Here is a 116885-nt window from a genome sequence, read left to right on the forward strand (position 1 = left end):
TGTAGGTGACCTGGGATTTACATATTTTCTACTCTTTTGTGAGAAGCAGGGTGTAATGTTGTATGAAGTTGTCTACTTGACATGTAATATTGTCTGATTTGGAGAAGGTGAGTGGAACCTGTGAGGACCTCAGGTAGTCATGTTCATTGTGGGGCCTCCTGCCAATGAGCAAACAATATTGCAGTTGTGTACTTTTCAGTCCAGCAGCAATATATAAGCTAGTGTTGTTCATATTAAGGTTTCAGCTGTCTTCTCCTCTTTTCATGTAAATCTTATGCTAAATTTATGTAAGATGAGTCAAGAGTGAAATATGCAGCCGTGCTGGAGTTCTCACCTGCCTGATGCTCTGTGTGGAGTTCTTGGAAGCAGAAGTGGCCACTTGTGAATAGCTGTGGCTGGTTCTAGTACATGCTGTTTCTGATGGCAGTTTTCTCCCTCAGCATGAGCCAAGACACTGGTAAGACTAAGAAAGCCAGGGCCACTGATAAAGCAACACCAGGATTGTTCATCTTAATGCCTCCTTATGCATAACGTGTATGCTATTTGAAAACCTTATTCTGCATGAAAAAAATGAGTGTATTGAATAACCAGCAGAGCTAAGAATAGTGTTTGTTTTGTCCAGCTTCAGTTAATTTTTTCTAGTTATGGTTCTGTTTAATAGGCAGACTCTTGTGTTTTGGGGTAGGTATTTGGTGAAAGTCAGGCTGACTAGATGTTAAGCTAGAAGTAATTAGAAGGTGGCTAACTTGAGTGGTGTCACTGAACTGTTGACCAGTCATTTTGTCCTTCAGCATTTTGAAACAGTGTCTTGAAATTTCTCATTGTGGCATCCATCAGGATGGAGGGTGGTGGGTGGGAAGCAAAAAACACTGTCAACAGCTAACTAAAGTTGGAGCTGCTTGATAGCTACAGCACTGCAAAGGTTGTTGTAACAGAAGGACACAGGTATACCCAATAATCTAACAAGTGCTCCAGGCAAGAAAAGATTAAACAGATGGGGGCGGGGATGGAATTACTTCAGTATAACACAGCTGTAAAACTTAGTGCTTTCAGGAGATGTCAACTGAGAGTCTGCTTGGTGAAGAATTCCATAGGCAAGGCTTGATATGTATGGGGAGGGAAAAAAACCCAGAAAGCCAGATCAGTGATGATGAACTTGCACAATGGATCAAGCAACAGTTACTGTTCAAGGCAATTTCCTTCTGCCTCAATTCATTCCCAAGAATGTTTTTTTCTTTTCTTTTTATAACTTGCATACAACTGTTCCTTAACATTGAAGAATTCAGTTCTGAAGCCTCTGTAAAGGCATGACGCATCTTGTCTGTCTCCAGTTGATAAGGAAGCTGTCACAAACAGCCTTGAGGAGGTAGACTGTGCAGTAGAAATGTCAGAACAGAACTGGAGAGATATGCCAATTTGATATATTGGGAGTTGTATCTTTATAAAAAAATCTTGAAGCTCTTCTGGTTTCGGCTGGGATGGAGTTGATTTTCTTCCTATTAACTGGTATAGTGCTGTGTTTTGGGTGTAGTATGAGAATAGTCTTGATAACACACTGATGTTTTAGCTGTTGCTAAGTAATGTTTACGCTAGTCAAGGACTCTTCATCTTCCCAGGCCCTGCCAGGCGCGTGGAGGGCTGGGAGGGAGTGTGGCCGGGACGGCTGGCCCAGCTGGCCAGTGGGCTATTCCATACCATATGATGTCATGCTCAGCATATAAGGCTGAAGAAGGAGGGGGGAGGCATTTGGAGTGATGGTGTTTGTCTTCCCAAGTAACTGTTATGCATGATGGAGCCCTGCTTTCCTGGGGATGGCTGAACACCTGCCTGCTGATGGGAAGGAGTGAATGAATTCCTTGTTTTGCTTTGCTTGCATGTGCGGCTTTTGCTATCCCTGTTAAACTGTCTTTATCTCAACCCACGAGTTTTCTCACTTTCACCCTTCTGATTCTCTCCCCCATCCCACCAGGGGGAGTGAGCAAGCGGCTGCATGGTGCTCAGTGGCCAGCTGGGGTTAAACCACGACAGAAGCGTAAAGCTTTATTTCTCGAACTTCCTTGTTAAGTCTGTTAATTCATTGAGTGCATTGGCTTACTTAGAAGGTAAGGGTAGTGTTGGCAGGACTCTTTTGAAAGAAACATTGTCTTGACACAGGTCTTGCTTTTACTTACCTATTTATGCTGGTAACAGTGGCAGGGCAATAAGCTTGGGGAAAAAATGGTGCTTATTAGACAAAATGGGCTATTCTCCTGAGCATAGGTGGAATGCTTTAGTGTACTCTTGAGAACGCTGTTGCCTTGGGCCACGTTCTAGACTGTATTTTGTCTGATAAACTCAAGAATGGAATTGCATGGTAAGTGGAGGACTGCGTAAAGAGTTGTGATCTAATGAGTGTGTAATAAGCAGTATTGAGCTAATGTTTTAGAAGTTGAATGCTACTTTGCCAAATAATTTTTCTGCTGTCTTGTCTGTGTGAATTCTTTCTCCATTTATTCTGGTTAATTGAGTAGCACAAGTATATCTTTTGTTTTACTGTTGGTACTTTCTGTAAGGGACACTTAAAGGTATCAGTCCATCCACAGGACGTATGGGTGATACACCATCTTATTTTTCCCCAATATTCATGTGGATTATAACACAGTAATAGTTTGAAACTTTACTAATAGCATGACCTTGGGCTGGGAATTTAGGTCTTGGATATTCCTTAAGTCTCTCTTCCCCGCTTTTTCATTGCCTTATCTTGCCTGTTAAGCATTGTTGCTGTTGACACAATTGTGGAAAGTAAAAGTTGATGTGTAGATTTATCATAATGTGTTCCTGTACCTGCAAGTGCATTTGGATGTTAATGAAATACAGTATAAATGAACTTCATTTGTCATTGCAGGTAGAATAATAGGATGACTCTATGATGGATCTGTAAGTTTCCGCCACTTACGGATGGTAGAAACTTCTCAGTAACTCTTTTCACAGTTGCAGGAAAACAGAAGGACACAGAGTTAGTGTACTCTGCTTGTGTTCAATGCTGTTTTAATGACTAGAGCTAGTGCTAGTGATTAACAGCCCTCTACTGCATACTTTAGCTTTTTTAATCCATTAAAAACTATCAAAGGCATATTAATGAGTTAATCAGTTATATTAATGACTGAAATGATTTAGAATGGGAGGCACCTCCGGAGGTTTTCTGGTTCAACCCTCAGTTTAAAGCGGGGTCAGCCTAGAGCAGGCTGCCCAGGACAATGTCCAGTTGGGTTTTGGATGTCTCCTGCTCTGCCCAGAGAGAGTCTGCATCCCCTATGGGCAAGCTGTTCAGTGCTTGTCCATGTTCACTGTGGGAATAAGTTTTTGTACGTTTAAACATAATATGTTGCCTGACACTGGATGCCCCTGAAAAGCGTCTGGCTCAGTCTTCTTTACTCCCCTCCATCTGGTGTTTGTACTGGTCTTACCAGTAAAGGTCAAGGTGAAGAAGGCATAGACTATCAGCCTCTTCCATGTCCATTGTCACCAGTTCCCTACCCTATTCAGCAGCAGGCCCACATTTTCTGTGGTCTTCCTTCTGCCTTTTTCCAAATGTCTTTCTTAAGTTGACCTAAGTCTCTGGCAATGCTAGTAGGTTGAATTACACATTGTGTAATCAGCCAACTTGCTAGCACTTTAAAAAAGGTGCTCAGAATGCTTTTTTGTCCCTCTATATCAAGATATATGTGCTTGATTTTGAAGAGCTTGTTTTCACTGTCTGTTTTTAGTTCTGCTTTTTACACTTCTTACCATCATCAACAAAAAGAGTTATGAAGTAAAGATCTGCAAACTAAATTTTTCTGACTTACTGAGAAGTTACCATGCTTTCCATCTTACTAAGAACAGTTAATATCCTCGTGTTTCAAGATGCAACTTGGGCAGTAGTTCAGAATCCTGTGTTACACCATGGGTATTTACTCTTTTTTGTTTCCTCTGCAGGCTGTTAGGCTATAGTTGGAGACTTGCTATGTATTGAGTGCATGATTGAGTGTTCTTTTTGAAATTACTGTGTTATTCGTAATCTTTCCATATTGTGAGTTGCCTGAGAAGGAAGCAATAGTTACTGGAGATCTGTTTTTGGGAAAGCTCTGGATGTGCAATACTAGCTAAGTTCTTGTTTTGAGGACTTGCCTAAAAGAACGTGTCCAGTAGGAGGCCTAGATGAAGGTCTTTTTGACCTTGTCAGAATGCCGATAACAATCAAGTATATCTAAAGTTTGCTTTTCATCTCTAACCTTTAGGGGAGGAACCTTGCACTATCTAAACAGTAACTTATGTTGATGTTACGTGGGGGAAAAAAAGAACTCTGGTGTTGCAGAAGAGGAGTAAAGTGCATTATTTATCATCATCATCATCATCTAATAAACTGGTGAAGACTGAAGACGATGGCTGAGTAAATGCGTACTAAGCTTGTTGTCTTTGAGTCTGTAGAAGCTATTGCAAAATCTCAAGAGAGACCTTTGCCACAGCTGTCTCTACCTCATTTCTGCAACCTTTGACTTAAAGTGTTTCGAAGGTAGAAAGTCTTTCATCTGCATAGTACTTTACAGATTTGTTAGAGGAACTCTTGTTTCCTCTGTTTGGGCTTTACTGCTAACAAGTAATCCTCAGAGTTCTAATCTGCATGCAAGACTGCTAGTGATTCTAGTGGTACCTAGATGCTAGATTCTAGTGGTACCTGAAATTATAGCAGCACTTCTTATTTAGAAAGTTGGCTGTTTCTTTTGGTAAGTTTGTGTTTTAGTTGAGAGCTAATGGAAGAAATCCTGATTTGTAATGTTCCTTGAAAATTTCATTTGCATTTACCTTTTCTGTTTGTGGTGTTTGCTTTTCTTTTTGCTTGTGTTTTACATGAAGGGTGCTACATGATGGCTTTCTGTCTGTGAACTGATGTACCAACAAAAATCAAAGATAATGTTAAAGGTAAAAATCATTTTCTTGTTACAGAAATAGCTCAATATCTTTCTTTTCTGAGCCAGTTCTCTAGCATCACTCTCCTATTTTTGACGAACTGAAGCATTTCCTCATCTTAATTTGAATGATTCCTAAATAAAGGACAAAAATACTAATGATGGAACTGGAAATAAACTGTCAAAAGTCTTCAAGCTCAGCAAAAAGGATTTGTAGTACTTCTCCATGTCACTTCTGTAAAAGCGCTCTATTTTGACAAGTTTAGCCATTGACAAGATCTGTGGGAGAAAATGTTATAGCATACCAAAGGCATGATGGTTATAAGTATCTCTTTCTATCTCTGGGAAGATTTTATAGAAAATACCATAGATTCTGGACTGTTTTTGTGTGAGAGAAAAATCCCAAGAGTTAAAAACCGCTTCAATTATCTTTTTCCTTAGTGGACCAAAGTTTGAACTGGAGCTACTGTTTGTCTGGTTTGGCAAGACTGAAGTACCTTGGACAGAAACTCTTGTGTTGGCTGACTCAATGGGTGTTGGCCAGCTGAGCTTTTGTGGCATAAATAGGAATTCCTGTGCTTCAACAGGTTTTGACTCAAATTGTTTCTTTGGAGTAGAAGAAACAGCAGATGTCTGGCATCTATTTATGTAGTAGAAGATGGTGATGAAAAGGTAGAAAACAAGTTGAACCTGTGTAGGGGTAGCCTTTGAGAGTAAGTCTACTAGAGACCTATAGCTTCAGAGCAGTAACTGCAGTTGGCAGGTTCATTAAGTTCCCTGGCTTATCGGAAGAACAGGCTTAGCACATCCAGGCTTGCATGGCGCTTTCTCTTAAGACTTAAACTCAAAGGATAACTGGCCATCTGTTTTAGGTTGTGTATAACTGTCAGTGTTTAAATAACTTCATTCTGTGCCAAAACTTTGTGTCCTGTTGAGCTGATGCAAAGAATAGAAAGTAGAATTAAAAGCACTTTGGCAATCTGTACAAAAATGAAGTGTGTTATGAGCTAAGAAAAAGTTACTGTTTTGTGCCTCATGCCCATTAACACTTCCAATAAGCTTGAATCATTCATTATGTGAGATTTCCTGGTTGTGAGACAGTGTTACCCCTGTATGACAGATTGCGCTGAGGAGGAAGGTAAGGGTTTAACTCACTGAGTTGATGGATTGAAAGAAATTCAGTATAAACAAATTTGAATGGCAGTGGAACACTTGATGCATTACAACTACTCTAAACCTGATTTAATAAAAGGGATTGGGTAGGGTGGTAGTTTGGGAAAAGTGAAGTTGATGTAGCATGTTGACACAGCCTAGTACAGTCTCTTTTTTTTTTGACGTCAAGTTTCTCTTCAGAAGCCAGGTGGTATGTTGCACAGTGTGCTGGGTAAGTGCCAAAACTTGATACTGAATGCACACAATTTCTGAAGAGAAGCAGGTAGTCTGAAAATACTTGTTTTAAAAGCTAGAGTAAAGATGGGGCTGAACTTCCTTATTTTTGAACTTCAGTTGTCTCCTGATGAAAACAACTGTTTTTAAAGTGAGATTTTTTGCACAGAGAATATACAGGGAAGCTTTTAGAAGTCTCTTACCTGACAGTTTATCTGCCAGAATTGGGTGAGGTTGTTGGTACTGGTATACGAAAGATTAAAGGAAACCTGCTTAAAGAAACAGCTTGTCTGTTGCAGCATTTCTTGTGCCACAGGTTTATTGGAGCAGTGCCAGGAAGTAAATGGTTTGCCTTAGGTTTGAGACATAAACTGATGGTGCTGGTAATTATCAGTAACTTTTGATGCCTGTATATGTATGCTGCTTATCACTGTCAAATTTGGGATTCCCCATTTTTGTGCAAACACTATACGGTTTGGACTTCTGAAACTTCAGGTGTAAAGAAAGTTGCCTTTTAAGTGTGTTTAGAATTACAGGCAGAACTTCAGGGATTATTGGTATGAAAAACCAGAAAAGAGAACTGCAAGGTTGGGTGTTTCATCTGATAGTGCCCTGGGTAATTAACCACAGGGTTATGTTTTTTTCTGTCTTCATGATTTGTATCTTTTTATGTATGTGTACTTCTTGTAAAGATGCAAGGGATCATTGCCAAGCTCTGAGACTTCACACAGTAGGTATAGGTGTATCTCTTGTGTGGCATCAGTGAAAGAAGTGCTTTCACAGCATCCCGGAAAGTGGGAGAAATGAGATTTTGGATGAATGTCTTAACAAATTCAAACATAAACTCCTAGGTCATGGTATCTAGGGTTTTCATCACTAACAACTGAAATCAGGTATCTCATCTTTCAAGGAAACCCTTTGCAAGTATATCATGAGGACTGCTGTTTTCTTGATTTGGGTTCCTTGTCAAGCTGCTGAAATGGGTAATACTCTAGCTGTCATGATAGGAGAAGGCTTCAAATGACTTTTGCTCACAGTGGAGAGTTAGAAAATTACTTGTCACTTAGACACAGGAACAGTCTTCTTAAGTTAACTCCTGAAAACTTGACCAAAATGCTCTGATCATGAAATGGTTGGGGAGTGATGGTGGAGGGTCGAGTCTATTGCACTGCATTTTTACAATGGTGTAGATTTTACTAAAATACTAAGTTAGCAGACAGTGGTATCTTGCATGGATAGGGTTTCACATTCATTGATATAGTTCCAGCTATTTTTGCTCTTGTTCAAGATCTTGAGGTAAGTTTCGGTGTTTAGTTATTAGGAATGAAACAAATTTAACTTTAATGAAGCCTCTGCCTGGCTCATGCCTAGAGGTGGACACTCTTCTTCTGGTCTCCCAAGTTCAGAAGAGACATGGACATACTAGCGAGTCCCGTGAAGGGTGATGAAGACAATGAAGGGACTGGAGCATCTCTCCTATGAGGAAAGGTTGAGAGAGCTGAGACTGTTTAGCCTAGGGAAGAGAAGGCTCAGGGGGATCTCATTAATGTATATAAATACCTGCAGGGAAGGTGCATAGAGGACGGAGCCAGGGTCTTTCTAGTGATGCCCAGTGACAGGACCAGAGGCAATGGGCACAAATTGAAACAGAGGAGGCTCTGTCTGAACATCAGGAAACACTGTTTATTGTGAGGTGACTGAGCATTGACACAGGTTGCCCAGAGAGGCAGTGGAGTGTCCCACCTTGGGGATGCTCAAAAGCTGTCTGGACATGGTCCTGGGCAACTGGCTCTAGGTAGCCCTGTTCGAGCAGGGGAGTTGGACCAGATGATCTCCAGAAGTCACTTCCAACTTCAAACATTCTGGGATTCTGTGATTTAATTAGTCAGGTATTCTAAGAATAGTGTGTATGGTGCTTTATTGAGCTGCATTTCAACTTTGGAAAACCTTTGGGAAACAGAAGCTGCTACTGCTGGAGCAGCTGTGAGAATTGGAACATGGCAGGGTCTGCAAAATCAGGCTTGCAGGTGAAAGGTCTCCTTTGTCTGTGTTCTGTGCATAGATTCTGAAATCTCTAATAATTCAAAATCAGTTAAGAACTTTGTGTTTGGCTTTTTTTGTTGTTGAATTCTGCTTTTTGCAGGTGACTTTACATTTGATAGACACTGGGATTAACCACTAATGTCCCTTACTAGGACTTTAGTCTTTTTTCACTTAGCACATCAACTTTGTCTTGTTACTAAGTTTAGAAAGTCCCTCAAAGCCCTGTAGTAGAGAAGTATGGTGTTGATAGTCTGGGTTTCCAGACAGGATGGAAGCATGCTTTTCTAGGAGCAGTGATTTGATTGACCACTCAGTACTACTGACAGTCTTGGAATGGCTAGCATATGTCTAAAAGCCATTTCCTAAAAGCTGTTGAGATGCATCGACTATAGCAGATTGTAAGGATTGATAATTGGTAGCTTTTTTAAAGGGATAAACGAAACATTCAAATATGCAAGGCTTCGAAATAAAGATTCTGTGTAATGGAGGGCTCCCAGCATCCTAGAGCTCACCTGATGAAGATTTTCTTCATTTCTCACTGTCATCACTTACCTTGTACTGCTATGGTTTAACATTTTATGTCAGTTTTGACTTGGGATATCCTCCTCTTCTTCTTGAAGCTTCTTGTAGCTTCTTCGTGTAAATACTGATAGTAAAATGCTAAGGTGTTGAGTCTTCAGGGTTTTTTTTTTTTTCAGCTTTCAGGAGCACCTGTTTTTAGCTAGAAAAACTTGACTAATACTCTCTTTCTGTTTTGCAGTCCTGTGCAGCACCAGTGTTCAGGGGACACAGCTTTGTGGACTGAAAGAGTTTGTTTCATGGAGGTGGTAGTAAGACTGTTTCCATAATGGCCTCCCAAGATCCCATGATTATGTGTTGTTGAATCACTGAATCACAAACACTTTTGCTGAAAATGAGAAGGAACAAGCAGTCCCAGGAGCAGATTGCTCCCTGAGGTGAACAGAATCTGCTAGGTCAGTTTACACTGGTGCAGTTTAGTCTGGGTTAGGTAATCCAATTGTGATAGGATTGCAAAACAATCGATAACACTTTTCTCCACTTGCTTGTCAAGTGGGCTCTCTCAGCCAGCTGAATCGCTTCTACCACTTACTCCTTTCTGAGGTCTGTTGAAAGATTCGTGCTGGTTCTTTTCTGCCACCTGTCTCCATAAATGCAAAAATCCACCCCCGGAGTCATACCTCTTCTTAGTGCTTCAGAGAAGAGTTTTGCTAATAATGTTAGTCTGTGTAGCTAATCCACTTACTGTAGAGGATTTTGTAGAGAAATATAACAATCTGTACTTTGCATAAGCAAATTAGAAGGTAACAGACTGGTGTGACAGTTGGGAGACTGCACCGCTTACTGTTTTTTAAAATATTGGAACTAGGGATTGGTTTTGGGTTTTGTTTTTTTCTCTACCATTTTATATTAGTTTCTGGTTTACTATTTAAAGATGTTTCCAATCCAGCACTGTTCCTGCTGGGTTTGGGAGCCTATGAGGGGTGGTAGGGGGAGAAATACTTGCTACCTGTGTTGTAGGTCAGCTATGAGGAAGCACTTCACTGAACAGATAGTGCTTACAGATTATTTTTTGAGGTTCTGGATGAATAGAACATAAAATGTTTTTGGTGCTGTGTGAAAGATCAAAAGGGAAGAGAAATACGAGAGCAATTCTGAGGGAAGCAAACCTCCTAATTTTAGGCTGTAGTGCTTGAGCATGCTAACATATTTCTGAAATGCCTGTTAGTGTCTCTTCAGCTGGAAGACTGTTTAAAGGCACTGCTGCTGTGTATTACAGCTTGGTATGTGTTGATCTCTCTTTCTTGAGGCTTACCTGACATCCTTCTGAAGGGTTTATTTAAGGATGCTGACTTAATTATGTATTTTCTTTGACTAACGAAGTAGAAAGCTCAAAGCTCTCTGTAGCACAAACAAAAAAAAGTAGTTTATTGTTAAACATCCTGGGAAAAAATGCTTTTTCTTGCTCCCTCATTCTGTGTCTCCCCAGTGGATATGTGAATATTTCCATGTGTTAAATGCTGCTGCGAAACAAGGAGTGCAGCTGTCAAGAGTAAATTGGTAACAGGAAAGTGACACTTACGCTGAATACAAGAAACTTCACCAGAGATGGAAGGGAGACCTTTAATCTTACTGATTTTTCCATATAGACAGTGCTTTTTGAAGCACCTGGTGTGGATCAGTCTTTGTCAAAACTGAAAACATTGAGTAGCTTCTGAAGCTTTTCCTGTACCACATCCTTCCCTTCCCTCTCCCCTTTCTGACCTAGAAGATGAAAGAAGATGAAGTAAATGCATTTAACTTAGTCTTGAGTACTTTAGATTACTTAGTAAGTTCTTAGATTTATGTATTTTATGTACTATTCTGTTTGGGACTGCATAACTTGCAGTCAAATGACTCAGGAGACGCTCTGGAGACCATAAGTGTTTCGTAAGACTGGAAAAATGCTTGTAAAATTTTGGAGGAGGATATGATGAACTTCCTGACACAACCCTGGTCTTAAAAAATGACCTTCATAAAAACATACTAGTATATCAAAGGCCAGTTGATGACTCCCAGTTGTTACCAATGAACTACTCAAGCTGAGGTTTAAGAAGCTCTTGGTAGAGAGAACTGACAATATTCCAAAGTCTTGAATTTAGTCTGAATTGAATCTGTCACTGAGACTTAGTGTGCGCTGTACGCTTCTGTTCATTTTAAATAAAACTTTTACATAGTTCTGTGTGGGAATCCCTAAATGATTTTTTTTTTGTGTAGAACTAATGCATGGATCTGTTCTTAACCAGTATTTGTCCAAGTTACATCAAGACCTGATATTTTTAGATCACCCATAGTCACCTGTTGGAAAGGTGAGCTTGAAAATCCTGGAGGCAGCTTAGGTTGTTCACCTGATTTCAGTGTGGCTGATAACAAGCTCCTATGTTGAAGTCTGTGTATGAGTTATCTTTACAAGAAGGACTTCTGGTTTTAATGTTTAAAACAGATGAGTACTCCAAGGATCGAGGAATGCAGATATTCTCTGCCAGCAACCATCTGAACATATCAGGTAGCATACCGTGTCTGATACCCCCTTAATAATATATACAAGAGATTACAAATGGAGGGGTGGGGGTGTCTGTTTTGGTTTTACACGCTTATTTACAGAACAGAGATCATTCGGTAGCTGATGCTGAGTATAGCCAACTGAAGGATGCTGGAAACTTGGAGAGTGTTCAGCCACTGAGCTGTGTTGCTTTTGTTGTAGTAATAAGCTTTTCTTTGTGGTTCATTAGATGCAGCTGCAGTGAATTAGAACCACCTCAAATATAACTTGGCTGATCTGCTTTGAGTGCTCTAGGTATTTTTGTCAAAAGTTACAGGCTTGCTTTCCTTTCAGGTCCTTTCTAGAAAGGATGTTTAGTTATGGCAGCTAAATGCACTTTGAAGGGGACATAGTTCTTGAGTTTGAGCTATGTTCGTTCTAAAAATTATCCCAACTTGCCTTTTTATGCAAAGGATAAAAATCAGCTGAGGAGCTGGTAGTTTGGAGACACCCATGTGATTTCTCTAACCTCTGATACTTAACAGTCTAAAAATAGTTGCCATATGGAATGTCTCTATTGTGAGGACAGCCTCTGCTACTTGAGAACCCTCCTGTGTTTAAGTACTTTCTGTGCCTAAACATTTTTAGCTATTTCTTCAACTAGATGAAGTCATCATATGGCTTTGAATGAGAGCTGCTCTCATTGTCCACGCATCTAGGAGGAAAGGGAGTTATTTTCTCTGAAGGGGTGGATATGGCAGTATTCTGTGTTTGATCTTTTTTTTCTACTGGGTCTGTTTTAGATCTCAGTTAAAAACAAAATGTAAAAAACTTTGATCTCACACCAGTGAAAAATGCAACAAATTTTAATCTTAACACCTGACTGTTTCAAGCCTGTCTGTTATAGTTGTTTAACCTTCTAGCAACCTACTGAGAATTTGTAGCTTCAGTGGAGGTTATTCGGAGATGTGCCTGACAGACCCTACTTCGTAGTTGTTCTTGCTGCTGTAGGGAGTTCACAAACTGCTGAGAGAAGTAAGAAAAAATTTGATACTTGGCCCATGCTGGTCCATTTTCCAGTAAGTTGATGTATACAAACAGAGTATCCTTACAGAGCAGTCCTTTCAAGATACACAGTAAAGAAAGCAAAATCTAAACTTGCATACACTTGTGTAGCTCAGGTTATAATTAGTGTATGTAGTCTATCTGGTATTTTTCTGCTGGCATTTTGTGGTAAGCTTGGGAGATAAGTTACCAATAGTCTACTTTTGGCAAATTGGAAGTAATTACTATGCTACAAACTCTTTTCATCATCAGTCAGATGATGCTTGATGGCAGGTCCTCCGTGTCAGGATGCTCTTCATGTTTTAGTTGTGTGGTATCCTGATCTTACTCTCCCTTTGTCTCTCCTGATGGCATGGACTTTAGAGAAAGTAACTTGTAGGTTTGACTTTAACTTTTCGGGCCTTCCCATGCCCTGGCTTTTTAAAAGCCTTTGCAACATCAGGCTCCGGAGCTTTGGTATGGTTGGATGAACTTCTGCAGTCATAAGTCTCAAACCAATGTTCTTTTAATAATTTTTTTTCTATAAATTAACAAGTTTACTGCAGATGTAGCTACTGCTAGCCTTAGGCAACTAGTCCTGATGTGTGCTCTCTGCCTAGAGTAAAAGAGCTGTAAAGCTTTTGCATTGCCTGTTACACATAGGCTGAGCACTTCCAGATCTTTCAGCTGAGGCACTGTCTTGCAGAACTGACTTGCAGGTAACTTGCAGTGACCATGAATTTGGTACAGTATTTATGCAGGATTTGCAGTAAGAAAGGTTTAAATTCTTTTTCCTTGCTGCTGTTGCTAGGAAGCATACTTGAGCCTATTTTTCTACTACTTTCCCCAAAAACTTTACAAAGCAATGAATAAACTTCTGAAGGTTAAAAGTTGAGCATTGACTGAAAGGTCTGTTTAATGTAGAATGGTATAACATGCCTGCAGAGTGAAATAAATAAATAAATGAACATCCTTTTTGACTTCCGCATTGGTTTAAAAATAACCTAACAACCCTATGTTCTTGGGTTTTTATATTGTACCTATATAATGGGACAATGAAGTTTTGATCTTTCAGGCAGAGATGTGTGCGTCATTGATATCAGGGCTTCAGGATTTAGAGGTGCTGGTCTGTGTATTAGGAAATACGTAGAAGACAGTTCCAATATATTTTGACTTCTTTTTGGTAGCAAGAGAGGAGGTGAAATGATGGCCCTATTTCCAGGAAAATGTAATATCTTTAAGTAGTTACCTACAGTGCAAAAAAGGAAAAATCCTTGCTTTCTGGCTGTGAGACAATATAGCACTTTGTATAACAGACTCTATTCAAATTTTGGCTATCCTGACTTTGAAGTGGATGATTGTTTGTCTTAATGTCTATGTCCTCATGTTCTTAGTTATGCTGTTCTTTTAAATGCCCACATTTAAAATGTGGGCAGCAGAGCTTAAATGAACAGCCTGTCCAAATGAATAGCGTGGAGTAAATAGCCTTCTTCCTGGTAGCCTTTCTTTTAGAGCTGGATCATGCTGACACCTAATGAAACAGACTTTTTCAAACTCAGAGCTGCTTCTATTATAATTTGTTGAAGAATCTGTTCCAATGTAATCTGGATGGCACTTTTTTGAAAATGGGATCTATGGAAATTCAACTCCTACAAACTACTTAAGTAATGTAACTTCTACCTTTTTAACTGTTTGGGACTTCTGTGTATGTTTAGTGGGAATTTATGATCATATAGGACAGTGAGAACCCGCATCTGATGCCAGCAAGGGCTTTAATACTGACAATAGCAGTCAGTTCAGACTTCTCCATAGCACTGATGCCTTTTGACCTGTTGACAGCATGTCTCCAGTGCTTACTTTTGATTTTTTTTTTCTGCTGTAGTAAAACACATTCTTTACTTGATGCTGGTAAAGGGTATGTTTAAGTACCCTGTGCTTTAGGAGATTCAGTATAAACCACTGTCATCTTTTTTGCAAGATGAAAGTGCCAGGAGGGAAGATGCATACTGTTTCTGAACAGCCTTTATTAATTTATTGATGCCTTTGCTTCACAAGACATCCCTTTCCCTCCCCAAGCAGAATGTTCACCCTGTGAAAGTAGACTTACTGCTGTTCTGGAAGTAATTCATTTTGAAACAAAAACTTCCAAACTCAGATTCCTCTCTGCATGTCAGAGGGATGTCACAGCATAAAATCCACCATCTGGCTTATTTTGAGGTATTCTTCAGCACTTGAGAGGTCAGCCTTTGGATACCATGGCAAATAATGTGATTTGTCAGGCCTGCTATAAAGGGTGCTAAAGATAAGCAAGGTCTTAAATTCCTGATCTCAAACTTGGGTGCTGGGTGAGGGCAGCTGCCCTTCTCCCATGCCTCAGAGTCAGTGCATTGCTGTAGTGAAATGGTAATAAAAATATGCAGGTTAGCCCATACAGAAGCAAGGGTATCTTAAGTCAGATAGCATCAGCATCATGTTTTCCACCTGTTCATGTTCTCAAAGTAAATTTTTGGTTGCTGCTGTATGTCTGATTTCTCTGTCCAGGTTCTTTTTTGTCCTGTAGTGTGTGTTGCAGGGAGATTTTTGGGGCATAGGGGATGTTCTAGTGCTTGATGTGCATTGATACAGGGCAGGAAAGTACAAGTTTATTCAGAGCTGTATGCTGTTGGACTGACTTGGTTCTTGCTATCATGCTATCTTGAGACTTCTCACCAACTTTTTTTGTAAACAATTCTCTTGATTTTCCTTTGATATTAAAGTTTGAAAATGTGCACAGGAGAATAAAATAAATTGGGAAAGATATGATTCTCAGTATTTGGGAGTTCTGTTGCAGTGGTGTACTCCTGTGACTACTGTTTCTCTCACTATTGAATTAGGCATATAATTAGTTTTACTATGAAATGGTATTTTTTGATGCAATGATAAATCTCCTAATACAGTGAAGGCAGCTTTTCAAAACGAATTTGAAAGAAAATTACCTAATGTAGAATTTGCTGTTACAGGGTCTAGATTTCAGTAATATGTATATACAATGTGTAGTGGGTTAGACATAGGTAATAGAAATGTCTACTGCATAAATACATCAAGTTGAAGTTTTAATAGGTTTGGGTATAACACCTAGCATAGGATAATACATGAAATAATATAGCATAAGAATCAAATAAAAACATGTAGGTTAGCCCATGTAAGGAACAAGGGTATTTTAAATCAATTTAGTGATACTTAGTTTAATGGAAATTGGAGAACACTAGAGGTGGAAGACTAATTAGATACAGCTTTCCATAAACAAAAGGTAAGGAGAAAGAGCTAGAGTGTATGGAAGCCAAATGGCCCCAGAAACTTTGTATTTTCTGGGCAGAATGATAGGAAAATATGATAAACAGTATTAACTGTGATGTATCAAATTCTTAGAGATTTAACAAAGGGTTCTGGCATGTTGGCTGCTGTGTTTCTCAGTTCTTGAATTTATGTTTGTGCAGGGATTCTCATCCACAGAGGTCAGAAACCTTAAGACTTGGGTAAGATTTCTGTGCTGACTGAAATCAAGAGCAAGATTATTTTAGAATAGGAGAACTTCCTAGGTATCAATCTCTCTGCATTTTTAATTGGATTATACAAATAAAGATTTCTGCACATAAGTCATCTCGGTACAGCATATGGATCTGTCATGTTATGTCTGTGTTGCATTATTCATTACTCATGGTGTAGCAAGATTAAGAAATGAAGTTCTCTTCATCTGCTCCTGGAAGTCTGTGCTGCATTCATGGAACCGCAGTGACTTCCTACTCCTGGTGGGGCAGGCAGGGAGGAGTCACAGCTGTCTTTAAGTTTGTTTTTTCTAAAAGATGTCATTATTAACATCAGACTGTTGAGAATGCTACTTGGAGACTGAATAGTCAGTCTTCATCTGTAATAGGTGTTCAGAGTAAACTGGCTTTTGGCCATATTTTTTCATATTAGTTCATTATGACTTGTCAGACAAGAATGGCTTTCTGATGTCTTTACTCTTCCTGGATGATCTTAAATCTTTTCTAAGAAGTGAAGTAATGGAAGCCTTATAAGGCTATAAGTGAAGTCTGAGCTGCTCTTGACTGAAGAGGTCAGAAAATGCTGACTGGAAGTATTTTGGCTTGAACAGTGTTCCTTTTGCTCCTCCAACCCCTCATGCCCAGCTGTGAAAAATTCGTGCAGCTCAAGTCAGTTGGTGCCACAAATCCTTATTTTGTCTCACATGCTACTTTGAGGCCTTTCACCTAAGGGGGAAGGCAGGTATTTAGTATTTGAATAGTATTTAACATCTGTAAGATGTGATCCTAGATCATTGAAGCAATTTTGGACAACGTCATGTCCTGGACTGTTCAGGTAGTTTGTTTGCTGTCGTATCTGTTGTAATGCTGAGTTCATGGCAAACTCCAGTGCCTCTTGCCATATCATGCTAGTTGAGCTCTTCTGTAACTGAACATCTCTTCTTCCCTGGAAGGTTTTAATGGAAGGCTTAATTTTTCCTGTGCAAAAATGACTTGATTCTGTGTGTATGTAATGGTGCATGTTTCAGTTTGGTTTAAATACTGTTTTGTGTTGCAGATAACCTTTGTTTGTCATCAGTCTCCAACTTGTGACATGGCTGTCTATCAGGCCACTGGTGATCTGGGCTGGTGGAGGCATATGAGTGTGCAGGCTTTGTGTTGCTGTCCCAGCCTGACACCACTTAGAAAGAGCTTGTAAAGACAGGTACGGAGGAAGGGAGAGGCATGGAGGCTTCTGGTTTTTGACTTTCAGCTGCTTGCTTTTTTTTCCTTTTTGTATGGGATTGAGGATGTGAGTTGCTTAGCTAACTAGCTGTGTACGTGAGAGCTTAAGGGGTAGCGCTCTTCAGTCATGCAACTTCTTCCTTGCCTACTCTACGTTTGAGATCAAAGTTTACTGTAAGAGAACAAAAACTCCCCTGAAGGGAGGAAATTGAGGGGATTCATCCTGCCATTTGAAGGACAGGGCTGTGATGGAGATACTAAGTTCTCAAAATCTGGTACTGTGGGTCTGCTGGGATGTGCTTCTGGTAGAATGTCTGCAATACTACTGGGTTTTGGACCCAACCATCTCTCCAGGGAGCTGTGGGCAAGAGGAGTGCTGCCATGAAAAATCAGCAGAGCAGAAGTGTTCCTCTAACCTTGTCTTCTTCAGCCTGGAAGATGAGTCCTGTCATCCATTGCTGGGCCCTCCGTTGCACTGAGGAAAGTTGTGGGTGCATGAGGGACAAAACCTTTCAGCTATGTTCTCCTTCAGGGAGAGGAATGGGAGAGTAAATGGAGTAGCGGGTGGCCTTGAAGTTGACACATGCTTTCTTGATCGGGAAGAAGCTGTTTTTCTAACTTTCTTTTTTAAATTTTGGGCATCTCTTCAGAGTCAGACTAACCTGGTTTGCTTCCTTTTCCTGGCTATTTACCTCAAGGTAAAACTTCAGCTTTTGGAATTGCCAGTGGGGCAGAAGGATGTAACTGCAGTGTGAAAGAAGAAAAAGTTTTACACAGCCCAACTGGAATAGTCAGGTAAATGCTGAAAAATTGAAGTAGGCATCCTAGCCAGTTCAAGTGGAGCAGGCACCGTATGTCTAAAAGTGGATGTTGACTTTGAAACCCCTCAAGCTGTCAAGATGCTGTATTTGAAGAGTCCTCAAGTAGTCTCCTTTCACCCCATTGAATCTGTTTTCTTCTGTTATTCTCAGTAGGCTCAAGAGGACTGCAGATGTATAAGGCTGAAGGGAAATGTCTGCAGTAAGATACTATTACTTCTTGCGGGACACATCTGCATTTTGACAGAATTGTATTGCCTTGGAGAGCACTTTGCTAGAAAGCTGGGAGGTAGCACATGAGACTGGGACAGCATGTGCAAGTGTTTAAATGAATGAGAGTAAAAACTGTAGTTGGCAAGATTTTGTGAATGGTAGTGTGCAGTTGAAAAGTCTGAGCATATCCTTTCCTTTAAACAACGGTCTCATTTAAAGTATCGATTAAGTATGGAATTGTTCACAACTTGTTTGTGGTTTGCTGTTTGTTTCAGGCTTGAATGCCTGGCTGTGTAGTCCAGCGATAGTTTCGGTGGAACTCTTGCTGAACATCAGCAATATTGGCTGTGTTCAGACAGGCTCAACTTGACATCTAGTTAGGCTTTCGAATATAACAAAAATAATTGTTTCCCCTCAGCTGGCTTTAAACTTTTTTAAATGAAAGAGGACAATGAAAAAGAGTATAACTTTGTGCTGAGTTCTTTCATCCTGTGCATAAGCTAATTAATGCTGCATGTTGATGCTCTCTTGCTTAGGGAATAAGTTGTTGTGTTGGTAGAAGTGGTTATGTGTCTAAATCGACCTGAATAATTAGGAACATAAAAATGGTTTTACTTTATTGGAGTCTTACTTGAACTGATCACTTAACAGAATGCAGGTGTTTGTTTTCTTTACAGAAGACTATTAGAGTTGATATTTCTAGTGTGGTTCTGAGATAACTTAAAATACCCTGTACATTTCCCTTCCTTTACCCCAGCTGACAAGGTGGTTAGTCAGTAATTCCAGTCAGACAGAAGAGTACCTGCATGATCTCTAGATTACTGCATTGTCAAGCAATGTCCTCACCTTGTTCATGCATTATTTTTTCAGAACTGCTTGCAAATATTTACGCTGGCTTCTTTCATAATATACTAGTAGTGTTGATGTGGCATTGTTTTGAGCATCCCATAGGTTCTTAGGTATTTTACAGGAATACCAAGAGTTTCCAAAAGCACTGCATACTGTGTGGAGACTTTTTTTAGTCTGTATATACATTTTTAGTGTTCCCTATAAATTTTTACGTTCAGTAGATAACTTGCCCTTTCTTCCTTCTGTCCTTCTAGTGCAGTCACTAGGACTATCAAGCTCTTTTCCTGATAGCAGAATTCATGCCTGTACTGATGGCTGTTTCTTGTTCAGCTGTCTGCAGTTGTCCACTTGTCTTCTCATGGCCTACCTGCAGTGGGCAAGTCTGTCTAGCTGCCTCTTCATCCTTGCTGAAAGCTTCTGCTGATTAACGTTTGTAGCACCAGTCACAAGGATTAATTAAAATCCTCTTGCTTACATCCCGTATGACTTTTTTTGTATCCATCTTCCATCTCTTCACTCACTTTCTCACCATGCTTTTGAGGCCAAGGTATAAAAGTGTTAAGTGGTATTACTTGTTTAGTGATTCATACAAGAGCCAGTGTGAAGAGGTTTCCCTTCTAACCTGTCACCTTAGAGGGGCTATGTAGTTGGGTTTTGTTGTTGCATAGGACTCCTCTGCTTTCTGGTCTTAGTTACCTGTGTTTACATTAGTGTCTTTGTAAGTTACTTTGAAAATAAGCTTATTATCAGAAGCTAATTCTAAATTTTCTGTGAGGTTTTTATTTTGTCTTTGATCAGTATTGTATCACAGAGTTCTTCCTCATAACTTTGCATAAATAAAATAATATCTCCATCACAGCAGTACCCTAATCTAGTTTGTGCTACAGATTTTTTCAATAGTGTAGTGGAAGAGAGGACACGAATAGGCATGCAAGTGGGGAGGGCTGCTAAGCTTGTTTATGTTGTTTTAAAGTAATGGTGAAAACAGACTAAGAAATTAACATTGTTTAGCCTGTTGTGCAGAACTCACCAAGCACAATATGCGCTGTTAACATGTGGACATGAGAGTAACCATCAAGCTCTCCTTGACAACTATACTTCCTACAGGGAAACTGAAAGTGAGGAGTGTTTTGTTCTGACAAGCAAGGTTATTGACTGAAGAAATGAAATGCCTTCTGGCCTGTATGTGCCTTTACCCATAAAGAAGTTTGGGATGTTCTAGCAGCCTATGTAATAGTTTTTGCATATGCTGGATTCAACATCCTCCATTATCTCCTATTGTGCAGCTTTTTTGAGTATGCACGAGTTAATGCTGCGCTTTCATGCTGGCTCATAAGATACTTGACTATTTGAAGAAAAAATTAATGCCCCAGTAAAGATAAAAATCAACAAAGAGGGAGCATTAAGAATTGCAGCTATTCAAAGAACAAATAACTGTACACTTAAATATTTTTTTGAGGTATTAAAATTTTTTCCTGAGTTCTGTTTTTTGAAGCAAAATTCAGTGTCTAGGTTATGTCAGGGCTGTTGCCTTTCACTGAGCCCTCAAATAATGATGTGGGTTTTTTCTTTTTTATTTAAGGTATTTAGCAACACTCCTAACAGACAACAAACATCTTATCCTTGCTAAATTACCTTCATTGCTGTTGTGAGTCAAAGTAGGTGGTATAAATCCTCTGTAAAACACCTTGAGTATTTAAATTTAAAAAAGAGAATAACTTTATTACGAGCTGAGACTAACGTTCTGGTTTAGACCTTCATATCTGGAAGATACAAAGGACATTGTACTCCGCCATGGGTTCTGCTTGTTCTGCTATATGGTATTACGAAAACAAAATCTGTAACATCTGGTTATGCAATTAGCAAGATGTGATAATTGTCACGTGCTTCCATTCCACTGTCTGTACCCAAGAGGAAGAAGGGAAAATACTGAACTCAAAAGCATGATCTGAAAGTCTCCTGGTGTGTAACTCTTCAGGAGGATCTTCAGGAGCAAGTTTAGGATCACTTAGAATTTTATCAAGAGCATTGTATCAGCTGTGACCCTTGAGACTGGAAACATGTCATGGTGCAGCTTCAGTTGTCTCTGAACAGTGGTAACCTGTTGGAGGAGGCAGATGTGTTTAATATCTGGTGTCTGGCCACTTAGATTCAGGGTGCTGATTTTTCTGTAATCACCTTTATATGGAATAATACCATTCAGAAGTATATAGCTTAACCAAGACAGGCGTCTGTGCAGTGGTTTTGGTGTGGTGTCTATAAATAGAAGTAAATTCTGTATATAAAACGTATGTGAAATAATTTTATTTCCTCAATGATGGGTATGCACAGGTATGAATCAAAACAGATAGTAGAAAGGCTTTGGCCAGAAGTGTGATGCACTAAAGGTTTCTGCCTAGCATATGCACCTGAGGTGGTAACAGTGGTTGAAGGCTTCTCTGTTTTGTGACCTCACCTTAGTGCTGTCTCAACACTGCCAGGATCGAGCCTCAGCTTCTATTTTCTGCCGAACATGAGCAGTTGAGTGTTACATACCAAAATACCTCTTTTGCAGGGAAAATTAGTAGACCATTGTGACTATTGTTTTGCTGTTCTTCATCTTGCTAGCTCCACTTTATTTTCTAAAGCTTTCATATAAAAATCTACTGTTGATATAATTGGAACTGTTCTATGGCAACCAGAACGAATTGTGTAAACCATATGGCTTTTTAACTCATGATGTCTTTGGTCTTTTTGAAAAAAAAAAAAGCTAGTCGTTTCTCTGCTAGGCAAACCTTACTCATGACTGACTTGAACTGCACCTAATTAGCAACTGGGATCCACACACACTGTTTAAGAGTGTGTGGATTTAAAATCTTAACTGTGCTTGGTGAATTAAAAGTAAGTTTATTGAAAGGTAGGTGGCTCTCATGCACTGTATGTTTACAAAGGGAACCACTCAGTTTGCTGAACGGAACAACTTTGGCTTCAGCTCTGATTCCTTTCAGGACTGTAAAGAAGGAGCAGGTTTCCTTTTCCAACTTCACTTAATTGTTCTCCTCTTAATCTGAATGTATTTTAAGACAAACTTACATTTCTTTAATAGGCATAGAGCCCTGTTTCCTAAACTTACTGATATCTTAGGTTTTGAATGCAGTAATTGCTGAGCTAGTTTAATAATCTGAAGTGTAATACTGTCTCTGAGGCTAATAGTCAAAAATTGTATTAGCTTTTTAATGGTACTAGTGATTTTTCAGTAATTCAGTATTTTGAAACTTTTTTGGAGACTATTCACAGCTCGAATTCTATGTTAATGTGACATTTTAGTCTTAAAGTACAGAGTTCAGGCTGGAAACTGATTTTTAAAAAATTGCATTTTGTTTCTTTGATGTAATTAGTTATATCCCTTATTTTTTTTCAGGTCAGGTAGAAGTGTAAAGGATAAGAACTCTAGTTTTTCGAACTAGATGTGAAAGAGCATTCTGTATAGCTTTGAAAGTAATAAAAATGATAAGAATTGGTTGAGCAAACCTTGGTTTTGAGACATAATGGTGTGTAGTTAGAGAACTGACTTGTTGTACGTTGATGTGAGTACCTTGTGGAACATATCAGTGAAGATAGATGTGTTACGCAAACTGGAAGTACTTAAAATGGGGGGTGCTCTTTGCTTTTTTGAGAAGTGCTGTGATGCTCAAGGGCACAGTGAAGTCTGTGTAGCCAGTACACTGAAGTCCTGTGTGCACAAGTAAGCTGTCCTATTGGAGTTTTCCATCTGCAGCCCACGGCTCACAGGAAGCAAATAATCTATTAGGTCATGCTGGTTTGCTTAGAGCCATAGAGATCCAAATACATCATCTTATGCACATCACTACAGTCTCTGTAGGACAGAGAATTTTGTAGATTGCTACTTTAATGCAGTTTCCTTAGTAAATCTTATCTCGGCTTAAAGTCAGTTGAGACTTCCAGTTTTTCTTCGTGTAATAAGCAGTTCATCAAACATACTTGCCTGTATACAATGGAGAGTTTCAGAAGTGCAGTTGTGAGCATTGTTTTTGGGTTGAGACCAGAGAGAATGGCTTGCAAGCTTGCAGCTGATAACAAAGCTTCAGTATTTTGCATAAAAAGAGATGATTATTTCTAACTTAGGTTGATAAAGACATTTAAAGACCAGACATGAAGTCAGTTAACCATATGGACTTTGGTAGAAAACTGAAATGAAAACTAATTTACACTGTTTTAAAACAGGAAAAATGGTTTTGAAGTATGTGTTTATAAACCCTGGATGCAGCAGCCTTCCAAAGTCTGAGTCCTTGGGTTTTTTTATCAAGTTTAGATTTACCTCATCTGCTAACCGGGGGCAAAAAGGATCTCTTGTATTTACACCAGTCTCAAGCTGTGGCAACAGCCTGGAGTCTTCCTATTTGTGCCAGTATTGTGGTTATATTTAACATCTGGACTACTTGTAATCATCTGCAAATGGCCCATTAGCTTTTGTGGTATCCTCCTAGCACTGTTCAGTTCAAATACAACTGGGTTTGCAATGATGTTTTATTTAAAAACTGACAACAGTGTGGTTGGGGACAAAAATACCCTTATGAAGAACTCTCTAGTGTATTTTGCTCCAGTTATTCCACTTGAGAAATCCTTGACTCTACTGCCACTTGTATGTCCAGTGGTACTCTTAAACAGCTATTGCAGGGAAACCTACTGAATACCATCTGTGCAAGATTTTAAGTTTACTTAATTTTTAAAACCTAGGATTTTAAGAACAGACTGGATTCTAGCAAAGTAGTTTGTCGTCTTGTGTATTTTCTTTGTGGGCGGGAAAGGCATGTAAGGGGAGCTGTTTTTCAGTGGTATATGGTCATCTTATGTGCTAATGGAAAATTGGCTCACTGCGTTCTCTTTCCTTCCTCTTCCTTCAGTCTTGAAGATTTTACTGTTTTGTGGTATAGTTCCTTTTAGGCATGATGTGGTTCTGGAGGTAGTTTCCAGGGTAGCTGGCAGGGGTGACTAGACTGCATTATCTTTTAAATCTTCTTAAAAATAAGTGTCTTATTTCATGTAAGAAAAATAACTTTAGAACTGAATTTGGAAAGATTAGATTGGAATTGCCTCAAATCCAATTAAGCCACACTGCATGGACGTGCTGGGAATATAAATGCAATTACTGTAAATTTGTACAAACTGATTTGTTGCATTATCTTGCTAATCTAACATACGGTACTTTTTGTGTCCATATTGCAGACGGCAACTCCAAACTAACATGGCAGTCAGACTGTGTGATGTGGCTTCTCTGCTTAGAAGTGGTTCGTGGGCAGCAGAGCCTTGGACTGGGGTCTGTGGGATTTTTCTTAAATTCTGTAGGCTACTTTTTTACATGTTAATAGTGCTGAGGCCATACCAAACTCTTTAATCTCCCATTTGGAACATTAATGCTCTTCTATGTTTCGTTATAGGCTGTAGGTTGTGTCCCTATTCTGTGAGAGCCTAGAGCGCACTGGCGTACCATGACAACTTTTTCTATAATATGGTGATCTCCTGTAGAAATTATCCTGCAGTGGCTTGCCTTTCTTCTAATGTCAATTAGATTTTAGTACTAATTCAAAATACCTGGTGAATAATTGAAGAGTAGTATTGTAATAAAATGGTTTTGGTATGGTCTGAATACTAAATTACAGTAACTTTAAAAACCTGTATACTGTGTATTTATGATTACTCTTTTAAAAGTATATTTGCAAGTCTTATTCTAAGAAATTGTTTGAAAACTGTAAATTTATCTCTTAAACTATTTTTCTGGGTGGAAAATATTTAGTAACTGCTGAAGAAGTGCTTTGTGTTTTATGAACAGTTGTATTCAACCTATCAATGGAATATGCATTATTTGTAAAACATATTAGTATCACTTTATTCAGAGCAGATGGTTCTATAGCTGAGAAATGCTGTAATTTCAGCACGCGCAGGCTATTGCAGCTGTTCACTTGAATGTTGGCTTAGGATCTCATTCTTGCCACCTGAACATGAAAATAAATGTGCAATTAAGTGAGGATTGTTTGTTGTCCTTGCTAAATCCTGCTAATTTTGATCAATGAACACTTTAAATTTGAGAAAAAAGAAAATGAGGAGGAAAAAAGCAGTTCCAGAGAGCCTCAGTCAGAGCGCAGCATTTGTGGCTACTGGCTCTGCCAGATATACTAGTGTTTTGAAAAGTGATTTATCTTAATTGGGATCATCTACTTTCTCATCTTTTCAGAAAACTTGTTTCATCACAGTGCCAGGAGCAGGTTGTCCCTTGGAGTTTGTCACAAAGGAAAATAACGTTGTTCTGGTTGTAGCTCCTCAGGAAAACGTTGTGTTGAAGTAACTTCTTGGAAAATATTTCTGTATGCAGAACATAGAAATGTGTTCCCAGGAAAATTGTAGTTTTAGACACTGAACTTACCCCTTCTCATGTTTTTAGGAAATCCAAATTTGCATTCCCTGAGTACAGTTGACCTAATCAGCTGTTCGGGTATGCACTGATTGCATATGCTGCTTTGAACAGGACAGTTAGGACAGATGACCTCCAGAGGTCCTGACATTACACTGCGATTTTACAATAGGCTTTTTTGTGTGAGAACTCCTAGAAATTTAGGTATGATGTTGGATTTCAGTGATTGCTGGAATTTTTTTAGTGAAACTTCTTGATGAGTCTTGCTTCTGTGTTGAAATGTTTATTACTGGAGAATTAATTTATAGAATTTTCTGTTGGACATTGTCCTATATAGTTGGTCTCAAACAGGGTAGGCTGCCCAAGTCTTGGATATTAGGCTGCCATTAAAAATCCACTGTATTTACCAACTGTTACCATTCAGTGACTGACTGAGATGGTAGAGAGCCTTTTGTACATGTGGTAGCTTGTGGGCAAGTAGTGATATTTCTCCAAATGATTGCTGCTGTATCTGCCAATCATACAGTCAGTTACTTTTAGGTGAAATACAGTAGTTCCTGGAGTGGTTATTACTCCCTTATTTTGATGTCTAAAAGTAAATCAAGTATCGAATTTAACTGTTTTCAGGGTGCAGGGGAGGGAAGAAGTGAGAACCAGGAATTATCAATTTAATCAAATAAAAGCATTTAGAAATCTACTTCCAACCTGTGGTGACAGAAGGTTGACCTAGAGTTTATCAAGGAAGAGTCTGTTTTCCATCCCAGCACATTCATATGTCTCTTCAAGTATCTCTTTAAATTACTAATCTTGCTTTCTCCTGTTGCTTATGAGAAATAGGCTCAGGATACAGTTAACACCCACCTCTTTTTGAAAATAACCAAATACTATCACTTCAAAAGCTACATTTCATCTAATTTCAGTTATCGGTTCTAAGTTAATAAACTGATTACCTTTGCAACAGGCCAATTCTGCTTGGTAACGTATATACTAGAAAGGCTATGATGCCCGTATATGAAGGGAATGGGGGAGGATGGAAACTAGGCTTTGAGTATTGACTTCATTGGGAGAAGATTTTAGTGAGAACTTCATTTGCCTGTAAGTTTTTAAAGTATTGCCTTGACTAATAGTTAAAATCCTTCTGTATTGGTGTGTGGGGGTTTTTTTGCATATAGAAGCAGTATTTGGCCCTGGCAATACCACTTCTGCATAGTGACAGGTCTTCTAGGTTCTTGTCTGGACTCTCCTAATAGATGGTGAAATATGAATTTTGATGGTTCTTGTTTTCTGTGTTTTTCAGCAGGTAATTGCTGCCATGGAAACACAACTGTCTAATGGACCAACTTGCAATAATACAGCCCATGGTTCAACCACCATAAACAATTGCTCATCACCAGTTGATTCTGGGAACACAGAAGACAGCAAGACCAATTTAATAGTCAACTACCTTCCGCAGAACATGACACAAGAGGAGCTGAAAAGTCTGTTTGGCAGCATTGGTGAGATAGAATCCTGCAAGCTTGTCAGGGACAAAATAACAGGTACGTTGGTTTTGGGATTTTCTGCATCTTTTAATTTTCCAAGCAGTGAGCTGTCAGATAGTGTTTTGCAGTTTTGTTAAATCATGGAATAAAGGCAGAAGAAAACAATGCTAATGTCGCTAGTCAGAAGGAACTTAGGTTCATCGTTATCTAGATTCTACACCCAAAAATTAAATGTCTGTACTTGCATTTCATCTAGGTTTGTATGAGTGCTATAAATGCTAACGGGGCATTTAAATCTTCTGAGCTTTGGAGTCTTTGGAAAAAAGGTGCAGATGTATAAATATCTGCTTTTCCACACAGTTGAGTTTTTATTCAACTCCATTGGAGTCATGACTTTATTAGCCCTAGTTGATGCAAAATTGTTTCTCAGGGATGCAGGTAATTAAACTTGTAGATTGGGAAGAGGATGGACTTCATTTATTCAGCTTTGTAGGTAAAGCTGCTTTTGCATTGCAGCACTTGAGCAACTTCTTCAGGATGCACACTTGAAATATGGGCTGTCTGAGAGTGCGAGTATGAACTGCAGTGTGATGTATTCTGTTAGTAATTTATTTTAGCAACAGCTGGTGCACAGGTCGCATGTATTTAAACCAGTTGTTTAACTCTGAAAGAACTACCAGATGGACGCCTGCACTTCAAAACAAGAATGAAAGGATGGCTGGCAAAGTTCAGTTTGTCTTATCTCCATTTTTCAACTCTAAGCTCTCATATTAAAAAACATTGATGTACCACTTACGTCAACATTTCATTAGTTTTGTTCAGAAATTGAATCAGTTGACTTTGGTACATTATTTCCTGGCTTGTTTTTTTTTTGCAGAGTCCTCAAATATCCAGCTTTCTAGGACACATCTTTAACTTACGTTGGTTGCAGCTCTTGAATGTGCTTGTTAGCTTCTGTGTGTTTAGAACTACACCTCTTTGAGGCTGCATGTTCTCTATGCTTTGGTTTCAGGGATGGAAGTCAATACTTTCCTGGTACCGAAAGGTAGTGGCAGAACATGGACATTTTTCTTACGCTAAATAGAAACTTTTGTGAGTTGGTGTTCCCCTAGCAGCAACAGTGGGAAGACAAAAGCTTTAGTTGACACAGATTGTGTCACATGTCTGTATTGATCGCTTGGGTATGCTGGAGAGATATTCCCCAACTGTGTACATGAATAGTGGAGAACAAGGCCTAAAAACCTTCAGGCAGGTCTGGCACCAATCCCAGGACTTGTCTTTGGCATGCAGTGCATGCTTTCTTCTTGTCTTGATGATGTATTTGCTCCTCTAGCATGGCAGAAAGAAGTTATGCCACCTTTTCCCACACTGATGCAGACAATACTGTGTCATGAGTACAAGGATGATGCTTAAACAAGAATCTGGCAGCAAAGAGACACTAAGGGGAATATTTCCCAAGTGTTTGTTCATCTACATCTGCACCTGCTGAGGGTGAGCTAAGTTAGGGATTTCTTCTCCTAAATTTGACCTTCCAGTCTTCTGCACAGTGAGACTGACTTTAGCCAGAGCCTGTACCTTTTTTGAATAATACAAAGTGGTTTAATTGCCAGTGCTCATACCTGCATTCTGCTAATGCACAATTAGTGAAAATACTGATATGACTGAATAATCCCCATCTTTTTTGAGGATGCTTTTTTCTGTCGTCATTCTGTGCATGCTGGAGACAGCATTTGTGACCATGTCTGATAAGTTCTTTACTTGTGCATGGTGTGAGAATAACCTGTTAAATATAAAGGGATGTTTTTGACATTGGTCACTCTTGATTATAGGTCTTGGCTACTGTGTCCTCTAAATAGTTATGTTGTCAAACTGCTTATGTTGCCAAACACTTCTGTGTCCCCAGTCACAAGGTGGATTCTCGAGCCCTACTACTTGGACTTCCTGTAGTTCAGCTCTGTACAGCATCAGTCGATTTTATGCTTCACTTCAGGTACCTTACAAAGTAGAAACTAAAGAAGGAGAAATGTCCGTACTCAGGCCTACAGAGGTGATGCTGTACTTCTGAGAATGCAATAATGGGATTTTTTTTAAGTCTTGATCTTTTCTACTGAGTATTCTACACACAGTTTGTTAATTTGAAAGCAAATTCTCCCGAAACAAGGGTATCCTGCCTGAAGAGTATGCCTTTTAAAAGACAACTGCCAGAACTTATACCTCTGTCTTGGTGAATTCACTAAGCCATGCTTCATGGTTGTCCTTACTTCAATTAGTGATTGCTGACAACTTACCCTCCCTGAGGTAGGGACCATTTAGTGACGCAAAATGAGTCAAGTTAAGAGGCTGCTTAAAGCCCAACACTGATCCTTTGACTTCCTTCTTACTGAATAGTCTCTGGCTGACTTCTGTGCCTTTGAATGAAGGTTGCTTTGCCTTCCCTTTGGATCTGAATGACCAGCGTGTCCTCCCGTAGCAGGTGGCTTGGTCTTAAAACATTAGGTAGTGGAATGGTTAAATCTGTAAAGTACCCTGCTTCATCATGGTAGCCTTCGCTACTGAAACCACTGTTTTTAGTCCTTCTGGGCTGACCAAACCTCAAAGCAATCTCTGCTCTTCACTGTGAATAATATTGAATGTGCTTGGGGATGCCAAAGAAACTAGACTGGACTGATGCCACACCTTGCTGTCTTCAGCTGAAGGCTGGTTGGTGCGGAAAACAAGCCTGTCTTCTCTATAGGTAATGACTTCAGTGCTTCGAAACAAAAAGTTCTTTACTTAGCTGTTTCCTGGCCTTTTGTTCCAGGAGTGGAAACATAACTGGTACTTGATCAGTTAGTGGGGTCGCTATTCAAAGTGTTTATCTCTGTCTTGCAGATCTGAGTTCACATATTTAGCATTCCTTATTAAAGTTGCTTAAGGGTTACATGCTCCTTCCTCAATTAAGAGGCTGCTACAGGCACACAGAAGTGAGCCTCAAGGTCTTAATGATGGATGTGCAAATTGCCCACATCCTTAAATGATGGTTTTGATGTTTTATATGGTAGAAGCTCACATTGCTGCTACTTAGTGTCAAAAGACTCCTTGCCTGGGAATGGAATGGAGCACGACTTAATTGCAGACTTCTTGTTTGAAGGTGTGATGTCTTCTGTATAGCATAAAGTGATGCGTAAGAAGGATTCTGAATTTAAATTACATTCTTAGTAGGTGAGAACTCTGGGGTTGGAACCGTTGGAGATACAGTTGGTGCTTCTCCTTTATCACAGAGCAGCTCCTCAGCTTTGAGGCGTACTTTCAGCTGCCAGCAAAAACATTGCATTAGTCTTGTTCCAAAATGTTTTAGTATAAATAAAATAAAAAAATGTGGTGTCTGACCTTATAACTCCGTTGGGAGCAATACTTCTGATTTAAGTAGCCTGGAGCAAGATTACCTTTTGTTTGTGAATGCTGGGGAGAGAATGCTCTAGTCCCAGTCCTGTTCTTGCTCATTTTCAGGTTTTCTACAGAGAGTTCTTGAAAAATAAATTTTCCTTTTCTTTCTACAATTCATAACAGGGATTGTTACCAGGTTTCTGTGAAGGAAGAGATTTGACATGAATTTGACAGGAATTATGTTGATTTAATTCCTGTGTTAAAATTAATTCCTGTATTTCTTTTTCATCTTAAATGAACTGTCATGAATACTAGATACTTGGTGAGTATCTTTAATAGCTGAGAAGTTTAGGGGAGCGTTGAAATTGAAATACACTTTCATACAAACTAAACTGCAAAAGAGAATTGATAAGGGGAAAAGCTTTGGTCTGCCTTTGACTGTCTAATTCAGGTTGGTCCATATCAGCATTGGATGTATCCTCTGGCTACTTCATAAGGTGAAACTTCATTTATGACGTGCTGGAACTGAGAACTGTTTGCCAAGCAGGTGAGACAGCTCCAGTATAGGAACGCTAAGAAATCTGGTAGTATCTGCATGGGTGAACGAAATGAAACATGCAGGTGAACCACTTCTCAGCAGTCAAACATTATTTGATGAAAAAAATAAGAAATTCTAACCTATCTACCCATATTAGCAGGTAGTGTCAGAGTCCCAGACCATACTCCACTGATGGAATCCACTAGTAAATTTTAAGACATAAAGCCTGCTACGTACTGGGTCACCAGTGCCACATGTTGAAATTCAGAGGGATCAAAGAAGCTGCCATCTTGACCCAAATGCTTGTCAGAGTATCCTGTGGATTTGAACCAAATTATCTCCCACCCTATTGTTTAATATTCAGTCTGCAGTCACATCTGCAACACTGGAGTGCATTTGAGACTACATTATAGCAGTGACCCAGTTCCTTGAAGCTGTTTACACAATTTAGGATTAAGATGAGTTGAGATTGAGGGCCTCCCTGCCTCTGGAAAACCTATTGGAGGGAAGGGAGGCATCCTGGAGTTCACTTTTAATTTCATGTAAGCAGTCTAAAGGGCTGTTTCTAGTAGGGCTGTTCTAGTAGTTTCAGTAATGCTTTTTCCATGGAGTGGAATTTGTTAAAACAACATCTTAATTGTTTCAACCAATGGTTATAGTTCCTTGCAGTGTACTGTCAACATGAAGTTTGTGTCCCTTCCCCTCAGAACTAAATCCCTAGATTTTTATCTAAGGGTTTAGTTCTGAGGGAGGTAGGGAAGAAAGCTGAATTGCAGAAGGTTTCCGCTGGTCTCATCTCCAAGCGTGCAGTTCATGGGCACAACTTGCTGTTGGGGCAACATTGGTAGCTAACGGAGGTTTACTTGCTCAGCTAATGGAAAAAACACTGAAAGTGTTCTCAGCAAGAATTAAAATAGCTCATTGCTGTTAACGTTGTTTTACTGAAGGTAGAGAAACTAAACCTTGATACTAATGAAGATTTTAAAGGGTGCTGAATCAGAGTCTCTTCATGTGAGAGTCCCATCAACAAGAGCAGCATCTGAGAAGTGGGGCGTGAGTGTCACTTACCTTCACTTGTGAACCAGAGAATCTGTCTGGAATATGAGTTATAGTGCCCAGATATTTTGGAGGCTATGGTAACTCTTACATCTGCGTTAGTCAAAAGCATGTACGTATATAAAAAACCTACCACAAGAATTAATTGTAGTTGTACAATAGGTGGGAGACCCTGATCTCAACAAAGCATCATAACTGAATTCTTATCAGCTGCTCTAGATAGCTGTTTAATTTAGTTTAAGTGCTTTTACATATTTAAAACCAGCAGATAATATTTTACTTGGTCAATGTTAAGCATTAATGTAGTAAAAGTGTAGTAAAAATTAAGCTAAAAATACTTTAAATGTAAGGGAAGAAGGTAAAATGGGATGAAGTCTAATTATCAAACTGCCCCTCTTTAAGCACTTAAAAGCACAAACTTTCTGCTCGTGCAAGACAGATAAGTTTAGCAGCTGTTGACAAAATGCAAGGGACATTAGTAGCTGCCACTTACATATGAACGCTTACCTTAGTACAGCCAACTGCATTTTCTAGACCTACTTTTCTGAAATTTGAATATAGGTAAAAATGGCAATGAATGTGGTGTCCTCACAAAAAAGAAGACTTCTTTTTAACACCCTCTGCCTTTAGTGCAAATTCAGTTATACATGTGGAAGATAAATGCTTAGTTTTCACATTGTGAGATAATCTCCATGATTTCAGGTGTTTGCTTCTTTGCCATTTTACCCAGGAGGACTTGCGAAGTTGTTAGCTAAACTGAAACTTTGTGGAATTCAGACTCTCATTTCAGAGAGCAGGTGAAATCAGATGTCATAAATTTAGGAAAATTTTTAGTTTTCTTGGTTTCAAAGCTCCTGTACTGTTCTCCTATTGTAATAATCATATGCTCATAAAATTCACAACTTATTTTCTCGAAAAGACAACCTGTTTGTTGATGGGTCGGGTTTTTTTGTCCTTTTGACGGAGTGTGTTTGAACTAGTAATAATGCATATATGTAGACTTCATTTGCGGTTTAGCATGCCTGCTTGTGCTACCTCGAAAACGAGGCAGAATGTGTTTAGAGATCTAGCCTGGAACAGTATTTCACATTTGTAGACTTGTGTAGCTGTGAAGCCCTGGTAATAGACTGTTCCATTTAGTACAAGGAGCCAGGTGTTCCCCACCTGAAGGTTTCTTTTTGCATCGCTTCCTGCTATCAAACTTCCTGCCTTTTAAACCTGAAGACAAAGAGAAAGTCTATTTCAGGATATTCTTGCTGATCACTGTTATACGGGCCTGTTTTTCCAACTTGAGCCAACTGCCTTACTGTGAAGCTTACATGTTGGTTGAAAGCCTGATCCTTTTGCACACTTTTTTCCAAAAATTCCATGTGTTCCCATGTGGCCTGTCACGTTGCAGTGGGGTTTCTTTATGGTCAACATTATAGGCTCTCAGAGTAAAATTCTTCTACAAATTTTGTAGACACTTACAATCTAGAAATAGTACAGTGTGATGGACAGGCATGTAGGGGGAAGGGTCATGTTTCTTTCTCCTTCTGTCCTGTCAACTTTAGTCTTATGGAAACGGGCTATCTATCTTGTTTAGTTGTGCATATTTCATCTTGCCCTCTGCAGACACTAATTTCTCAGATACTTGGAAGTATTGTCCCATTACTGTTTCGCATATAGTGCAGGTGCAAAATGCAGCACACAAGTCAGCAGGCGTCTAGAACTACAGTTCTAAAAAAATTGCCTAGAAGTTGAACACTTCCACAAAATTGTTGATGCAGCTGTAGTCAGTATGTTTGCAATTAACGTTTGTACAGAAATAGTTTTTAGTTGCTAACACTGAAATTTCTCATGCGTGTTCTCTGTTTTCGTTGAAGAACCATGGTAATAAATGCAAAAGAATTCTGGGTTGGTCACAGAAAAAAATAGAAAACATGTATGGAGTCAGACATGGTGTCATTAGAGTTGAGCTTATGTTGTTAACAGCAGTAATAGTTCTGGTAACACTAGTCGTAGTTCAGTATCTGCAATGTATATGCATACAGTCAGTGCAACGTTAGGATGGACTCTATGCTGTCAGATCCTTGGTTATAGAGTACTCTCCTCTGGTAACAGCTGGTGACAATGCTGAATTGTAGTCTGCCCAAACTACTGAGGCTGTGAATTGGAGAAGGATTTTTCTTTCTGTGGGGTAGGTGCTCTGTCTCAGCAGAGCATGGGTGAAACACTGATCTCTTAGTGATAGCTCTTACGCTGTGACTTCTACAGCAATATTCTGGTAATCAAGGGAAAGATACTGTGTGTCCTCAGCAGAAGCAGTAGAAAGTGTGTTGTCTGACTGGCTGCTTGAGTCTAGAACATGTGAAACTCATTAACCTCTGTAGTGTTCTCTATTTCTGTTATACCAATGCAAAAACTCCTAGGCCTTGTTAGTGTCTGGGAAGAGCAGAGCTGATGGAAACCTTATCCCTTGTTAGTGCTACTGCAAAACTCCTGACTTTTTCTGTATGTGAACTTTAAGTTTCAGAGTGATCTCATTGTTCAGTTGAGCCCAGGCTGGCAGTTTCTTTCAAGTCTCTCGTCACTGTTGCTTTGAACAGTGTTAGCTTACTCTTCAACCCTAAATCTTTCACTTGCTTTAATATACGACTAATTCTAGGACATCTAAACTAACCTTACAGGAATATGGGAAGAAAGTGTGGTCATATACTTATGCTTTAATCTGAGAGTCTAGACTTGTTGCCACCTTGAAAGTACTGTATGTGGAGATGAGGTAGGAGACAAACTAGGCAAGTTGTTTTTCTTCTTTCTTCGTGTCCCAGAGGAAGCAAGAGGAGACAAATAGTATGGCGTATCTGTGGAGTGGCTTAGTCTGCAAAGTGACTATTTATCTACAGTGTAGAAAGCTTTAAACATTCACATTCCCATAACAAAAATGAAAATTTTGAGGATGGTAGGGCAGTGAGTAGCTGGAATTCCAGGTATTTGCTTATATAGCACAAGTGCCTGATACAGGGAGGACCACATGAACAGACAACTACAACTTTGCTGCTTTCCCAAAGAGGTTTGCTATTTTTGTGAAACTCCCCAGCTCTTTTTCCATCTCAGCCTTTACTCCCAACGTGTGTGATGTTTGCAGTCCTATACCACTCTAATCTGTCAGATGTTTCTGCAAGGTTTTGAGTGTACTCGTGGTGGGAGAGTAGAGTAGTTTGGCAGCTAAAGGAGGAGCTAGCTGAAGCTGGATGCCCTTTTGTGGTGTGCTGAGAGGCAGGGGTTCTTGCTAGCTGCTGCTTAGTGGTGTTCTGAGATAAGGAAAGCGTTCTGGCAGCCTGACAATTTCTGATTTGGGCAGGGATGTGGACAAAAGGTATTGCCTGGCAAACTATCTTGCAAGCAGGATGACTTGTGCAGACCTTGATTAAAAACCCAATGGGATTGGAGGCAAATCTTTTTTTATGTATGGTGACTGTTTGATCTCTTCTCTGGAGCAACTTGCTTAAGACATTGAAGCATAGATTTTCTGGGGGTGGGTGTGAAGGGGAGGGTTGCTGTTAACATCAGCTTTTTAATTTTCAAGATAGCCCATGTTTTAAACTCTGCAGCTGTTAAAATGCAATCTCTGGTGGTGGCCTGGGGACTCAGTGTGTTGTAGCACAAAGGTAATAAAATAATTTTGAACTTCGTGTGCTTCTTGGAAGAAAGTGCGACAGCAGAGCGTTGGCCTCCTTAGGTGGTTGGGGTACTGTCCTGTTGTCTGGACTGCAGGAATAATCCTGAAGGAGTTATGTTTTCAAACAAGCCTTATGTGTGAATCCAGAGCAGTATGAGTGGTGACTTTGTCTTAAGCCTATTAATGTTGTATCCTATAGTTACTCTTCTCTGATTCTGCATATTGCTCTTTAATGTTATTGAAAATGACTTAGTGGCATTTACTGTGCTTTTTTCATAGTAAACTTCATAATTTATTGCACTTTGCATGTCTCCTAGAAGTGAGTCATGCAAGCAGGTGGAAATGAAGGAACTTGTTTCATCTTATGTTAATGAAGATAGCGCTTGATTGTCTTTGCACTTCCATACACTAGCTTTTCACTCTTTTGCAGGCATGACATTGTTTTGACCTTTCAGAAGTTTATAGGCTTTGTTTTTACAAATATAAAGGCAGCAAAAAACAGTTTGACTAAACCTGTATAGTCTGTTCCAGGGATTCAGTTAAGTTGCCTAGTTGGTCAGTCCTCACTACTGACATTTTGGAAACATGCTATTTTTAAAATGGTTAAACAGTTTATTCATCCATATATTAACCTGAATTAATGAGCTGATCTCAATACACAGCATAAGCAAGGACTTAATGTTTTAAAACTGGAACTCTTTTTGTAAGGCTAAATATGATTAAGGATCTCTCTGAATCAGAACATCTTCATTAAATTACTCCGCTTTTCAGCAAGAACTGTGCTTTTTGATGGGGATTAATGCAATATACGTTCTCTTGCACTTTTCTGCAGGCAAATTAAAATTTGCTCTTGTCAGTGTTTACAGTAACTTACAAGAAGTCCGTGAAAGCATTGGGTCTTGCAATTTGATACTGGTCCTCTAGTGGTGTGGGATACCTTGTATGCTTTTAGTAGAGGTAGAGCTCTTTGTTTCCACCTTGGGAGTCCCCAGGCTGCCTGTTTAGCATGACTTATCACTGTTTACTCTTTCATAGGTGCTTGTAGGTATGTATTGCTGTTATGTCCTAGCGATTCTAGGCCAGCTGTTTGAATAAATGTTAATTCTAGTAGAAACTAGTGTGTGTGTTAAGAGACCTCAAGTAATCTGAAGGTTTTTATAGCCATCACTGCTTTTCAGGGTAACTGTGGTGCGAGATTAGTGTAATGTATTTGTAATAAACAAGGTGTGTTTCAGTGAAGTCTATTTCAGTTTGGGTAGCAGTGTTACTGACCTGCACACCCTGAAGCCCTTTCACTCCAAGGATGTCATGTGGATTATAAGGACCTGGGTATCCCTACAGAAAGTGGGTACTTCGTCTCAGCCACCGCAAGCAGAGTGGTAAGTAGTAAGACTTCAAGCTGCAGATGGTCCTAACTGGTTCATGGTTGGTCTGTTAGGTATTGAAGCAGCTAGTATATCGCATTATAGAAGCAAGACCTTAAATATGTGCAAAGAACTTTCTTTAGCTTCGTGTGTTTATATTTGTCTTGCTATATGGTAGTACTTTATTTCTACATTTTATTTTCTTTCATCATGGTACACTTCAACTGGCAGTTCTTACAATACAAATTTGTCAGGCTGATACCGTGTTTCTTTCTGCACAACCGCAGAAAAGGATTTATTATACTATTTTCTATGGATTTTTTGTCTTCCTGGAGTATGTCAAGTGTGAGTAGAAGTAGACAGAAAGTTGTAGAAGGCAATAGAAGAAAAATGTGCAAGCCTCTAGTTTTAATGACATAATACTTTAATCCACATGTAAAGGGAAAATAGCTGACACAAATACAGCTCAGATCCTGCATTTCATTTTATGATTCCTTTAACAATTTCTGTAAACTTCCCAAGACTAAAATTTCTGTTAACTCCCAAGAGTTATGAAAGGCACAGCAGTGTTATCTTTAAGCTTTCCACACTATTAACCAGTTGTTTCAGTTACTTCATTTTTACTTTTTCTTATTTGAGACATTTGGTAGGACTGACTAAAACAGAAGGAGACTGGTAATCTGAATTCTTTCCTGTCTTCTGAGTTTCTGGAGCTATTGAAGATAAGTTGCTTTTTTCTCTCCTGGTCTTTCTGGTACCTACAGCTTCATGCAGGTTAAGCCACAGCCCTTTTTGAAATGCATTTGAAGCGTAATGTTGCTGCACAATAGTTTTGAAGTCTTGAATCTATAGCAAGATGCATTAATTATTTCCCTCTGCTCTCCCTTTTTCTTAAATTAAAAAAAGCTTCCTTCCAGAATAATTTTGCTGTGTTCCTATAAGCATTACTTTGTGGAGACAACAGTTTCAAGTAATGAAAATGTCAGCTTTTCTCAGCATATCATTTTCCTGTGTGTATTTACCAACTACAATGAGAAATGGCTTGTTTTCTATTACTCGGTATTGCAGATTAGTAGTTCTTGTTTGTTAATCACAGCTATTAAAACTGAAAGAAAGATATTCCCCTTTGACATAACTTGCAACGACATATTTTTTGAGTTGACAGTTAACACTTAGGCTAGGGAAAAAAAATTATCTTTTGACAACAATTTATCATTTTGTTACTGTTTTTCAATCAGTAAAGACCAGAAAAAAACCCACATGATTGACAGCAACACTGCAAGTTAAGTTTTGCAAAATGGGCCCTAGGGGGGAAAAATAGTTTTCAAACTTTTCATCACGGTGCATTTTAGGATGTCTTTCAAAACTCTGAGATTAAGTAGCAGATAGAGCCTGAAAGAAAAACAAAACAAAACCCCAACAATAGTATGTGTTCATGTGAAGTTTGGGAAAAGAATTTATGTTCAAGTGGTGTGCTAGTCTTTTACTTGGATGCACAAATTACTGCATGCTTCTAAACACCCCAGCAGTAGAACACGATGCTTTATCCATCTGCTTATTATCTAAGGTGACTAGGTGGTACAGTAGGGCAGAGTATTTAACACTGCTGGCTGTATTCCTGATGGGGAACAAATCAACTGCAAAAGACAAAACTTACCAGCTGCATAGAACATGTTACTACTAATAGGGGTAAAGCCAGCTTTCAAAAAAGTGACTGATTGAGCAAATTTCGTATACTTTCACCTTAGCATAGTATGGAGCTTCTACTTGTAATATGACAAGCTAGTTTGTAAGAAAGCATGCTCCCTAGATCAGTCATTGTTATTTCAAGCAGTTCATGGTTGTCTCTAGTTATGTTTGAATATGAGAGGCTGTAACAGACAAGACTGTCAGCGTTCAACCTCCTGCAGTGTCCATAAGCAAATGCTCTGTTACTTTTGCTTGTGCGAAAGCATACACCCTCCCAGGCAGTCTCTGCTTACAACTGTGTTTTTGGGGTTGAGATTTCCTATTTGGACATGGTGTATCTGTTGGTAACCCTCAGATAATGTCTCTTCTGGCTTACTGAACATCTTTGATCGGTTCACGTAAATCTTAGCATCCGCAATACCTCCTACCCTTGACTTTCTCTGTCTGCTGTGGGGAAGAACCAGAGCTGCACCATCATTTTTCTGTCTGACATCAACAAGCTTGTGTTGATGAAGCAGGAGATAATGGTGTTCCTCACATGTGAAGAACCATGCAAGATGTAAGGCAAGAGGATGGCACTAAGCTAATGAAAGGGTAGAGTTGAACCTGGCTGAGATGAAACTTAAGTGATTTTTAGGATAACTTACAGCTCTGTTAATAGCTATTTAATTACAGACGTAATCTTCTTACTGTATGGCAGGATAAACTGTCAAGTACTTTGATTAGTGCTTCATCCTTTTTATTCAGTCTTCAACTTCTGTTTTTCCAGAATCAGAGCAATAGCTGAGAAACTGGGTTTGGGAGAAAGAGCATCAAAGTATCAAATACTGAAATCTAGTAGCGATGATGGTTTACAGGTGTTTTCTTGCAAGCTGCCTAGCTTGCTGGCTCAGTGGGGTATGAGTTATGAGTGTTCAGTAAATAGAATCCATCTACTGGAACTATAAGCAAACTGCAATTAAATTGGGGATTGCTCAGTGGCTCATGCAGTTTCTCTCATTTTGCTGAAGCTGCTTTTAAAATGCAGTTCAAGCCTTAATGCAAACTTCAAAGGACTCAAACTTGTACAATAATTTATGTTAAAAGTAAATGGGAAGAAAGCAACACTGATGATATTCTGTGTTTATTCTTTTAGACCTTCTTGTTAGAGAGACCATGGCTGTGTAGGTAGTTTTAGGTACAGTTCTGCAGTGAATTGCATTTCTGGGTGTGTGCTTCTAGCCTTATTCAGTGTCAAAATAATACTGTGGTAATCTTTGGCTTAAATCAGATGCAGTTGACAGTGGTGATTTATGAAGATGCAGTACCTTTTTTGAAAAAGAGCTGGTGCCAGCTTAATGACCCCCCTATCTTGGCACACCAGTGCTCTGTGGGCTTGTCTTCTCAGGATTGCCGTAGCATACTGTGGAGCATCTTGAATTGCAAATCCAGACAAAAGGTTTGAGTGTTTTTTACTCCTATATCTGAAGCTCTTTATCAAACTTTTCATGCTCCTGAAGTTGGATTACAGGCCAGAAGAGGCCAGAAGTGCTGTCGATCTTTCCCATGGCCACACTCGCTTGCCTTCAGGACATCGTAGGCTGTGATTACTAGGTTGATCTTAACATAACCCTGTGTCTCTTATGCAGTGTACTTCTGCCTTTGTGTGCCGGTCAGGGAACACACCTCCACTCTGAAATTTTCGGGCTTGTGAAAAATTATATGGGTCCATGAGATGAATTCAAATGAGACTTTGTATATAGGCTTGTATTGTTGTCATGTATGTTTCTTTTAACAGCATTCTTCCACCAGTGTGTGCAACTTTAAGAGTGATGAAAGGCATAATAAAGCCTAAAGTCAAGTTGCTCTGAAGTCTTGGTCCTGTTTACAAAGATATGAAGCTGATTTGTTCTTACAGTACTTTAGTGGATCTCTACCAATTAATTTCATACACAGAGATAGAAATTTACGGGTTTAAACAAAGTTATGATTAGTTTTAGAAAATAGCGTTTGATGTTAAATGAACACTTGCATGGCTGGTGGCAGAAAATGTATTAATGTTCACTAGAAAATGGACTATTCTCTTTCAATCAAGGACTGGCTGACAGATGTTCAAGGAATAAAGCACTGAAGGCAGCATGTGTAGCTGCAGTTAAATTACAAAAAAATAGTCCCCGGTCTGCTAGAATTCTTACGTTTTTCTTCTGTAGAAACTCAACAGACACTGAGTTTCAGCTCCTAGACTTTATGACTTAATTTCAGAAGTATGTTTTTCACTGTCATACATTGATGCAAATAGTATGTCTTTTTTTTTTTTGGAAGATAGGCTTTTTTAGCATTTCTTTTGTGTGATGTTGTAGTTCTTGCTACTTATATGCTTTAATTCATTATTTTGCAAGAAGATCTTTTTTGCAGAAGTTGAAATAGCCTCAAATGACTGAAATGTCACTACATTGAAATCAATGACTGTATTGTAGAAAAATCCCATTTTTTTCAAATGCCTGCTTATATTAAAAAATTTTTGATTGCCCTCTGTGGAAGGTTAAATGTGTGAATATGTATTATTTTCTATTGCGATTTTTAATTTTCCAGAGTATGATTAGTGTGTGCTTGTGGAAAATTTTTGTACTAGGCCATGAAACTAGTTTTATAGCTTAGTTGTATGTATTAGTTTTCAGATGTATTATTGACCAAATATAAGTGTTCTGATTTGTTTTTTTCTTTTTATTTAATATGTGTATCAGGATGATCATTTGAAATTGAATGATAGTTTCAGGTTTTTTTCTTCTAGCATTGATAGCACTCAATTAGTGGGGCTATTTTTCTTACATTACTTCCACCTGTTAAGGAGATCAGTAAGTGGAGGAGCAGCCAGGAGGAGTGCCTGCTCCTTAAAATGAACCAGTTTGTTTCATAGAACTCATTCAGTCTTACCTTACAAGAAGTTGAGTACATACTGAAAAGGTTTTGAGAGCTGATCTTAGGATTCGTTTTGGCTCTAGCTGTTTTTTTGTGGAAAAAGCGATTAACTGCAGTTGTTGATTGTCTATTCCGTTTGGTCTGCAGAGCTTACAGGAATGTTTAAGAATTCGAGAGGAGGTGCGGGGTTAGCTGAGTACTCTGGTAATTTAATCAACCGTTACTTCCAAAAGGTAGCTTGCTCAGCCCTTGCATTGGGTATTCGATAGCTCTGATGGGAAACAGCAGCCAAGGGCTCCCTCGTGTGGTGGGTGTGCCAAGCTCTCAAAGGCATCTTGCCGCGTTGTTAAAAGGCAAGTGTTTTGGCTCACACGAGTGGGGAGAGCATATTGAAATACTGCAAGTAGTTGACCCCGGGAAAAAATGCAGCAGTAGAAACTCTTCTAGTACCGAAGCTGCTGGTTTTTCAGCACCTGTTAGTCATCTGGTAATAATACCATTGTATACTGCTAATGGAGCAGTGCTGAAAAGAAAATACTAGCTGTGTGCTCAAGCAAAGATAAAGTTCTACAACATTGGGTCTGGATTTTGTCAGCAGTAGCTATTTAGAGAGGAGAATCCTGAGGACACAGATTCAGTAGACAACCGGACAGCAGGAGACTTCAAGAGCAGAAGATAAGTAGGCTTGATATTGGCCAGAAATTTCTGGGGTCGGACTTCATGTTTCTGCCCAAAAAATATTCAGAGAAGACCTAGTAATTTACCAAGCTGCATTAATCAGTGTCCTGGTTTTGGCTGGGATAGAGTTAATTTTCTTCATAGTAGTTGGTATAGTGCTATGTTTTGGATTTAGTATGAGAATAATGTTGATAACACACTGATGTTTTAGCTGTTGCTAAGTAGTGCTTATGCTAGTCAAGGACTTTTCAGCTTCCTGTGCTCTGCCAGGTGCACAAGGAGCTGGGAGGGAGCATAGCCAGGACAGCTAACCCAAACTGGCCAAAGGGATATTCCATACCATATTACGTCATGCTCAGTATATAAAGCTGGGGGAAGGAGGAGGGAGGGGGAGGATGTTCGGAGTGATGGGGTTTGTCTTCCCAAGTCACCTTTACACGTGATGGAGCCCTGCTTTCCTGGAGATGGCTGAACACCTGCCTGCCCATGGGAAATAGTGAATGAATTCCTTGTTTTGCTTTGCTTGTGTGCGCAGCTTTTGCTTTACTTATTGGACTGTCTTTATCTCAACCCACGAGTTTTCTTGCTTTTACCCTTCTGATTCTCTCGCCCATCCCACCAGGGGGGAGTAAGTGAGCGGCTGGGTGGGGCTTAGTTGCCAGTTGGGGTTAAACCAGGACAATAAGTCATGAAATAAAACTACCATATTAATCAGTTGCTCTCTGATTATGATGTTACGCAGAAACCAATATGTGTTCGTTTTTAGGAGTGATAAAATGTTGCAAGGCTACTGAAAATGCAGCACTTGAGTTTACTGTGCTTTTGTAACCTCACAGGGACTTTTCTTGTATTATACAGATCTCGCAGTATTTCAGAAGTAGCTTTTGAAAGGGCTTACTTAACATCTGTTAAATTAAAGTTCATACTTGTCTACCTTTGAAGCCTTTCTTTTAAGGTGTAACAGATTGTAAATGACACTTGAGCACTTTCAGGCAAACTCTTGTTAACAGGACTGCATAGTTCAGATGACTGAACTCTCTCTTAATATGCATTCAGCCCAGTAGCATTGAGTAAAGAGCTGTTGAAGATGCTGCCTTTGGCACTTGTGTCTGAAATAGTATTTCTTCTTGGTTCTGAGGTCCCTACAGGCTTTAGGGAATGTTCATCCTGAAACTGAGTGGTAGCTTGTAGGCTGAAAACATAACAAGCATTTTACAGCCAATCTGTGCTCCAAGGTCTGTTATAAAATAGACTGTCATCCTTTGGCCACTGCAGAAGGGTGCAGCTACATGGAGACATTCCTGCATGTCTGTCTAGTTACGGAAGTTTTCTCTTGTTACATGCTGTCATCCCACTTTTTTATTTACTTCCACCTGTTTTCCAGATTTACAGGTATAGGAGTCAAAAGGGAGAGGATCTCTAGTTTAGCCTTCAAGGAAGCTGTCTGATATGAAGGCTCATGTCCTTTCTGTGTTCTGTTTTGGAAGTGCAGCATGGAGGAATTTAGCTGTTACATGGCAGGTATATTAAAGCTTTAGAAGACAAGCCACTGTCTGTGGCTGTGGCAGCTGCTTCCAAAGAGAAAAAGGAAGGAAATAAAGGTTGTCAAGTGTACTTTTTCTTGCAAGAAAAGTTGCAGGCAGGCCACTTCGCAGGGAGGTTGAGAGGAGGGGCTGTAAAACATCTTAATTGCTGGTCTGGTGTGGTTGAGCTAAATGGCCTGGTTCAGCTGTTTGTGTAACTCCTTAACATAACAGTTGAATCTTAATGCAGGTTTGTTGGAAAGAAGAAAACAGGCTTGGTGGGAGTAGATAATTTAATTTGGAATGTCTTTCAGTTTTTCTCACATTCCAGTGTAGTTGAATTACTGTTTGGAAATAAGCTCTGGATTTTCCAGAGAAACAGGAAGCTTAGAAGACACAGTAAAAATCATTTGAGAAGAACAAACTACTAAGAGGTGGTAGTCACATATGGATTTTCTAGGGAGAGTAAAACCTTTGTCATGTTATCCTCCATTTTTCTAACTGTTCATTACTATTTACATGTGCTGCCCTCGGTCCAGTTGGGGCATAAATGGCTGCCTTGGACAGGTGATCACCACTAGCAGTCCAGCCCTTAAAACTATCTGTCATTAGACAAATGATAGCAAGGAGACATCACCAGCTTTTAGAGTGTAAACACTTCATTTGAATCTAGAAAAAACATTGTGCCTTATCTTATAATCAGAATATATGACCTCTAAATTGATAGCAAAGTAGATGGGGATGTGTATGCAACTGAGAATGGCAGCAGATGCTGCAAGAAACAAGTGATGTCAGGTTCCCCCTTCGAATGGAGGAGATGAGCTATATTTACTGTGGAAGTGGACTTCAAGTGAAACCTTTAGACTACAGCAACCAGCAGGAAAATAGGTGACCTGTTGCTCTGCACTCTTACTTGATAATGTCCTATTAATTGTCCTATCTAGAGCAATCTCTAGTCTTACATGACGGGTCTCACTAGCTAGTCTCCCAACACTGAACTGGGGGATGCCTCAGGATTCCTAGGCTGTTTCATGCAACTAGGTGTTTCATGCATGAACACTTCTCCAGCAGAGGATTTTTCTAGGTGGTAAGATGCATCAGTGTTCAGACAGCTTCAGTACTTACTTTTTCTTTCTTCCCATGTCACCAACTCTCTTGCTTATCTCTGTTATGAATAATTTGGGTAGTAACAGGGCAATGGGAAAAATTGCCTTGTCTGTAGATCTCCTATTCTGCCCCAAGTTCATGAGAGCTTTGCATAAGTAATTAACGGTGATCAAGTGAAGTGAGCTGGCTTTTGAGCAAGTAATTGCTTTTAAGTATTCAGTAATTCAGCAGTAACCTCTTTTAGATGGTGTAAATAGCTGTGCCTCATGGAAATGTACAGTGCAGTGTAGTGGTGCATTTTTTTATCCCACAATCCTTCTGAGTTACCTTAAGGAAAAATTAGACTTGGTTTGGATTTTGCTAAACAACCAGTTAAATTTCGCAATCTTTTTGTCATTTGTTCACTTGTGTCACATCTCCAGTAGTCTAACCTAAGTCTTTGTCATGATTTTTGCTTCCAAAATTCAGTTCTTGCAACAGGCCTCTTCTATAATCTGTCACCTTAAAAATGTCGAAGCAGTTGCTGGAAATAACCAAGGAGTCCTTTCAGATAAGTAGAGTTGTAGAGTGAGATTATTCCTATTCAGAAAGTTGAACGTTTTTGTTATCAGAAGGGGGAAAATGTTGTTTTACCAATTGTATTAAGAACAGCTCTATTCTGCTTTAAGGAATATTGCTGTTACTTTTGAAAGCAAAACATTAAGAATGGACAACAGGTGTCTCTTCTATCACATCTACTTTATATGACCATTTCCTCTGTGGATAGCATCCATTTGGGACTTTCTCTGAATGTTGTATAGCAGAGGATATTCTTTGAGCTTTTACAGCTGTGTGCAGTATTTAATAGGTTTCATTTATAGTAAACAAGTAAACAAAAATAAGTAAAAAAAAAAAACAACCAAACAAAAAAACCTTGGGCAGGATGGAACTAGTTTATTTGTGATTCTTCCTCTAATAAGTATTGTGAATTAGAGCCTGTGCATTTTCAAAGCAAAAAAAAAAGCGACATTTCTCAAGGCATAGTAGGAAATTCAGGAGCACTGTGACAATGGCTATACCTTCCTACTTGTTTATTTCCCTCTTCCTGCTTGAAACTTTTTGGTCTTTCACTGACCGGTGCCTCTGAAGTCTGTCTACTTTTATTTCCTAAATACCGAATCATTGTATTCTTTACTTGCTTCTTACTTAATGTTAAATTGCTTTGTCTACACTTTTCTAGTGTGCATGTGGATCTCCACTCTCTCTTGAGTAGTCCTTTCAAAGAATGATTAGAATTACATTGTTTGAAATTACTTTTTGCCAGTCTCCTCTCAAAATCCATTCTGTATATTGACTGTGCCAAAAAGTAATTTGGCACTATGTAATAAATTACTCTTTAATTTGCATCATCGTCATCATACATGGTGGTCAAGTGATATTTATGAAGGTTGTAAAATTGAAACAGAAATGGAACAGTTTCCCCCTATTAAAATGAGTAGTATGGTGCTTTCCAGTTCGTGTTTTCTCTTACGCCTCATACTCAGAGGTTGAATGTTTGTCAGTCACCCACTTAGTGGTGGATATAGCATGCCTACGTTCAAAGAGATGCCTGACTGAAAGGACTTTTTGCCACTTGAACAAAGTCAAATTGAAATGTAAGTGTCAGTTACATAAAACATAAAATGTAATTAATGAATACGAACTTTCAAATCATAACCTTTGTTTTAAGTCTTTGCTGTCTTACAAGCTTGTGAGATGCACTTCTACTGTTATGTGGGGTTTGGGTTTTTTTTCATCAGATTCTGCTGAAGCAAAATTCAAGTCAGACTGCTTTTCCTCATTCATTTCCTCATTCCTTCCAGATTATTTTGTCATTTTGACTTTTCCTACTTCAGGTGATTTCTTCTTTTACCAATCATTTAGTTAACTGCTATTTTATTCTACACCACATTGTCTAATATTCGTAGTCCAAACATAAAAAGTAGTAGAAAGTGTACAGAAAAGCTTTAAACAGTGCTGTGAAATAGCCACAAGAACTATTGAGGAGAAGAAGCTTAACTGATAGTTTGAGCATGTAACTGCTCAAGTATTGCTCACTTCTGCAAATGAGCAGAGCTTGAAGGTGGTAAATATTTTCTTCTTAGTGGCACAAGTAACTCACAAAAATAAGACACTCACAGTCATTCCTTTCTTTAGGATAAGAGAAACTTTATAGTGTTTATAGGTCTGAGTTATGGAATAAATAGCTGGTGTGCACAGATAGTCTCTTGTCTGTGTTGAAATTGAGTAGGCCATAATTTTGAAGGTCTAGGAAAGGCTAAACTGGATATTCAGAATACCTAAACACATAATAGTAGACAGAGCACCAGGACAGCTCCCTTGGAGAGGTGTCAGAGGTTTTTCAGACTGTGTCATTAAGCACAAACTGGAAAAACAAAGCTGAGGCAAGAGACAGATGAAGCTGACCCTGTCTTAAAACAGTAGGACATTAAGCTGCTTTTTGATATACATTTAAATCTGAGAATTATTTAAATTGTGGACAACTATAGATTTACCTTCTGTCTTCCATCACACTGTTGTGGACTCAGGCACACAATCTTACTTTAAGTGTGTTACTAGACTTGGAAACAAGTGTGTGTTCTGCAGGAGATTTCTGTCTTTGCGAATGGAGTTTGTTGTAGAAGAGGCACAGATGGCAGAGTCCAGAGCTGTTTTCTGTCAGTGTTCAGATTAATCTTTGGCTTCAGGCAATACAAATTATTGAATAATGAAGTTCCTCTTTGTAAATATTCTAAGTGGTGGCTGATTTGGTTTAAGTGCATCTAGCCTCTACTCGGTTTGTCCTGAAAGCAAAAAGTTTAGACATTGAGGAGGGGTGAAAAGCTGCACAGGAGAACTTTGAATTATACTGGCCAGGTATCTCTAATTTTGAGTAAAATTTGGGTATGCTGCTCTTTCTCCATTTGATATCCATAATCAGATGGGACTTCTCTCTGGCTTGTAAAGCCGCAGTGGTACTAGTGTAAGTTTGGACTGAAGTTCTGTACATCAGTGAAACAGATGAGAACTTAGAAGCTCAGTTCTTCTGTAACCCAGCTGGCACTTTCCCACCAAGTGAGAAATACCACTGGCTGTCAGACATACTTTGCAATAATTGGGATATCTGATGGGTCATTTGAAATAGCTGCTTCTGCTGCATTTTATGAAATGCTTATCTGGATTTTCTGAAACTCAGCCATGTGCATATGAACTGGCAAACCGCTTAAACAAGCATCTTCCCTTAACACAAGCAGGAAGACTTAAGAGTGGTCCCTCAAGCATCTGATTCCAGACATGAGGTTCAATTTCCAGTTATTTGTATTGCTTGTTAAGAGCCAAGATTCATCTTTCTTATGTGCTTCTGTGAAGAAAGTGATTTTTGACTCTGAATTATTGATAATGTGTAATCGAACCACTAATCTTCAGGCAAAATTTCAATCTCTTTAAGAAGTCTTACCTTTTCTTAACCTTTTCAAATATATAAGGCCTTTGGAATGTCAGATCTGAACACCTTTGAATTTTAGATGATAGCCCAAATTAAACAAAACTGAATTAAATAAAAGAAATCATTCACAGAATCATTGAGGGTGGAAGGGACTTCTGGACATAATTTAGTCAAATCCCCTTCCTCAAGCAGGTTCTCCCTGAGCAGGTTGCCCAGGACCATGTCCAATCAGACTTTGAGTATCTCCAGGAATGGAAACTTCACAACTCCTCTGGGTGGCCTGCTTCAGTGTTTCACCACCCTCACAGTGAAAGCTTTTTTTAATTGCAGAATTGCAGAATAAACCTGCAGAAATGAATTCAAGCTTGGCCTGAATGAATTACTGGATTTTGCTTGTGTAGCTTCCTAGGTTAGTCTATTAGTATTCATCAAGCTTAACTAATAGAATGTCTCCAGAAGAACTGGTCATGAATTACATCCTTTGTAACAGCTGCATATGGTCTTTGCCTTCAGTGGTCTGGGTGTTTTTAATGTGAAAAGTAGATCACATGAACAGAGGGGTAGTAGAAATAATTTCTGCACGTCTTTTTCTGTTCACTCTGGAATTAGTAAGTAGTGTATGGGGAACGTCTTACATGAAATAGCTTTCTCTTAGAGATTTTAACTTCTTTTAAGGTTGTGGTTTAAATGAGTTCCTTCCTAGGAGATTAATAATAGAACCAAAAACTAAAAATCAGCATTTCTCTGTTAGGAGGTAAGACTAAAATAAAAACTGTGCACAAAAAGAGACATTCCTTTAAGTTGCTCTTTTTTGGAGACACTGCTGGGAAGAGTTCTGCAGACAGTGGGAGTGATGGAGGTGACAGGTATAGAAATTGCTCTACTGTAATCAGACTAATAAGGAAAAAAGCACTTCAAGGGTAAGGAACTTAGCTATATCTAGGTAGAGCTGTAAATGAATACAGAAATGCTTCTGCATATTTCCATATTGTTCGTTACAGAAACAGAATTGCTGAGGTTGGAGGTGCCTTGAGATCATGTAATCCAACCTCCTGCTGAGAGCAGAGTTATCTAGAGCAGGTTGCTCATGACTTTGTCAGTTGGGTTTTGGATGTTTTTTGTTAATAACTTTGCATATATAACCTGTTCATGACTTCATCTAGCCGATTTATTTGTGTTTGTGTGTGCTGTTTTGGGGAGGAGATAGGGAAGAATGGGGGTAGCTTGGGGGGGGGTGGGATGGTGGTAGTGTCTTCTAGCTTTTGGTGCTATGGTAGACTAATTTGTACAAAATTATGAATGCCAGCAGTGGTGGGCTTGTTACTAAACCCTCTCATGTCTTATTTAATCAATTACAAACTTCCCATCAATTTTTCTGCTTTATTTACTGTTTAATACTTGCCATATAGATACCATACAAGAACTTAATACAGCATAGGTTCTTTTCTGTCTTCCCTGGCAATAAATGAATTTGCAATTTGTACTTTGTGTAATATTGTTTATCCTTTTGTATATCCTTTATATTGTTGTATCTCCAAGCTAATCTTTCAAACTAGCATTTTGTGAATTAGATATATTGGATGCTTCACTTTGGCTTGTTGATTGGTTTTTGGACCTTGCTTCAGTTCCTTTAAAAAAAAAAAAAGATACGGAGTGTGGGAGTGGTGTTTCTGAAAAGCTCTGTGCTAATGAAGGATAGTATTCTTACTAAGTGGTATCCTTTTACTATGTTAAATTTTTCTACCTATTTGCATTCTTAGACACTAAAAATATTTTTAAAGGGGAATGCTGAAGGCAGCTAGTTAAGGATGGTATACTTTAGGTTTTGAAGTTGTCAGGAGATGACTACTGCTAAACTTGTAAGTGTTTAATAAGAAGTGCTTAGACAGAATACACTGTTAGAAATCAGCTGTGGTTCGGTGATTAAGAGCTAATTAAAAATGTTTTATGTCCATCTATCATCTGTATTAGAAATGTTAAAAGAACCTGAAAATGTTGCATCTCTGTTGGATGATATATAGCTCATGAGCAGGTATTTGTACCAGTTACTTTGTATATAGGAACAAATCTTTAAACTCGCTGTTAGTGAGAGGCTCTATTTAGTGTGTGAATAACATCTGTAGAAATGTTCAGCTTCAAATTTGGCTCAAATTCTGATATTGAGGTATATTTGAAACACTCATTTTCAAGCACTGGTCAAGAATTCTGCCACTATACTTTCTATGTTCAATTATAAAGTTCAAAAGTGAATGAGTAGTGGATTTTTGATGTCATCTTAACCTTGAAGCTGCTGCATTTCCTCTAGTCTCTAACAGATCATAACAAACCCCTGAACCTATTTTGCATAGCAATTTTCAAGTCTTTTCATTAAACTGACTGTAGCCATTTCTGCATTGAACTGAGGGTAGTCCATGGGAAGAGAGGAAGCTAGTTAAAAAACACTAATCATACTGGAAAAATTAGGTGGTGTGAGCCTTTGAAAATTTGTTGTCTGAGGCAGATACTGTTCTTTAATATAAGCAATTTTTGCTCAGTGTGTCTATATAGGTTTTACACAAAGTTAGTTGTCCATTGCATAGCACTGCAGTACTAATGATCTCTCTTCCTTCTCTTTTTAATCAGGACAGAGCTTGGGTTATGGTTTTGTGAACTACGTTGACCCCAAGGATGCCGAAAAAGCTATCAACACTCTGAATGGATTGAGACTTCAAACTAAAACCATAAAAGTATGTAGTGTTAATTATGATTTAAAGAAACTGAAGTGTTTTGACTTCCTGTTAATCAGATGCATAATTTGTTTTCCCTTTCCAAGTGTAACTTAAGCATTCTGCTAATGTCAGTAGAATAGACTAGGACTTCACCATGTAGCAGATGGTTAGTCCTTTGTAGTCTGTTTAGATCTAGAGAGGTAGATTATGATTAAATATAGAAAATGGTGACTTTTTTTATGTACTTGATAACATTTTAGATGTGAGCTTGAATTGTTTTAACAAGAAATTGTGTTGTATGCTTTAGTTGCAGAAATGCAATATTGTATATAGTCTGAACACTGCACTATGTGCTTCCTCCTTACTTTCTCAAGGAAGATGGTATAACTTGCTTATTAATATTCCTTTTTTTAGGTTACCAGTGTCTTGTTTCTCTTACAAATCCTTAAAATTAAATGCTGAAACAACTATTTTGGTTATTTGTGAATCACTGGACTCCTAGGGCTCTAGTCTCTAGGTCTTTAATGTTTGGGATTCCTGGGTTTTCGTTTGTTGTAACTCCTGCATCTCTTGTTTACTAAATTCAGTTTCTTGAATTTCTAGAAGCAGAAATCTTCAGAGTTACTTTTTCTCATTTACTGTTGTATTCCATTATCAGAAGAGTGAGGATATTAATTTCAGCAGTTGTTTGGACTCTGAAATCTTGAAAGAGAGGAAATGAAATAAAATTTATCAGGGTATGCAGATTTTTGAACACGTTTCCCAGGTGTTGGTCCCTGAAGACAATCCATGTTCCAACCAGCCCATTCTTCCTCATTAAACAGCAGGGTTTGCTAATTGACTGCTTAGATAGTGACTGCTCTCTAACTAGGATCTTGTTTGAGCCATAAGATAAAGCTTACCTCTAAAAAGGTTTGAACTTAAAAAGCAATGCAGAGCCACTTAAAGATGACTGAGACAAAAATAAGATGGCAATAATTATGACTAGAATGCCCTACCTATTCTGGATTCATAAGATTTGATGAAGTGGATTGCACTACTTGAAACTTAAAAATACTGCTGTTTAACAAATGGTGAATCATGGCTCACAATAACAACAGATGAAAGACTGGATAGATGCTTTGCTGCAGGAAGGTCCCTATGTGCTTCTGGCAGACTTCTAGCCCACAAGCAGTCTCTCCCATTTTTTTACTTTGGGGAAGATTGAGGAAAGTCATTTCGTGCTCCAGGTTTTTTGAAGCTGTCTTTTGGGTGGTGGTGAGAAAGAGAATGGGTTTGTGTTCCAGCAGTATTGCAGGTACACTGTATCTTTGCGTGTAATGTCTTGGATTGGACAAGTAAAAAATGCATGTGTCCAGGGTGATAAGTTGGAAGTTCTGGTGACTGTATAGCCAGGCAAAAAAGGATGTTGTTATAGAGAATCAAGCCAGGTCTCCGAAATCAAAATGACAAGGGGGTATTCAGTGATTTAGTTTATGCTGCCAGTATATGAATTCTTAATCCTCTTTCACCTTGCTAAGTGATTAATGCAAACAGTCACTGTATTTCTGCAACTAAAAATTGATTGTAAAAAAGTCTCGGGGGGGAAAAAGTGAAAATGAAGAACATGGATGTGGGTGATGACACTGGTGCTTTTCCTTTCCTGCCTTCCCAGGACACAAAAGTAGACTTGTAGGTTATAAACACTACAGGTGACACTGTCTGGTATTGAGACTAAATCTTCTGTGTAAATTTTCAGGGATTTGTGCCTTAGATGTCCTTAGCTAAAGAAAATCTGAAACATTTCTGTTCTGAGAAGCCAAAATGATGACCTCTTCACCAAAATAAAAAAATCTCTGTTTAGTTAGAAAAAAAAGTATCTGTAAGTGTTGCTTGTTCATATCACGTTCTGACTCTACCCACATTCAGCTCTGTTTAACTTCAGCGTATCTTTCACTGTTAAGTGTGCATGACTTGAGGGGAAAAACTGCTTTACTCCCTTCTCCTTTACTCTTCATCCTTCTTGGACACAGGCTGCGTTTCAGGCAGTTTTCACAACTGGATTCTCCCAAGATGTTGTTTGAAGAGGCTGGTTTTACCTCCTTCCACACTGCAGAAGGAGCAGAGGTTAGGGGGATCCCTAATATGTGTTGACGCTAAGGCATTTGTACGTTGGACAGTTGCTTCTCCCGTTAAAGGAACTAAGATGGCTGTGTGGCAGACTTGAAAGGAGACTTATCAAGATACCTTTATGTATGAACCGGTAGAAATGTCTAGCCTACTGTGAAGGACTTTGTAATTCACATATTCACCAGATCAGTCTGGAGGCAATGCTGAGCAGAGGCAGCAACTGGGGTGGAGGGAGTCGTTTGAGATCTCAGTGCCAGGACCTTTGCAGAGACTACTTACAGTTTATAGACCACAGTGTTCCTATTTATTCAGAGTCGATACTTCAATTAAAAAAAATCTGTGGGCAAACTCAGAATTCAACCCTTAGATTTACTTTCAGCTTTAAAAAATGGATATAATTGAGATTTTTATATATACCTTCATATGGAAAATGATGGAATAGGATAGTGCTAGTGGATATTTTGACTTCAAAAGAAAAAAACTAGATGCTTGTTCTCTCAAACATTTCTACAGAAGTCCCAAAAGTGTACAAAGTAGTTCACTAGATTGATGGTTGGAAGTGTTTGTTTCCTGTTAGTCTGCAAAACTGTAAAGAACCTCATTGGTTATGTGATGGACCCTAACATTGTGGCTGAACTGAGAACATTCCCACTCAGAGGGAATTGTCCTGATCCTGGTGTGTGATGTTCTGGATTGGGGCCATGACACATACCTCTGATCCACTGCTTCTGTAGCAGCCTGTTAGTCATTGGATATATTTCTCTGATCTCTAAAAGGGGATGCCACCTACTGTTTTCTTGAAATAAAATATATTGAAAAGGTTGATTAGCAAAATGCTGGCTTAAGTTTTTCTGTATGGGTAATGATACTAAAACCTGTTACCTGATACCTTTTTAAAAAGAACATTCTGTGGAAGGCTTTATGGAATACCTTATTGAACTATTTGCAAAGTATCTTTGCCAAATTTCAGATCCATACCTCCAAAGCAAGTCATAGCAGTCTTAGGCTTGTCTAACCCGGTTCCAGTTGTGTTGCCTTCTGATTTGACCTGAATATTAAAACTGTGGGGTGGCTATGCATTGATGTTGAAGGCACATCTAGGTGTGTTAGATACCAGAACCCCACTCTGCTAGGTAATACACCTACACTTATTAGATGGTGCCCTCTGTGGCATAATTTATGGTTTATTTGCAATGTAAACAGGCTTATTTTTATTGCAGGTAGCCTGTGAAGTTTGAGCTTCATTTAATTATGCAACTTTTTTGTGTGAAAACTAGTATCTTAGAAAAGGTAAAACATTTTCTGTGGCTTCTCTTTTGGAAGAAGGCTGCTGCTGGGAAGCACTTTGGCTCTGTTCTGTTTAAGAGCCAGTGAAAAAGTGCATTTCTGTGCCTGGAGTGATTTTTCTGCTTACCCACTTGCTTGTCCATGACTCTCTTTCATTTGGGTTGTCCTGGAAAGATCAGTTCTTCCCAAACTCAGAGGAGCAAACAGCATTATAAGTGATAAGAAAATTTAGTGCGTGTTTTTTTGGCTTGGCTTCTGCTTGGGAGAGGGGAAATCCTCAGTGGCTTCCCCTCCCCTTGCTCCTGGGAAAACCCCTTCAAAAAAAAAAAAAAAGACAGGTGAATTTATTGTGAGATTATCCAAATAGGAATATCTTTCAGTGTGATGTAAAAGACTTCCACATTAACAAGAAAGTGTAGAAGACTCTGTCTAAAGAGGAGCGGGCAAACAAATGGCCTATCCTTGAACTGGTGTAGAGCTGTTTTAAGATCCTGAATAGCAGGCCTAGATTATCAGGGGTTAGCAGGAAGACACAGGAAAATCTCTTTGGCTTTTCTCTGTGGATGCTAGACTGCTTGAATGATGGACATGGTCTTTTGTGGATCGTGGCTGCCAAGGGGACACAGCAGGTGGCAATAATGCAGTGCACGTTCCTACCTCACAAGGTGAAAGGGGGTTGAGGAGCTTCCTGCTGTCCTGTCCCCAGCTCTCCAGTGTGAGAGGCCTGAAGTGGCAGAGCCTCTGCGTGCGAGAGCTGGCAGATGGTTTTGTTAGTCATTAATGCTGGTGATACATGCACAGACATGTATGCAAATATGCATTGGAAAGGGGAAAAAAAGTAGTTTGTCCAGGCTAGAGGCCTAGGAGTTGTCCTTTTTTATAAGATAGCATTGATTATCTAGCTGTATTTTACCTAGCTAGTGCTTCTTAAAAATCAGATTTAGTAAGGTTTCCTCCTCTTTTAAATTCTTTGGACTATTAGGGTGTTTACATGGGTAATTATCACCTGTCAGGGGAATAGAGATTTAAGAAATATTTATCTAAAGTATTAAATCTGTAGGTTTTCTTCCCACTCCTTTATAGCTTTGCATATATTTTAAAAAAAAAAAAAAATCAGGCTTAACAGTAACATTCTGCCAACTTCCTGTTGGAATGAAGTTTGACAAATTCTTTGGCTACAAGCACAGATCACCATCATCACCTAGTTAAGTGCGCTACTATAGAAAGCTGTGTAACGAGAAGAGCCAGTTATGACTTCAGTTGAAGAGTGAATACTGAACTATCAGCTTTACAAATGCCCAAAGAAGCGCAGTACAGCAAGGGAAGACTCAAGTGAGGGATGTGCGACGACTTCATTAGTGTCCTCTGAGGCACTGTGTCCTGAAAACTTGGCATTATGCAATGCAGTTTCACTTGGTGCCTTGAACCATTACTTAGATTTACAGTAAGATTCATTTTAAAGGAATTATCTTCTAACTTAACTGCTTAAGATCTCCACTCTTATGAACTTCTACTTATTATAGTCCTGTCAAACACTATGTACACTTAATGGAAAATAACAAGATGCTGAAAAAAGAAACATGCTAGTTTGATTTCTGAGTTAGTGCAGCAGATGAAAGATTGAGATTATTCCTGTCTTCACCATTGATACTTGTAGAGGAAAATTTTGGTAGTGTCACTTTTTGTAGTAATTTTTTCATTAACTAATGTCCCTGGGGAGCGAGGAAATACATATATTGTATATTTATTGTATAAAAAGTCTTATTAAAATACCAGAGCAAGTGAGCTGTCAAGGTGAGAGAAACCCTCCCTACCTTCTCGATTTTTTTCTTCCAGCACTAAAAAACATTGATCTAGTGAGTAGCAAAAGGGCATCCTATTTGGAGGTTTAATTAAAGCTAGTGAGTTTTACTGATGCTATCAATCAGCAAAGATTGAGAGAGGGGGCATGGTGCCAGACCATTTAGTGGTCTTGACAGGGTAATTAAATACCTCAGGACTGTATTCTCAAGGTAAAAATTGAAGTGCTGTAGCAGATCTGAAGCAGAAGAACAATTTGTCTTGGAACAAAGGTAAAGGTGTTTTTTTCCCTTGAATTTCTGCGGGAGTTACATAAATGGTAATTACACAATCTTTTAGCTATGTTACAGTTACAGCTTAAACAGCATTTCCATTTTAAACCCCCTCCCCACCCCACACATGCCTTTTCACCCCCAGGTAAAATTCGTTCTTCACTGAAATTCAAATCCCCTGAGACTTTGAATGTTACTTAACCAATTTAAGCTGGCTGCTTGTTTTTCGTGTTGCTGAATAATATTGAGAAGAGGATTCACTTCTGAATGCATATTGCTGTCAGTTCCTGTAAACCACATTACGGCCACACGGTTTTTCATTAATGCCTAAGAACTCTGAGGAAAATAACACAGCATGTCAGACTGAACTACAAAATGTGCTGACCTCACCTTCAGCAGCTATGTAGCTTGTTTTCTATTTGGACCCTAGGTGCTGTGTTGCAGCTGCTTTCCCTGGGGCAGAGGATCCTTAGACCAATGCAGCTTACCCTAAGGCTGCTGAGCAGGCTTGCAGCCAAAAACCTTAGTGGTGCAGTAGGGTCCTTTCTGAGCCTGCACAGGGGGTTTCTGGTACAGAAATGGAGCTGTTAGAAGGGCCAACAGTACTGTATGAAGCTGAAGGAAGACTGTAAGCATTGCTCAAAAGCCAAGCTCTAAGCAAGTGGAAAAAGCCAACAAAACCAACAAAAAACTGCTTGTTACTACTGTGATCAATGATGCATCTTCCTGTCCTCTGCCCTCCATGTGCTATGCGAAGTCCTTATGTAGGATATGGCTTTCTGCATGGGTCCATAATGCTGCAACTGCCAGGCTTGGACGTCTGTCTGGTGTTTTGGTTTTTTTTTTTTAAATCAAAATAGTTGTTTTCTCCATAAGAATGCTTTTACTATTGTAAAATATGGCTGCACTTATTTTTGAAATTATGGCAGTCTTGAGACAAATTGACCTCTAAGCTAGTGGCTTTCAAGTTTTTTGACATATTAATTAAATATTGACTCTGGGTGTCTTTCATCCATGCAGTAATAGTTTTTCCTGAAATGTTTAAGATATTCCAGTGAACTGTAAGTGACAATGAATACGTGTTTTGTGCATTTCTGTAAAGTGTGTCTGTGGAATGAATACCAAGGGATGTGCTTGCCAGTGTCTCTGTTGGCAGCAGCACCTCCCTAGACACAAACATGGAGAAGTTGAAGTATACTTGTCTCCTTCAGAAGAAGGGAAAACTTGTGAACAGATACGCCTCAACTCCAAAAACAGAAGGACAACTGGGGTCTGCTGTTTTGAGATTTTGTTCTTGTTCCTATTATTCCTGTGAAGGGCTGGATATTATCCTGTGTACTCTTGTCCTCTACAGTATGAAATGGTATGGGTTTTCTATTGGAAGTTTCTGAAATTTGTGGTGCTCATACTCACTGTTTGGGCATGGGGGGAGAGGGAGTGTTCATCAAGTCAGAATCAGGAATGCAAAGTATGGAGGAAGGACTTCGAGACCTATCGGAAAGTGAGAAGTAAGAAATTGAAAATGTTTGGAGATCAGATCTCCTTTTGTTTCTTATCTTTTCTTTTTACTTAAATTCTAAGTTAAGTATTTCTTACTTCTAAAGAGACAATGATAATTACAATTGCAAATTTTAAAATGTTCTCTGTTAGTCCTTTTAAAGGCAAAAGAGCAGAATCGCTATTCTGTCATTGTAGTGCATAATTCACATCTTTTTTAGTGTAGAAAGAGGTGAGTGAACTTAATTATTGTCTTTCTCTGAAAATAGCATGATAAACCTTCTGATAATACAGGTAAACTGTTGTACTATCTGAGCACTTCTGGGAAAACCTCTGATTCTGTTTTCATCCGTAACAGGATTTCCAGCTGGTTTCAGTTGTTAACATGTATGTACTATTACATTTCCTTCTATTCACTAAATGGCATTTTGGGTCTCATGTATCTGCTTCAGACCAAGTCTTGTGAAAGCCTATTTTTGGTGTTCCTTCGTGGTACGTACAGCAGCAGTTTTACGAGGTCTTCCTCTTTGAGCAGTGTGCTGTCCTTAATCAGTTATATCCTAGGGAAGACTCCTGGTCCTCTTGCTCTCAGTCATACAAGGACTGGTCTTAAGTCTAAATTCATCCTGGAAGAAGGCTGTCATAAGAGAATGCTAGCATAATGGAAACGTGTAGATAGTGAATGTAGTAAAGAGAAACAGAAGAGGAAAAAAACCACACAAAAACCAGAAACAAAACGCAGAAAAAAGGAGCACAATCAAGAGCTAGGAACTGAAGCTGCTGACTGGAGTTAAAGAGCCATGTCAAATTAAAGTTGGAGAAGAGCTAACTAAAAAATGTGGTGAATTCTGTATTTCAGTTATTCTCCTCATCCACTCTTTTCTTACAGTAGAATACAGGTGTTTAGAATTACTTGAAGATTACAGAATTAATTTAAATTCTAATGGAAGCAATGCAGTTCAGAGCCCCTCCAACCTAGTCATCATTCCTATCCTTTCTGATCTTAACCTTTGCAGCAAACAGCCCCTTTTATTTTCATCAGTGCTTATAGCAGGAAATGGAGAAGGAAAGCCAGTTCACCCTTTGCAAGGTCAATCTCTTTGGACACTTAATCTAAAATTCATTGAGCCATCCTTGCAGGACATAGTAACCATTGCTTAGAGGTGTCCTCTGGCTTGATTGCTCTTTCTGTCTCTCACGTTGCCTCTCTGAGAACACAAACGCAGCTTTTGCATAACCTGAACGTATTCAAAATACATTGTGCTACCATTTTACGTTTGGCTCTTAGCCTAAGCAAGGCCAAAAACAAATTCAGGAAGACTGCTTTTTTTTCTGTAATATTGGAAAGTCCTCGTCTAAAGGATGCTCTGTAAAGATTATAAGGACTTCAGAGTTTTTGTGTTTCAAAACTCTAAGGCATACTCTTAATCTATATCACAGATGTTTCTGAGGAGTGTTTTCCTCAGAGAGCTGGTAGAACCATACAAACATACAAGATACCAGAACAGTGCATTTCTTAAGAGCTGAGTCACAAATTTATCACTCTTACATGAACTAAATTCACATATCTTTGAAATCGTTCCCTGCAGAAAATTCTCTTACAAATTGGAAGAAGCTTCTTTTAGAAGCCATGTTCCTCCTGAGAATTGTGGAATAAGGGATTGTTTACTGGTAGCTAATGAAAGTCAGAACAAGCCTGCTGATCTAATTGAAGCACCTCCACTACCCAAAGAAACCTTCTGTTGCTTGCAGACAGCCTTGTCAGATGTGCAGTGAACTCTAGTTCCTAGTTTTCTCTAGGAGGGTGTAAATCCAAGGGTATAATACTGAGGGTATAAATCCACCTGGAGCAGATTTAGCTGCTGGGAACTGCTACAGAGAGAGTGACGCCTGAAACCCCACAAGGATGACACTTTCCAACATCATGACTGCTGCTTTTCCAAATGAAAGATGGGTCTCTTGGATAACGCAGTGTTAGCCAAGAGTGTGAGACTGAGCTAGAACCAACGAAAGGGCATCCATCTAGCTGGGTACTCCTAGCATAGGGTAGAGGAGGGGAAGGGCCCATTAAAAGTCTTTTTTGAAACTGTAGGTCTTATCAGGCCTGTTATGGCTGTGTGTATTGAATTTGATACCATTATTGATCAGTATTGCTCCTGCCTAGTGATGAGAACTGGCCGTATTTTATTAGAAAACTCATGGCGTAATGGCTGGCTTGATGATCACAGGGAAGATGAGTTGATGACTTAACTGATTAAAGACCCTATGTCAACATGAATGCTCGGGTGCTTTACATAGCGAGTCTTCAGCATGTGGGAAAATATCTTGGCTTCAAAAGGAGGTATTTCGGTACTTCATTTCAAGATAACCTTGGGAATAGTACTGGGGAAAAAATGCTTCCCAGAGTGGAGAATCCCATGCTTTCTTATAAAGCATTGCATCTCAAGAAGAATTAATTACGGGCTTTCTCAGCTTCTCAGTCTGGTTGTCTTTAATGTCTCACTGCTGTCCTAGGCCTTCAGTAGTCTTCTCATCCAGAAGAGACCTGCTCGGGTCCGAGTTCCTCTTAAAACTTGCTTTCCTGTGCTGAACTTGCTGCTGTCTATGCTTTAATAATGACTAAATCATTTCCCATTCTGAGGAAATAGCAAAGGTGAGTAGGAGGAGTGGATTAAAATGCTGAGCTGGGACTTACAGCCAGAATTGAAAACAGATTTTTCCTTAGATTTAATGCTGATCCAAATAACCTGAGCGGGTAGCTCAATTTCCTAGCTTTGTTGTGGAGCTAGGGCTTTTGACCCACTCTCCGCTGGAAAGCAAGGTGAGCGTGGGCTGTGCTGCAGGTGAGTAGCGCAAGTGGCTGTGGTGGTTGGTTCCTGACTGAGTCAAGTACAGAAACATGGTAAAAGAGGAATGAAGGTAAAACAAAAAATCTTTCTGAACTCCAGTATTCACTGTCATATCAGTGATGCTACTCTGTCCCATAGCTAATCTGAAAATTGGTGGAAGCCTCAGATGCTGGAGACCTTATATCCAAAGTCCATACTGTGCACTAACATACTTAAGAGTGAAGGTGGAAGACTTTCCTTTGAGCAGTTACTTACCAAAAGCTGCAAGAGACTATATCTGTAAGGAGCCTTCACTTTTTTTTGGTGGAAGTTACCTGCAGAGAGGTCACTCCTTAGTTTTGAAAAACACATCCCTGTGTTATTTTTTCCCCCAACTCAAAAGCCATGTTGGGTTTGTATTTGTGAGTCTTAGCAGGTGTGATGTGGTATTTTTAGCCTACAACTCTTTGGCAAATTCATATTATCTAGGTAAAGTTATGCTAGTTCAAAGGAAGAGCTTTATAAAATGCAGGTAGTCCTATGTTGGCTAGTCATGCTCATGTGAACTACTGTGCCCATCAGTAATCAATTTGAACATCATATTTTAGGCCTGCTTGTATAAGAAGCTTGTAAAGGAACTGGAGCTTCGACATTGTTCTAGCTGGGCTGTTGTTTTAGACATGGAAATGGCTATAGCCATTACAGTACACTGGTCAGTGTAGCTCTCCTTGTGTGCCAGGGTTGTAGTGGATCCTTTGTCAAGAGTGCATGTAGCAACTGACATAATTAGTCTGCGCTGCAATATCCTGAGACAATTACTGACTTTACAGGTCCCTTATAAATATACCCTGTTCCGTGCGGGCCTTGAAGAGAAAGCTCTGGTATCAGGGCAGTGTATTGATGAGCCATTTGTCTCTGAAGTGTAGCTTATGATCCCTCACTAGTTACTACTTCATGGCAGATCTGGTTCTAATTGTGTCTGTTTTGTGGAGGAACAAGCTGTCGGGTTGGTCCATTCATGCCCTCAGCTACATGGGCACAGAACAGACGTGGATCCCATGACTGACCTCAGGGCTGCAACTCTGGCACTGGTTGTAGCTGTCAGAGCTGGCACTCTTCATGCACGAGGACTGAAATAGCAAAACCTCTTTTGATGGTAGCGCTGAAAGGCTCTTACTTTCGTGTCCATTTTTTGAATGTGTTACTTATTGCAGGGCAGGCTGTAAAAGCAAAGCCTGTGTGGGATATAGTTACATTTATTAGCTTAATCTACACACATAAGTGAAGCTGGGTTGAGTAGCATGTTTTTGTAGTTCCCACAGAGTTGAGTCTAAATTGCCCTTACAAAGGGAAGTCTATTGTGTTTCCAATTTGCTTTGCCCACAGAAACAAATGCTGCTGCAAGCTTGCACCATGAACTTAAACTCAGCACAGCATGTCCATATTTAACAAGGCAGTCTTGTGTATACTGGGAAAAGTGGCCTTCAAGCTTTCTTTGCAATAGAACTATCTTTCATTTGAGGGGAGACGGAGAATAGACTTGATGAATATACAGCAATGTACTCTCCTGTTTCAGACAACAACCTATCACTGGCTAGTGACAGCTGAGACCCGATCTCTGCTGTGTGCTGCAGCATCTTGTTACTAGAAATCAAATTAAGAAGAAGAGTTCTTGAGTCATGGTGTGTCATATACTAATTTAAGTGCAAGTTAAGAAGACTTGCCTGGCACAATGGTCTCTGAGAACATTGCTGTAACAAAAACAAAGAAGTATGTCCTTTTTTTATTGTGCTTGCCAAGGGGGCTTGTATATTCCTAATGTATTCTTCTTCCCAATATAAATCTGTCTGGTTTGCAGGAAGGTTTAACCCATTTTCACCTGCACAGACTGTGTGGTAATTTATTTGGATTTTTTTGCTGGATTTTTTTTCTACTGAAACATGCATTTTAAAAGAACCAGATACTATCCATAAGGCAAACAGTGTTATAAGCTGAAAGTTTACAGTGGAAGTTATTGAACACAAACACTTACTGAAATCCTGATTTTTAACATTTAAAGATTTCAGATTTAAAGACTTGCAGGAATACCTTAAGGATAGAGGTGTTTAGAATTTAATAATCACTTTTTCCTAAAGTTCTTGCAGGTAATACAAACGTTCTGTTTGCTCCCTATTCTACTAATAAGCTATAAGATGAAAAGATGGAAGTGTGGTGCTGAGATGTCCAAAGGTAGTAACAGATAGTAAGAAACCGAAACATTCATTTGTAGGGACTGGGTCTCTTTATTCTTTTTGGCAACTTCTTTGTTTAACCTGTTAACTTCCACAGTTTTGACTTGAAAATTTTAAATCAGTTCATATTGATGTTAAAAAATGAAATATTAAAGCAGTGAAGATACTTGGATTTGGTGTTGTAATGTTTGCATTTCTAGAAACAAGTGTCTTTCCTACTACCTGCAGTGCAAAATTCCAGTAAAACTGTTTTTAAATTGGTGTCTCCCGGAGTAGCTGTGTTCAGTGTTGTATAGTGTGTGTCACCATTAAATATTTAAAACTGTAGGCTTTCTGGCTGCTTCTTGACTTGCATTGTGTTGAATGGTTTTGACATTGCATAACCTTAATGTTTATGTATTAAATATTCACCTGTTGAAGTAGTTGTGGAAGTAATATTTTAGCACAGCTCTTAATTCAGCGCATAGGTATACTGTTTGAAGAGATTGAATCTAGAACTATTGGCAAGTAATTACTGAACAAGCAAACTGACAGCATACAGGGAGGGAGATGAATCTGGAGAGTCTCTGCTTTAAGTCTGTATCATAAGTGAAATAACTGGACTTTGATTCATCAATAATGAATAGAAACTGTATATCCTGTACTCCAGGCAGTTCCCTTATACCAGTGATATTTTGTGGTGTTCTTGTTTTTCTCTAGTGATGCTGACTTGCAGAAATCACAGATCACTAGTAGTAGTTTGCCAAAGAAAGTCAAACTTCAATTGCATTGGGTTTCTGAAGTTCTATGTTTCTTTCAGATTTCCTGCCTGGCTAGAATTTCTGGTGCTTAGCAAGATGACTAGAAATAGTATTTGGATATTGGTAATGAAGTACTGATTCCAGTTTGTGTGTTACTCCTGTGACTAATCTGCCCAGAATCCAGTATGCATAATCCACTATGCATCAGTCAGAATACAGGAGTAGTCACCAGGATAGTTTCCATGTAGGGTAATCTGTGATCGGCATGAGTTTGTAGATGTGAAAGATACCTTGTAAACACACTTCAAGAATTTAAAGGAAATGACACTGAAACTGAACTTGTAATGGTAGTCTTTACTGGTTAGAGCTTACTGCTTTCATTTACTTGCTTGCTTTGAATTGTATTCAGTATAGGTCTTGACTGCTGTGTCAAACTCTATTCCAAATAGCATTTACCAGCTAGGGCATGGGCAATAAACATCACTGGATTAACTGTCACTGTGAAAAAATTCATACTTACTTGACAGAGGAAAAGTGAGAGGAGTTTTTCAGATACTGTTTTGTATCTTGACAGAAAACTGTTCTGTAGCATAAGGTAAACTTGCAGTAAGTTAGCAAACATTTTTTTGTGGATTTCCCCTCTTCTGAGGGGCTCAGAGTGAGTTTATATCCTTTATATGTGACAGCATGTGTCCAGCAGTGTGAATTTCCCTTTGGAAGACAGTATCTCTATTTTGAATTCCTCTTGGAAGGAACAGGAGGAAAATGACTGTATCACTGGTTTTATATAAAAAGCTGAGAGGGAATCCTCTGTCTTGGCTTTGTTAGCCTCACTTGATTCAAGTTACTTCCAGAGGCTGGGTAGACGTCCATTTCAAAGTATTTCCTTAAGACTTGTTATGTGTTGTTGCAGAGTCACAGAACAGCTGAGGTTGGAGGCCCCTCTGGAGGCCTCAAGTCCAACCCCCTGCTCAGACCAGGTTCACCATAAGCAGGTTGCTCAGGCCTGTGTCCAGTTGGGTTTTGAACATCTCCAGCGTTAGACTCTACAATCTGAGTAACTTCTTCCAATGCTTGACCACCCTTTACTATGAAAAGGTGTTTTCTTATGGATTGAAATCTATATGGAATTTCCAAATGAACTTTTCTGTGTTTCAGTTTGTGCCCATTGTCTCTTTTCCTGTCACTTGATACTACAGAGAAGAGTCTGGCTCTATCTTCTTTTCTCCCTTCATTAGATTTTTATGGCTAAGATCCTGCTGAGCTGCCTTTTCCAGGCTGAGTAATCCCTGCTCTCCCAGCTTTTCCTTGCATCAGAAATGTTCCAGTCCCTTAATCACTTTTGTGGCCCTTTACTGGACTCACTCTAGTTGTAAATATCTGTCTTGTATTGAGGAACCTGGAGCTGGAGACAGCCCCACAGAAGTGTCTCACTGATGCTGAGTAGCGAGGATCACCTCCCTTGACCTGCCAGTAGTGCTTCTACTAATGCAGCCCATGTGACTGTTGGCCATCTTTGTCGCAAGGGTACATTCTGCTGGCTCATGATCAGCTTGGTGTCTACCAGGACTCCAAGGTTCTCTGCCAAGCTGCTTTGCAGCCAGTCGGCTCCCAGCATGTACCGGTACATGGGTTTATTCCTCTCCAGGGGGAGGACTCTGCTTTTCCTGTTGCTGAACTTCTTTGGGGTTCCTATTTGCCCAGTTCTCTAGTCTGTTGAGGTCCCTCTGGATGGCAGCACAACCCTCTGGCCTATCAGCCACTCATCCAAGTTTTATATCATCTGTGAATTTTCTGAGGGTACACTCTGCCCCATTATCCAGGTCACTAGTGAAGATGTTAACTAATATTGGATCCAGTATTGATGGAGGCCAGTGACTAGCTTCCAACTGGACTTCATGCCATCGATCACAACCCACTGAGCCTGGCAGATCAGCCAGTTTCAGTCTACGTCACTGTCCCACTTACACTAGTATGTACTTAATACTTATCTAGTATGTACTTAAGTACACATAGGTGTATTTAATGTGCACTTTGTGAGGATATTATGGGAGAGAGTGTCAAGTCTTTACTAAAGCTGGAGAACATCCACTGTTTTCCCCTTGTCAACCAAGGCAGTCATGTCATTGTAAAAGACTGTTGGGTTGGTCAGACATGATTTCCCCTTTATAAATCCATGCTGACTACTTCCAGTTACCTTCTTGTCATTCATGTGACTGGTTTTCATGATTAGTTGCTCAATCACCTTGGGAACAAGGATTGAGTTGAGATTGACTGGCCTGTAGTTGCCCAGAGAGCAAGAGTGTTTCTTGCCATTCTCGAAGATAGGTGATAGTTGCTTCCTCCCACTCCTCAGAAACCTCCCCTGTTTCCCATGACCTTTCAAAGACAACAAAGAGTTGCCTTGCAATGGCATCCATCAGCTTCCTCAGCACTTGGGGGTGCAACCGTTCAGGCCCTATGGACTTTTGTCTGTGCAGTTTAAATACTCCTCAGTGTGATCGTCCTCCACTAAGATTATGTATTCCTTGTTCCAGACTTTCTACTGTCTCGTGGGCCTGGGATCCCTGAAGGCCAGTTGTACTGGTAAAGACTGAGTAAAGGAAAGTACAAGGTATCCTATCCTTTTCTGTGTCCCTGGTCAGTAGTTTCCTGCCCTGTTTAGCAGTGGGTTTATGTTTTCCCCAGTCTTCCTTTTGCTGCCAATATATTTGTATAGATCTTTTTTGTTGCCCTTCAAATCTCTCACAAAATTCAAATCCAGGTGGGCTTTAGCTTTCCTAACCTCATCCATGCATGATTGGACATCATTTATATATTCCTGCTTTCACATCCTGTACACGTTTTTATGTTGGAGTTTAATCCCTTGTTCATCCAAGGAGGCCCCTAGACACCTTTGCTTGATTTCCTGCTTGCTAGGATGGACCTTTGGCTTGGAGATGATCATTCAATCACTGGAGATGGTGAGCAGGAATATCAGCGTGGTTTCCAGACCTGTAAAGCTGTTCTAGCAGCTCTCTTGTGAGAACTGTGGTATCCACACCTGTGCTGCTGGGCTGTGGTAGGGGGTCCATCATTATGATGTATGGGTAAGAAGGGAGAATTTTAATTTCATTCTCTTCAATTCAATGAACTTGAATTGCAGATCAGGCAGACCTTGTGAATTAGTTATTTGCTTCTAGCCTACCTTAGCATCACTGACCAGGAGGGAAAGAAGTTTTATATATTAAGCATTGCCTCACAGGTCACTTATTTAACTTAAGGTTTTTCTTTGCTTTTTATATGTGTATCCTTCTCTCTTCAAAAAGAACGCAACTCTCTTATTTCTGCTTACATTGTACTTCCTCAGTTTTATTCTAATGTGTTGAATCAGAATGACTTTGACAGTTAGCAGTGGGTGGCTAGAGAGCAAGTCCAATTACTGCATTAGATTGCTTAGAAAATGGAGCTATTTAATCTATCAATATCTACAGAAGTACTTCTAGAGCAAAGTCTCGATAATTTGGAGACTAGGAAAACAGTATCACCATAAAGTTCAGCTTAGGGGTTTTGGCAGGCCTTTGGTATCTTCTATTCATACAGACTTCTTTTATCCTGTTTGAAAGGAGTTTGTGAGGCTTACATTCTGCAATGTCTGTTCCGATTGCTTGCAAGTATACATGCTTACAAAACAGCTTAGTAACAGGTACTTACCTGAGTTCAAAGCTAACATAAAGTCCACAATACCTCCTTAATCTCCAGCAAACCATGGCGGTTTTTTGAGTTTCTCAGTGAAACGTTGTTTCACCAGCAGTTGCATAGCTTTCTTGTTAAATATAAAGGTAAGTCATTGTTTTTTCTTCCTTCTTTAGCTGATGGTCACTCCCAGGAATTCTGACTTCTCTCCAGAGGACCTGACCAAATACATATGGAAAGAAAAAATTGCATCTGACAGCTTAAATAGGACTGGATAGAACAGTTTTCAGTATATCTCAATTCCAGAGAGAATTAAAAACTGACAGGTGAAATTGAGATGTGCCAGTGACGCATGCAGCTGTACATCTAGTTTATCTATAAGTAGTGCCTGTCCTCCCCTGCTTCTGTTGGTGTCATTTTACATTAATACTTCACACTTTAATAACAGTCCATTGTGTTCAGTTACAAAATGGACTTTGTTGCTCTGCTCTCCTACCACGTAGAGTTAAATTTGGGGGGGTCGGGGGTAGGGGGTGGAAGGGTTCCTTTTGAAAACAAACATTTACTTAGGTGTTCAGAACTGCTTGGTTTTGATAATTCAGCATTTTGTGTCTAGTCCTGTCCCCCAGGCAGTCTGTCTCCGTTCTCTGGCCGTGGGTCTCCTTAGGGTCATCCTGCCAAGTGTGGCATGGAGCTGTATTTCTTAAAGCAGCTCATAGCCAAGTGGGCAAGTTGGGCAAGTTCTTTCATTCCTTAGCTGTTGTATTTTTCTACCTCTTGGGTAGAAAACTTGCTTGTCCTTGCTTCTTTGGCTGAATGCAGGTAAGCTTTACTCTCTGTTTTTCTGTCTCTGATGCAGCTTACCTCTCACTTTGTGCAGACTTTCTGTATCTGGGAATATCATAGGTGTATACTTTTGCCTGTAGAAGAGTAGGAAAATAATTCAAGATCTAGAAACTGTTCTTTCAAATATGGGGGTATATAGTGTGAGGGTTGAATATACAGAATAAAAAAAAAAATTTCGTTTCAAACACAACTTGCAAGTACTGGGCTTTGGCTGCACAGCCATATAATGGTAGCAGATTTACCACTTCAAGAAGAAAGTTTTTACAAAACTTCGGTGTTAAACCCTTCAGCACAGAACTGGCAAAATCAGTCTCTTGACCCAGCTGCGTCAGCATCTGCCATACAGCTGGTAGCTGAAGTCTTGATTCCTCTTCTCTGTCTGACTTGCAAGACTGTGCTTTCCCCTCATCTTTAATTATGTAGTTCCACTGGTACTTGTCATCCTTGACTTTGCAAATACTCATCTAAAGAAAGGGCATGGTTAGTTAAACAAAAACAGCAAAATGGTACAACAGTAGGGTCTCTGCTTTCTTCCTCTGAAAGAGCTAATGTTGCTGATGAGGTTTGGACTTCAGTATTGAATCTACTCTAGCAAGTTTTAAGAAATCAGAATTATATATTTGGCTTTCCTGAAGGACCTGTTAAATTTCTCATCTACCTTGTGAAAGGCTCTTGAGAATCAAGTATTCTTTCATGTGCAGGAACATGACTGCTGTTCTTGTAACATCTATTGTCTGGTGTCTTGTTTCCAGTAATTTACGAGATCCCATCATTGCTGTAATTTAAAGTGGTGCTGCATAGTATATGGATAAATTACTCATGATGCTGCAAAATAGCCATAATCACTTTTTACTACTACAATTCTAATAATTAGAGAGGCTTCCTATGGCAGGTTACAGGCACTTAAGTCCTGAACACTCCTGCTGTGTGAATCTGACTCTAGCTAGTAGTTGATACTGTCTTTTAGGAATAATCCCATGTTGACTGTCTTAAATGGCACGAATCAAGTCAAAATAGAAAATCTAACTTATCAATTCCCAGCTAGTCTACAAAATGATCTACTACTTTCTGTTCACACTGCATCTTGAAAAAATCACAAGAAAGATCAGAGGTATTTTTTAAAGGGGGAAAAAAAAAAGAAACCAAAACTTTTAACTTATTGGAAAATACCCATTGTCAGTGTATATGACTGGATTATAGAAGAAGTCTCTGTGACATGGGAAGCTGAGGTGGAAAGATTTGTCCAGAGTCAAATAGCAGATTCCTGCCATGACCAGATGTCAGGAATATTTTTTTAGTATTTGGTGGGGTCTTTTTTTGGTTGATTGGTTTTTTTACACTTAGCATCATAGACACTGAATCCATTTTTGCTAACGGGTCTGTGGCTGTCTACCTGGCAGCTTGATGGTGGTAATTTTCATGAGCTCTTCTGTGGACAGTTCCCTAGTGCATGTTTTTAATAATATAAAAAATTGAGGGGGCATGTAGAAGAAAGAGGACTAAGTAATCTTCAGTTCAGTAGGCTCAGCTCCAGTGGAAAATAAACTTCAGTGTGGCTTTACTGGAGTTGAAACAACCTGTATGGAAACTGGGAAATTCTGTCATTAAAAATGGACACTGGCAGCTTTTCTACTACAATTAAATTTGCACATCTTCACAAAAAGAAGTAAATTAGGAGAAAAAGCTGAGGTTTTTCCCAGCTGCCTGTGTGGGAGATCAGAAGACAAACACTTTGAACACAGGTCTTTAGCTCTTGTGTGTCTCTCACGTTAAAAGAGCAAGGCACTGTGGCTCGCAGGGCTCTATGTTGGATATTGTGTTATCTTTACAAGTTTTGTATGTCAGCCCTGTTCAGCCAGCTTTGGAAGATACATTGCACAAAGTCTCTGGGTAGAACGTTGAACTATTGCAGCAGTGTTCAGGGTACTGCTTGTTTAGTCTCTGTAGTTCTATCTCAATTGCCTTTTTTGTTTTGCTTCCACTTAAAGAGTCTGCTGATCTGCATGGAAGTGAGACAGGGGTGAATTTGAAAAGAAATGTAAAAGGATTAGGCAAAAGATACATGAGAGTTAAGTTCCAGCTGCCCAGAATTGTCTGATCCTGCATTGCAGGGAGGGAAGGAAAGGAGATAAATCTGACCACTTCTTGAGGCTCTTTTTTACCTTCTGTGTACAGTGGAAACCCCAAATGAAGTATTTTTTCCTGTCCTGTTCCACAAGCATGGATGTTCTGTTCTAATCTTTCCTGTAATAAGGATAAACCACTTGAACAGACTTCAGTGGGAGGTACCGAACTCTTCAACATGCTATTTTTGTAGCATGTGTCTAAGGGTTGAGGAATCTAATTGATAGTCTTAATAAAATATTTCTGACTGGCACTTTGAGGCAGCAGGTAAAAACTGTCCAAAAGGACCTGAGAAACTCACTGTTACTTGGCATTTAGTTGTAAGACCTCTGTGTTGCAGAAATTCACAAGCTTCTGAACAGCCAAAATGCAAGTTGCATTCCTACTTCTGCCATTCATTCTTAGGCTTATAAAAATGATGTAGGAGAGTTTATCTTGACCTCATGAATGATTGTGTGTCACTTGATAGCAAGCTCAACACATGGTTTTTCAAGTGCTGTGCCCTTTGTACACTTCCAAACCTCTAAGTGCTTTGGCCTGTCTTTCTGTGTTTTGACCTAGATATCAAAGTGAAATCTTTATTCCTTGTGTTTTTTAATGCCTTTTAATGATAATTAGAAGGAAAACATTCTTGGACCTTCTTGAATTTGTCTTTTTAATCTATTGCAAGCTAACTGAGAACACTTTTTCTCCACCAAGGCATGCAGGAGTGTGTACCTAGCTTTTCTCCTTTACTTGAAAGTACTCCATAAATTATATATGAGTTCATGTAGCTAGGCTCTGCTGCGTGGTCTATGTTGCATTCCTTCAGTGTTTTTACGGAAGCCAGCACCAAAAAAAAAGACTTAACTGGCTTTACAAGGTAACTTTTCTGGCTGCCCTTAAAGATGTTTCAATGTCTCAGAACAAATGACGCTGTCCTACTTCAGCTAGTGTTTGATTTCCGTGTTTTTTTACTTTCTTTTTCCTAAGGTTTCCTATGCGCGACCAAGTTCGGCTTCTATCAGAGATGCAAATTTGTATGTTAGTGGACTTCCAAAAACGATGACCCAGAAAGAACTGGAACAGCTCTTTTCTCAATACGGACGCATTATTACTTCTCGTATCTTGGTTGACCAAGTCACTGGTAAGTAGGCAGTTTTGCACTTCCTCTCACTTTTGGACTGGCAGTTTAAGAAATATTTCACCTTTCAGTACAATAGTCTTGTCTCTAGAATGTGTGAAAGGTGTATGTAGGCCAGAAAATGCAATTTTCTGCTGGAATTGTTCATAAATATGCATGGACAAAAATAGATTGTGGAGTGTACTGAGCCAGCTTGAGTCATTTCCAACCTGAAGGTGCAGGTTTGAAGCCTGTTTTATGGCTTGTAATAAATTTACAGCTGCTATAATCTTCCTTTCCAAGCTGCTGCATGAAAATAGTCCCTATGTGCCTTATGAAATGCTGTTGAACACTTTTTTATAAAAATAAAATTTTATGCAGAAATGCACAGCTGGTTCTCCGAGGCTAGGATTACAAAAGACCCAGACTGGTAATTGCTGCTAAGACTGGTTTCAAGGTTGCCTCATTAACTTTGGGCACACTGAAGGACGTGAACTCTGAGTTCCTCAGGTGCAGATAGGTTCTGTGCTTAGCAGTACCTTAAAGAACTAAGCTCTAGCAGGTTAGTTGCATTGTCACAGTATGTGTCTTAACCAGAGAGTGGGTGTCAGTGACACTCTGGGGTTACTTTTCAGGCTTGGACAGCAATACATGTGGTTTTGCTGGCTCAAATGGCTGATCTTGAGGAGCTTTATAATTTGCTGCCTCCCTGCTTCCAGCAGGCCTGTTCCAAAAATAAGCGATCAAGTGAAATGCCAAGTATGTGACAGAAGTATTGAGTGTGCAATGCAAAATACAAAGGAGCAGGGCTCTCCAAATTCTCATCTTTCCAAAAAGGTAGGGGTGTGGGGCAGAAGAATTCATTTACTCACATAATTATGCCCTGAATAATAAGCTAGTGTGGATTTTTTTTATAGTTGTACTTTTTCAAAGTCGCACGTCATTGTGGGTGACAACAAGCTTTCAGCTGTAGGAGGTCATGAAGTTTTCAAGAGGTCTTACTTTGAAAGGCTTGTGCACGCCAGTGTTTGACATTTGGCTGACCTATAGAGGACCTACTTTGCAATTCCGTTATGTTAACACAAATCTCAATATTGACACATAATACTTACGGGGTGTTTTAATAGTGTGAGTTGGTGAGAGTGTAGAGAGGGAAGAAAAGGAAAGCGAAAGGCCAAATAGTGACTTGCAGAAGCAGCAGATTTGCAGGTCAGATTTCCAGTCTTTATGCAATAAATAGCTGTTTACAGTATGTTCCAGTATATTCCTGTGTAGAAATGGTGGGATTTGACAAATGGGCCAAATAAGTAAATGTAATTAAACTTTTAAATGTGTACTGTAATTCTAAGTACTCATAAATCCTAGTAGGTGCACAGTAGTTCTCTGGCATAGACTGTTGTTCAGGTTTAAGCTTTCTTCCCTCCTCCTTCTTAGTAATTTGAAAGAGGTAGACTCATGATATGAATAATAAGGTTGTGACACAAACTGACAGATGAAAAATGCAAAGTTGAAGCTGTGACGTTTGTCTCTTTAAAGCTTTCTTAGGCTTGCTCATTGTTATTTTGATGGTTTAAATTGTCATTGTTTATGAACAGAATACATTTCCTGTCATTAATGTCTTTCTCAAGTGAGGACAAGTGTCTAACTTGTCTGTTTATTCATGAACCAAAATATAAGGGGCCTCTAAATGGATTTAAGAGTATTACAGGAAAGCATGCAACTAACTAGTGTTAGCTGTAATAGCTTTAATGTTAATTGGTTCAAGTATTGACACCTCGGTCTGTTTATATTTAAACCACAGTATAAGTTTTTGAGGTGCGATGTTCCTAAGGCCTTCCATAAACACTTGCTGATCCCCTCGCATGTTGTCTTTGATGTTTCTATACCAAGGAAGAATCTATGGCCCAAGAAAAGTTCCCTTGAAAAATAACACCTACAAAAGTGTAGTGGTGTGCTGAAACGGAATCTTTTACTTAGAGGTAACCATGGACTGTTAAAACAGGGCCATAATTCCCATTACTACAATCTAGAACCTGCATTCCATTCTTTGTCCTCTCAGCATATTTGCTCCAAAGGGATCTTCAAGGGGTGCTGCAGAAAGCATAAGCCATTTCTTGCTGCTAGGGAGCAGATGACTAAGCTATTTACAGAATTTCTGTGAATTTAGATACTACAGAGTAGCATGAACTGAACAGAGGTTACAGTGCAGCTGGTTCTGGGTTCACCTCCATCCCCTCCCAAAATCACTTTGTTTCAGAATTACCCTTTGGCTCACTACGTTTAAGTCTCCACTGTGTTTTCCCTCAACCTTCCAAGCTTTCTACACAAGGTATCGTATGTCAGTTAAATTTAAAAAAAAAAAAAAAAAAATTACAGTTGAAAAGTCTTACTACTTTGAGCAAAAGCTCAGTTCTAATAAGATCAAAATTATCACGTGTTCACAGCAATTAGCCATTAACATAGCAATTGGCTATGGAAATCCAATGTTAGCATCTAACATTCCAGAGTCTCTGAATTAATTATTATATGCTTCCTTCACCGTGTGCAGGGGTATCAAGGGGAGTGGGGTTTATCCGGTTTGACAAGCGAATTGAAGCAGAAGAAGCTATCAAGGGCTTGAATGGCCAGAAACCTCCAGGTGCCACAGAGCCCATCACTGTAAAGTTTGCTAACAATCCAAGCCAAAAAACCAATCAGGCCATCCTTTCCCAGCTGTACCATTCTCCAAACAGAAGGTATCCGGCACCTCTAGCTCAGCAGGCTCAACGTTTTAGGTAAGTCAAATACATAATTGTGTGCAACTGTGCTGGAAGCCACGTGTTTCCATGGGCCTGGTTTTTTCCCTCTGCTCTTTCCTTTCCCTGCTTGTCTGATTTCTGTGTGTGAAGGAAACACATGAAAATGTTGAACTTCAGCTATACTCCTGCAATACAGCTAAAAGCAAAAACACTTTCCATCCTATTGATAGCATTTCAGTATCTAATAAACCTACTTAGAGTTAAACTGAGATGACATCTTTCTCTTCTACACAGTCACTAAAAAAAAAAAAATCCCTTTTTAAAGGTTATTTTTAATTTCCTAGATTATTGTTGATTAATGCGCAAGTTGATTCAGTTAACATCGACCTAAGCAATTCAATTTTCTTCTTAGCCATATGGCATGCCAGCCAGCCTCCTCTTCCCCACCCCCTATCTTTTCTCCCCATTCTGGCTTTCAGTGTTTTCCTAGTCAGTTGTCTAAATCCTGCATGCCACACTTTGTCTTCTCTTATTACAAACTTTTGTAATGAAGATTATTCAAATATTTTCTGCATGTGTTTTTTGCGGATGTATGTTCCCGTCATGTTGAAACTACAGCCATACAGTTCCCTGTGATATTTAGTGTATTGAAAAGGACAGATGGTGAGAACAAAGTAAAACAAATATGGTATTATCTACATTCATGAGTACCTCGGATTTTTTTCAGTGGTTTTGATCATTTCTTCCCACCCTCTGCCCCTGGACTGCGTGACTGGAATGTGTTAAAAAGTAATATACTCAAACAGTTTCTATTTTATTTTTCAAGAAATAAAATCAGCTGGCAGTTTGCTTCAAAGAGAATATACCAAACTTCAAAAGTTCTGCATTGGCTACTGTCGCTTTTAGGCCAAACATTCAGAGTTCATGGTCTGCACTTCTGGCAGAACTTCTGAATTCTTCTTCTTTTCAGCTTTTCAGCCTTATGTGCTGCAAGTGTTTGACAGGTGTGAAGGTCAGCACTAGAGTAGGCTTTCTGCCCTAAGGGAAGGGATAACCAATTTTATTCATTATTTGGTTGATTTTCTTACCATTTCTTAGGGAAGTAATTTAAATAGTGTGCTGAATATTGATTAAAAGTAGGTTTGCCATTGTTCCATAGAGAGAGCATAGGGGCAGAAGTTGCACTTGCAGGTGAACCCAGGTGCATTATATGACATAAGATCAGGAGGGAGCTGTTGTACAGCCTGTGTGTTACAGCATTCAACATATTCTGGCAAGTCTGGTCTGCTGACTCCTTGAGCTCTTCTGAGTGCACTTGTTCCCAGGTACTCAGCTGTGTTTGGTATTGATCTGGTATTGGCTGGGATAGCATCTGTATTTAACCGATACTCCAGGTAGATCTATCATGATTTGTAAAAATTCTCCAACTTCAGGAGGTTTTTTCTTTGGATAGGACCTAAAGTTCTTTGCAGTTAAGTAATTACAGTAGGCTATTCCTGTCCTGCAACATTAGGCTTTGAAACTTAAAAATTTTATTTGATTAATTGTGATTTTTTTTTTTTTTTAATTTAAAACGGAAGTGTATTTTTATGAATGCCCATTTAAATTTCACTGGAACGTTTTTTTCCCCTGAGATACTAAGTGTAAAGTGATGCCTGAAACAACCATCAGAGATACCGAGATTTGCTCCACTTGAAAGTATAATGGTAACAAAAAGCACTGAGTAGGTACCAAGACTGTAGTGAATAGGAGGGAGAGTAAAATCTTTCTCACTTTTATCGATATAGAAGGAAAAATAAGGTTGAACTGACTGGTCAAAGGGTAAACTAGGGTTGCAGACAAAATTAGATTTTTTTTTTTAAATAATTTTTTTGGGAAGGCCTTCAGGCTTCTGTTTCTTCTCTAAAAGAGAGAGCCTTGCCAAATTTTAAACTTTTATAACTGTAAATGGAAGTCTGTCTCTTTTGGGTTTTTAGGTCTTTGCTTTGCTGTTGTTGCAGCATTCCAGCTCTGTTGCTGACTACATAGTTCAGATTGCACTGCTGCTTCAGGTATTTCATGCCTTGCACATGCAAGAAATCTTAGCTGTTGACATTTTAGACAGGATTACCTGATGCAGTTGCCCTGTCTCTGTTAACGGTTGACAGAGGCCTGAAAACAGAGTCAGCATAAACTTTAGTAGCGTAGAACAATAGGACCACTACAATGCTTCTTTTTTTTATTAAGAAAAATCTTGAACTGGACTTTGAAAAGCAGCTATATATTATTGTTCCTCAGTTTCTGTAGGATGTGTAACTTAAAGCGTCTTTAAAAATTGTCCAGTGAATGCCCCTGAGAATTATTCCAGAATATTTTTAAGTCGTGCAGGTAACCAATGAAAACTGTTTCAGTGATACAATTACTGTATGAAATCCTCAGCCTATTGCTCTACAGCAAGGACCTGTAAGTGGTGGTGTTTCTGGAACTCTTCACCTTCCTGTCTACCCCCAAATGTTAATGCCAGTAGACCTCTGTCATCCACACTAAGTCTACCGATAGTAGTCAGGCATTTTTTAATTTCCTCTTTTCTGCTCTTTTAGGGGTTCAGTGACTTGCTTTCTTGTCAGTGCATCCCGTAAACCCTGCTCACTGCAGAATCATAATGCTCTTGTAGTTTGAGATCTTTACTTAACTGCAAACAAGACCAAGTATTTTTTCTTCAAGCTTTTTGTGCACAAGTATAGTTACACTGTTGCAGCACTTGAGTTTGGATTCTGTATACCAGTAATGGTTCTTTTAAATCCTATAGCTCATTATTGGACAGAAATCACAATAAAGTACAGATCTGTAAGCTAAAAACTAAATCAAGTGTACTTTTTTTACCTAAGCTCATTATTTTGTGGAGTCCTGAAGAGAACCTTTAACAAGACTTTCTCTTCACATGTATGGGCCTTGCCAGGAAGAAACCAGAGCTTCTTTAGGGCAGACATTTTCTTAGAAAAGCACTTTAAGGGACTTCGGGAATAAGATTAATAGGATTGGTAGGCACTGCATGTTTCGGGTATTGGCTAGGTAATTCCAAAGGCTTTAGATTTGTGGTTGCATACTACAGTTTAGCAGCTTGGGGGAAGCTGAGGGAAGAAATACATGGAGAAAGCTGACAGTCTAATATGTGTGTGTATATATTCTAAAAACACTTCATTTTGGAAAAGAATAGGAAAATGAAAAATCTTTTTTGCAGTTCATATTCTAACATTTGGTACTGCGCCAAAACCCTGTGTCTGTCTGGGTATCCATGTCAGCAAACTGTCAGAAGCCTCAGTAAAGTCTTCATCCAAAACAAGTTAGTAATCTGGAAAATTTCACTGAGGTGGTCACTGGCTGTACCTTTATGCCAACAGTATTTGACTTAGGCTAAACTTGTGGTAGTGGTGCACTTTCTAAACTGAACTATTTGTGGTTGTGGATACTACACAAGAACATTCATTTTGTATTCACTAACTGTGTCAGGTGTACACACTGTGATAAGGTGCCACAGCTCTTTCAGTGGTGATACTTTAACTTTGCATGAGGGTTCTGTACAGTGCAAGGGATGTGGCAATAATATACCAAGTTTCCTTAAGATTAAAGGGTGGAAAAGTCTGAAGACTGAATACTTTGCTAAATGTTTTGCAGGTTGGACAATCTGCTCAACATGGCTTATGGAGTAAAGAGGTAATAAAGGACTATTAGGTTCATAATAACCAAATTATTGTTAAGTATTTTGTGTACTCTGACATTTTCAGTAAGACTTACGTTGGATTTTTGCATGTTGCGACTTCAGCTGAAATTGTTCATTTCGGTGCATTGGGCATGAAAGAGACAAACCTTTTGTGGCAGTTCCGTGGAATTCCTGTTTAAAATGACTTACTAATCCTCAGTGGTCTTATAGCATGCTTTTCCTTTGTTTTTCTATGTTACTTCATTTCAGACAGACCCAGCACTGTTCCCCCTACTTGTGTATAGTATTGTACATAGTATTTGTGCGGTTGGGGGGCGGGGAGGAAATACTTGCAACGTTACCTTATTAGTATGGCCAACATGTTCATGCTGTGAAAAGCCCTGTATCATTTTCTTTTTTTATTTTGGAATTTCTTTGCTGGGATTTTCTGTGAACAGCTACTTCATTGATTCTGTTTTGTTTCCCCCGTTCTTTAGTAGGTTTCCTCCAATGACCATTGATGGAATGACCAGTTTGGCTGGAATTAATATCCCTGGACATGCAGGAACTGGATGGTGCATTTTTGTGTACAACTTGGCCCCTGATGCTGATGAGAGTATCCTCTGGCAAATGTTTGGACCCTTCGGAGCAGTAACCAATGTGAAGGTCATCCGTGACTTTAACACCAACAAGTGCAAAGGTTTTGGATTTGTGACTATGACAAACTATGATGAGGCAGCTATGGCAATAGCCAGCCTGAATGGATACCGCCTTGGGGACAGAGTATTGCAGGTCTCCTTCAAAACAAACAAAACGCACAAAGCCTAACAAGTTATTCTCAGTGCATTAATACATGAAAACTATACAACAAAGGCAATTTACAAGAAGCTTTATGCATTAGTAAATGCCTTTGTTGTATGCCAGTGTGGAAATGGGGATAAAATGACTACTTAGCATCCTAAGAATATGTGAGATTTTTTATTGCTAATATTTGAATTAAAACTTCTTAAATATCTTTTGTGTTTGAGTATTGACAAGAGGTACAGGTTTTTTACCTGTCACAATGCATATTCTATTGCCTTCTTTGAAGAAGGTGGACCTTTTAAAATGTTTCAGCTAAGGGAAGAAGTTTTTTCTTTTTACATGACTGCCTTTAACCTATGAGTAAATATTGAGGCTTTGTGTTATACTTCTTAAGTTGTTTTTTTTGTTATTTCTTGATTTGCCTTGTGTTTGATTTACATTATAATGCATTGCTGTTTTGTTGTTCAAAAAAAGTATTTGAAGTTTACATTTTATTTATAAAGTTATAAGCAGTATTTATTTTGTAATTATCATTTGGGTTGGGGAATGGGAACACATTATAAAAGCTTATTGTAAGAATACTGGAGAACTTTTCGTAAAGCAGTACCTTGCCAAAGAGATAAGAGCCTCTTTGATGTGGGTTTAAAAAAGCATCTATTTTTATAAAAAAAAAAAAAAAAAAATTTGGAGAAACTTTTTACTGGTCCTGGAACAAATATTTTGACTTGAATACTTTGAGAAATCTCTTCATATGACACCTAGTGAGCTTTTAAAACTTACCAGGAAATTTGCAATTGTTGGGGAAGATTTAGAAAGATTTATGACGTAGAAATACTTTTGAGACCTTTGTATTAAGAAGTAGAGTCAATGGGATGCACTGTTGGTTTCATTTTTGTAATCATCAGTGGGGTCTTTGATCATCCTGGTTATTAAGTGATAGGTGGCTCACATTAATTTGTGATTTTGAAACAAATGAAAATTTAAAAAAAGAATATAAGAGCAAGCAGGAAACTTAAAATACTGAGAGATGGGGGAAAAAAAATCTGTTCTTCCTAAAGAATTCCCTTCAGATAGAGCTCATGGTGTTTAGTGATGTACTTGCTATTGTTTGAAGAATTGTTTTGTCTTAAGAAAAGACATTGAGCATGGTTTGCACAGTAGCAAATCAGCAGAAGTGGCCTGAGTTGGGTATATTTGGAGGTATTTTGAAAGTTATGTTCAAGGCTAACACCTGAGCTTTGTGTAATGTAAATAAGACCTTGAGTTACGAACCTTTCAGCTGATTTTGATTTTAGTTTATTTTTTAAGTTACATGCCAAGTGATGTTCAATTTTGAATGTTTTTGTATGACTTTTTTCTTTGTAAATGGCATTAACATTGTTACTTGAGGTCTGCTTATTCATTTTTGTTGTCCTGAGGACTTGAATTTACAGTGCATCAGATCTGTTGCTATTTTTGTCTGTAGATAGTCTAGCTTCAGCTGTTTATGGTGATGCTACATTTTTGTTTATAAATATGTTTGTGGTAAAAAAACGAGTATAATCATAGGTTTTGAACAAATTTCCTTACATTTTTCATACAAAACCCATAAATACCTGTATGCTATTGAAATTTAACTTTGTATGATGCTTAAATCACTATTTGGGGAAATAGAAAAAGTCTTTACCATGTATTGAAGAAATTTAAGAAAAAAAAATACAGAATATTTTCTGATTAGCATCTAGCTTATAATTAAATTTTTAAAAAAAAGCTGAGGGTTTGATGCCTTCACCAGGATGCACTGACAACTACGTAGTTACGTCCTGCTTTTTGTATAAACTGAGATGCTCATATGCTTCCCCTTAGAAAAAGCAATGTTCTATGCATAACATAGTTGTACACTATCTTTGCAGTTGCTTTTGGTTCTTATTCTTTTAAATTGTAGTTATAAATTTTTCAGTATAGTACAGTACATATACTGTGAAGCGCGTGCTAAAGTGAATAAGCGAGTTTTCATGCTGACCCACTCAATGCTATTCAAAAATCAATTGGCTTCCTGAGCACTTCCTCATTCTTAGGTGCATTTAGATTGTTAAGGCTAATCCTCTGCATTAAAAATTGTATATACTATAGAAATCACAAACTTTCCAATGTGGGGAAAACAGTAGCTACATGCTTCTTTCCTATACTACTGTAGCAACTAACGGCATTGATGAGAAGGCATGTAAATTGGGCTTCACTTTACAGTGTTTATCAGAGCACTTAGTAAAATATAAGGCTGGTATTTATTTGAAGTTGTATAGTATGACTTAATTCACATCTGTTGGAATAGAAAATATATTCTGTTGAGTATTTAAGAGGTTGTACATGTTTTCTTTTGTGTTTGGATCCTTTGTACTTTTTCATGTTCAGTACATCAATAAACAAAGTTGAAGGGAAAACAGTGTCACGAGGAGGTCCTTTACCATATTGTCCTCTGCTTTAATGGGTAAGCAATCTGAGTGAAAGGTTTCCACAAAGTTGTCGAGCTCCTGTTAACTTAGCTTAGGATCCTGGTTACCAACAAGGAGGTAAGACAGTGGGGCTGTGTACCAGTTCTGTTAATGTTTAGAATTGGTGTAGAATCTTTTCACTTTGGTTTTATATGAACCACTCATTACTTAGACTGATATCATAAATGAGGGTCATTAAACACACTCAGTAAAAAATAATTTATTGTCTATCTAGCAGATCGCTATTCAGTGTAGCTAAGTTAATGCTGTAGTGTGTTAGGATAAATACAGAGGAAAGGGAAGGATTTACTCTTTATTGCAATGTCCATTTGCTGTTTAATTACTGCATTAATTTCTGGGCTCCATTTATTGAGTGGATGTTCAGTTAATCTTAGTTTGCTGTTCTTTTCCCTTCCCAGCTCTTGAAGAAATTCTTTAAAAACTAGTCAACTATCTCGTGCCCTTCTAAAGTACATATACTCCGAAATTCATTTACTTTGCTCAATTGAATGAGAGTGAACTTCCACAGTGAGAATACAATTCCAAAAGTGGCTTATGCAGTATAGCTTTTATTTTTAACTGCTTTCCTTCACCTTCTCTTTCACATCTTTACTGTGAGGTTTTTTGATACACCACCTTGTAGCATGTGTTGTGGTGTGGAGCATCTCCCATCACTACAGTGTGATGGAGTCAAGTTTACTGGGATGATGGGGTCATAAGTCTGTGAACAACGCACGTAGATAATAGTATCTCAAGATGTCAGTCATAACCAGTGTTAACAAACTGACTCTTTATATTTACTTATAGAAATAGTGTGTACTGTGACTTTTTATGCGGTTACGTTCTTTGATCGCTGGAGTAATCAAAGGATGCAAGACACAGTGCTTGGCATTAAATGAGGAGCTATATTTGGAGTTCATATTCCAGCAGGGACATCTGTGTGTTCAGCTTGCGCTCTTTCACGGAAGGATAGTTTTAGTTCTCAACTTACACCAGTTTGAGTACAGTATAACTAGCCACAGTTGAATTATTTTGTTATATGGAAATAAGGACAAAATGTGTTTATGTAACTGCCTTCAGTTTAAAATCAAAACTGCTTATATTTTGAGAGTTAGCTGCAGATAAGCAGGCAGTCAAGGAGCAACACTAAAAATTTTCAGTTATAAGTGCAGTTGCCCAGAAGAAAGGTCAGTACTGAAAGATACAAATTCGGTTATATGTAGCTGAGCACCTCTGGGTAGTTGGAGCTCATGAGTGAGGGAACCTGATGCAAATTTGTACAGAGGTCGTACTTTTCTTACTATATTAAAGTTCTATGACAAAGCCAAGGAAGAAAATGTGAAACTGCTTCATGTAATATGGTGGAGGAGGACTAGTTCCTTTTGTACCTAAATAGTAAGAATTCCAGAAATGTCTATAAACATCTGTGTGGTACTAACAGTGGTAGATAAGACAAGCTGGAAGGATGACCCTGGCAGAGGGTGAGCTGTAATTGGGGGACATGAGCGTTAGCTGGGGCACTTGTGGAAGAGCTTCATTACTGCAGAAACATGCTTGAGGCTTGTGTGGCCTCTTCTGCAAAAGATGTATGCAGTGAAATCAACTGTGACAGGTAAAGTTCCCACCTGTGTCTAGAAGAGCCTTCCTTTGGCAAGACAGCATTTTCCCAATGTGAATGAAAAAGATGCATTTTTTAAAGCAGATGGCTGTCCATTGGGGTTGTACATGGTGTGTATTTGTTGGCATAACATCCAGGGGTCATCAAGTACTGGTAAGTCTGGGATACTCTTACCTGTATTGCTGAGCAGGCCTGACTGATGTTTAAAATCTATTTCCCTTTGTATTGTCACTTCACACACACTGTATGAAGGTGACTAAATGTATAGGAATGGTGACTTAAGTTAAATCTTGAAAAGCAGCAACTAGTTAGGACTTACTATCAAAAAATTTGTGGCTTTATTTTATGACTAGCAGAGGTTATCTCAGTTTTTGGTTTTTTTTACTATAACAGTTTGAGAAATGAGCACAGTTCAAGATATGTGCCATCATGGGTAAAATAATAGCCTGGGATTGTGCTATTTCATCCCTGGCAGCACTGTTGATCCAACTGTGCTTGCACCTTCTTTTACTTTGGGCTTTGTCTACCCAGTTGAGGCATTTGGACTTCAACATTTCAATGTGTGCTTCTCAAAACCAAGAAGAACGCCCCTATTTTTACACTGAAATTTTCCTAATTAAAGTTTGCTGTAGAGGCATCTGTCTACAAAACTACTGCTGTGGTGACTAATGCTTTGGGCCAGCAGATGTACTAGCACATCAGAGGTCGTCTGGGACGAGCAACTTAAAACAAAGCTAGGGGAGAGATTGGGTCTTTTGGTGGGAGGAGGTGGAACAGGTACACTGTGATAACATGTGGGATGTCTGCCTTCGGGGTGAAGAGCTATTTTAATCTGAAAAGCTTGACTTGTTGCCCACACTTCTAGTAACTGACAAAAATTGAGGAAGCAATATAAACTTTCAGGTACCTTCAAAACAACATGAGTGACTTTAGTGGTTAAAAGGTTGCCTAACTTTACGCATTACTGTCTTATCTTGTAACTACTCTCCTATTTTCTGGTTTTGACCAACATTCTGCTCTGAGACATAAATGGGAACAAGGAAAACTTACTAGTTTTTTATACTTGTAAGGCCACTCTAAAAACCAAGCATAACTGCAGAAAGTTAATAAAACATCTGATTTCTTATTTTATGTACTCTATCATGTGACTCCTAGACATAAGCGAATTTAAGTCAACATGACATTTTTAGTGACCCTGTAATACTGCAAGGAAAGTTGCTACAACTGCTGGCAGAGCATTGATTATAAACACTGCATACTTTACAAAAACATAAGAACTGAATTTTAGTTTGAAGCAACTCTTACTAAATTATTCTCATTTATGCAGTAGGACCCTTACTTAGTACAGCACATGCATTTCTGTTGCTTTGAGTGTGAGGATGATCTTAGTTTCAAGTGTTTACATGAATGTTCTGCTGATAAAAGCTTCTGCAGGTCACTCAGCTGCTGATACAACAGGGCTATTTGCCAACACTTACGAAAGACAATATTCTCTAATAAAAATTTAAATAGCCCTGAAAGCTAGTCCACCACTTCTTGATGTCTACCTGTCTCAAAAGCTTGGTATTAACTTTAGAAATGCAAGGTATTCTGTAGCAGTCTGTTCTGTCAGAAGGAAGGTGGAGATAAGTCAAAGTCAAACACTTCCTTTGTACTTCTATCTGCTTTGTGCCATCATACAAAATACAACAAGCAAAAACGTGGTGGCAGACTTTGTTTTTTCCGTCCTTGATTAACAATGGCACTATTCTGATGGATCCAATGCAGTTGAGTTGTACCCTTCACTTCAAACTGGCTGTCTTCCCTGTTGAACAGTTGTGTTTTCTGAGATGTTACGATTCCAGAGACTTTCTGGTTGAATTATGTCTTTCTTGAACTAGTGTGTTGCATATTCATTGCAAACAGCTGCAGTATCCATTTTTATTTCCACAAACTCAGATATGTTAAAAATCTGAATTTTGAAAGTAACTGTAATGCTTGCCTAAATGATGCCCACTGATAGCGGGCTTTTTTTGTGTAGTCAAAATACTTAATGAAGTGAGTTTAGGCTTCCTCAGATTCCTGTTCATTGTGCTAAACTCAACAGCCACACGATGTGTGTTGTGCCCCATCCCACCTCTCTGATCTGTTACTAACCAGCCCATTCATTGTGCATCCAAGCCATGCAAATAGATTTGTGCAAGTAAGAGAGGAAAAGCTTAAGAACAAGAACGTAGGCTGTGTGTTTTACAGACTTCAGGGAAGACCAGAAAGAGCAAAATTAATCTTCAAATTAGTTCCATTACGTTGCCTATACAGGACTTACATAAACTGATCCACAGCTGATTTAACAAGTTACTTTCTAGTGAGAACTCATTCCTGGATGCTACTGCTTACTTTCCTGATTGAAAACAGGGTTTTCCACATTTTAGATAGCTTAACAATATTTGCTGTAACCCTGAAGCTGATGCCTTAGGTATTTATATGGCTATCTCTCAGAACAATTAGGGGTTGAGAGAAGGGAACCCGAAAACGGTCAAGTCTGGACCAGAAAGGAAAGTTTAAAAAGTTGTTGAAAATTCAGGTTATGTCTGAAGTTCGTCAAGACTTGTCTTGTTTCAAATACTATACTCTTTAGTCCTTTGGTTTGTTCTTGGTTTCTCTGGGAAAATGGGTATTTCATTTCCTGCTACCAAGATAGCTTCTCCAGAAAAGCAGAAGCAAAGCAAAAAAGGATGTGAAAAAAATAAAAGCAAAGGCAGCAGAAACCTGAAAAGGAGCTTTCAAATTCTGATACCAAATTTCAGCAATTCTGTCAGTTGATAGCGGGCTGCTTTGAAATTTATGCAAAGCATGGAGAGCAGAAAAAATTAAAAGTAAACTAAAAAATTAGGAGTGAAATTCTAATAAAATAAGGAAGTGCGCTTCCTCTTTGGTTGACTGAATTGCCACCTGTGAAGTGTTTTATATTTCTTGAGGACTTCACCTGGTCATGGTAAATCTTTGAAGACATTTTGAGAGCCCCTGCTTTAAGCATTTTTTCACAGTAAAATTCTGTAGCTATTATCTAGAAAAGGAAATGAAGAGTTGACCAAATTTCCTTCTTGATGAGGGAATTTGAAGTAATTATTAGATGTATCAAAATAACTTACTTTGTTTTCTGTTCCACGCAGACACTTTTCCTTAGCAGCAGCTCTAGATGAGGATTTCTATAGGACAATGAAGGAATTGGTCCATACCAGGCAAACTCAGTTTTCATGGAAAAAGTTGATAACTTCTCCACTTAAGTTCCTGAAGATGCTGCCGCAAAACCTTTCTTTTGCCTCATCTCTGAGAACTAGCAGGTACTTTCCTCCATTGATGAAGATCAATTTTGTAAAATATTACAGGTGGGAATGTTTTGTTTCACTTCAGGGTTCCAAGGCTGAGGTCATCTTACAGCATTGTCTAGTTCTTAATCTTTTATAAACTTTGAACTGTAAACAAACCTTACAAGGTCTAATCCAGGGAATACATGATATATGATTTCAGGGAGTCTTGTCAAGGCACTATGTGACCATGTTTGCTCTATTTGACAGCGTTTTCTTAGATGATTCCTAAACATGAAAGGTCCTTCAGTAGTATGGCAGTATTGTGACAGGTGCCACAATATTTCTCCTCACATTCTGATCCTTAGCTTTTTCCAAATACCGTGTTCAGAAAACAAACCTGTAATCTGGTGGGTCTACCGCATGTTAAGTATCACTTCAGCAGAAGGGCCTTTGAAGGGTTGGGTAAACTTGCAAATTCAAAGCTATTTGGCAGAATCCAGCAGTAGTCACGGTAACAGGTACCAGCAGGTTTTTGGACTGGAAGCTCATATGGGATTTTGTGTGGTTTTGAGCAAAGCAGTCTTCTCCAAGTGTCCACACATAGGGAGAAAGCAGTGTCAGGCCCTGGGAGAGACCCTATTCCTATCATAATCTGGTTTCACTTAGCCACCAAGACAGGTGGAAAATTAAGAGTTGAGACTTTGGGTTCAGAAAGTTGCTTTGAACTTCTTTAGTGTTTCTCCAGGAATGCATACTCCATGCAGTGGAAGTCACCGAAGTAGCAGTAACAAATGGGATGAAGTAAGCAGCTCTGCTCTTGGTTATAGGAGCCTATTTAGCCAGAAGAGATGCACTTCAGCTTCTTAAACAGCTCAGCCTGGCTGTGGAGGAGGGGAAGTGGGGTCTGTTGGAGGCATCCAATGTAAATCTTCTGTCAGGCTTGCTGACATGCTGTTCTTTACCTAAATGAACCTGCTTGCACACCACAGCTTTGGGAAGATAGCTACATTTTTCTTCATGTTGGTACTGTCATCTCTCCACCCTGAGTAACTCCAGGCTGCCATAGAAATATCATCTGGGATCTACCTAGTTTAATTCTTGCTGTCTGTTCAGGCTCCTCTGCCTGTAGATGAGCAGGTGTGTCATGTTCACAGTGAATGGCACTTCACTGTGAAGGCCATGGAGTTTTTGTCTCTCATTAGGTCCCCTTAAATGTCGTTGGATATTGACAAACCCTACAGATTCTGAACTGTTCTTTCTAAATCCAGGCAGCTGCTCACCAGCTGAGCTCTATCAATGCTCATAAGAATCTGATTTTCTTAGTAAATGAAGCAAAGCTGGTTAGGGGGAGGGTTTTTTTTTCATCTCTCAGCCTTAGCTGCTCATGTATTGTCACTTCCAACTTCGGCCTGGTATTTTGTGCATAATGCTTTATGGAAGGAGCATTGCTTCACATTCACATTTATTAATATTAGTATATCAGTATTGCCAGCATGATGTTTTCAGACTCCAGAGAAAACAGGGGAACAGATATGAGAGTGTCATTTCATTTTGAACACTAGTATGTTTTTCTCTTCTTTTGGCTACAACATGAGCTTGCAAGCTAAGCATTTTTCACCGAGGCTGTCCTCTTTCCTGCTGTGTGGACAGAAATGCAGCATTCAGCTCAAACAAGTCTGTATTCTTAATTCCTTTCTGTCCTAAAATTACAGCAGTGCCCTACTGCATGTATTACTGATGTAGTCAGAAGATCATAAATTCCCAATACTACAAATTAAGTTATGAAAGAAATCGGGTGCTCTAGAACTACCACGGCTTCAGTAGATATGCAAGATAAAAATAAATCTCCCCAAACATGAGGGAGCAATTCATGGGGGGAAGGTTTAGGAGGGAATGAGAGTTACCTTGATGAGTAAATACTAACTGTTTTTTTTTCTTTACTTCAGACTGCACATGCTTTCTCTATTGCTGCAAGATGTATGGGTGCAGTTGACAAGATGCATCTGTTCAAGGTGCTGGTAGAGAGAAGACCCAAAGAAAGAAGATCCAACTTGAGGAGGGTGGAAAGACATTTTCTTAAGCAATTGGAAGCTCATCTGGATTTCCCTGACGACAGAGGTCTTTACAGGTAGGAAAAGATTGCATTGTTCACGACTTCAGTGTAATCTTTTTCCTTCTGTGCATTTAAGTACAATCCTTTCACTAGTCCAGAGTTGAAAGGAAGATTTGGGAGGAGTGTAGGACAAACAACCCAAGTGCTTTTAAATATCAAACATAGCACTGATGTTTCTGCATGTTTAGCTTGCAGAGGCAGATATCCCTCATAAGGTAGGCAAATCCACTATGTACTTTTGTGTGTGTGAACAGCCCTTATACTCCCATGTAAGCATGGCATTTTTTATGCCACTCTTCCCCAAAAATGTATTTCTGGCACGTGTGCTCTTGTAAATACATAGTGAATTTTTAACAGGAGTAGGTTCCAATCCTGCTAAATTGTTCACAGCTATAACAGCTCCCTAAAAGCACACATCAGGAAATCAAACTGTTGTACAGTGCTAAAGGTAAACAAGAATAGCTACATGGGAAGAGTGAAACAGGGCTCTTGTTCTTTGCATATGAGAGGTAGGATGTTGTGTTGGGTATCTCCTGTGCCAGGTCTGGCAGGCTTGTTTAAGGAACCTGTCACTCCTTGTCCCCGCCTTTCCTCAGAGCCGAAGTGGAGGCAAGACAAAACCCGACTTCAGATGTAGCGTGGGAGCACGGGCATTTCTGTTGAGGGTCCAGAGTTTGCTTGATCTCTTCAGCACAAGGACTGCATGTACAGGGACAAGCTGGTGTTGGAGGACACAGTGTATCCTGGTATGGCTTCTCTCTGTCCACAGGGCTGTTGCACTTGTGGTAGTTCACTGTCCGGTGCATATCTTGGCAATAAGGCAGGTCTAGCCTTAAATGTGTATGGACAACTACTCCTTCAGAAATCTGTTGAAGGTTTTTTGGGAAACTGATGTTTAAATAGATGGTAAATGTTAATACAACTTACTGGGATAGTCTTGTTTAGGATTTTTTTTTTTTGTCCTAGGAAATTTCAGAAATTCACTGTGAAAAGTAAAAAATTACGTGATAATGATGAGTTCAAAAGAGGAAAAATGGCACTGAGATAGAATTGCTTTATTTCTTCTAGAACAGAAATAATTCTAATAATGGTCATTTTTCACTGTGATCTTGTTAATCCTTTTTTCTGTAGCTATTCATACTCCTCTCTACATTTCAAATTGAGTTTGTAAATATATTGAAATTTTTGGAAGCTGCTAGGTGATTATTTTTCCTGAAAGTAGGCCTGAAGATGTTAGAAATTGTATCGGAAGGGTTAAGGTCAAATCTCCAATTAATGAAACTACTAACCTGTGTGGTGGTGTGTTCTTTTGATGTTCAAGATTTTTCTAAGAAGTTAATGAAGCATAGAGCCCATTGTGAAATCAAGAAGCTGGTTTTCATGAAAAAATGTATACAGAAAAATGCTTAAGTTTAAACTAGTCTTTAAAGGCCTGTATCCATAAAAATGCTTTCTCTTTCCCCAAGACCCTGGATCAAGTCGAGCTGCATTTGTTTAGTATTAGGTATTTGGAAATACTAATAATTCATTGCCTTTCAGTAAGAATGGTTATCAATTTTTCTGTTCAGTAGAGGTAAGAGGATTCCCTTTTTCCCGGCATAGTCAAGGGAAGAAATATTTTGACCCTGTCTACTGCAGGAAAATAAACTGCGCAAAACCAAACCACCATTTAGTTTGAGCTCTGTTACGTAAATTCCACTGCTAATGATTTCTTTATTGCACATTGTCACTGTGGTGAGGAAAAACAGACTTCACACTGATTTCTGCTGTACCACTGGCAGGTGAATCTATACGCAGTTTCGCTGGAATTGCAAGATCAAAGGCAAAATGAGCCTTCCAGTTCTATGCTGTCAAAACAGTAGTTTTGTACATAGCAAGAGATGTTATATGATGAGCTGTGTAATTGGCTGAGAAAATCAGTTGAGTTTGATGCTAAATTCTGTAGTCTGGGAACACTGCAGCAAATATTCTGTGTAAAACCAACAGGAGGGAGAAGAAAAGAAACAAAGACCTTAAGAAAATGAAATCTTTATCCAGGTATATGCTATTCCAAACAGATTAGTTTTTTCCAAGATTCACTGGAAAATGGTCCTATTGCATGAAACAGAAGCAGACTGGTAAAAGCAACTACAGGCCTACCCGTTAGTGGAAATGATGCTTGAAAACAAATGGATTTTCCAGGCTTTTTGGAAAACTCTGTTCTCAGAAAGCCATCTGTCTCCATTTCCTGTTCAAGACCAAGATGACCTCCAAGCTTCAAAGTGTAACACTGATAAGCCATGGTAGTTCAGATAATGCCACAGCACAGCGCTGACCCCAGTGGTATCCCATGGACGTGGTCACAAAGGCTCCATGCATGTGAGAGTGGACTCTTGCTCCTTTTAGGTTTGCGCTTGTTTGGTTTTTTTTGGGGGGAGGAGGGGGCAGCGGCGGCGAGAGGGTTGAGTGGGTCATGAAGCCCTTGCATATGTGCAGGACAGGAATCAGCCCTTGAAATGCTGAGCCTTGTAATCACTCCTCTCCATCAGAAAAGCTGATTTCCCCTGACTTCCATGTGTATTAATCACTAAAAGAACTGTTATTTTTAGTACACTTGCCGTACCATGGCTGTGGCTAGGTCCATCGCATTTTATCATTGATTCATCTGTAAGTGCTGTTTTAAAACAGTTCCTAAGTGAAGAGTATTTGGTTCAATTTGAACTCAAGCAGTACTATAGTTAAGTGTTGGTCAAAAAGAAAATGCTTTTGAAGAATTTGCTTCCATTGGTGGGAGTAATCCCTACTTAAAACGCTCTTCATGTTAGAACTGATTCAATGAAGTGGCATGAAAAATCTAAAAATACTACCTTAAACTTGCTTCAGATACTTTGTCCAGTCTATTAACAAGGGCCTGGCTACAGTGATTTCATATTTGGTTCACTGCTGGGCTACACTCCTGTATTCACTTAGCTGGAGACATAAAATAATGTATGATTTTGTGCATAATTGTGTGCTGTTCTTCATGGCTTATGCTGCATCTTTGCTAGTGCCTTCAGACTGCTGTACTGGTTTGCGTGATGCTAGATGATCCTGTTTTGAAATGCCTAATCAGTGACGCTAGAGAACAAATCTGTGCTGAAGAATCACTAAAGCAGCTGCATTCATCTGGGATGAGGCACACCATGATGTTGTGGAAAATGTGCTCACAAGCTCAATGAAGAGCAATTCCTAAGAAGTTATAGTTACGAACTGACTTCTATAGGAAACAAGAGAATGCAAAGTTTAACCATGTTTTAGGGTATGCTGTAAAATATTTCTATGAATAGGTGGTCTACAAGAGTAAATAGTCTTAGGTAAGTAATACTCCCTGAAACAGGAAAAACATAAAGCTGTTTTCTATAATGAACTTTGACTGAAAAGTAAGTGCTGAAGTTTTCCTGAAATCTTTTGGAGACCATGCTACCCTGTTTGCTAATCTGTAAAAACAGGTAGAGGAATAGCATCTTACAGAAGGTGTTCTGCCTTTGAGAAAACTTGAACCAAGATTCAGGGCAAGCAGCAGCTGCCTAAAAATGCATTAATATTTCACTGGCAGAGAGCTGCCTTCCTGTAGTGATTGTTTATTCTTTTTGTTGCTGGGAGTAATTAGCTAGAGCAGTCACTTGCAGCTGCTAGATACTCTGAGCTCCAGCAGAGATCATCAAGGCTTTGTGTGTGTGCTGGTTTTGGCTGGGATAGAGTTAATCTTCTCCACAGTAGCCTGTACGGGGCTGTGTTTTGGATTTGTGCTGAAAACAGTGTGGATAACATGGGGCTGTTTTCGTTACTGCTGAGCAGTGCTTACACTAGTCAAGGCCTTTTCTGCTCCTCACCCCACCCCACCAGCGAGCAGGCTGGGGGTGCACAAGAAGCTGGGAGGAGACACAGCTGGGACAGCTGACCCCAACTGGCCAAAGGGGTATTCCATACCATATGACGTCATGCTCAGCATATAAAGCTGGGGGAAGAAGAAGGAAGGGGGGACGTTCGGAGTGATGGCGTTTGTCTTCCCAAGTAACCGTTATGCGTGATGGAGCCCTGCTTTCCTGGGAATGGCTGAACACTTTGCCTGCCCATGGGAAGGAGTGAATGAATTCCTTGTCCTGCTTTGCTTGCGTGCGCGGCTTTTGCTTTCCCTATTAAACTGTCTTTATCTCAACCCATGAGTTTTCTCACTTTTACTCTTCTGATTCTCTCCCCCATCCCACCCAGGGGGAGTGAGCGAGCGTCTGTGTGGGGCTGAGTTTCTGGCTGGGGTTAAACCATGACAGTGTGCATTTAGGTTCTGTTTGGAAACCAGTGAGCCTTTGGAGTAGTTTACATCAGGGAGTGCTTTTGGCAATTGAGGGGTCCACTGAAAGAAATGAGATAAACTTATACTTTTAGTTTTCAGTTGAGCAGCTGGGGTCTTGCTGCGTAATCCTGTTTTCTGCAGTGATAGATGTGGCTATTTCTCACCTGGAATGAGACAAACATGAGCATCAGTTGGTGGGTTTTTTCCCTTCCTGCAGGGCTGGTAAACAGAGCTAATAGAAAGCCGTAGTTTAGTTGTAGTCTCCTGACCTTTGGTAGTGTGCATATGCCTGATTCAGAAAACAGGTGAACTTAAGTACTGTTCATGACCCCATGCTTTGCAGCAGCTAATTGCAACAAGATACCATGTAGGAAACTGAGTTTCCCTTGCAGGTTATTCACACAAGCAACACGAAAGTTCTACCTTGAATTTCTATAGTTTGCTTCATATTGAGTTGTCTTTAAGGAATTATCATATTGTGTGAATCCATAACAACTTCTTTAGCTATTCAGATTTAATGTAACTGCCAGCTCCTTTCAAAAAGTGGAAGAACACCCAAGTTGAGAAGTCTTCATCTTCTTCAAGTATTTGAAAAGAACTGGTGGTGTTGCACCTTTGATTCTTTTAGTACTTTCATTTTTTCACCTGTCTGGGAAAGGAACCTCATTAACTCACTAGCAAACCAGCAAAATTTAAACTTTTGGTTGAAACGTGGCTGGTTTCATTTGGTTTTTTAAACAGGGCAGTTGCAGTAGCTTTCCTATCGTGATGTCTGGTCAAAGAACTTAAAATTCTAAAATATTTGTCTTGATGGAGACAATGTGTTAAATCTTATCAGTATGAAAGTTCTTTAAACCATAATATCTTAAATTTTGTGGGAGATGGTTTTTCCCGGAAAAGGTCTCATTTGCATTTCTCTTGACATAATACTTAAAATAATTCCAAAAGGAAAGACAGACAATGTATGTGGAATGATCTTGGAGAAAATATTAATATTTTGAGGTTTGAGACTGAAGAATACTGAGGAGAAAGAGGTGTTCACAAAATTATTAACTTCAGATGTCCTGGATTAAAATGTGTAATAATTTGTATAGAAATCGAAAGCTAGGGGGTGATTTTCTTCTGGTTTTTTAAGTCTGTTGTTTACAAAACCATGGCTATGCTCAATCATTGCATGCACAGTAACATGTTGTAATTCATCTCTCCTTTCTGCCTTGAAATTGTGACAGTTGTAATAGCTAAATGTTTAAAAATTTAGAAGGTGTAGTTTTAATAAGCTCTGGAAATATTAATGTATACCTTAAAAAGGTCTGCAATCTCAGCAAGAAGTGGTTTGTCTTCATTAAAGAAACATTTGGAAGATGATGCATAAAGAGCAGAAACTATCTGCTCACTCAGTCTATAATTGTTTATACATATCTGCTTGCTGTATATAACAAAAATATCTACAAAGAGTACGATGCAAATGAAAGTATGGATTATCCTTGAAAGTGGTATTACCATGTTATTCTGTAAAATACAAAGCAAACTTTATTGTGCTGTAAAATAGAGCATTTTATACAGGTTTCAATTTTTGGAAGGAGTGACTTGTTCTCCTCAAGTTGAGGAAAGCAATGTCACTTGTTTGAGCTCTATACAAGCATTTCACAATACACAAGAAAAAAGTACTACAGCTAATTACTTCAAAATTTACTGCATTTTAATTTTGGCTGCTCTGACCTTTTCTTTCAAGATACGTACTGATCAGTAACACTGAAAGGGATCATGATTCTAGAGCTTGCATTTCTCTTCTGATCACAGCAGTTTGCATTCCCAATCACTTAACCAGAGTGTGTGTAGGAACTAATGAGCACAGGAGAATAAATTCCAGAAAGACCTCTGCTGATGAGCCACAGGTATGGCTTCTACTTCCTGTTTCATGTACAGTTAGTTACTCAGGACATCTCCTATATGGCCGCATTCACTAGTAACTAGCAAGTAAGCATCTGAGTAGTTTAAGATTGCTGAAAAATCTGCTTTTGAGAACCAAAGTCCAAGAAATTTTTTCGTCTTTTTGTTCAGTAAGCGTACTTTGGACAAGACACTGGACCAGGCTAAAGATTTGTTTTAGTAGTAGTCTCTGCTCTGGCAAGTGAATTACCACATAAAGATGTGTATCTCATATTCCACTAGGGTTTTCCAGGAACTGCCCCTGGACTTCCAGGATGCCTGTTCCCCTATTTTGCTCATGCAAAATGCTATATGGATTTTTCTTGGGGGATTGATATTTTTTCCTCTTTTTGTGTCTCTGTTCTGCATTTCCTCTTCTTAAATATAACTCTTCAGTGCTTCTGATTTTTATTTTTAATGTTACATCTTCTAATGAAAATCTAGGAGGAGACATTGTTAATTTACGGAGAATGAAAAAAGGGGGTTTCATTTATCTCAAATTTCCTTTTTGAAGCTTCTGAGGCCAAAGTAATTTCATGTCCACCAGTACTGTGTGGTTAATTGAAGTTCCCTACATCTGGTATTTTTCCAAAGAATAAACCGAATTCACGCAGCACTAGTGCTAATCTGGCTTCATATATTCTGCATTAGACATTTCTGGAATAGAGACAGTTAGTGGCTAAGAAATATTTTTCTCTCTGTGTGACAAACAAATAAAAAATATAAATCCTGTTAGTATCAGGATTGTACATGGTATGTTTCAAAATCTATCCAACAAAGCATGATTGAAGATTTTTAATTGCTAAGCAATTATTATAATCTAGATGTAAATTAAATATCATCAGTAGTAGATCTGATTATATTTGGTAGGGAGTAGTGTATACTGTATAGATCTGACTTTTTAGTAGGGAGTAGTCTATACTATGTATATACTATCCTACTATAAAGTAGTCCCCTTTAAAGCTAAAGATTTTCTTTAACATTGAGATAAATGTGCTCATTTCAAAACAAAACTCAAATGTGACCTCACATCAATTTTACATTTTCAAGCTTTTATAACTGCAATACAATCAAAGTTAAATGTTCAAATGTTCAGGCCTCCAAGATTCCTTGCATCTGTGTAACACTGCATCGTTAACTTTCCTGGTTTGTAAAAATGTGTCTTATGCCAGCCAAAATTGTCATTGCAGGGACTTTAGCGGATGGGGGAAAGTAGGGAGGGAGATTGTGGATGTTTTGTGAACCCTTCAGCGAGCACTTCAAAGTCAACTTGACTTGACCTCTTACGTCCAAGTGCTCTTTTTCCCGTGGTTTTCTTTTTTTCTCCCCTCAGGAGGTTTAATTTAGCAGAAGCTGCATCTGCCCCTTCTGTAAACAGCAGCTTCTTTCCTGGATCATAGCAAAACCTACAATAAGCTGTCAGAGATCCTTGACCACCACTTGTAGCAATGCAGTCTCTCCTCCTATGCACACACAGGCCACTGCTGGTCATGGTAGGGGTAAAGGAGGGACCTTTTCAGAAGAATAGCACCAAATCCAGATCCATAACAAAGTTGAGGTCCTTCCTTTTTTCCTCCTATGCAGAAGCTTGTCTCTTACCGTGTAGCATGATGGCAATGTGTTGTGACTCTTCCCTATTGCAAGCGTGAACTGTGGCTACTTGCCATGACTAGGCAAGCGAGTCTGTGTTGTTTATGGAGACAAGAAGTGATACTGCAACGAGACGGGGAGGTGTGACTGCAATTTGTACCTCTACTTCATTTGCCCAAAGGATCTGTGTTTTCTTTGTTGGTATTTCAGAAAAGTGACAAGGGGACACTAGCCAAATGCACTGTTAACAGACGTAGCAGTGGCACGCAGAGTCAGACACAGAGTCTATCATTCATGCTTAAAGCTTTCTTCTTAAACATACGCATTGCTGGGGGCCCTCTACCAGCAGAAAATATTTGCTAATTGTCAGCCAAACACTGAGTTGTTTCACTTGCTGTAACTCTTTTAAATCAGAGCTGCTGTGCTGTGGAGGGAAGGGTTAGCATTTGTCCTCGACAGTCTTCTGCTGGAAATCCTGGGTGCCAACGTGCACACTTCTAACGCAGATAGGGTGATACCATCAGCCCTTGCTGAACAGCAGATCTAATTTTGCTAATGAGTCTCTCTCATTAATACATCAGTCAACTTTTGTTAAATTGACATCATGGCCTCTGTCTCTATGAGGGCCTATGTTTAATATCGAGATTTAAGCTTATTAATGGCATTGTCATTATTCATCACCATAACTGTCGATTTCGCTCACATAAAGACAATCACAGTTTAAACAAGGAAAACAGGCTGTGGCTGAAGCGAGGGACAGATCTGTATTCTGCTACCATGGAGCAGATGCAGAGAGGGATATTCTGGCTGCTGGTGCTCTTTAGTGATAGGCGTTATTAGGGTACCTAACAATCTGGGTGCTTCGGCACTTAAATGCTTCACAAACACGCATGCCTGTACGGACATTGTGTTTGGCTTGCCAGCTGGACTCAAATTGGGGTAGTCCCCTTGGTGACTGACCTGGGAGGGGAGGCAGCTCCCGTGTGACATCTGGGTGTCCCCGGTCGGGCTGTGAGCTGGAGCAGAGCAGACCAGAGCAGACCTGCTTCAGCAGTGGCTCAGTTTGAGGAAGGAGGTTTTACATAATTCAGAGTTACTCTGGTGTGGATTGTTAAGATTTTTCCAGCTGGTACTGTACAGCGGGAGAAGTCCTGATGGAAGGAGGTAATCTGGTGAAGTGGTGTTATCAGTTTAACAAGTATCCCAGGGGCTGTAGCCACTTGTCTCCCTAGCAGCCTGTGTGCCGATCAGCATGCGCGTAAGCTGTACAAAGTGCTGTTTTTCACACACTTGTCCAGCTGTGCAAAGTACATAAATTATTCGGACTCGCTCCTGGAGTGGGGAAAAAAGCCTGTTTCTTAATACAGCCAATGTATCACACATGCTATTGCAGGAATCATGCTAACCAAAGTATTTTTTACAGCTGGTGTATGCACATGTGTGCATGTGTAGTTTCATTTTCACCGAATGTTTTGGCCTTGTTGTATTAAAGCTAAGTAACCAACTGGTATCTGAAAATTGGGAGCGCCACTGGCATTTCTCAGATCAGAAACATACACTATCCTAAAGGGCAATCAAACTCAGTCCTGTCTGATCTCCTTCAACGTGTCTGTGCTGATTGCATATTCTGTGGAAGTTTGCCTTTGCATGATCATTTGAAGACAATTTTGGTAATTGTACTGAATACATCTTTAAATCTGTAATACCAAAGATTTTCTTTAGGAACAGCTTAATAATTTATTGCGCAAAACTTTAGCAGTAAATGATGAGAAATTTGATTGCTATGGGACCATATCTGATCACTGTAATGCAAGAGTATGGTACTGTCTACCAACACAGCTTTCTTCTGCTGTTCTGAAATGCCAGTGGTTGCTTTTGCATGCTGGTGTCTAAGAAGATGCTTAAGTCCAGCGCATCTACTTCTCACACAGTTGGTTAATGTGTGTGTTTGGTTGAGGGTGGAGAAGTGGGAGAAGGAGTACTTACTCCCATAGTTATATGTAAATGAGACCAATAAATCATGTCTGAAACACTCCCTTAAATTCACAAAGAGGTTTTGCTCTACAGAAATAAGGCTGAAGGGAATCCTATGTACCTATGTATGTACTTACGTATCCTCTTGTAGGTTCTCCAAATTTTTTTATTACTTTCTATAAGGATGATATGGAGTTTTTGTGTATATGGTGGGTAAAGTGTAATTTGAATCTGTTGAAACTCTTCAGATAATCTCAGTGAAGCTACTCCAAGAATAAGAATGACCAAAAAAGCCACCACTTCTCTGGATAATAAAATTTTTATTAGCCATATTAGGTGTAGCTGGTGTTGGTATTTCTGGAGACAAAAGGCTTGACTTTAATAAGCATTATCCTATGCCTGCCATTGCACTAATAAAAGAGTGTAGTATTACTCTTGGCCTGTCAGTCCTTTTGTCAAGGGAATCCAACTGTCCAAAAGCAGGTCATGATGAGTTTCAGTGTTTAGTACAGAAAACTTCTGATTTGGGTTTTCTGTTAATTGTTTAATCTTACCAATAAAAATACAAGGGACCAAGCAGGATTCCCACAGATAATAGCCTTTAAGCAAAGTTAGTTTTCAGGAAAAATTGCTCAGTAGACTGGTACAAATTGCCCATCCCTGGCATTTCATACCCGGACCAGTTTGAGAAAACTTAGCCATCCTTTCATAAAACAGACCACTGTAATATCGTGCATCATCTGGTTTACATATATTTAGTCAAAAAACTAAATTATTTGCGCAATTCCTGCATTTTCCATGATTGTCTGTGCCGATTAGAGTGTCTAGGTCAACTCCAAAAACTTAGATTTATTGAAACATGTTTTCAAACATGAAATGTTGCTTTATTTCAACATTTGAAGAAGATACGCTTAAAATGATGCAGAAGTAAAAGCTTGGTTTGGTTCAAGAAACAATTGTGGGTATTTCAGGAAAAAAGCAAATCTGGCACTTTTGCCTTAAAATAAAAAAAATCATTCCATAAAAGAGTAATTTAGATACCTTTAAAATAATTCAGCTAAAAATATAACATTTGTCTAGAAGCAAATCAGTTGTTGCACTGGCTGCTTAAAGAAAAAAGACATTTTGGTGAGTATCATGCTGTTGTACATACTACCTTCTCTGAAGCTTTTGTTTGTTTCAGCCATTAAGTGGCTTGAAATGGAATATACGTTAATGTTTTTACACAGGAAATACAGGAATCTTTTTAAGTGAACTACTTTTTGAAGATCAGTGCCCTCCAGATACAAGGTTTTTAGAAAGTCATGAGATATGGGCAGTTTTCTTACCAGAGTGTTTACGAAGTGATTGCAGTTCTGTTGCCAGGGGCTTTGTTTTACCTTGCGCAGTCAAAACAAGAAACCTTGCTAGCATTTGTTAAAGGCTTACCTACAAAAAGTGACAGGGGGAAGAAAATGTATAAATTAATGTCTTAGCCAAGCTCATACTCCTGCTGTCTTTCTCTGTGGAAAGTCCGTTTCAATGTAGGAATATCTCTGAAAAACAGTGACTTTAAAAGATCATGAGGAAAAAAAAAACCCAAACCCTGAATCTGACTTTTTTAGGTATTGTACTTGCTACCTTAGGTTCTGGAACCCCCAGAGGCACAGCCCATGACCCATTTAGAGGCTTGTAACCCTGCTTATGATCTGTGCCTCTTAAACATATGTCTGCAGTGTCTTTCTGCTGTTTCTCTGGTTGTCCTGTGCAAATAAAACTTGTAACATTAAGGCGGGAATCGTTGGCTTCTACATTGAGGAATTGCTCCAGAAGCAGTGATGTTGCCTGGTTTTCACTCCTTCCCTGGACAGGCTGTTTGGGAACCAAGAAAACATACCAGTGTTAATGGCACAGTCTGTTTTAGCTGTCAACTAGAAAAGTTGAATTTTCATGGTGCTTCATAATTGGCATCTGAAGACATGCTTTGAGGGTCTGGGATGGGTGTGGTAGGACCCATGAGGGCCTTGTGGGGAGCAGCTCCGTCCATGGAGAGCTGCCGGCAGCGCGGGGGCTTTCACACACCTATTCTTAGCATTTACTCCAGTTGCCAAAATATTCCCGTAGGGGAGAAAAAAAGAAGAGAAGTGCTTTTGACTGAAAACAGTTGCTGACTTTTCTAAATTAAAACATTACTGCAATTTATTTCACACATCAGTGAAATAAGCCTTTTGAAATGTTATAAACAGTTTACAACTTAGTCAAAAAACTTGAGCCATTTTGGCTTCCTACATCCCATGTTGGTCTCTGTACAGTTTGAGATGTAATTTACTGATGTCTCTGAACTTTTGCATTTCTGATGGCTCTCAAATATTAATTCCAAGGGAGGCTAATTTCCTGTGTATGGCGATGAGGATGTGTGACACAAAGATAAATCGTATTTACGTTTAGATAGAAAAGGGAAGAGAACAGAAGATGGCATCAGCTCTTTTTTCAAGATTTTGTGAAATGACTTTTGGCCCTCTTGATCAGCTTGTTTTAAAGCAGAACTTAGGGAACAGGACTACAGAAGTGCTTTCTTTTTATCTGAAGTGGAACTTACTGATTTATTTGCATGTGTGCTCCTGTGTTGTAAGCCGTGCAGCCTTTACAGAAAATGAAACAATGAGATTATCATAGTTTTTATAGTTTTTTCCTGTTGTCAACAGGGGCTAACTGTGTGGAGGGAAATTGAAAGGTTCCTTAAGGAATACATACGCAAGCTATATTGTTAGAAACTTTTTGTGTCTTTATATGTTGGTAGAAAGTAATTAAAGATGAACTAAAATTGTTTATAGAATTTAAAGCTCTTGAAACTAAAATTTGTATTAAAATTTACTGAAATTATATACGTGTGGTGTATATATAAAACAAAGTTTGAGCAGTGTTGGGACTCTTAATGGTATTTGGAATGTAAAAGTACCAGTTCAGCCTAAGTACAAAATCAAAACAACCTGTGTGATCAACTTTTCCTGGTTTTATTTTATTTTTCCCCTTTACACTATTTGTGCAAACTGGCTAACCCTTGAGGGCCAAGAGGGCAAGCGTCTAACTTACTAGTTCAAGTCAATGTTTTAAACCAGTACACTGTAGTCAGTCACATATATACTGAAATTAGTCATGTGAGTGCTTATTTTGCATTGACTTTAAGCCTCTTTTTAAGAACAAATAGACTGGAGAAGCTGTTTCAGAAAAGATTGCATATGCAGTTGTTAATTGGCAGTAAACCACCAGCAGCAGGTGGTATAGGAGGTGTAGGAAGGAACTAACTCCTATACTCTCTTCTATACCTAGATCTGACTTTAAGCTTGGGGGGTTCTGAGAAGGAAATCAGCATTATTGCTGGAACAGGCTTAGGATGCAAATACAAAATGTCTTTGACTAACAGTGTTTGCAAGGTGTTTCATTTTATCAAGCAAGTCAGCCAAGTAGGCCATTTATTTTGTTAAGCATTAAAGGTGGCAGGGACTGCACTAAGGAGAGACACTAAGAAAAGGCGTGGACCAGAATATATGACTGCTGTCACTTGTGTTCAAGGAATACTTTCCATTCAGTGTCTCAGCTCAGCTTGTATAACTTTTTGTTTATTCTGTCTTCTCTGTGTGGTAGGAAACTGAGGCACAGATGAGGTGAAAACAGTTGTTCAAGGTCATGCGGGGAAACAAACCATCTGAAAACCTTCTTCTTCCCGTCCTTTAGCCATTGGAATGGCTGAGAACTCTCCAAGAAGACAAATTGTGCTTAAAGTGGCAATTTAAAAGCATTTCTGTCTACTCCATTGCTCTGCTTTACAGACCAATTTGTTATTTCTTCACTGTAAGAATGTAAATTGGGAAGAAGTTTGCAGATGGAAAATTTCTTCACAGTGACATTTCAATTGTCTTGTTGGTATAAGGCTGTTGATCTTTATAATTTAATCGGTAAATGTTCCCTGCAAATACGTGAGGTAAACTGGTAAATTAGCAGCGCATGGTATTTTTGCTTTTAATCTCCAGGAAAGTGGTCATGTTTGTGTTTTTGCTGCAATACCTTTCCTTAAATGCTTATCAAGTCTCAGCTGCTGTTTTTTGTTTTTTGGTTTTTTTTGTAAAAGAAGCTGTTGTAGAACATTTCCTTGCAGATGATGGACAGCTTTACATCTGCATTCATAGACTGATGAAGAGGCTATTCCAGAAATACAGATCAGGGAGTGAATAATGCTTTTTGTTAACAATGGTGTAGGATGCAAGAAGTCTTTAAAGCTTTATTCCTGTTCTGGTTCCAAATGGACTTGAAACTCTTACAGGTTTTTGTTCATAAATCATGAAGCCCACAGGTTCCATTACTTGCCTTACTGTGCTTTGTAATAATAGAGGCAGTTCTGTTGTTAGCCATAACTATAATTATTTATACACCAAGACATTTAATGCTCTTTTTCCAGTACCTTAAAAGGGGATGTATATGGATGCACTTTACTCCAAAATAAGTAAATAACATTCCAATTTGTTTAACTCTTTAAAATTCTTTGGAGTTGTTTTTATGCAGCTTGGTAGGAATAACTGGATGTTGAAGACAGACTTAGTCTTTGCACCTAAGATATATTTATTCTGCATTTGGATTAAATATACTGAGAGGAGACTCCAGCTCAGTATTGCCTAAAAGACCACGAGGATTCAAGTGTTGGTGGTGTGGATTTTCTCTTGAATAAGAGGAGGGAGATCATTGCAGATTTTATAGTAGTTTAACATCTAGTCATTGTATCATTCCCCATTGCTGACATTCATGCAGTCAGTCTTGTCCTCTCAGTGCTCTCAAGATTATATGTACCATGTTCTTGAGGAAAATATCTGATGGCATTTTCCATTGTGTAAGATATTTAAATCATCTTTTTCCAACTTATGTTGGTACAGTAAGATATGGAAGAGTCAGCAGTTGTGGTATAAAGCTGTAAATAATCAAAGCTGTCTGGCAGCAATTTGAAAAAAAAAGTAACATTTGGGTCATTGCATCTCATCCTCTGTAATCAAAAAGCATCTGTAAACCAGAAGGATTTACAAAATTTCTGTTTGTGGAGCAGAGACAAAAAGTGCTTCCTATTGCATCCTGATTGTGAAATACTACAAACCTATCACAAGAACAGAACAGGAGACATCAAGAGTATTGCCAGTGTCCTAAAATCGCTGTCATTGGAAAGACTTTATAAAATATTCTGGAAGCTGTGTTTAGGTGGACTGCAAGCAACTTAATGAAGCACTATAGACTAGCATGCAAGAAACAGGCAATGGCAGACCAGTCTCAGATCTGAAGCCTACAACAGAATTCCCTTATATATGCCTTGTAGCTGCTCAAAATGCAATAGCTTCTTACACGATTACACAATTTTCCTAGACTGTAGAAATGTGTTGAATCAACTTGCGTGGTTTATACTTATGTTACTAAAATTAATTGCGGTGTCAGTCAGTCTACAGTCAATCAGGAAGATTAACATGCAAGTTGAGTGGTTATATGTGTTCATATGTACTATATATTTGTATCTTTCTACATTTTGCACTCTTAATTTTCAGCTTGGATGGAATTGGAGTTTCCTCCTGTCTGAGCAGTAAGCCTGATGAGAGGATTTTAAGAATTCAGATGTTTGCACATCAGTTTGAAATAGAAATCCTATCCCTTGACCTTAATGTTCTTGTGGCCATTAAAATATGGTCATGCATGACCATATGAATGAACGGTTTCTTGGGGACCCTCCTCAAAGGATGAAAACTGCTTGACAGAGATGGGGTACATGTGACAATGTGGGGTAGAAGCCTCTTTGGAAAGAGGCTTGCTAATTTTGTGAAGAGACCTTCAAGCTAGGGGCGGTTTACCATAACCTGAGGCAAGCGAAATCTCCATGGGCAGAACAGAGCTGTCCAGGGGACTGCAAGGCTGGGGAGAGCAAATGCGTAAAGGAAATGGAAGACAAGCTGGAAACAAGGAAGAGCCATTGCCTGAGCGTGGAGCGTGGGGTGAGGAAAGTCAACACTCAGCTGCAGCTGAAACTGGTTGTTGTGGTTTAACCCCAGCCAGCAACTAAACCCCACGCAGCTGCTCGCTCACCCACTGCCTCCGGTAGGATGGCGGAGAGAATGGGAGGGCACAAGTAGGAAAACTCGTGGGTTGAGGTAAAAACAGTTTAATAATTGAAATAAAACAAAACAGAACAGTAATAATAACAATGGTAACAGCAACAATAACAGAGTATACAAAGCAGGAGATGCACAATGCAACTGCTCACCAACCACTGACCGCGTGTTGTGAGTGGGGTGGCGAGCCCCCCTCCCCCCCCAACCCTAGTTTTATACTGAGCATGACATCACATGGTATAGAATACCCCATTGGCCAGCTGGGTCAACTGCCCTGCAGCTTCCCCCGCAGTTGGCAGAGCATGGGAGGCTGAAAAGTCCCCGGTGCAAGCACCACCCAGCAACAACCAAAGCGTCAATGGGCCATCAACGCTCCTCTCATATCAAACCCAAAACACAGCACACCCCCCAAGCTACTGGGAAGAAAGCTAACTCTGTCCCAGCCGGAACCAGGATGCCGGTGAAGCAATGAAGGGCACAGAGAAGCTTTCCTGTTGTACATCAACAATGCAAGGAAAGGCTAAAGAAAACATAGCCCTTTTGCTCTGTGGGGGCAGGAGACCTCATGACAAAGAAAGTGAAAAAGGTCAAAGTGCTCAATTGTTTTGCTGGTGGTGGGTTTGTTTGTTTTCAGTGATAAGGCCTGCCCTTGGGTCCCTGAGCCTCCTAGCAGCGTCTGGGGGAATGACACTACCCACGGGAAAGGGGGATGGAGCTAGGGAGCATTTCACCCACTGGGGCAGAGACAAGTCTGTGGCACCTTGGGTTCACCCAGGGGTGCTGTGGGAGCTGACTCATGTCACTGGAGGCAGGTCTGTACCATCTTTGAAAGGTCATGGCACATGGGGAGGTTCTTGATGAAGGGCAAAAAGACAAATGTTGCACCCATCTTCAAGAAGGCCAAGGAGAGGGTCCCAGGTAATGACAGGCTGATCAGCCTTTCTGCTGGGAAGACCATGGAGCACATCCTCCTGGAAACCACTTCCAGCCACAGGAAGGAGGAGAAAGTGACTGGGAGCTGCCAGCACAGATTTACCTGCACAGGCAAATCCTGTGCAACCTGTGTAACCAACTTCTCCTGTGATGAGGTAATGCTGTGGATGCAGCAGGTGTATTATTGCTTCGACTTTAGCAAGGCCCTTGTCACTGTCTTCCATAGTTTTCTTCTCGTCAAATTGGTGAGATAAATGAATGTGAAAGTAGGTGGAAAGTTGGGTGGGACTGATGGGCTTAGAGAGGGGTGATGAGTGAAACTTTTCTGGGATGTCTCTACTTGGAGATATTCAAACCTCAACTGGAAAAGTTCCTGAGGAACCTGATCTAGATGAACCTGGTTTGAGCAGGGTGTTGAACCAGGTGATTTCCAGAGGTCGCTTCTAACATATATGTTCCTATGCTTCCATGAAGTACCAGTAAAATTGTCTCTTTTTTACCTTGCCCTCAAAGTCAGAGGTGTTTGTAACCATCCAAGACTGATTTTTATCTGCCCAGATAAGCTGAGCACTTCATTGCCACCGTACACGCACAGCTGTGGATATTATGTCGTTGCAGTTTCTGATGCCACAAGCTACCACTTCTGGGTTTATAGTAGCTTCCACAGCAATGAACTGTAGCTCGAAAAATCAGAGCAGTAGTACCGCTTGAAAGGCTTTTGCAGATCACTGCATCATTAGTTTTTGCATATTTTGCATATTTGGACTATATTTGGACAAGGAAACTACCCTTGAAGTCTGCTTCCAGCAGTCTTTCGTTTGACCCTCCTGTGCCTTTTTCAAGTATACGCTTGTATGTTACTGCATGCATACTGTCTTTGCGTGGTTGTAATAAATTTGATATTGCCTACAAGCATCTGATTTCCATGCGTATTGTGCTTTAAGGCAGCACATCTGCAAAGAATCAGTTAGCTGGGAGCCGTGTGTGTGTGCCATCTCATCCATTAGGTGCTCAGAAAGGGTCTGTGGTGCACTGTACTGGTAACTGATAGAGGAAAGTGATCTTCACAGTCAGAAGGGGGACTGTGCTGCTCTACACCATGTGTCATGGAAGAAAGTCCTAGAAATGATGTGAGAAGAGGGATAATTGTGTGGAAATTACTTTTGTCTTGCAGAAAACTGCTGATAATTTAACATGGATATTTAATCTTGCCATTAAAATATTGTGTGGAAAGTGCCAGTTGTAAGCTATTCTTATTTTTTTGGCACAAGTTTGCATATCTGACATCAAGATGATTATACCCTTTTAAAAAATACACGTGTCAATTACAGAATTGTAATTCAAATAGCTTAAGTTAATTCTTCTTCCACGAGCAACTAAAAAGCCTCTTTCAACAATTTCATTTAATTATTTAAATCAGTTTTACCCTAGTTATTTTGCTAATGCTAATCTAGGTTTTGCCACACTTTGCACGGCTGTTCTACTTGTGTGGGGAATGAGCCCCGGAAAGAGGTTTTGCCACAGGAAACTGCCTTGAACTTGTGTTCCAGCACTCCCTTCTGCAGTCCTTGTGGCATGCCTCCAGACCTCCTCCGCACAACTAATCCTTTCCTTGATGTCGTCAGTCTCCCATACCCCCATTAAACTTTTATGGGAGGGGTTGGTGCACGCTCTATAGTGGAAAAATCAGCTTACACTAGGGTTGCAGGAGATGACTTACTGTAGTGGAAAGTAGTAGCATGTTTCTTGCTTCTTCAGGGCTGGGGTGAGGGGAGATGGAGAAGGGAGAACAACATTTTATGAGGAAGGGGTATAGGGACTTGCTGGGTTTTGGGTTCCGCCTGTGTTATAAACCATTGTGCAGGCTGTTGAAAGGTCTCGATTCAAAGGAAGCTGTTAAAAGAAATAACCTTTCTTTCTGAGTTTTGTAGAGCCAGTAGACAACAGAGCTCTTAAGTGGAATGAATTTTATTTACAAGCACAGCAATTCTTTTTCAATTGCTGGTGTTTTCCATCATGGGTGTCTTTACTCGTCTCAAATTTGAATCAATAACAACAGTAGGTGAAATCGCTTGTTCTCTGTTGTCCTGACAGGTTGAAAGGTTTCTTATGTGTATGTGTGTTTTTCTTTTAGTCTGTTACTATCCCTTTGAAGAGAGAATGGCAGGCAGACATGCTGGACAACTCACTGCTCTTAGTAGGATGCTTTTGTAACAGTTACATATGTGACACCTGAAAGAAATGCTGAGCTTATCTGTTTTCAGATAATTTGTTTTAATGGCTAGAATCTGAGGAAACTAGTTGTACTGTACGTAAGTTTGGGGTGACAAGAGGACATTTTGTATGCATGCAACAGAAGAGTGGGGGACCGAGTTAGTCTGGTGCATGACGGACTGCCAGGTAACAAAGTGAATGCTCCCTCTTCTTTATTGGCTTAAACATGTGGCAATCAACTTAAATTTTATTTCTTTAAAGGGTTGTAGTTTTTCCTGTTTCAGCTACTTACTTGATATCTGTTTAGATCCATGTTAAAGAGAGATACAATATTAAACCTCTTTCGGAACATGCAGATTATTACACGCATCTTAAAATTCATAACAAATGTTCACAATTGCTTTGAGTGTTGTATCTGTGTTTTACTAGGAAACTAAGTGCCTGTAGTTCCTTTTGAAAATGCTAAGTGCTGTATGTTGCTGTATCTTTGCTAAGCGAAAACTGGCATTTGTTTCGTAAAGCACACCTTGTTTATTTCCTCCAGCTTGTTGTGAGGCTTCCTTAGTGCCAAAGCACTCTGGTTTTAGATGGTAGAATATTTCAAGCAACTGAAAAGAACTCGATGAGATAGAAATTCCTTTTTTAAAAGCAACAGAAAACATGACATTTAAATTCTGGATTGTATATGGAGCTGGACTTTAAAAAAAAAAAAATCAGATGCCATGTGACTAGATTACTTCATAGATCAGATGTGTTTGTATATGGTCAAGGCTTGTTTTTATACTAAGTGAGTCCAACATTACTGTAACCAGTCTAATCTCCATGGGGCTGCTTCTGGCATAGAGTAAAGGACACTTGCACTGTTGTCAGATTGGTAGGGTATTGTTAAGAGATGGTGATATAGCTACTTCTCATCTTAAAATAGTTGTAGAAAATAGGTCAGTTCTGGTTATGGAAACTATCAGCTCCAACTTTTCATTGCCATCCTCCAGAAATATACAAGGTATAGTTGGAAGAGAAGTTTGGCTAGCCTTTACTATTTTTCAAAGGCTTCGTTCATGAACACAGGGTAGAAAGGATCAGCACAACTGAAAGAAATTACCAGCAGACACAGAAGACAGCCTAGTCCTGAAAGAGCTGAATTTCTTTGCTACAAGGTCTTGCTTAAGCAAGGCTCTCTAGCCTAAATTCTGCCTTCTGCTATATTCCGGAACATAGGATGTAGTGCCTTCTTTGTGGCAAAACATAGCTCTGTCAAAAGAAATTGACCCCCTTTGGTCTCCCGGTCTAACAAGAGCAATCTGCAAGAGTCCCCTTTTTCACTAGCCTTGGTTCAAAGAGTTGGCAGAACTTACAAACTTAAGGCTTCTATCTCTAGGACAGATAAGGGCTCTGTGACTGTTATAGATTTGTTTCCTAAAAAAGAAAAGCAGTGAGCTTCCCACAGCTACCTGAAAGCAGAATTATGTAACGCAACTATTTATGATACATGTTAAGTATAGACATAAGACAGCAGTCTTGTAAAACAGCCTCCCAAACTAGCAGAGAAGTATGATGCTCAAAAGCTATGGTTCTTGATGTTAGGTCTCTGGACCTATCTCTGATTAAATAACATTGTGGGCAAATTCTGTGTTTGGTGTTGGGGGCATCTTTTAAGAATGTACTTTTTCAGCCACAACATTTTAAAAATTTGTGGAAGAATAACCTGTCTGGAATGCAAAGTAAAGCATTGTGCACTGCAATCTTACCCATGTTATTTCCCCATGGATTGCCATTTGTACTTGATTGTGTTCCCACATCAGGTATAGTCTGGCCTCAGCCCGAGTTGTGTGCACCTCAGATTAAATTAGGTGCTGTTTCTGCAGCCTGTAACATACCAAGAGTAGAATTAAGGAAGCATTAAAACCTGGAGATCAGTATCCGTACGAAATAGCTTCTTTTTAAAAGGGAGCAATTAACATTTCCTCTTATTTGCATTTAAACTTTTCAACCTTCAGGATTATTCATAAGGGTTTAAGGTTTACAGTATTTATACTGTGATTTTTTTTTTTTTTTTAACTGATGTGTTGTAGCTGCGTGTTAATGGTGAAAGATTTTTAAGCAGTTTGTAAAGGGGAAGCTTGCTGTGTATAACGTGTAAAGCACATAGAATCATAGAATCATTAAGGTTGGAAAAGACCTCTAAGATCATCAAGTCCAACCGTAAAAAACCATAAAAAACCGTAAAAAGCCGTAAAAACCACATCTACGGATGATGGTTAATACTGAAACTTTTACATTAGATTAGACCAACTCTGAGCCGCATCTAGACTGGGATTTTCCAGTTCCTGTCTCCCACTAGTTTTTCGTTGCTCTTCTGAAGCTGCCTTGTTTAACAAAGATGTTCAAGTCAGATTCATCCTCGAAGCCGTAACTGTCATAGAATCATAGAACGGTTTTGGTTGGAAGGAACCTTTAAAGGTCATCTAGTCCAACCCCCCTGCCATGGGCAGGAATATCTTCAAGTAGCTCAGGTTGCTCAGAGCCCCGTCCAACCTGACCTTGAATGTTTCCAGGGATGGGGCATCTACCACCCCACTGGGCAACGTGCTCCAGTGTTTCACCACCCTCATCGTAAAATATTTCTTCCTTACATCTAGTCTAAATCTACCCTCTTTTAGTTTAAAACCATTCCCCCTTGTCCTGTCACAAAAGGGCTTGCTGTTTCTTTCTTATAAGTCCCCTTTAAGTACTGAAAGGCCGCAATAAGGTCTCCCCAAAGCCTTCTCTTTTCCAGGCTGAACAACCCCAACTCTCTCAGCCTGTCCTCATAGGAGAGGTGTTCCATCCCCCTAATTTTATGTGGCCCTCCTCTGGACCCACTCTAACAGATCTACGTCTTTGTTGTGCTGGGAACCCCAGAGCTGGATGCAGTACTGCGGGTGGGGTCTCACCAGAGTGAAGTAGAGGGGCAGAATCACCTCCCTCGACCTGCTGGCCATGCTGCTTTTGATGCAGCCCAGGACACGGTTGGCTTTCTGGGCTGCGAGTGCACATTACCGGCTCATGTCCAGCTTTTCATTCCCCAGTACCCCCAAGTCCTCCTTGGCAGGGCTCCTGTCAATCCCTTCATCCCCCAGCCCGTATTGATAACTGGTGGTTGCCCCAACCCAAGAGCAGGACCTTGCACTCGGCCTTGTTGAACCTCATGAGGTTCACACAGGCCCACTTCTCAAGCTTGTCCAGGTCCCTCTGGCTGGCATCCCGTCCCTCAGGCATGTCAACCGCACCACTCAGCTTGGTGTCATCTGCAAACTTGCTGAGGGTGCACTCAATCCCACTGTCTATGTCATTGATGAAGATTCTAAACAGTACTGGTCCCAATATGGACTCCTGAGGGACACCACTCGTCACTGATCTCCATCTGGACATTGAGCTGTTGACCACTACTTTCACTTTTGTGACTATCTAGTCAATTGCTTGTTCACCAAATAGTCCATCCATCAAATCCATACCTCTCAAATTTAGAGAAGAATGTTGGGGGGGACCATGTCAAAGGCCTTGCAGAAGTCCAGATAGATGACATCTGTAGCTCTTTTGTGTCCAAAGGGCGATAACAACAGAATATTCTGTGAAGTCAATTCCCAAATAGCCTAATACTTAGTCTTTTAGACTCAGAACAAAAGTTATTGTTTTGATAATTCTGGGATACCTCAAGGGAGGGGAATAGTACAGTTTAACAAATCTGTTGTTTTGCAGATGGTATGTTTTTAGAATATTTTTGGTATAGCCGTATACATGAACTGAAGTTATGCTCAAAGCAGGAACGGTTTGAATAAAGGGACCTTATATAACTGTTGTGACCAAGTTTGTAAAGGCAATTTTGTCAAATCCTATTTTTCAAAGAGCTGCCAACAGTGTCGATGTTAACAGTATCTGTACAGATTCACAAATTTAGTCTCTTCGTACCTGTGACTATGCATGAAAACTGGCTCATTTTTATCATGAATATTTATGGTCTGCAATAATCTGATTAACCATAAAATTTAACAATATGTTAGCTCCATGACCTGATAATTCTTCATCCTTGCAGGGTCAATGATGCATTTTAATTGATATGAAATGATCAGAATTTATTGGAGGTTTTCCAGGGTTGCTCTGTGATAGAAATATAACTAGGTAAATATATTGTAATATGAAATGCATAAAGCAGTGGATTTATCTAGCCAGTGGTTTTCGATTTTTGGATAATTTACAAAGGAAATTGTGAACCCTTCAGAAAGTACGTCCTTGTGGATTGCTACATAGCATATGCAAACTTATTTTTCTAAATCATGCCTCATTTGACAGCCTTAAAATTGTATTATGAAACCTCCAGGATTCTGAAGACCACAAACTAAACCCATACTCATATTAGTCAATTGTTTGCATGGATAATTTTTTTTTCCCAAGTTTCAGTTATCACTAACTGATTCTAGAGGGCATAGATATTTTAGTTGTTTGTCAACAGGTATTCAGCACAGCCATCTGGCTACATTATGAAGAGCACTGCATTTTATCAAGTGGTGTTGCAGTTGTCAGGGCACTGGCCTTTGGAGATGATTGTCTTCTGCCACTGGAAAATGGCATTACTGGCCTCGCAGGGTCAGAGGGTTTATATGAGCAGTTCTCCAGTTAAAGAGAATGGAGGAAACATGCAGGAGCAAGAAAACTAATTTGACTTAACCTAGATTTTCTTTAACAGAGGCAAATGAGTTTAGAAAGCCAAATAGTGATCGAGACGCATTTTTTCTACATTTCAAAGAGAAGGGATGATTTTAAATAATCTGTAATATCTGTCATTCTCATAGAATGAGCATGAAACAGTATGACCAGAAAGACTCTACTGTGTGGCTTAAATGAAGAAACTTAGCAGGTAATTACACTTTTTATAATTATTTTTCTTTTAGTAATCAAAGTTGATAGCTTTAACCCTCTATACTTTTTAGACCTTCAGCATCAGCCACAGAACTTCCAATGGTGCTTATCTTTTAATGACTTTCTCCAAGCCATTTTTAAGCACTCCCTATAATCTCCATTTGTCGAGTACGGGGATTGCCAGACAGCCAAACTTGGAAAGTTTATTTGGAGGACTACAGTTGTAAGTATAGTTTCAATTATACATCATAAGTAGGACATTTTCTGGTAGTTCTGTATTGTACAGCATGTAGTATTATGTCCAAATGAACTACAAAACTTACTTTTAAAAATAACTAGGGGATCTATTGTTACTTAATTTTGCCTGTATAGTGTGATTTAAATTTAAAATTAAAAACTAAAAGTTCCGTCTTGATCTTTCTCAGTGTGCTGGTAGAATTCCTGTGCAGTACACAAGATAGTGGTTCTTCTACTGACATTATTTTTTTCTAAATAGAAAAGAACAGCAATTTGCTAATACAGTAGTCATTGTAGCCTTTTATGGGCACCCAGAAAAACAATCTGAGAAGAAATTCTTAGACTGTATTGAATACATAAACACTCAGGAAATTTCAAATGTGTTGTGAACAGCAAAAATAAATCTAAATTTCTTCAGGAGCAGTTTTTTATCCGCACAGGACCTTCATTAGAGAGTATTGCTTAATCTTGTTCCAATTGCTTGTGTTTTCATAAAAGATGTGTGGCACAGAAAAATGAATAATCACAAATGAAGGTTTGAAGTGAGAGACTAATGCCATTTTCCATTCTTGTATGACGATGCCTGAAAGTCAGTGGGATTGCACACTTGCATGTGCTTAGCAACGTGAGCAAACCTCAGCTGGCTGCAGCGCAGACTCCCCGCTAAGCAGGAGTGTGGCCCCGGCTTTCCTAAGACCACCTTTCCTGCCAGGTAAAGTGCTTTGAAAGGAGACAGGAGTAGCATCAAGTACTGCTTCTTATGGACCCCACGTGCCATTTAAAACACCAGGAAAACTGAAAAACTTTTCTTCTCCCTGAGTAGTGAGAGAGCACCTGACTCTATTTGGATGCCTTTCTATCATCATTTCTTTGAAGACTTGCTGCGACAAAATCAATGCCACTTTCAACAGATGCTCTGTGAGTAATCTTAGGAGTCGTATTAGCGGGTAGCAGTTGTTGCTAGCCTCTTACGTGAGCGACCTCCCAGCTGCATGTGAGGAGGGAGTTTGAGGCCAAAGCTCTCTGGAAAGGGCTGTGCAGCCAGGAGGGGGCAGGCGGGGTTAATCGGCTGTGCGGACCCCCGCCTGCGCCTAGGAAGTCTGAAGACCTTTTTATTTACGTGTTTGTGAAGTTGACTGAAAAGTGCAGTGAGAATTGCAAAATCTCACAAATCGGGAAGAATATGGAAAGCATAGCTTGTGTTTGATCTGCATCATCGAGTTTTTGCTTTTGATCTCTCTGGAGCTTGTGATGAAGTACTGTGGTCCCACTTGATCAAGCCAGCAAGAAATCATTTTCTTCTTGCTAAATGGTTGTAAACTTTACAGGATTTTATGAACTTAGCCTAGCAAGGGCAAGACTGTGATTAGAAGTATAAGAACAAATTACTCAAGTCCCTGAAGATAGTCTTCTACGTCCCCATTGAAAAAAAAAATTTTAAAAAAAAAAAAGGAACGAAAATCTGATATTTAGATCTAAATTAAGTTGGAAGGGAAAAAGACTCTGACAGAAGACTAATATAAACTGTCTTAACTAGAAAGATAAAATTTTCTTTTTAAATAAAAATTCATTCTACCAACCTCAGCAAAAAGGAAGCTGCATCTTCTTAACATTATTTTTTTTTTTTGGCAACTAGTTGGAGCTCTGTCAGTTCCCAAGGGTTAATTTTGTCGGTTTAAAAAGTACACTTATTTAATAGCATTATGATGTTTATTTAATAACATTGAGATGTTATTTATTCACAAGTGAGAGGGCTTGAAAGAGGACCTACTAACATGCAAGAACAAATTTTGCTGTTAAAAAGCAGAATGTGAGTCTTCTTTCAAACAAAATCAATCTGTGTATGGCATTCTAAAATCAGTAACAAATATTCAAGCTATAGTATAAAAGCATACAAGATAAATTAAAGGGTAGAGAGGATTGCAAAAACTTTACAGTGCAACATAGGGTTGTTCCACATGGCATTTGACTTTATATCTAAATTTGTGTATTACATGTGACTACACAAGAAGAACAAAAAAGCTACTGGGTAAACCAGGTCTCTAAAGCTGACGTCAAATAGCACACACCCCCGACCTTATACCTTCATGTAGACTGAGTGCTATTAATGGAAACAATGTTGCTGCATTAGCTCTATGTTACACCCGTGCTAATTGCCAGCTTCTTAAGGGAGGTGATTAACTAGGAATAGAAACCTGTGTTAAAGTATGGTACTTGTCCTTAATCTAGCTTGCGTATCTCTACACAAATTTATTGTGCTGCATAGGCATGTCCTTAATAATGTCATTATGTTCAAGTCTGTTATCTTTGGCCTATTATGTGCTCTGTCAAGGAAGATAAAAATCTGAACTTTTATCATGACCAAAGTCACTATTTTTGGCCCTGTAGAGGCAGTAAAAAATACTTTATTTTAAATCAGTGTACACACATGCAGAGAGAAGCTGTCACTTGCTTGTAATTACATGTATTTTGTTCTTAGCTTAAGATATTTTTGAGGAAGGAACTTTCACAGTTTGCATGGAAGACAACTGAAGAAACTATGTTCCTAATGACAGCTCTTCAGACTGTTGGGAAGTTAAAGGTGAATCTGTGGTAACTGGATGTTGGGCTGCCTGCAGCTGGCCAGGATGCATTACCCATTCCTGCATTATAGGCGTGAAGGAGAACCTACAAGACAAAGAAAATCGTATTTTTTACATGTAGAAATGACAGCTGGTCTACAGAGGCCAACTTTAAGCACCCAATTAAGAGCCTATCTTGACCATAGAGTGACACAAACTAAGTCAAAGGAGAGAACTGCTTCTCTAAAAATAGTATATCTTCTCAGTATTAACCTCTGCTCTCTTTGTAGCCTCCAACACAAGCAATAAAAGGTAGATGGTGGCAAATGTTTTGCTCTCTATCTGCTAGTGTTATAAAACTTTGTAGATAAGCCAATTTTAAAACCTAACTGGAAATACCAGCTTCTGTGTATAGAGCTAAGGTCTTCATGGCAAGCACGAAGGAGCCTGAATACTTGCTTAACTAACTTAATCCACTATTATTTTGACATCCTTAAAACACCTTCCTTGTACACAAAGGCAGTATATTCTTCACGGGACATTTCCTAGTTTGAGACAGTGGTATTTGGCTAAGGAAATGGAGAGCTTTATTGATGCCAGTTTGACTGGCTTTGACCAACTCTGGTGTAATGTAGCTTTTGGCATTTTTGTGCATCAGACTACTTTCCGGGGGAATTAGGAAGTTTGCAGACTGCTTTTGGATGTTCTGCTGAGTATGTAATAGTACAGCGATGAAAGACGCTACTTACCTGAAATTACTAGGAACATATAGACAGCGGAGTGTATTCACAAATGCAAGGTCTTGCTGTTCTCTGATATCCACTGTCCATCATAGTAGCTTCTATACAGTGCCTTGACTCTCTCCTTAAAGAAGCCTGTGACCTGGTCTATAAATCCTTTAGGTTCAGGTATCTCTTGCAGTATGTATAGCATTTAGTATAAGCAGGCCATTATCTCAATTATCTCTATAACTTTAAAACAAGCAATTAAGAATGAAATGCCATTTATAGAGTTACAAGGAAATGTATTATTAAATGTAGGCTTGAATAGATAATTGTATAATAATCTAGCACAGTAGCTGGATTTAAAGGTAGAAACACTATGAGGTAGTGTAGGGTTCTTTAGTGATAAATGGGAGTTGGAGTTAGCTTTCATAACTGGATGACTGGATTTGTGTTTTTGATCAGGAATGCTACATGTTCCACTTCTGCAACAGATACTAAAAATATTCATTAAAATCTAGCATCAGTTAGATACTAGATTCTGGGGTTCTGGGAGAGTGGATAAAATTGTGTACACTAAATAAAGTTTAAGCACATTAATTTTAACAGTTTAATAAGTGCAGACATGTCTACCTCCCTTCACAATACGCAATTTCCTTGAAGCCAGAGAGTGGGTATAATGGGTATTTTTTAGGCATGCCTCTTTGCCATTAAATTAGAATGAAATTGCCTCCTACAACTAAAATGCTACCCACGAGTGTAAAATAATATGATTTGTTTTGTAAACAGATCAAACGACCTTTATTAGATGACGGTGACTGTGGGAGAAGGAGCATTTTATTAACATTTGAGTGTGTATATCTTCCATTCGTTATATTTAATCAAAGTATGCATTTGACAGCAACCTAGGGACTAGAGTTAAACTTTCCTGCTTTCATGTGCATTAGACACTGCCAACTTTTAACTGCAAAAAATATCTTTTTGTCCTCCTGTTGCTGATGTGTAATATGAAGGAGCTAAAACAATAAAAAAGTGGAAGGGTGTGAAGATCAGGGGAGCTCTGCAGCTGTATCGTCTCAGGTAGTAATTTCAGGAGCTAACTGGTGCTAAGGATTTCCTTGGGGGAAAACCTGTGAGCGAAGAGGAATCATAGAATCATAGAATCAT

The 116885-nt window shown here is 39.2% G+C and overlaps 1 protein-coding gene across 4 annotated transcripts; it reads left to right on the forward strand.

Moving 5' to 3' along the window:
• The first annotated feature begins 18339 nt into the window (after positions 1-18339).
• On the forward strand, positions 18340-79405 carry ELAVL2 (ELAV like neuron-specific RNA binding protein 2). Of its 4 annotated transcripts, none has more exons than XM_009581918.1 (7): positions 18340-18354; positions 26776-27016; positions 50925-51028; positions 71392-71545; positions 74070-74295; positions 77914-77952; positions 78439-79405. In XM_009581918.1, the coding sequence occupies exons 1-7, from the start codon at positions 18340-18342 to the stop codon at positions 78764-78766; spliced, it is 1107 nt and encodes a 368-aa protein (XP_009580213.1). In that variant the 3' UTR covers positions 78767-79405. The 4 variants fall into 4 exon arrangements, with proteins under 4 accessions (XP_009580213.1, XP_009580214.1, XP_009580210.1 ...); XM_009581919.1 differs by lacking the exon at positions 18340-18354 and adding an exon at positions 24303-24386; XM_009581915.1 differs by lacking the exon at positions 18340-18354 and adding an exon at positions 24315-24386 and having other exon boundaries at positions 78436-79405.
• The last annotated feature ends 37480 nt before the right edge of the window (positions 79406-116885 follow it).

The sequence above is a fragment of the Fulmarus glacialis genome, unplaced genomic scaffold, assembly GCF_000690835.1.
Source record: "Fulmarus glacialis isolate BGI_N327 unplaced genomic scaffold, ASM69083v1 scaffold8047, whole genome shotgun sequence".
In the NCBI taxonomy this organism is placed as follows: Eukaryota; Metazoa; Chordata; class Aves; order Procellariiformes; family Procellariidae; genus Fulmarus; species Fulmarus glacialis.

Coding starts and splice junctions, on each gene's coding strand:
- ELAVL2 (XM_009581915.1), top strand. CDS start 24,315: ATGGCAGTCAGACTGTGTGATGTGGCTTCTCTGCTTAGAAGTGGTTCG. Junction 24,387..26,775: donor CAGCAGAGCCTTGGACTGGG/GTCTGTGGGATT, acceptor TGTGTTTTTCAG/CAGGTAATTGCTGCCATGGA. Junction 77,953..78,435: donor ATGGCTTATGGAGTAAAGAG/GTAATAAAGGAC, acceptor CCCGTTCTTTAG/TAGGTTTCCTCCAATGACCA.